The 121,896-nt window shown below is 44.9% G+C and overlaps 1 protein-coding gene and 1 long non-coding RNA gene across 4 annotated transcripts; one reads left to right on the top strand and one right to left on the bottom strand.

The window, feature by feature from the left end:
- Nucleotides 1–254: 254 nt before the first annotated feature.
- NECAB1 (N-terminal EF-hand calcium binding protein 1) lies at nt 255–87,370 on the bottom strand. 3 transcript variants are annotated; one of them, XM_053246324.1, is made up of 13 exons: nt 86,871–87,370; nt 82,945–82,969; nt 72,642–72,750; nt 46,152–46,177; nt 39,241–39,338; nt 20,407–20,543; nt 18,079–18,191; nt 13,616–13,692; nt 10,167–10,220; nt 9,401–9,513; nt 6,604–6,678; nt 3,445–3,536; nt 255–1,954 (listed from the first exon to the last, which is right to left on the bottom strand). In XM_053246324.1, exons 1-13 carry the CDS (start codon nt 86,970–86,972, stop codon nt 1,926–1,928), a joined length of 1,050 nt encoding a protein of 349 aa, XP_053102299.1. In that variant the 5' UTR covers nt 86,973–87,370; the 3' UTR covers nt 255–1,925. The 3 variants fall into 3 exon arrangements, with proteins under 3 accessions (XP_053102299.1, XP_053102300.1, XP_053102301.1); XM_053246325.1 differs by lacking the exon at nt 86,871–87,370 and adding an exon at nt 52,708–52,951 and having other exon boundaries at nt 82,945–82,961; XM_053246326.1 differs by lacking the exons at nt 72,642–72,750; nt 82,945–82,969; nt 86,871–87,370 and adding exons at nt 52,708–52,951; nt 71,447–71,585.
- LOC128323365 (uncharacterized) lies at nt 71,010–80,177 on the top strand. The gene is made up of 3 exons (XR_008306230.1): nt 71,010–71,112; nt 79,058–79,146; nt 79,931–80,177. It is a non-coding gene; the product is annotated as an uncharacterized LOC128323365 (long non-coding RNA).
- Nucleotides 87,371–121,896: the final 34,526 nt, after the last annotated feature.

Here is a 121,896-nt window from a genome sequence, read left to right as displayed (position 1 = left end):
ATAAACCAGGTTGATTTGGGGCAATAATAATCTTAAGCAATGTGTAGATCTAATAATGTGACTTGTGAACTATAAAGTATGTGTAAAGGAGGGTACATGAAAATAGGAAGGATGATAGAGCAAATTAAAAATGAGGCAAAGAACAAAGTTTGAAAATGTAGCTTACAAGAGTGAGTAAAATTATGAGTCTCTAGATAGAGCATGTTTCATCAATAGATTTATATAGAATGAACATTCCATTGATCAGAAGGGTCTGTTAACCTTGTGTGATTTATTATCAAACCTTGTGCAATTGACATGTGGATGGTACATTATTAACATATAGAGGATCAATTCACAGTATTTGTAATGAATTATAGTAAAGAATTGCATGTACTACTAGTATATGAGATTAATGAAACAAAACTTTGCAGAATATTCAAAACTGTTTTCTTAAACATTAACCTAGTTTTGTATTTGGACAGAGTGCTAGTACTTTCTCTCACTATGACAGGCATATGAGTTCTGAAGTGTGTGTCGTGCAAGAACTGAAGCTTAATTTTATACAGTCTAAAAGAGCAGAGAGGTCTACTGAAAATCTTTGTCAAATATATTTTATATGTGCTGCTGTAAGATAGAGGAATATCATTGGTAGATACCAAAATCTAGCTGAAGTCACCAAAGCTGAGTTCTTGCCATAAGTAAATGGTGCAGGAGGCACAGTAATACTGTTCCCTCCCATGCTGTTGAGAGTAGTTGGAAGCTGTCTGTACTTGAGCTCTTCCCTTCCAGCATCAATTATTGGAAAACTGGGTTAACACTGGCATGGAGAGTAGAAAAGCATGTTTGTCTTGTATTAGCCAAGCAGTGTGCTGAAGGAGCAGTGCTACTTAAAGTACAGCTAATTTAGAGAACATTTATACAGTCGGAGTTCTTTGTCCTTTTGTAAAGCAATATATGCAACACACAGCTTTGTGGGGTGATTCTGCATTTTTTAAAGAAAAAATTTCTAGTTCTCATATAGCTTTGAAATAGATGAAAACTTACAAGAATTGTAAAACATCATCTGCATTTAGAATACTTCAGGCTACAGAAGATAACTCAAGAATACAATCTCCCCCCCCGCCCCCCAAAACCCACAACCTTGTATATGACCAAGTTATCTTCTTCTCTTTCGGGTTACTTTCACCTGGCCTCTTCAGGCTTCAAAGAAGTGAATTTGTTCTCTTGAATCTTGGCCACCCAAGGCTAATAAATAGCCTTAGCATCTTATTTCTGATCCCCCTTCCCCTGCAAAAGGCAGCAAACAATGTACACACTTGTCCTGTGTATTTCTGTGTCAGATGCTGAACCTTGTGCACTTATATTCTGTTCCATAAATGCTCTGGGTAATACTTTTCTTGAAGTGCTGTGCCACACATTTCCTCTCCCATCAGTAGTAAATGATGAACTCAGTTCACATAATAGAACAGAAGAAAAATACTCTGATATTACATATTGACTATTAGTATTACAATGAAAAAACTGATCTCATCTCAATTTCTTGCATAAGTTCTATATACATATTAAAACATAATGTTGTATTGACTTCACTGTGCATCAAGATTATTATGCACATCAAGTTATTAAGCAATGTCCAATGTGAATCTAGAAGATGTTTATAAACATGATGTCCTGGCTTGCATTCCAAAATGAACCCTTAAGACACCTTACAAAAATGTACAACAGAAGCACAATACAACACAGCCAAATAAAACAAATCAAGACTAGTTTACACCACTACATCATTCCCTAAATTAGCAGCAATGGGAATAAACAACTTGCCATGTTTTTAAATGAAGGATGGCATCCATGAAAGAATGATTGCCTAGAGGGTAATGATGGTTGCATGAATGCTATTTTACAGTGATGTAGAGTGCAGTTATTTGGAAACTATAACAAAGCTTCTAGTTGTTGTTCAGGACCCACCAGGAAGCTGAAAAGATAATATTGACGATGGTTAGAGGATTCTATTTTTGTTGTAGCTTTTTTTTTTTATTTTTTGGTCCTACCTACTTTTGCTCCTTTAAGTTAAAGCTGAAGACTCTGGAGCAACCTTCTAGTACAGAGGTGTTTGACTTTTAGCCCATGCGTGCAGGGCATAATGAATGCCATGCATCATTTCATGCAATATAAGACAATATGAAATTCCAGCAAAATTAACATTTTTTTAAACTACAACTACAGCATCTTCCATGCCTGTTTGATCCTAAACAGCAAGGCTTGGGGATGATTTCATAGACTAATTTTCTATATTGACAGAATTATTATGCAGGAAAGCCCTATGTACTCTTGTCATATGTGTTGAATTTTACAGCGTGGTGTAGTGGTTAGAGTGCTGGACTAGGACCAGGGAGACCCGAGTTCAAATCCCCATTCAGCCATGAGACTTGCTGGGTGACTCTGGGCCAGTCACTTCTCTCTCAGCCTAACCTACTTCACAGAGTTGTTGTGAAAGAGAAACTCAAGTATGTAGTACACCGCTCTGGGCTCCTTGGAGGAAGAGTGGGATGTTAATAATAATACATGTGGTATATGCTGTAGCAACCTGCTGCCAATAGGCCCTTTGCAGACATACACCTTTGAATCCAAAAGAAGACATCTGCAGTCACCATAGAGTAACCACTGAAGTGCAGCCTAGTGTAAAGCAAAGAAGGCTAGTTTAATTGATTAGATAGAGGTAACTCTAATCAGCTGTATGAAACATTCAATTTAAAATCCTGCTTCCAAGCTGCTACTTGGGAAAACATACAAGTACCTAATAGCGCTGTGGGGAAGTAACGTGCCTAGGGAGCAAGAGGTTGCCGGTTTGAATCCCCGCTGGTGTGTTTCTACCACTATGGGAAAGTCCTATATCAGGCAGTAGCAATATAGGAAGATGCTGAAAGGCATCATTTCGTACTGCACGGGAGATGGCAATGATAAACCCCTTCTAAATCCTACCAAATACAACCACAGGGCTTTGTGGTCACCAGGAGTTGACACTGACTCGACGGCACAACTTTACCACATACCTGGGAAATATCAGGTTTTGTGGGGAGGGAAGAGCAGTGGAATTAAAACTGGAAGTTTTTGTTTTTAACTTGGAAAAAGAATCCTTAGGAGAGCAGCAAGGAAAGGTGCATAACTCCACCTTCTGTTCAAGCCTGCAGAAAAATGCTCATTGGGTTTGACCTAGAGTATTCATGCATTGCTAAATCATGAGCAGCATCACATTCAATTGTAGTTAAGATAAAATCTCTCTTGTCAAGTAAGACTTTAAACACTCCTACAGTAGAAGTATGTATGGAAAAGGTGTTGCTAACTTTGACAAACATAGTTGTAAGTAGATTGCATGGGGGTGTGGGGAGAAGAAAATATCTAAATAGGTTGCTGCTACCCCTGAAATGGAAAGGAGGTGGTGAGAGAGGAGAAAATAATAACTACCAGGTACTAGCATGGTTGTAATGTGTTCTGGAGTTTCGAGGCAGTCCACGTTACTTCTTTGAAATGTCTTGCTGTAATTCATCTGGAGCTGGCTATAGAAAGAAAAGTGATCTTGTTTACTCTTCCCTCCCATATCAATTCAATTTTAGGGGAAAAAAATCCAGAATAAACATATCTTGGTTTACAAGTCTCCAAAGTCTTTGTCATAGCATGATTATCTGACAAAAGATTAATTACTGAGTTGTGTGTGTTAATAGCAACCCAATTCCTATGACTCCTAACACACTGCCCATGTTCTTGTGGTCAGGCACTATCACTACCAGGTAGCATTTGTGAGAATACTGCTTCCATAAGAGTGTGTGATTGTATGCACACCCTGCAATTTGCATTACAGTATTTTGGCAAAACTGCAGGGTGTGCATTATTTTTCAAGCTTAGTCATCAGCCCAGTGGTGCACTTGCCCCATGCCCCTGAGGGTGTATGGGGAAGGTCACTGATAAGTATGAGTTGAACTATGAAAAGATGTCTTGATACTCTCCTTCTTCTGTAAACATGTCTTCTGTGCTTTGTAGGGATGCGTGAACCAGCTCAACCTGAGCTGAGTGTTGAAGTGGTCCGGCTCAAGGGCTTGCCTTCAAGCTGGGCCTGATTCGGCTCGAGGTTGAGCTGAATCCTCCGGGCTAGTTTGGGGGTTCTACAGTTGGGGGATTTTGTTTAACACTGGGTTCAGTGGCCTCGGGGTCGTGGTGCCACCATGGACGGGGGTGGGGTCTCTGGTGGGTCCCCGTCCCCTTCCTCCAGTTTCCAAAGAGCCATTTGGGGCCATTTTCAGGCCACTTCATCTCTTTCTGAGGTGGTGTGGGCCATTTTTAGAGGCCACCATATATAAGCTCTGGCCATTTGCATGGTGGCCTCCAAAATGGCCACCACTGCCTCTGAAAGGGCCAAAATGGCCCTTCAGATACCTGGGGGACGTGGAACTGCCAGAGACTGCACTGTGGCAGCACTCCCTGAGGCTGCTGAACCTGGCAGTGAGGTGTTTAAAAACAAAACAAAAACCTCTCCCCCCAACACCAGAACCCCCCAAACTTGCTTGAATTTGAGTCGAGCCGGGCTCCTCATTTGGGGTCACAAAACCGAACATGCCCGGTTCGGATTCTAACTAAACTGGGCAAACCTATTTTGTGCACACCCTTAGTGCTTTGTGCCTTTTATCCCCTTCAGATCTATTAGGATTGACAGCGTACTTTCATCTCTTCTGTATATGCACCTTTCACAGACTCTGTCCATGTGTTTCTGAGTAGCATCTTAATAATCAATACAAATGAAATAGAAACCTGACTTTGTGTAGAAAATATTTCTAATAATCCAAACTTAACTGATTAACCAATTAATATAGAAACCGACAAACAATATGCTGTTTGTTTAATAGTGGACAAACAAGTTAGGGTCCATAAAAGACCCCTGTTTGCCGCTTTTGTGGACCTTAAAATGGCCTTTGACTCAATTTCAAGGAGTTTACTATGGACCAAATTGGCCAGTACATCTATAGATCAAAGGCTTCTATTGTTGCTCATTAAGCTCCATGAGAACTCCTCTTTAAGAGTACATTTAGACACTGCCGGCAGTTTCACCAGTCCAATTCCAACTGAGAAAGGTGTGTGGCAAGGATGTGTCTAAATTATTATTATTTATTTAATCTTTATATCAACAACCTGATTAAACGGCTGCAAAATATTGATATCCACGCACCTAAATTAGCCAACAAAAAGATCCTGATGTACGCGGATGACACGGTCATTTTATCTCAAACCAGGGTCTGGCTCAAAAGAGCTTTAGATGTTCTATCATCATATTGCCAAGAGGAACACTTGAAGATCAACCATAACAAATCTAAAATTATTTCCTTTAAAAATAAACCAAGGAAATTTTCATGGACCTTGGATGGACATAAATTAGAACAGGTCAATCAAATAAAATATCTTGGGGTGGTTTTTCAACAAAATGCTGGGAAAACGGCACACATGAGAATGGTAGCTGACTCAGCAAAACGCAGTGAGGTGGCAATTAACAGATTTTTCAGAATGCAGGGAGCAGGTTTTATTCCTGCGGCTTTAAAACTGTATTCAGCAAAGGTTATCCCTCAGCTCTTATACGGGATCCAACTGGGACCTTATGCGAGCTTTGACATGCTAGAAAGAATTCAATCTGGCTTTTTGAGAGCTATTTTTGGGACTACAAGAGGCACCTCAAATGTAACACTGCGCATGGAGGCCGGCCTCATAAAGATCGAATCTCGTGCCTGGCTTTTAATCATTTATTTTTGGTTGAGAGTCCACCTATGTCCGGTGGGCCTAATTCCTAAGTTTTTATCATTAATTCCACAACTGCAGTGGTGCACTGTAGTTAGTAAAAAGTTTGCTGCTCTAGGAATAGTCCCTGAACAATTGCTGGAGTTAGACTTGGCAAATGCTAAAAGAATAGTAAAACAGTGTCTGACAGATATTGAATTGCAAAAGAACCGGGCCTCTTTAACAGAATTCTATAAAGGAATAAGAACTAGATGGGATCTTTCACCAGCAAACTATTTATCCCATATTACACTCAGCAAATTCCGGTGGGCATTTACAAGGGCAAGAACAAATTCTTTTCCCTCTGCATTATTAGCCGGGAGATACAATGGTGTTCCCCTGGAAGAACGCTACTGTAGATGTGGCAGTGGGGAAATAGAATCCATTGAGCATATTCTATTATCCTGTAAAATTCATAGGCAATTGAGGGAGCACTTAATTTTACCTCTGGTCTGTAAACAGCCGGATCAATCTGCTAAACAACTTGTTAAATTTTTACTCTATGAGGATGTTTTAAATTTTAACTCTGTAGCCAAATTTTGTTACATTGCTCTTAAGATGTATAATGAGAACCTATAGAGTTTCTTATAAATTTGTTTTGCCTTTTGCATGTATGGATTGTTTGGTCTAGGACCGTAAATAAAACTTGACTGACTGAATAGTTTTCCTGAGGTAGAGGATGCTAGCAACCTGTCTATGTCCTGCAAAATCATGTTGCACTCCATGTAATACTACAGATACCGGATTTTCTAAATATTGCTGTATAACTTGGTCAGCAGTCAGAAATGCAGGTGGCAATTTATGTACCTGTTCCAGGCATTGTTCTCCCAGAATTCATAAACAATGAAGCGGGATTCATTTGAAAGCTTCTGAATTGAAACACTAAGGAAATAAGTGCAAAACACATTTGATTAATAGAACAAAGCCAGTACTACTGAGTACAGTATGGACAAGTAATAATGCAAAAGTCATTGTTCAACTATGCAGGATTTATTAGGCTAACTTTGCATATGGAACTTTAAATAGTGGAATAAATATTCTACTATGTTGAAATGTGATTTCTTATTTTGCACCTCCGAGACACTCTAGAAAGCTGAAAGATGATTTGGATGAGTAGACCTCCTCCTCCAAACACCAGATTTGGTGGCGTTTCAGGTCTGTTAAGAACATGCACAACTCTGGCTGCTGGATTTTAAGGACCACACATGCAGCACCTGTGTGTAACATGTTGCTTGTCATCCAGCTGGGGTTACAAGCAAGCTTTGTGGTATGTTTGACCCCTATCTGGATTGGAATACAAATCTTTAGGATTAGAAAGCTATTAGGTTTTATTCCATTGCCTAATGATAATTATGCAGCTAAAAAACAAACAAAAGTTGCATTTGAAAAAGGACCAGCAGGTGGCACCAGGGACATGTTGAATACAGTGTGCCAAACAAAGTGGAAATGTCCTTTTCCTTTTCTGAATGCTTGTTGGGTTACTTTGATATTTTTCTTTGTTCCCAATAAACTGTTGGTTGGTTTGAACATCTGTTTGTGCTGGTTTCATATTTGACTTTTCATCTCCATGTTTGTATTCACTGTTGGTTGGTAAGGGTTCCCACATACTGGGGGGAAACGGGGGCGGGTCCTCATCAGTGTTCTCTATCACTTTTTTCATCTGTGTGTGGAATGCAGTTTGTTTTGGGCAGCAGTATCAAGGCAGTGTGCAACACACATGCATTCACAGTTGGGCCTTCCTGATTCAACCTGAGTGGGATCGAAAATTAACTGGGTGGACATCAAATGTGTGAGAGCATGCACGTGCGCATGCCTTAGAGCGAACACTGTTCTGATTGGAAAGAAAAATAGCCAGAGGAGAGAGAGAGAATGTTCAGGGTCTAGTTCTCTGTTCTCAAGATGTTGGAATTGTCTTTATGGACTCGTTTTCTAGTTTTTAATCTTAAATCAGATTATCCAGACACTTTATTTGAAGGTACTTCTAAAAAATTACTGCTTCAGTTTGCTACTTGCTTCATTAGATACTGCCCTGACATGATGGAAGTATTAACTACGTGGATAGCTTAACTGCATTACTTATTACCTTTATATTGCTCTTTGTAGCGTGTTTGTACCTAAGATAATACTAGGTCTCTGAACTTGCCACTGTTGCTAAACACTGCGGCTGATATTCCAGTCCAAGAGGGATCTGCACTTGCTGCTTCTGAGACACCCACTGGGTGCTAAGGATGTGTGGGCTGGCTCGCTTCGAGCTGGGCTTGACATCGAGCCGGCCCAGTTTGAGCAGAGTTTGAACCAGACCAACCCTGGGTTTGAAGGACCGGCCAGCAGGCTATACTTGTAAAGGAGAATCTGACAATGATTTACCTTAACAAGTAAAGGACATTCCACAGAGTAAATGCGGTGGCGGGGAGAGATTAAAAGGTAGTTTTACCTCTTAAAATTTAGGGTGTGTCAGCGGGGGCTACTCCAACCCTCCCACCTCCCATATGACAGCCAGGGCCTGTTGTGGCCCCATTCAGGCCTCTGCATCACCGTGCAGTTTACACAGAAGTCATGATGTCAAGCCCAGTGTCACCACTTATGTGATGATGGAAATGGCCTCTGCGTATGTGCGGATGTCACAAAATGGCCTCCATGCATGCTCAGAGACCTGAATGGGACTACAGCCAGCCTGGACTGTCCTTTGGGAAGCCAGTGAGGAGGTGGTTGGTTGGAGGTGCCGCTGCCTCCGACAGTTCGAGCCAAGGTTGTCTACTCCTGGTCGAGACTGCAGTGACTAGCTAACTAAAGCTCAACAGCACAAATTATAACTTACAATAAGAATGTATATATCCCATTCATTTAGATGCAGTCTTAAAAACTAGTTTGTGCATGCATACCCTGGTTTTGTATAACTGAAAGATAACCCAAAGAGGCATGGAGGAAAAAGATTATAGAAAATCTCATCACTACTCGAAGAGAGGAGACATCTAAAGAAATCGTGTTATTTCTAACTGCCTCTAGGCATTAGGAAGGGCAACAACACATGGGTAACTTATTGAACACACTACAGTTCTGAAATGAAATTTTACTCAGCAAATATCTTCAATTAGTGGTCCACTTCTACTAAGATGACAAGGTTGTGGGCTAGCCCAGGGATTCTCAACGTTAGGTTCCTCAGATGTTAGTGGACTTCAACTCCCATAATCCCAAGGCCCAGTGGCCTTTGGTTGGGGATTATGGGAGCTGAAGTCCAGCAACAGCTGGGGACCCAACGTTGAGAATCCCTGGGCTAGATTGCTTTCCTAGCTTGTGGTCTATATCTTAATATTTCTGAGAGATAATTTAACAAATACTTATTTGCTCCAATCTCGAAGGATTCCACGTTTAAATCTGATTACCGATCAATATTTTAATCATGACTTAAGACCCACTGATATTAAGTGTGCCTAGTTTAAGCGTACTTAAGGTACATAGTTTTTTCTGGATCAGAGCCATAATGTGAGTAGTGTTCATGGGACTCATCCATTAGTGTAATCCTATTGATTTTTGTTAATCCTCAGTGGAAACTCCCTATAGCAAACTCTTTTTCTTATCCTTTGAGGTTAGTAGATGAACTCACTGCAGACATCCATCTTGGGAAGAGGCAGTGTCCACATATTGCTTCAGAGCAAATCGGAACTGCTCTAGTTCTTCGGCTATCACTGACATCTGCCGCTGAACTATCATCATGTGCTAACAAAAATAGCAGGACAATGTGATTAGTGAATATTCTTACTTCTGCCATCAAATCACATATTTAAAAGAGCAATTCATAGAAAATTATATAAATTATAAGGAAGAACCTACCCCAGAAGCCCCCACCCCCGAACACAGCTGCCCATCAATGGTTTGTAACCCCAGGTGAGGTTGATTAACTCAGGACCATATGTGCCATTGTGATGCATTTATTAAGCCAGCTGAAAAGTAATGACTTTGACACCACCTCCCCCTTGATACTTCATGAAAAGACACATTTTCTCCAGCTTTCTGGTGTGCTGCTATCCTGTTGACTGAACTTCAAATCTGTCTTAGGTCTTTCCTGCAGCTAAACAGTGGATTAGAGCAAAAAGGGAAGGATAACCTGAGATCTGTGGAACATGAAGTTGACCTTCAGAGTGAATGAAAGATCCAGGTAAAGGACAACCTTGTGAACGCTGCACAAACCTGGGTTAGAGGAAAGGGCTTCTAACCTGGAAACTTGCTGGGCTGGAATAATGGCTCTAGAAATAGCAGCCAACATCCTGACTGACAGCGCACTTGTAGAAGGACATTATGCTTGCAACATCCATCTAGAAATCAAGTCATACTTTATCTTCATCAGTTCACTGTGTGGAAAAACTACTTACAGATTTTGTGTTTCCTTCTGATACTACTTCTTCTAGTGGCTCAAGCTTTAGTTCCTTCTCAACAGGATGAGGGGAAGATACAAACGGAAGCAACAAAGATTAGCAGTGCACTGGCATAATTTGACTACGATTTTTTCTTAAAACAGTAATTAAAACCCTAGCATGGGGAAAAACAAAACAATTAGTTTGAAAGTCTCCCGTGTCTTCTCCTGGAGTCTCAGAAAATGAAAGGGTGACTTAGGGCAAGATTTAGAAAAAAGATGAATACCTAATCTAATGTCTGTGATTGCTCTTTACACATGGCCTAAGCATGAGCAATATAATTCATAAGTGAAAAGGATCTACATTTCAAAAATGAGGAATCCCTGTCCTGGAGGAAGATATGACTATTTCTGCCATCTTATAATTTTAGAACTTGTTTGCTCATTGCCTGATTTTTAAGGATGGCACTCCTTTTTAATTTTTTCTTAAAGTACATCATCACATTCATGTTACTACCTACTTAATCTTTAGTTTACACACACAGGTAGTGAAATGCATTCTTGGCAACATCCAGTGTAAGTTGGTCTTGATGAAGTCCCATTTGAATTAATGGAACTTTATTAAGTCATGATGAGCTTGTCTCATTCATTTAAATGGTAGAACAAAGGCAGCTGACTTGTACTGTGTTGGACCATTAGTCCATCTTGCTCAGTCCTATCTACACTGGCAATGTCTCCCTAAGGTTTCAGGCAGGAGTCTCCCAGCCCTACTTGGAGATGCCAGGAATTTATCTGGGGACCTTTTGCATGCAAAGCAGATGTTCTACCACTGAGCTATGGCTCTATCCCCATGGGGGTGACTGGTGCTTAGTCATTACTAACTAGTCCAGATGTTTCCCATCTAAAGCAACCATATCACTTTAAAAAGTGATTCTGAATAGGACTTCCTTCCGATTTATGATCTCTGTTGCTGATTTTAAGAAGGTAGCAAAGAAGTGAAGATACTCTTCATTTTTCCAGGAAGCAAACATTTGTTGTTGTTGTTACCCAGGTATGGTTACAGACAATTCAGGTGATAAGGACTGGATACTAGGCATCATCCAATCCCTAAGCTATAAGCTGATAGCAGGTATAACACTGCAGGCAGTCTTTAAAAGTAACATGATATACACAGTGATACACAAAAGCAATTGCAGCTGGTTGACTAAGTTATAATGAAATAGGATTTGCAATGGTACTGTAATTGGAGGATCATAGCCTTCATTTACAAAGACCTCATCCTATTAAGGAAAGGGATTAAAATCAATCCTAATCTTTAGTGTCACTTTCCCCTCTCTAACAAATGAATGCTTGCGCACACGTGCCCTCTAGCAGCTGAAATGCATAATTAAAAAACTGAAAAATAAAAGGCAGGTTCTCACAACTTGCATGAGATGCGGGAAATCTGGAGATTCACCAGCTTTTTTTGAGACCTCTTTAATGTGAAAATACGTTAAAAATAGGTTTTCAAGATAGCAGATGTTTTTATGTAAAACATCAGTTTCAGTGCTATACAAAAGTGGCAGAGTCATCTTCTCAACTCAACCATGATTCAGCAAAAAGACTGACAGCAATCAGCCAATCTTGTTACAGTGTCAATACCTTTACAAACCTCCAATGTCTCATACTCGGAGGGAGAGAATGAAATTCCCAACTTCACATAACAGGAAGAACAATAGAAGGGAGAAAATGAAACAACATAAAATGAAGTTCATACCCACACTCAATAACCAATGAATTTCATCGCTTCCCTCGTTTCTTTTTTGACTTTTATAGTTGAGTATAACTGTTCTATATACATGGCTTCCCTGATTTTCCATTTCTTCACATCTGCTTCCACAGCCAAGGTGAATATATTTGTATTCACTACTCTGCCTTGGTGGTGTTCTTTAACATGCACTGCCCACGGTTTTGTTCTATCTTTGTGCTGTATGTCTGCCAGATGTTCCTTATATCTCTTTATCAGGGATTGATCTGTTTCCCCAATATAATATTACATGTATTCCAAGCACGCCATTTTATATATCATCCACTTTGACACCTCCCCTCCTTATTTTCAAAAATTTGGCAATCCTCTATTTAACAGGATTGCCAAATTCAATGGGACTACTGTGAGTAATTTTCCTCCTCATGGTAGCCACTATTTTTATGTACGTAATATATATGCAAAGAGACAGAGAGAGAAGATGGAGGGTAAGAGGGAAAAGGCTTTCAAAACAGTAGAATTCTAAAAAGTGAGAGTTATCTTAGCACAGTGAACAAAACATGCCGGGGTGGGTGGGTTGTTTGTATATTTATATTTATACATAATAGTATTGTATTAAATTCTGATTATAGTAGAAAAGCAAAAAAAATCCATATAAATTAGAATAGAATGGTGTACATATACCAGCTCCTTAAAAAAAATCTGCAGATATAAATAAGTTATGAGTGTTCATGGAACAGCAAGATTCACTGAGTGCAATCAACAGGTGGAATTCCAGGGGCATCGCTATCATTGGACAAAGGGGGACAAATGTCCCTGTGGTCCTGAGTAAAAAGGGGCCCACCAGCTGAGCGACAGCCTGTTCTTCGTTCCCCCACCCCACCTCTTTGAAGCCCATCTTCACTTTTTGCCCCAGGGCCCACTCCAACCTTGCTACACCCCTGTAGAATTCATATTTGTCTCTGGCATGAAATACCAATACAACCAAAGAACACAAACTGGGAGGCAAACATGAAGTTGTGTTAAAGAGGAAGAGGAGGAGGAGCATGTTGTACTACTCATGTTGGCCTAGTGAAGCAATACAAGCCATTTAGGGTTGCAAAGCAGTTCAAAGAAGAACATACTTCTCTTTTTGCCAATTGCTCCTGCCTCCATGGAAAAGCTAGCTTTGGTGTTGTTGTTTTTTTGTTAATCCATTCCTTGATCCAGGCCAGCTTTTGAATGGGTCTTTAGTTGCTTGTATTCCAATCCTGGAGTAGAGGCGGGGCTAACAAACACCCAGCAGCAAGAGCACTGAAAAGCAGTCTGTACTTGCCTCTCTGTACATAATATCTTTTAAAATTAAACTTAATATTCCTGGAGTGATTCCACTCCACTGCCTTGTCCTCGTATATCACAACTCTTTTCTACATGGATTCTACACTAACCAAGAAAAAAAAGTAGGTATATGGAAAGTTGGCTTATACTGAATCAGACCATTGGCCCAACTAAATCAGTTCAGTACTGTCCACTGACTAGCAGTGGCTCTCCAGTTCAAACAGGGGTCTTTCTCAGTCCTACCTGGAGATGTCAGGGATTGAATTTCGGACCTGCATGCAGAGCTTTTGCTCTACCACTCATCTCCCTTATGAAATGAAATAATCAGCCTCTTAGCAGTTTCACCATGGGATGGAGGGGAACGCAATGCAGGAGGTGCACAGAGGTCTTTGCAGAGTAATGCATACCTTTTGTTCCAGCCTGTCAATCAGCTTCTGGAGCCTATTTATTTGCGTCATCCACTGGTTGTCTTCTTCCAGCCAACCTTTGGGAGATATAAATAATGGAGCTGAAAACACAGCTGAAAGCTAGGACTTGATTTATTCAGCTATCTGTTGGATGTGGATGTCTTCATAAGGTAAGAACATTTTTGAGGTGTTTGACCAAGCCAAGCTCTTTTAAATGGCACTAATGGATAACATTTCCCTGCAATATGAATGCCTCATCACCACATTCCTTATTAAACATACTTAGATATTTTTCAGGCTCTTAATTCTGTAGCCGTTTATGATCATAGTGAGGGGTGATGGGAGTTGTAGCTCTCCTGTAGATGTTGGATTACAAGTTGTAGTCCAACATCTGCAGGAAAGCTGAAGTTGTGCAGCTCTGGGTTAAAATCTTGGACTAGGACTGGGCAGACCAGAGTTTAAATCCCTATTCAGCCATCAAATACACTGGGTGACTGTGCCGCAGTCACTTCTCTCTCTCTGGCTGGCTGAGAGACAGCCTGATTAGTGTTCTTGTGAGAATAAGCATAACCAGGAGTGAAGAAATGTTGGCTCAGTTTATCAGACAGACAAAATACTTTGTCAAGCTATGTTGGTACATCACTCATCAGGACTCTTTTCACTCACCAGGCATCATTTTTCACTCATCACAGACAAGCACACTAGTGGATTTCTGCAGCCCTGAGCATAACCATTTACACCACTCTGGGCTCCTTGAAGGAAGAGTCTTCGTTCTGAGTCTTGAGGCTTTTTGTTCAATCCACCTGTCTCTTATTTTTATTATCCAATCATGGATGTTTTGGCTTGAGTTCAACAATAGGTAGTTGTTGGAATCCTTCATGATGTGCTGTGCAAGGTACTTTTATTTCTTAATTTAACAATGATGTCTGCTGACATGAATTTGGCACTTCTGTTGACTCAGGTTAAAAGAATCTCAGGGGGCAAGAGTAGAAAAAGCCTAATCTGGGCCTGATATCCTAAGGGTATAGCTTCATCTCCCACTTCTGATCTTCCCTAAGGTATTGCTGAGTGAGTGTGTGAGTGAATGAGTGGAAGAAGGAAGGCATGCATGGAGGGATGGATGGAGACCAGATTTTAGACTGCTGACCATAATGTGTTGGTGATTAATGTGTGATTTTAGAGAGCTGACCATCTTTCTGAACAGGGGAGAGCTGAGAATTTTATAAGCTTGCAGTGGAACACCCACCTAATTTTATCCTTTGCAAAGAGTTGTAGACTGCAATGCTGAAAACTATAAACATCCCACCTCACGCAAAAGACATGATTTCATAGTCTGGTCTTATACTTGCATCAGAATAAGATGTTACAAAATGGATTCATAGAAAATTACTTGAAAAACTGCTTTTTCTCCCAGTGGAAGAGCATCTGCATACTTACATGCAGACGGTCCTAGGTTCATTCCCTGGCAGCATCTGCGGGGAGGGGAGGGAACAACTTTTCTTTGAAAAACCCTGGAGAGTAGCTGCCAGTCAGAGAGACACTACTGAGCTGGAGGGACCAATGGTCTGACTCAGTACAAGGCAGCTTCCTGTGTGGTTATGGGCCAAGGCTGCCAGGGTGAGTGTGCCTATGGGGGCTGTCCCTGACTTTTGACACACGTGCACACATACCCCAGGAGAGTTGTAGAAAAGGGCCCCTCCAAAAATTTTCAGCAGCATCTGTGGCACTGCATAAATTTGAGGAGGCCCCAAACCCCACTTTGCAGTAGGCAACACACTAGTATCCCACTTTCTGCAATGCCACAGGCCAGATCTGCATATGCACATGTGCGCACGCACACACACACACCCCACCACTACTAACACTGGTTTTTTTTAAAAAAGGGAAATCCCATTCATGGCTCTATCACATCATGTCTAGCTGGACACTTGGCATTAGCACTGAGTGAATATAGAATATATACTATAGAGTAGGGGATTTTTTTTTAAGCCATCAACTTCTAGCTGGAATAGAATCAAAGTCTTTTACTTCAACCTGAATATGATAGAAAGACAGTGTTGCCCAAGGATATGACAAGCTTTACAAGTTATGTTTACGTTGAGCACATGTTATGCTGAACACAGGTACAGCAGTACACTTTCTATTTGTACCATGCATTTGAGGGACCTGTACCCAGGTTCACTTTTTAAATGTACGCAGGCTCAGTCATTCACAGAAAACCACGTATGCATGTACAGACATCTGTACACTGGTACAACATAATGGCTGAACAGGACTAGTGTCACACAGAAGGTGTGGAGTAAGCAAGTTGAAATTCCATTGCACGCCACCTCCCTGCCCTCACCAATCACTCACCATCCACCAGGCAGATCTCTTTGAGTCTCTTGGGAGGTCTGTTTGGGCTTGGCCTGCTCCCAGATGTACTTGCAGCTGCTGTCCTTCATCACGCTCTTGATCCATGTCAAGGGAAAACTGTTGCACTCACAGAGTACAAAGGACAGAAGCAGCTGCAGGAACTGCTGTCCTTTGTCCCAAAAAGCTGTTGACGGCTTTCAGTATATACAGGAAAGAGCACAGCTTGCTTTATAAAAAGAGAGCTGGGAGCAGGGCTGGGAGATTGCTTACAGATCAGTGTCCAAGGGCAGTTGCCTCCCTTATCCCATAGACAGTTTAAGCCAACCTGCTGTAGCAAGGGCCTCATAAAGGGACCCTCCATATTATATGCTTTTCTGAAATTCCTCCTGCCTGGGCTTAATTTTAAAAGGAAGTGCCCTGAGCTAGAAAAAAAAATGCCCTTGGATCCAAGAGCCCTTTCTCTTAAGTGTAGATGTGTGAGGGCAGATTGCAATGATGGCAAAGGAATACTCAAAGATATGCTCTTATTTGCATAAGGTACATAACGCTGACACCAAACACAAGTTCTGGGGCTCATACGTTTGTTTGTTATGATTTCTATAACACTTAAGTGCGTAAAGTGCTTCGCAATCCTTATTTTAATCATAGCAGCCCTGTGAAGTCAGTCAGCAATATTCCCACTTTAGAAATGAGCAATTGCAGCTGAAAGCCAAAAGGTGAAAGTGGGCTGACTCGGGCAAAAAATGCTTTGCATTTTCATCACTAAATATAGAAGGGTAGCATGACTCTGTAATCCAGTTTAAACCTTGTTTGCCTGGAGTGGGCAAGATCCCAGGTGGGTCTGCCCCGCCATCTCTATGATTGCAGTTCCAGAAGCTGCATGGAACCGCAGTTATGATGCCATTTGCATTCAGACTTTGGGCTGTGGCATCCAAACCTCTGGTTTCAGTGGCGGACATTTGTGTAAATAGTAGGTTTAAATTGGAGTTTGGCGAGGCAAACAACAGGACGCTTTTGGCTCAAATCCATGGCTGCACACATTCGGACATAATGGAGTTCCAAACTCTGCCTCGTTTAACTCAAGTTTTGTGTTACATCCAAATGTGGCCAGAGTGTCAACTCCAGAAAGAGTGTTTTATGTTCTAACTCACCAGAGGCTATCAAAATGCAAACAGCACCAGAAAAGAAACAAACTTTGCTGTGGGCAGGGGAGTATAAAATCAGGTTAGGGAGTGCAAAAGGACCTGCAAGAGTGAGGGTCGAAGCTACCAGAAGCAGAGAGGAAAAACAGCAGAAGAAAAAGCACAGGAAAAAGAGAGAGGTTTGTTTTCTTACATGGATATGACTTATATCTTTTTTATTTTTCAATGAGAAGGGGTAGCACTGGCAAAAGCAGGCGGGTAGGCAGGCACCAGCCTAATCTGGAAAAGTGGTGGTTAGGCTCAGCCGACCTGGGCCTAACCACCGCGAAGGATGCTAAGCTGTGTTGGAAAGATGTTTTTCTCTCCCCCAAATGAGGGAGAGCCACCACTTTAAAAGGTGCCTTTTTGCCTAGTTAGCAGCAGATACTTTAAGATTTTCCCTATCTCTTAACTTTACATGCATTTGTTTCTGTTCTGGTTTGTTTTAACAGAAGATTTGTTTGTTTAACCAGTAAATGTGTCTTGGATGGTGTGTGCAAACTGGTGCACTCTCCTATTGGCATATGACAAGATATTGCACCAAGGTTTGCCAGAGAAATGGTTTTTGATTGGGGACAGGGTGTCGCTTTAGAGCTGCTCCACACATGACTTTTAAAATATGTATATCTAAGATTGTTTAAGTGTGCACTTAAAAATGTCAGTGTGTGAATGAAACAAGCACATGCAAACATTTGTTTCACACAAATATACTCAGCAGAGGGCAGTGACTGACTGCAGCTGCTCGTGAAGCATACGCTGGATGACAAAGACCAGATTGTTTCTGTGTAATATGTGAAATGGTCCAAGGGATACTAACTTACTATTTCGATTTATATGGCTTGTTTTTGTCGGTTGAATTTTTTTTTTTTAAGCTTGTTTATGTTAAAATACTGGAAAGCAAAAACATTCCTCTTATTCTTTAATTACCTGGGTTAAAAAGAGGGCTGACTGGAGAAAAACTGTTATTTCTCTGGAACCTTCGACTTGAACGTCTTCCTGGCTTCTGAATAGTGAGCACTTCTGGCTTTGTTAATTCTTGTCTTAAAAACAGCAACATAAAACAGTTTATGAGAAACTCTTTATTCCAAGTCTCTTTCAAGCCATCTTCATGCATTCATGACATTGGCTGAGCTGCCATAAGTCACAGAATATTCACAGACATTCTAACTGCAGGGTCTGACAGTGCAATCAACTTTGGGTTGGGGGGATCCTCCAACACAACTTAGGGACAGAAAGTGGCTTTGCGGGGGACAGGGCTGTCTTTGGTGCATGAATATGAAATAAACATTCTGGCAGGTGTTACATAATAAAGTTAATCTTTGAGAAGAGTAAGTAGCCTCCACAACAATCACCTAACCAGTGTATCTCAGCCCACACATACAACACACCTGGTGCCATGCTGCATTTCTGGTTCAGCTGCACATTTAGCACAAGCAGATTGAATAAATCTCCTCCTGTAGTGTTTAGCAGAGTTTCTTCATTGTCACCAGATCCCTATGGACAATTTTTACTCCACAATAAGAATCCCCTTTGAAGAGAGTGCTGAGGAGGAGATTTATTTTGGCAGATCTATCAGTCTCACTCATAGTGGTTGACATCCTCACCAGCCTTGCTGCACAGGCAGGAGAACCATTTTTACCAGTCTCTCCTTCCCCTAGAAGCACTCTTTAGAACGCAAAAATATGTCCCTGAAGGCTGCGAGACCCTTGGGTACATATTCATGAGTGTTAAACGGGTGCTTCTGGGGGAATGAGAGTTCACCTAAAATCACCTCCCCCCTCCATGCAGTGGGACTCTGGATTGCTAAATGCTGTGGGGGTGCTTTGTACACAGCTGGTGAGGATGTTGGCCAGTGTTTGTGGAGTCTTTCCAACCTTCTCCTCTTCAGATGATGAACCGTAATAGAACATCTAGGCATGTCAACTGAGCATGCAGAACTATACCAGTTGAGCATTTAAACCATATAATGTTTTGTTTTTTTAAAGTGGTAAACACACCAAGAGATGAAGGCATAAACATACGCGTTATAAAAGAAACCAAAAGAAAACTCTGTTCTGGTACCACATTAGTGGTAGTTGCGGAGTTAGCACTTAATATGTTTAAATGCTACTAGGTGAGAAATCTGCATTCATGTGCTTACAGCTGAATCAGAACCATGATAGAAACCCTTTCCCGTGGATGGATAATCAGACTATGACCATTATCAGAATTAAAGCTGCCTTCCCCAAGGACTTTGGAAATGGAATTTTGCATTGGGAATCTTGGCCAAGAATCTGGAGTTCAGTGTCACTTGCAAATTTTGACCTAGGCAATGGGGAAGTTAGCTTTTAAAGTTGGCCTCTCCTGGGTTCTCAGGAAAGGGAGCAGGATAGGACTGTCAAGGCATAAGGGTTATCCATACTTTACACTATATGCATGTACGAATGGATGTCTGTACATGTACACACATTTGTATGAATCTTTCACATACATATTTTAAAAGTCAAATGGGACTAGAGCCCTTGAAAATGTAGCGTACAGATCACATGTACTGCTGTACGAATGGTGAACGTACCATATGACTCACTCTGCATATAAGATGAACAATTATGTACCCTGTGCGCAGATTACATGTGTATTGACTAATGTGTGAATAGAACTATAGATCACCACTTACTGAGGGCTTGTTCTGATCACAGAAATCTCAGGTAAACACTAAATCCCAGATCACTCAGCGGTATGCACTGCCACAGAATCCACCATGTGTTTAAAAAACCTCCAACTCCCTGTTAGTGCCTCACCAACTCACCTTTAACTGGAATCCACTGATGGAGTTCAAATCTCAGATTCATGATCCCAGTTAAATGTTGGGTTGGCGCAGCTGGGATTGTGAAGTTTATTGCTTTCCACATGACATACTCTGTGGAAGAGTGCAGGGCTCGGCGACCTGGGACTTAACATTTACCAGGGATTGCTGTGAAGGTGAGAACCACCCTTGAGTGTGTATCTGTCCACAAGACAGTGTCTTGTGACTGAAGGGACAGTCTGTGTGAGATAGCCTCTTTGACGTCTGTGGGCTCTTGGAAAGCAACTGGTCAACATTATCTTGTGGAAATCTCGGAGCAGATTTCAATGTATAGATATCTGGGCTCTCAACATATAACAAAAAGGGTTTTTCCCCTATTGCAGGGTCATAATGAGCATAGCATTATCCAGCCCCAGTTTCTCTCCTGAATCACTGATATGCTACCATCAGGGGTGGGTGGGGAATCTCACTTTTCTTGACGGGTTTGTTCCTCTGTTGTTTCCAAGGCACACTCGAGGGAGTTGTGGAGAGATTGTAGCTGATTCAGTGTTTCTTTCAGCAAAAAACGAGTCACAAACTGTTCCAACTTAGACGCTTCCTGATAATTCTAAAACAAACAGATAAAATAGACACCAGCAGAAAAGAGAAGCACTGGGAGAGATCATCAGGAGATTTGGTGCAGGGTGTTATCAGTATGACCCAATTTTTTCTCTCCATGTAAACATCATCAGGAGAAGGCATAATCTCCCTAAATGCCTGCCTGGATGAGAGGTTACAAGCTGAGACTGAATCCAGATAAGACAGAGGTACTTATTGTGTGAGGTCGGAACTTGGGAGATGATTTTGATCTGCCTGTTCTAGATGGGGACACACTTCCCCAGAAGGAACAGGTACACAGTCTGGGGGTGCTTCTGGACACAAAACTCTCCCTGGTGTCCCAGGTTGAGGCAGTGGCCAGAGGTGTTTTTTATCAGCTTCGGCTGATATGCCAGCTGCATCCATTTATTGAGTTAAATTACCTCAGAACAGTAGTACATCTGCTGGTCACCTCCAGGCTACTGCAATGCGCTCTATATGGGGCTGCCTTTGTACGTAGTCTGGAAATTGCAGTTAGTCCAGAATGTGGCAGCCAGGTTGGTCTCTGGGTCATCTCGGAAAGACAATATCATTCCTATCTTAAAAGATCTACACCAGCTGCTGATAAGTTTCCGGGCAAAGTACAAGGTTTTGGTTATAACCTAAAATGCCCTAAACAGCTTGGGCTCTGGGTATTTAAGAGAACGCCTTCTTTGCTATGAACCACACCACTCATTGAGATCATCTGGAGACGTTTGTCTGCAGTTGCCACCGGCTTGTCTGGTGGTTACTGAGGGACGGGCCTTCTCCATTGCTGCCCTGAGGCTTTGGAACACACTTCCTGCTGAAATAAGAGCTTCCCCATCTCTGACAACTTTTCAAAGGGCAGTCAAGACGTATTTGTTCACCCAGGCTTTTAACCAAATACTGTTTTAATAGTGTTTTAATAGTGTGTGTTTTTTTAAGTAATTGTTGAAATGTTTTAATCTTTTTATTGGTTGTTTTTATTCTCTTGTAAACTGCCCAGAGAACTTGTGTTTTGGGTGGTATTAAAAAATGTTAAATAAATAATATTTCAAAATTGTTCATGCTTTCTGCTACAGAGCAGCTATGTACAACCCCAAGTCCACAAACCCAAAATCAGACATGTATGTTTCTACTATGGTTCTAAAGTGCTTTCTATAATAGTACAATTTATATTTTTACCGTGTAGTCTATAGATTTGTTGTTGGGTTTTTTTCAGAAATAGAGCAGTGGAAAAATAGGTAATAGAGCAAACTGTGTGCCATGAGGGGAACACAGTGGTGGGCTTTGTGTCACTTTAATTTTTCAAACACAGGCTGGGCAGGCATCTATCAGGGATGCTGTTGCAGTTTCCTGCACTGAGTAAGGGGTTTAGAAGACCTCCAAGGCCCCTTTCAACTCTGACATTTTATGAGTGAACTGACTGTGTGCTGCAAGAATTTAATCAAATAACTAGCTGTTCCCATGAGATCAAAGGACTCACCTACTCCATCCATCCATTCATTCATCCATATACTGTGCTCACCATTGATCAGGATGAGTAATTCTATCCCATCTGCTTTGGGTGTTACTGAGCATTCAGTTATTGCAATACAGAAATGCAGAAACATGACCTACTCTCAGAGGAGGCTGCTTGTTGCTTCTCTGTGTGATTCACCAGGCTTACCTTCCAATCAGAAAGCACAGTGACTCACACAGGGGGTGGTCACCCCTGAGGAGGAGAATGCTTAATCTTACATACTACGGTATTAGAGTAAACCCACTGCCTGTCCTGTGCAGATGTCAGGAAACCATGGCTAAAGCAGGAGGCAAGAAGAGGAACAAGAAAAAGAAGCCAAGAACTGGCTTTAATACTTATACCAGTGGTTCGCCACCTGGGGGTCTCCAGATGTTTTCCAATTTATTGTGGATGGGGATTATGAGAGTTGTAGTTCAGCAACATCTAGAGGCCTCCAGGTTGGGAACCACTGACTTGTATAATCAATTGTATTGTAACACAAGTTGTTATTACTGGGCAGGATCAAGACTGAGCCAGTCATGACTAAGCACCACTTCAGTGAGACAGGTTAGTTATGACTTACTTAAAGTCTCATTAGTGGTCCTGCCCACTGAATCCCTGAGGATAAAGGCAGTCATCCTGGTTCCAAGACATGGATGGGAGTACATACTGTTGTACACTTGCTGAAGCTAAACAGGTCTGGCGCTGGTCTGTGCCTGAATGGGAGACTGGGAGACATCCAGAGTTCCATGGCGAAAGGAAGGGGGGGGGAAAGCAGGATATCGATGCTCTGGATGAAATGATAATGGCTGACATGATGCACAGCGTTATGGATGATGTATAACCCTACTGTGGGGCTGCTGCACCCTTCACAGGCAGCGTTGGGGGTGTGCAAAAGGGGCGGTTGGGCAACCAGTGCTTTTGCAAGTCTCTTCATTGAGGACACTGGGGTCTGGGAGCCATCTTGAGTTTCATGATGAAAGAAGAAGAAGAGAAAAGACAGGATATCAATGCCCTGGATGAAATGATCATTCTGGTTACCAGCTGACGTGCAGCGACATGGATACATACAACACAGCACTGTGGGGCTGCTGCACCCTTCACAGGCAGCGTGGGGAAACTTGTAGCCATCGTTGCCTTTGACTGATGCAGCAGCCCTGCAGCACAGCACTGTGCATTATGCTGGCCATCTTTAGAAATCCCCTACCTGATTATAGGTACTATTTCAAATGTATTTCCCCCCCTCCCCTTAAGCCACAAGTACATGCTGTTCTGCTTGTTTTCTTCCTGCTGCAAGATCAAGCAGTTGTTGAAATCCCAGCTGTTACGCCACCCCATGAATCATGAATATTAATTGTATACCTGGAGGCATTAAAATTGTCACCTGCATTTATTTTGCATGCATGAACATTAATCAAGCTGTGATGTCACCAGTCAAAATAGCTGCTACTTCTAAAGCGAATGGAGAAAATCCTTGTAGGATAGATTATCTGTCACTCCCTTCGGCACTGCTCTGGAGGCCAATACCAGCTCTGTGTGAAAACATTTGTAATGGCCTTTTGAGAGTGACAGAACACATTTGTAGCAGAGCGCACTGGTCCCAGTAAGGCTAATTTCTGCCTCCCCTTAAATTATTTGACATGTCTGATCTAATTGGATTAAAGCTATATCTGGCGGACCTAATTTCATTGCCGAAGTGAAAAGCTTTGATTCCCTGTGACACAAGGTTAGGGCAATCCATGGGAACATTGTCATGAAGGGCTCTGGAATTCAAATTCTCCAGCAGATGTCTGCTCTTGAAATGATCATCTTTGATTAGCAGGATTCTTTGTAACAGAACAAACAAAATATAGGCAAAGGCATTATCAGAAGTTTTTCCTTGTTTGTGTGAGAAGCTGACATAAAAGATGTTTCACAAGGATGGATGATCAAAGAGTGTTCAAATGCTGTAAACATTACAATTTTCTCCTTCAGGAAGAAGGGGAAGAAGAATTGCTCTTCAGAAATCTGAAGAGGTAGTTTTGGGACACACCAGAACAGGCGATTGATATACCACTAGAATCTATTCCCCATGCCCACCATCTCATATAGATTCCAAATATAGGCCTAAAAGCCTGAACCAAAGTACAACCATCTTGCAACAGAATACTGAACTCATAGTTGCTTTTAGAAATGCAGATGGGCTAACCATCCCTCTCTTTTCTGTTTCCTTTCACACCAGAGATGTCCCTGGTCTTTTAGAATGTAGATGCACTGCCTCTAATTGCTAGCTTCACTCCTATGAGGAAGCATAGTTTCAGCCTTGAAGATAACAAAAGAACAATAACTAAAGGGGCTCTGATAGGCTCCAAGACTTCACCAATAACAAACCTGTTGACACATAAGTAAGATATGGCCAAAGAACTAAACAAAAAGAGGTGGAACAAACTGAATTACAGAGCTCTGGAAACTGTTGTATGTCAGTGTGGTGTCAACTGCTTGTTGTTTGATGCAGATGGAGATTGATCTACATATGTAATTGCTAAAGTGTCTTCTTTCAATATATTCTATGTCATAGATATGTAGAACAAAGAACTTAGAGTGCCTACAATTCTGTAACTTTGCTCTCGATTTGGGTTTGCCCTGCCCTGAGTTGCCTACTATCTGCAGAAGTAAAGAATTTAACACTTTTGTGTGTGTGTGTGTGTGTGTGTGTGTGTGTCAAATTTGCTGTCGATACCACCCAGACAAAGAACTGGATTTTCGGTATATCACGATGTCACAGAAAAACCACTGGCTTGGCTGAATTGCTAGTTCCCAAAGTGCACCCATGAGCCCTACTTCTGGTGTTAGAATGACTATACAAACAGTGGGTACGTTGTCGGAACCCACCAATGTTAGCATATCCTACTTGTGGTTTGGAGGCTGGCATTTGTAACCACGGTTTGAAGTTGACTATCAGTGTTGAGTTTGGAACTGCAAGCAGGGTTGGATATGTGGCCTTGCTGGGTTCAGACAATTTGCCCAATATTGGCACAGCCAGCCATCCTCATATTGGAAGTTGGGCTTGTGAGTACACTCTGGGAACCGGCAGTTTGGCTGAGTTGCCAGTTTTCTGTTGACGTCATAACCTGCCCATATTTTAAGTTTCTACCTTACTCTATTCTAAAGACTTAAAGGGTTGTTTTCTTTTGAAGAAACTTCTCCCTCATGCAAATCTTTCCACCGAGTCACAAGGGTCATTGATAAAAGTATTTTGCGCATGAGAAAGGAGGGAGAAGGAACGGTTAACTTGAGGCAAATTGTTACAAGGAGGCAGGAGTCATGAAGGGTTGTGAAAGTGTAATATGCTTTGTGGTCTATCCTAAACAGATATATCCCAAATCCTTAAATTTTGGATAAACTTTACAGATCTGTTTTAAGGATTATTAATGCATTATTATTAGTTTAGCAATTAGCACAAAGCAGCCTATCACTATGTTTTCATCTGACAAACTAAATGAGTGGCCCCGGATGTAACAGAAGAACATTAACCTTCAACTAACCAACCCCACACAGAGCATCTGTGCGGTGCTTTTGGGCCGGCTGTTTTCCCCTCCCTCTTCCTCCTGCCCCTCCCCTCTGGGCCCGCGCTCTCCAACCCTCCTCCCCTCCCATTCCTCCCCCTACACAGAGCCGTGGCGGGTGGCCAAGAAGGGCCCCTCTGCCGCTGTTTTTCCTCGCCCCCATCCGCCTGCCGCGGCGGCTTTTCTCTCCCCCTGCCCGCTGCCTTTCTCTCCCCCCTGCCCAGCACAGCCTTTCTCTCCTCCGCCTGCTGCCCGCAACCACCTTTCTCTCCACCCTCTTCCGCCGGCCACCGCCAGCACTTTCTTCCTCCTCTCCTCCTCAGTCCTCACTTCGGAACTCTCGCAGCATGTCGTGAGAGTTCCGCCGCCAAATCCTGGGCACACATGTCCCAAGAGAATTAAATATATAGATAATGAACCTCTCTTCTCTGTCTTTGGAACTTGAGACCATCAGAGTTTGCGGGAGGGACCCAGACAACTCAAACTTAAAACCTATCTGTTTGGCCAGGCCTTCCAGGATTTTGAATTTGTTGTACATTGTTTTTAACTGCTGTAAGTGTTCGACCTGGTTCTCCAGGGTTTTTAAACTGTTTTAAGTGTTTACGCATTTAAAGAGCTAGTGTGGTGTAGTGGTTAGAGTGCTGGACTAAGACTGGGGAGACCTGAGTACAAATCCCCATCCAGCCATGATACTCTGAGTGACTCTGGGCTAGTCACTTCTCTCTCAGCCTAACCTACTTCACAGGGTTGTTGTGAGGAGAAACTTAAGTATGTAGTACACCACTCTGGGCTCCTTGGAGGAAAAGCGGGATATAAAAATGTAAAATAAAAATAAATAATAAAATAATAATAAATGTTTTAACTGTAAATTAGTTTTATGCTGTTTTTATAGTTTTGATTTTAACTGTTAATTGATTTTAATTGTTTTTATTTTGATGTAAACCGTCCTGAGCCTTTTTTGGAAGGGCGGTATATAAATCGAATAAATAAAGGTGTTCTTGAAGTTTGAATTTGGATACAGAGAGGCAGACTGAGAGCAGGGAACTTGTAGCTGGAGTTGGTCCGAACAGTTGCTCTCTAGGAATCTGATTCAGTGGCTGTGCTGTCTGCTTACAGGAGTCTGTTTGCTTCCATTTGTGCTCTGCTTGTTTCTTTGTAAGTAAAGCAAATATTATAAGGACACCAGAAGTCTCTGGTGCTCTCTCATCAAAAGAAACCTAAACTATCTAGTACTGGTGATGCATTTCTCACCATTCAGAAAAGTGTGAGAACAGGAATGGAAGGAGTCAGGTTGCAACAAATAATAATGCACCAAACGAAATCCCAGCGAAGAGCGACAAAATTGCAAGACCAGTTTCCAGAAATGCTATCTTAAAGTAACTGCAAAGGACAGTTAGAAGGTGCTGTATGAGATGAGAGCTGCGTTGCAGCAACAACTACAAGGACTCAAAGCTGACCTGGACCACCAGGTTTAGGGCAGAGCTCAGGAGGACCATTAATCAGATAAGCAGTTTCAACAATGAAGTACTGAAGTCAGTAGCCAAGAGCGAACAGCAGCAACACAATTTGGGTTCTGTGCAAATTCAACACATGGAACCACCAGCTGAAGTTGGTGCAACTAACATAACCAGTCAGGTGTACTGACTTGAGTGTTGGACTTAGAACAGAGGGAGCTGCACTCAAATCCCCAAGGCTTACTCTGCTCTGGGAAGAAATGCCACTCAAAAGCCAGTTAATGCCACTAGATAACCTAAAACGCTTGGCATACCAACATTTCAGGTTCTTGAAAATTCCTATAAACCAGTGGTTGGCCTTGGGCTACTAACATTTTTCCAGCTTAACAACCTCACAGGGTTGTTGTGCGGACAAAAATGGGGATGGGTTGACCACAGAAGAGTGAGATAAAACTGTAATAAGTATCACCACCATACTCTCCCCCCCCCCGTGTTTTTCCTGAGATCTTTGAGGCAACACCTCATGTATTTGTCCTTCTGGATGGAAAAGTGAGAAGACTGAAAACTAAGAAGCAAATGACTGCATTTCTGCCTCTTTCTATTCAAGCCTAGTAGGAGTGTATGTAATTGCATTGTTCTGAAGAACCAATTTTAACAATTTCAATAAACACAAAGAAAGTAGAAGGTATGTTTTCTTTTGATGATTATTGACAGGGAGAAAAGTGCATTATGTTCTCTTTTATATTGAAAAAAACTCTGCAGTCATATACCGAAAACTATATTGATTTATGTGGGGGAATTACAGTTTTGAGAGTTCTGGATGTTCTCAGAAGCTCTTCCCTTGCTAGCTGCAACATTTTAACACCGGCTTCTCTCAACCCTATAGATATAAAATGTGGGCAAGAAATCAAAGGGAAGCCCCAGGAGTTCTTGTTATTTCCCCATGCAGGGGAAAACACTATTCAGTATACAAAAGGAAATATCCACAGCTCCAGATTGCTTTCTTCCCAGCTTCAGTCCTTGATATTTTTTTCATTAGGCTTGCAGCTTTCGCCTTCAGGGGCCATTGTGCTTATAAATAAATTAAATACCAAACCGTGTACAGACTACAGTGTCCCACTGCTTCACACTGCTGTAATAAAATTACATGGTGACATGGTGCTTGGAGAAGAAATATATGACTTTCTGCTATGTATCTGGAAAAAACAACTGCTGGATCCTTTCTCCTCTCTTTCGATGGGACAACTTCCTCATTGTTGATCAGTGCCTTGGTACATGGATTCATAGGCCATCTTGGGACATAATGCCAAACCGGAGGCAACCATGCCAGAGGTTCAGATTTGTGGACAACAGAATTTGTGAACTTGTGGTTTTGAGTACTTAAATAGTACTCCGTTTAAGGTCACAGTCCTGCAAATGTACATAGGAGTAAAACCCGTGAAACTTACTTCCAAGTAAATGTACAAAATATTGTGCTATAAGTCTCATAGGAATGTAACTCCAGATGTCAGTCTACAATGAAAGGAAAGTCTTTTTAACTAGCTCCTTTTTAGGGTCCATTGCCACAGTTTATTTCGGGGGTAAAGTTAAAGTAAAGTTGTGTCGTCATCGAGTCGGTGTCGACTCTTGGCGATCACAAAGCCATGTGGTTTTCTTTGGTAGAATACAGGAGGGGTTTACCATTGCCATCTCCTGCACCTTCCTATATCGCTGCGGCCCAATATAGGTGTTTCTCATAGTCTAGGAAACGTACCAGCGGGGATTTGAACCAGCAACCTCTTGCTCCCTCGGCAAGTTACTTCCTTGCTGTGCTATTAGGTGGCTATTTATATTGTAAAGATTCCAGGAGCGTCTTTTCTTTTGCCAGAGCTTTGGAAACTATCAGCACAAAATGGCAGCTTGGGGACATAGAGCCAGCCATAAAATGGCTTACTGAACAAATTTTAATTCTACAGAAGAAGGGATTTTAACATCAAAAACCCCAAATTCCAGGAGAATTTTACTGCATGACAGGAGGGGAGCAAAAGGCATAGATTTGTGAGAGGAGGGGGGATTGGAGAGAAATGAATGGGAGAGAGAAAACCAACCCTGAGTATCTGAAGAGAGAGATTGAGAAAGATCAAAAGTGATGTGGCCATGCACCACTCAGCCAGCCAATCAGATTTGCAGTATTAGGTGGAAGAGAAAGGAAGGAGATGCTGGAGTAAACATCTGGAGAACTACTTCATATAAGCCTGGGAACTATCAGTAGGTCCCAAGCTACCTAATGCCCACCCCTGATTTATATTATCAAGCCCAGCTCCACCTTGAGAAAGGATGGTCTGACATTTGTCTGACTAAAAGCGTTAGGATCAGTGCAAAATGACAGAACATTGATACAATAAGTCATCGTCATTTCATGTTGTTTCGCAGGACTGCTCACAGAAACATTGTGTCATGTAGGCTCCATTCTCTCTCCAATACTTTAACATGAAACTGCTGGGAGAGATCATCAGGAGATTTGGTGCAGGGTGTTATCAGTATGCTGATGACACTCAGATCTATTTCTCCATGTTACCATCATTAGGAGAAGGCATAACCTCCCTAAATGCCTGTCTGGAGGTGGTAATGGGCTGGATGAGGGATAATAAACTGAGACTGAATCCAGATAAGATGGAGGTACTTATTGTGCAGGGTTGGAACTCCAGAGATGATTTTGATCTGCCTGTTCTAGATGAAGTCACACTTCCCCAAAAGGAACAGGTACACAGTCTGGGAGTGCTTCTGGATCCACACCTCACCCTGGTATCTCAGGTTGAGGCAGTGGCCAGAGGTGCCTTTTATCAGCTTTGGCTGATATGCCAGCTGCATCCGTTTCTTAAGATGAACAACCTCAGAACGGTAGTACATATCTGGTAACTTCCAGACTTGATTTCTCCAGTGCGCTCTATATGAGGCTGCTTTTGTAAATAGTCCAGAAACTGCAGTTGGTACAGAATGTGGCAGCCAGGTTGGTCTCTGGGTCATCTTTGACAGACCACATTACTCCTTTGCTGAAAGAGTTACACTGGCTGCCAATAAGTTTCTGGGCAAAAATACAAAGTGCTGGTTACAACCTATAAAGCCCTAAACATCTTAGGCCCTGGGTATTTAAGAGCATGTCTGTCTTCTTTACCATGAGCCTCATCACCCATTGAGATCATCTGGAGAGGTTAGTCTCTGGTTGCCACCAGCTCATTTGGTGGCCACATGGGGACAGGCCTTCCCTGTTGCTGCCCTAGAGTGTGGAATGTGCTCCCTATTAAAATACGAGCTTCCCCATCTCTGACAACTTTTTAAAAGCACTTGAAGACTTATCTCTTCACCCAGGCTTTTTAATCTGACTCTAGTTTTAAATTGCTTTAAGGTTTTTAATTTTTTGTGTTTTAACCTGTTTTATGTTTCTGTAAACTGACCAGAGATGAAAGTTTGGGGTGATGTACAAATCTGACAAAGAAATAAATGTGTGTGGCAGGCAGTTACATATTTAATACATATAAATATTTTAAAGGATATACTGGAGATGTACAATGCTGGCAAAGAGCTAAATGAAATTTGTCCAACTGGGAAATTTATAAAATTCACAGAACACTCTTGAGCTGAAGGATCAGCAAGGAAAACAAGATTGTTTCCAAAAAATAATAGCATATAATAGCATGTGTATAGAGAAATATTAATAAATAGTAAGAATCAGACAAGTTAAGTAGTGTGCCAGAAAGCTATCAAAGTGCATTCTGGCACAACTTTTCTGAGATTGCTAATATTTCTTAATATCTCTTTAATATCAGTGTTATTATTTATTGGGGAAAGACTTGTTTCCCTTGCTGGTTTTTCACTATGAGAGAGTTCTATGAATTCCTCATATGGAGAAATTGCAGCATAAAATGTCAAGCAGATCTTTTTGATGTTTCCAAGTCATAATTTTGTATTGTTTCTGCAGGTTTATATTGGATAGTAAAGACATCCCTAAAATATCCAAACATGCTTTTGTGCCTGTCATAAAAAGACAACAAAGTAAAAGATAACCAAGATGCAAGTTGCCTAGTCTTTTTCAAAGCACTGAGTATATTCCGTTTTTAATACTTTGTTTTGGTAAGTCAAGACAGAGAGATGCCTAAACACAGCTCTCCTCATTTCCACTTTGATCAGGCAAATTGTAACCTGACAGATGCAAGAAAACTCTCTCCAACCAATTGTTAATCTAGTCACACTTCTATTTTGCAACAGAAGTGACTCACAGTAGCTCATCTCCAAGAGAGAAGTAATGGGATTTATATGCCACATTTCTTTCCATCTCCTTCGTCTCCCCAGACACTCTATAAAATACTCCGAGCTCTCCATCCCTGCCTTGCATGTTCTGCCTCAGTGACACAACAACAAGGCATTAGCCAAACTTGTGGTTTTGTTTTTTTTTAAGTCATCTTTCGCATTCAAAGCCCATCACTGGGAAAGGAAGTAGACTTTGAAAGAAATCTAATTCATACACTTTTAAACAAATCTCTTTTGTTTTTTCCCCTTCTTCTCACCAGAGCTCACAACATTCATGCCATGAAGAATAATAAGAAAGCAGACATTATAGTCACCAGGGGGATGCCACGGAAAATGTCTCCTCAACTTAGGTTTGGATTGCCATATTCAAGCTTCTCAAATCTGGGTGGCCTAATTTGCATATTATGCAAATTATGTGGTAACTAATTTGCATTTTATTTATTTGGCAGACTTGTATACATTCCCCTCCTCCTCTGCCCTTCCATGTGATTGGATCCAGAGTAAAATCTGGACAATCCGGGCAGCGCATTTGAAATCCATGTAAATCCAGGTGGAATTTAACAGCTGGGTGGAGGAGCCAAAATCTGGGTGCTATCCTAAATTCTGGGGGACATGGCAACCCTAACTTAGGTGACCCTGGATTTTAAAGTTCTACTAGGCTAAACATCTGTTGCCAATAGCACTCTCATCCCCCACACCACTCCCCACCCATGGCTAAACAGTCTTCAGCAAATCTTCCAACCCACAGCTTCTTTGCATCTTTGGGTCATTATCAAAAGGCAACATTTGGAAACACGCCTAAATGTCAAGGCAGAGAGACTCCTTTGAGCGATAAAGACACTTTGAGTGCTCAAGCCAGGATGGGCAGTCACACAGCCATTTCCCCCTCCTTAAGTAAAACAGGAGGTGGCTCGACAAGGGAGCTCAACCCTAAACAAAAAGGCACACAACCCTTTGCTTATGTGCCTGGCAGACCTGTTGCCAGTGAGGTAATCAAACATAACCGCTCATGAATAACTTGGAACTGTCTTTGTCCCTTTTTGCCATTCTGTGCCGCAACAGGATGCACACCTGTGCTGATTAGATTCACCTAGCCATGGACACTAGTGTAATGCCTCCATCTCCTTGCTCTCTGGTGGGTTGGCTAACTGATGGCCCTGCCATAGCCCAGGGGCCAGATTCCGGGTATATCTGGCTTTGGCAGGCCACATGCCAGCGAGCACATGCTAGCTGCTGCATGACACTTTCCCTCTTTCCTCTTTGACCATTCCCCCTTTCTGTACCCACACCTTGCCCTGCCTCACAACCCCTTCATCCAAGGACCACCAGATTGAACTCCGTGCATCAAATGCACACAAGGAAGGTAAGGTAAGGTAATCTCCAGCTCGCTTTCCTTTCTCTGGGCTCCTCTCCACCCTTTCTCTCTACCTACAATTCCACCTTCCTGATCCCTTAAGTCAAGCACTCTATTAAGATTTCTGAACAAGCTTCCCTTTGACTTTCTGTAGCTCCCCAGGTTCTTTTTAATAAAGCTTTAACACTCATCATCGAGCCACTCTCCTCCTTTGAATTTTCCCAATACACCTTGCTTGTTTAATTTAATGCTGTTTTCAGGGCTGCACCTCAATTTCCCCCACTTAGCCCAAACATGGTCGCGGAGCATCTAGTCAATCAGTCCTGCGCAGTCTTGGTAACACATCTGAGGAATATTGAGAGAGACTAAAAGGATTTCCGCAAGAACAATATTATTTCTAAATTAACACATCCTGAAGCTGTCTCCCAAGTCCACTTAAAGTGAAATCTGAGGCAAGTTTGGAACTTTCTGTTTACCCAGCACTGGTCTATGTTCTCATGCTAGGCTCCCCACACAGAAACATACTTATGCCACTCTGGAACATCCTATTGTAGGAGGCTTTGATTCGACCAGTAAAATCCAGACCCCATGAACCATCTTCCTTTGAGTAAAGAGGAACGCCTCCCTATTTTGCCAGGCAGAGCATCCCCAGCTGCAGCAACAGAGTCAAAGGAGTCGGGATGCATAAGGCGACTGATACAACTCTGCCATCACAGTGGTACTGGGGAAGGGAAGTGGGGAAGAAGATGACAGAGGAAGAGACTGTGCCTCATGCGTGCAATCACATCCATGCAACGCAACCTGTGGAGCTGGATTGCTAGTCTGCTTGCCCACCCACCTCTGCTGTGTGACCACAGGACTCTCTTGTTTCTTTCCACTACTGTACTCGATGCAGCAAGCCACCTAATGGAACAGTGGGAAATGACTTGACTAGCAAGCCAGAAGTTGCCGGTTTGAATCCCGGCGCTGGTATGCTATGGGAAACACCTATATCAGGCAGGAGTGATATAGGAAGATGCTGAAAGACATCATCTCATACTGCACAGGAGATGGCATGGTAAACCCTTCCCTTGGGGGGAGGGTCCAGAAGGTGGTGCTGGGGGCTACTGCTCAGCTCCTTAGCCATTGGCTTGTGGGGTCCTGCAGGGCTTGGTCTTGTCCCACATGCTGTTCAAAATCTACATGAAACTGCTGGGAGAGGCCATCCAGGGACTTGGACTGAGTTGTCAGTAATATGCAGATGACACTCAGCTCTATCTCTCCTTATCACCTGTCCTAGATAAATCAGTGGATGACCTGAATCAGGGCTTGGAGGCTGGATATGGACTAGTAAACTGAGACTTAATCCAGACAAGACGGAGGTGCTGCTGGTAACTAGGAGAGCCAATTGGGATGAAGGGATTTGCCTGGTTCTGGATGGGGTTGCACTCCCCTTGAAAGAGCAAGTGCGCAGCTTGGGAGTACTGCTGGACCTGGCTCTGCTTTTGGATGTTCAGGTGGAGGTGGTGGCCAGAGGTGGTTTTTGAAGCTTCGACTAGTGCTGTGTCCCTTTCTCAAGAAGGCAGATATGGCCACAGTTACCCACGCCCTAGTCACATCACGGCTGGATTACTGTGACATGATCTACATGGGGCTGCTGATGAAGAAAGTTTGGAAACTGTGTTTGGAAACTAGTGCAAAATTCCGGCAACTAGCATTTTATCCAGAGCTGTCCGCTGGGATCAGATTGCACCCATTCTGAAAGAGCTGCACTGGCTACCAATTTGTTTCTGGGTCCAATTCAAGATGCTGGTTTTGACCTTTAAAGCCCTTAACAGTTCGACAAGATGATCAGAGGGGGCTCTGCTCTGCGAGTGGATGGTGAGAGAGGCTTGGCTGCTGAGCACACAGGACAGGGCCTTCTCAGCCATTGCCCCCAGGCTTTGGAATGCTCTCCTGGCTGGCATCTGCTCCTCAGCCTCCCTCACAGTTTTCAGAAAACAAGTAAAAATGTGGCTCTTCACCCAGGCTTTTAAATGAAAGTATTGTTTTTACTGCTGCTTTGTGTTTTGTGTATTACTGTTTTATATAGGTTTTTAAACATTTATATAGATATTATCTATATATTTAATTCTCTTAGCCAGCATGAGTGCCCAGGATTTGGCAGCGGAACTCTCAGGACACGCTGCGAGAGTTCGGGAATGAGGGAAATGTCAGTTGGGGGTTGGAGGAGCCCAGAGAGGGAGGCTGAGGATGAGGGGATGCTGCTCCGGCGGCTGGGGGCGACTAGTGAGGGTGGTGAGAGGAAAGGAAGTGGCAGGAGGCTGAGCCACGCCGCCAACACGAGCCTGGGCGGGTGGCGGCGGCAGCGGGATCCTGAAAATGGCCGGGCGGAGGCTGGCACAGCAACTGGGGCTGTTGTGGCAGGCATGGGGGCTGGAAGAGGGGAGAGCAGCAGAGGAGGCAGGCAGCGGGTGAGGCAGCGGCGGGCCCTGGCAGAGGAGGCAGCCAGCAGGCAAAAATGACGGGGAGCGGACTGGGGTGGAAGGGGGGGAAGCAGCGAGGAGAGACTAGCGGTGCAGATGCTGTGCGCCGGTTCAGCTAGTATTTATATATAATATTTGTACTTCTGTATCTTAACTGTGCATTGTTTTAATTATATTGTAAACCACTTTGAGATTATTTTAATGAAAAGTGGTACAGAAATCAAATCAAATATATACATAAAGTGGACCATGTAGCTGTTGCCAAGAGTAACAGTCCCACAGATCCTCCCCATTTCCCACACAATATTTTTCAAACTCTCTCTATATTTAATTCTCCTGGGTGCACCTTGGCATGTGTGTCCCGGTGCCCAGCTTATTGGCTGGTGCCCCCAGGAGGATTGGTCGCTGCCGCTGCGGCGGGCCCAGCTGCGGAGGCCAGAGGCGGTGGCAGGCCCGGCCGCAGAGGCCAAAGGCAGCGGGTCTGGATGCAGAGGCAAGCAGCGATGGCGGGTCCGGCCCAGCCGTGGAGCCAAGGCCCAGGAGGGGGGAAAGAAAGTGGGGGGCGGGGCCCAACAGAGGGGAGGGGAGGTGGCCGGGCCCGGCACGAGCCAGCCATGGTCAGAAAGCGGAGACTGGGGCACAAGATGCAGGTGAGGGGGGGAGAGAGGTAACTGCCGGCCCCAAAGAGCACACAGATGCTCTGTGCGGGGTCAGCTAGTAGTTTTAATTCTGTGTTGTATTTTATTATGTAAACTGCCTAGAGACATGAGTTTGGGGAGGTATATAAATATGTAAAATAAAAAGGAAATCAAGTTCAGAGAGGCAGATGACATCACACCATGAGTCTTCTTTCATTAAATAAATTAGGGAGATGTGGAGAGGAGATACAGGGCTGTTCTTTTCAAAAGCAGTCACAGGCTGCTCTTCAGGTGTCTGGGTCTGAATCTGGGTTGACTTTTCAGTTTGCAGTTTTGTCTTCACCAGTCTATTAAATGATTTAAAAGACATTTTACAAACAGAAACAAACTCAGAGTTTATTAATTTAATAATGATATGCAAGTGGAACCTGCAACAAAAATGTTGCATCAGATCTGAAATCTCATGTGTTATGTTGGAGAGGAAGGCACAGAATAGGGCTTTGATGGGCAGCAGGAAGGTGTAATGTAGGGCTTGGAGGGTTTACTTTTTGTATAGTATAGTATAGTATATTTAGTTATTTCACAATATTTCTTCTTCTTTTCTTCTTGTTACGGTTTTGTTTTTGTTTTTAAGACACCCTCTCTTTGTTTTAGTGTTTGGAATTTTCTCTTCCTTTTTTCTTTACATAGCCTGTGACTTGTGTAACTGTTAACACAAACCGTCACCAGTTATCAATGGCTTTCCTTGCTCCCTCCCCACCTCCCTCCCTCCCCCTCTTCTCCCCTCTCCCATGCTCTAGCTTCCATTGTTATTTGGCTGTGCCCTGCTGACTGACAAAAAGATAAGAACCTCCTTTTGGAACCTTCATTCTAGGGTACCATGGCTGCAAAGTGTGTGTGCTCTGCTTTTTCAGGGGTGTTTTTTGGTTTGGGGGAGGGAGGGGAAATTTGGGATTCCCCACCCCAAGTAGCATTTTTGGGCATGCCTTGTCCCTCCCAACACCCCCAAATGCCCCTCCATCCTTAACAGGAGCTTGCAGAGGCTCTGTGCCTATTCACACACTCCATTAGCAGTCCACACTAAATTAATAGATAGAATACCTTATTAAAAAAAACTATTTTAAACATTTGATATATGGAACTTCTTCTTTGAACAAGATGGAGAGCTTTTTACTTGAGCTCACATTTTTGCCATTTCCAGGAAATGCTGACCTGGTGTTTGTCAGCTGCACACTGACTTTTTCTCCCACTTCTCCCCCAAAGATTAATGATTCATCCAGGAACCTGGTCCAGTATTTCTCTTCAAGTAAAATATTCACTAAATGAGAACTCTGTGGCTTTGGAGGATCTAGTTCTCCCTCTGAAAAGATTTGGCATTCTTTGTTGATATGACTCCAAGCTAAAGTCTGTTACCTAACAATATTTACATTTTCTTCCAACACTTGTGAATTAATGAGCCAGGTGTCTGAAAGAGTGCCTGGAAAAATGGCTCACTGGGCCTGATCCTGCAAGATCCTGCAATTCCACATCCAAGGAAAATGTCACATAGCTTCTTGTGGTGTGTGTGTGGGGTGGCGGCGTGCTTGAATCTCACGAAGATGTCATTAAGACAGAAATGGATGGAGAGATAGAACATTCTACAAGTATTTGGAAGATTCACCTTACATTGCAATCCAAACACCTTGGATTGCAGTGTTTGTTATCAAACAGAATTGCCAAACATAAGAACTGCTTTGTTGGATTGCATCTAATCCAACATTCTTTCTCCAACAGTAAACCAGCCAGGTGCCGAATTTAAAAAAAAACGGGTATGCAGGGTACTTTTTATATACCAGTTAGTTGTTAAACCTCATCCATTATCATCCCTAAATTGATATCGGTTTTTATTCAGACACATTGGTTGGAAACAATGGTCCAGGTGTGGATCTCTCTCAGCTCCACACAACAAGCCTTTGACTGGATTTAGGAAATTATTATCTGCCTAGTAGGGATGTGCACGGAACCAGCAGGGGCTAGTTTGAAGGCAGGGTGGGGGACACCTTTAAGGATGGCACAGGGTGCACTTCCACCCCCCATATTTCCCCCACAGGCACTCCCTTGAAAACTGGACCAGCAGGGCAGAGGCATAACTCCCTGCTGCCCTGTCCCCTCTTTGGTCCAGAAGTGACAGGAAGTAGTGTGCGCACATGCTTTCAGAGATATTTGGACTTTCCATTATTTGAAAACATGCACCTGGCATGCGCATGCATGCCGCACGCACTCATGCGCATGCTGGACGTGCGCGTGCGCACACTGACGTGAGCATGCACACACACTACTTCCAGTCACTTCTGGACCAAAGAGGGGACGGGAAGGAAGGGAGGTACACTGCTGCCCCACCAGCCCAGTTTTCAAGGGAGAGCCAGCAGGGAAACACAGCAGGGGGTGGACAGTAAGTGCACCCTCCCCCGTCCTTAAAGGTGTTCCCGCCCCTGCATTCGAACCAGTTCAAATACGGGGTTCCGAACCCATTTGGCGTTTGAGGAATAGAACGCCGAACAGGTTCATGCACATCCCTACTGTCTACTTAAACACTTATCAAGAATTCTTTATTAAAATGAAAACACCCTTTGGGAAAGTCCAGCTACAATCAAGGAGGATTTATGGCAAGGGCATTGAGCAGGGTTGGCCTCAGATTAAAGCTCTAAAATATCTCCGAAAGCTCATCAAGATATCTATGAAGTTTTTAGCTGCAGTTATTAAGGTTGACCAATTGCATGGGGCTCAGATTAGGAACTATATGGCACAGAACTGCTCGAGCCAGGACTGCAGTTCTCTTCTCTGACCAACAGCCCTGTTCTCTGGGGCTCTCTGAGCAGCTGGGGCTGCTGGTCAGAGAAGGGAACTGCAGTTCTTCAGCCTAAACTGACTGCTGAGGGAAGCCACAGGTCTGCCCCTCTGTGCTTCCAGCCAGGCTGTTTCTATCCTTGCCCTGCCCAGCTGTCCCCTTCAAACACCACAGACTATAGTGATGGCTTGGCCTACAAACTACCACCCTGTGTATTCCACTTCCAAGTGCTTTCATTCTCTCCTGCAGTTTAGGCCCAAATCTGCTAGTACTCAGTACAAAATGCCCAGTAATGGCTTGGTCCAAAAACTGTCAATAGAGTCCAAGAGCCCCACTCTGTCCAATCCTGAGTTTCCTGACTGGCTCAGAGAGCTTCGTAGGCCAAATGTTTCTTTACAAAGCAAGTTCTCAATAACTGAGTAATACATGGGTTCTCAAACTTGGGTATCCAGAATGCTGTTGAACTACAACACCCATCATTGGCCATTGTGGCTGAGGATGATGGCCATTGGCCATTGTGCCTGATAGGATTTGAGGACCCAAGTTTGAGAACCCCTGGAGTAATAACTACTACCACTGGATTCTGAATTTTAAGCAGACAAAGGGTGGGGGGAGAATCAAAACAATATTTCCTACTTTCTTTGTTGTGTCCATTGCCTTCAGGATGGATATATTGAGGTCCTCCAAAGCAGACAGCACATTTTCATACTCTCCCAGGTGTTGGGAAAAATAGTCTAAAAGAAATAGACATTTATAGGTCAATTTAAATGAATATTGGAATTAATACAGAAATTAAAATTTAAAATGTTACTAAGTATCAGATGCCTGTATAATGAATACGAATAATGAGAAGCATAAGTATCTCTCGTCCAGTAGAAGTTCCCCTTCCCACCAGTATTGGATAAATGTGGTAGATCCTCTGCCCCTCCATATTTTTAGAACAGGATAGGCACAGTACAAGGTACAGACTTAGGAACATAGGAAGCTGCCATATACTGAGTCAGACCATTGGTCTATCTAGCTCAGTATTGTCTTCACAGACTGGCAGCGGCTTCTCCAAGGTTGCAGGCAGGAATCTCTCTCAGCCTATCTTGGAGAAGCCAGGGAGGGAACTTGAAACCTTCTGCTCTTCCCAGAGCGGCTTCATCCCCTGAGGGGAATATCTTGCAGTGCTCACACTTCTAGTCTCCCTTTCTTATGCAACCAGGGCAGACCCTGCTTAGCTATGGGGACAAATCATGCTTGCTACCACAAGACCAGCTCTCCTCCCTAAAGGAAACAGCGGTATCTGACGAAGTGTCATAGGAAGATAGGAAGCTGCCATATACTGAGTCAGACCCTTGGTCTATCTAGCTCAGTAGTGTCTTCACAGACTGACAGCGACTTCTCCAAGGTTGCAGGCGGGAATCTCTCTCAGCCCTATCTTGGAGAAGCCAGAGAGGGAACTTGAAACCTTCTGCTCTTCCCAGAGCAGCTTCATCCCCTGAGGGGAAGATCTTGCAGTGCTCACACTTCTAGTCTCCCTTTCTTATGCAACCAGGGCAGACCCTGCTTAGCTAAGGGGACAAGTCATGCTTGCTACCACAAGACCAGCTCTCTTAGTACAGCAAAAGAAAGAAAGAAAGAAATGAAAAATCAGTACCCCAAAGCAATGAAAGTAGACAGCAGATGCCAAATAACAGTTTATTAAGTTTAGGCACTTACAATCCCTCCTCAATTTCCTCTTACATAGAACAACAGAGATTTTCTCCCCTGTCTATGGTTAATATAAATGTGTGTGTGTGCAGGGGCGTAACTATAATAGGGCAAGGGAAGACAGTTGTCTGGGGGCCCACTGCCTTGGAGGGGGGCAGAGGCAATTCACATGACTGACTCCCCCAGCCGCGCACCCGCCTGGGCTTCCTTCAGTTGTATTCATCCTCCAAAACTGATGAGAGTGTTAAGACCTGGAGATACCAGAACAGCATGTCTTGCTCTAGTACCACTAAATGACTTGCATCGTCTACAATTTACAAAACCTTTAAAAAAATAATTTAGGATGATGTTCTATTATGGCACATAGGTTACACACACACACACACACACACACACACACACACACACACACACAATGCTTTTTGTTAGCACTATCCAGTTTCATTTAAGATTTCTTTACTTCATGAGCTGAGGTTCAGTGAGGGGGTGCATTTTAAAATTTTGTCTCTGGGCCCACTCCAACCTTGCTATGTCCCTGTGTGTGTGTGCGCCATCAAGGAATGGGGCTGGGGGCAGCTTAACTTATCCTCTTTTCAGTGCTACAGCCCTGATCTAATTCAGGGCTGTAGTCCTGAGCTACAGCAGGCTTTCTTTTCTGCTTTCTAGGAAAGACCTTCTGTAGCAATCTGGCCCTTCCTTACCCTAAGGAGTTAACCAGAAGATAACCCTGTCCTGTCTGTCAGGCAGTGACCTCTAGGGATCAGCCACTCAGCGAATGGTAACCAGGACCTTGAGGGGCCTTGAGGCAGGAAGTGAAGAGGTTCTTTGTTCTCGTTCAGTTGGAGCCAGGCAGGGGAAGCAACAGGTTAGTTGGCCAAGCCATGGAGGCAACCAGGAACTCTGCAGGGGCCTGAAGTTTCTACCATGGTTTTGGTGAGTTCAGGGAAGAACATAGGAAACTGCCATATACTGAGTCAGACCATTGGTCTATCTAGCTCAGTATTGTCTTCACAGACTGTCAGTGGCTTCTCCAAGGATGCAGGCAGGAATCTCAGCCCTATCTTGGAGAAGCCAGGGAGGGAACTTGAAACCTTCTGCTCTTCCCAGAGCGGCTTCATCCCCTGAGGAGAATATCTTGCAGTGCTCACACATCAAGTCTCCCTTTCATATGCAACCAGGGCAGACCCTGCTTAGCTAAGGGGACAAGTCATGCTTGCTATCACAAGACCAGCTCTCCTCTCCAGGGCTTGGCTTCGGAGAAAGGTTTAGCCAGGGAACTGTGTGTTGGGTAGCTGGTGCCAGATTTCTTTATTTTAGTGCTTTGAAGATCCTTACAATTGGTCTATTGTGTTTTATTTTGTAATGTAACCTTCTAAGAAATCCTAGCCTGAGCCCTTTTATCCAACTAGGACTCTGTAGAAGTCTCTATACTCTGTAAAGGAGCTTTTAAAGGTTCCTTACAACTGGGCGTGTTTTCTTTTGTATTTTCTTGCACTTATGTTCTATGCAACTGAGTAACCAAGATCTTTAAAGTGTGCCATTCCAAATACCAGTGGAGTGTTCTTTGGAAGTAATCTTGTAAAGTACTGAGTGTTTGCTGTAACTGAAGCTGAGAGAGAGAGCCTCAGACTGAAGCCATCTGTAGTATTTTGAATAAAGGTTATTTTTCTTTTTGGTCCTTTATCATTTTAACCAGCCCATTTTAACCAGCCCAACCAGAGTGGATTTTCAACTCAGGAGAGCGGGGGCTGGAAAAGGGTCTTACTCTGCTGCAAACATGCTTCAAGTCTGATTGCTCAGCAGCACACTACCAAGTTTTTCTACTCATGCATAGGCTACATGTGGGCCCCCCCCCCTTTGGTAAATGAGAAGGAGAGTTCCCTGGACATTCACCCAAATCCGGGGGGGGGGAAACTCTGTAATAATTTGGGTGTGGTGGCAGCAGTTACCAGAGGGACAGCCTTTGTTGAACAAACATATGAGATTTGCAACGGGTAATGCGTTGCAAAGTGTGATGGAATAGTGCAACAGTTTAAAACCGAGAGTGAAGCGTTATTCAATGCTTCGTTGTAGGCTGGTGGCCATTCGTATTTCCCACCCATTGCAATGTGTTTTCAAGGCAGGACTGTCCATATTCTCCTTGAAACACATTTAGCTGCCCCTCCTCTTGCTCCATTTGGGCCAATGGAGTGTGTGTGTGTGGGGGGGTGGTGGTGGTGGTGTTGACATGAAATTTTTTTTGTAACTTCTCGGCTGTCTTGTGCTAATCCACCAGCCGGGGGAAGTGCCTTTCCAAAACAAAAATCTAACTTTGTCTTGCATGATTCCAGTTTTGTGCAAACATTAACCCTGGGAAAAAAATTAAAAGTGGGGTGGGGGGAGTAATCAGACGCTCGCAAGGACTGGGTTTAATCCCCGTGGTTAATGGATGTGGAAGTTAATGCATGTGGGGAGAAGTTAACACACACACACCCAAATCCTTGTTGGTCTCTCTCCATTCTCCTCTGCAGGTAAGGAGGCAGGCTGGCAACCAAGCAGGCTTCCCACTGGACAGAGAGGGGGCCTTGGCAATGATGCCTTTCCTAGCAGAGTCCCCTGAATTGTGCATCATTAAGGAGTAAAGAACCAAACATGTAAAGGAGGGGATCTTCGTGGAGTTCATGTGGCGTGTAAGCTGCAAACGACAGCTTCCAGAATGCTCAGTGGTGGACAATGGGACTACTCGGGCGTGAGCAAGCGAGAGAGTGCTTCATGTGCCTTGCAAGTGCACAAAAGACAATCGTTGTACCTTTAAAGAATCCCTTGCTTCCCCCTAAAATGTGCTCTTTCAGCCGTGTGGGAGGAGCAAAAGGGGGGGGGGAGAGAACATCATGGATGAGGAGCATGAAAGGATCTGCTTCTCCTCCCCCGCATGCTGCGTCCCCCTTTTTATTCCCCCCCAGTAACTGCCCACAGCTGTACTGTACTGGGGGGTGGGGGTGGGGTGATTTCAAAGCAGAGGTCCCAGCTCTCCAACTTGCCAGAAGAATCCCAGCCTGGTTATATTGGAAGCAAGCAGAGGAGGAGGGAGGTGTGGGGTTTGGGATCTGTGGAGAAGAAAGGAGGGAAAAGCCAAGATTTCTCCCTGCCTATTTCTCTCCCCACAATGTGGAAGCAGAGGAAGCAAACATGGGGGAGGGAAACTGTCCATACTACAACACACTATAAAGCATAAAATGTGGGGCAAGGCTTCCTACAAAGGAAAAAACATAGCAACTTTCCTGCAGTGCATTTACAATGTTGTAGAGCAAAAACGCATCATCAAAATTTGAATCAAGGCATGGGAAATATGAACGGCACCCTGTTGACAATACAGCGGCATTGATATGGAAACACGGGCAATATGGAGGAGTAATCGGGAAAACACCCAAGTTAACACAAAATGAAAGTACACGGGGGTAGATTCACTTTTTCTTCTCCTATTGCACTAAATGATGGGACTGAAACAGGGTCATCAAGAGAGATTATCTATGTGATGGCTTCCAAAGGCCACTACATTTTAAGCTGGGGGAAACCTTGCTTTTGGAATAAATGGGCTGAAGTAGTCTTGATTGCAAGATTGATCCCTTCAGATAACACAGTTTCATGAGGATCTTTTTGCATAGTAACAGCAAAAAACCACAGGAGTTGTCTGAATCCAGAGGGAGTGGGAAAAGTGATGGTAAAAAAGAAAACTACCTTTGGAACACAGGGAGCTGCTGGATACCGAGCCAGACCATTGGTCTATCTAGCTCAGTATTGTCTACATAGACTGGCAGTGGCTTCTCCAAGGTTGCAGGCAGGAATTTCTCTCAGCCCTATTCTGGAGAAGCCAGAGGGGGAACTTGAAACCTAGATGCTCTTCCCAGAGCGGTTCAATCCCCTCAGTAGAACATCTTAGCTCACATGTGGTCTCCCATTCAAATGCAACCAGGGTGGACCCTGGTTAGCTAGGGGGTCAAGTCATGTGTGCTACCACAAGACTTGCTCTCCTCCATACATTGTATAAATAAACTATATGCATGCTACTTAATAATCTGGGAAGTATGGGAAAAAGGGAAATAACCACATCAAACAGACATTTAGGTACCTTGTATGGAATCGGAAATATCTCGGACAACATTGTGTTACTCTTGCCCTTCCATCAAATATCAAAGCAAGATTAGAAAGGAGGTTAATAAAGCATATAAAATCATAAACAGTAACATGATGGCACCTCCCTCTTGAAGATGGAAAGAACATAGCTTGGCAGAGAATCCATGGAGTCATTAAATGAACCAGATGCAGAAAAGAAGTCAGAGAAAAAGGACACAACACTTAAAGGCTGAATTAGATTATCTGCTTCATTATCTGCTAAACAAAGTGGAATAAAAATACATTCCACTTTAGAATGTAATCTTCCTCAGCCCAGTGCTTCGAAAATGTGCAACAGCCATTCCAGAAATGCAATAATTTCCATATTTATTTTTTCTCCCTCTCTCCCTAATAAAAATGCATCCCCCCTCCTTCCCTTAAACGTCTACTTATAGAGAGAGCAGGGTGCCTTTTTATTAGGGAAAGAGTGAGAAAATAAATATGGAAATAGTATTGCGTTCCAGGAGCAGCTGTTGCACATTTTCAGAGCACTGGGCAGAGTAAAATTACATTCCAGATTTGTGAAGACCAAAAGATGGAATATGAAAAAAAAAATGATACTATTGAAGATTTACAAAATAAATTCTGTCTTCATTAGGATTTCCAGTATGTGCGAGCCACTGATAGCAAATATGCATCACAGCTGTTGAGCCTTAGCCCATAGCAGCCTTCGGTGTTGCCTGACAAATGACTCCCAAAGTTCAAGGGAACTTCAGAAGTGGCCTCTCATGAAGCAGGAGTTGTTGGAAGCCAGGAGGGAAAGGGGGCAAACTCTAGAGAGCACACAGTGTTATTTCATACTGGGAAGAAACCAGCCATTAAAGCCTTCTTTCTTCTGATCCAGACACAGAAACTGACAATAAAGGATAATTAAGAGAAGCTATTCAAGGGGCAATGAGCGGGCTATTCATCACTAAGCCATGTTCAAAAGGGAGCAATAAAATGGGCTAAACCTGCAAGCAGAAAGCTGTTGATTTAAAGGCATAGCAGCCCCAAAAAGCCTCAATAGTGCTTTGTCTGTCTACATTAGACTAGTATGTTCTGCTGCAAGGCTGTGGTCCATTTAAGGAAAAAAATTCCATCAGGTCAGAAAGAAACAGAGAAGGACAACACAGAAAACACAGGAATGTAACCATTTGTCAATTACAAAATCTGGATATTCCATGAAAAGGGAGTGAACAAAGAACAACAACAATTCCAGAGACGCAGGAGGTGGTTTTGTGTGGAAGCAACCAAGATACAGCACAAGTCAAGGTTCCTGTACCTTTAAGAGCTGTACAGAAGAGAAAATGTCAACAGGAACCTGCGGGGCTGCTTTGGATTTCAGAACACTCCACAAATGGAAAAAGCCTCACTGGCCAAAATACTCACTTCTGCATTGACTATTGAAGGTACAGGAACTCTATCCTCTACTGCACCAACAAAAAGAGAGAGAGGATATTTTCAAAAAAGTACTTTGCTTAACATGCATCAGATGTTCATTTAATTCTGCAAAAAACTCTTCAGTCACACTCCACTTTACCAGAAAAGCTTTATTGATCTTCAACAGCTTCCCTAGCAGTCCTTTACTATTGCACTGTATATAATTAGCCAGAGTGATCAAACAGGATTCACTCTGACCATACAATGTCTTTCCCATTCTGTTACACTCTCAGAAATGATCTCTTTGGCTCCCTGGTTCAAATAAAAAATGCACTTACCAAACAGTTCTTCTGTGTCAAGGTTCCTGAAAAGAGAAGCACATCATAAAATGAGTGTGGCATTACTATTGCGTACATTCAGCTACTAGTTATGTAGTTACTAGTCAGAGGAGAGCTGGTCTTGTGGTAGCAAGCATGACTTGTCCCCTTCGCTAAGCAGGGTCTGACCCGGTTGCATGTGAATAGGAGACAGTGTGAGCACTGTGAGATATTCCCCTCAGGGGATGGAGCTACTTTGGGAAGAGCATCTAAGTTCCAAGTTCCCTCCCTGGCTTCTCCAAAATAGGGCTGAGAAAGATTCCTGCCTGCAACCTTGGAGAAGCCGCTGCCAGTCTGTGTAGACAATACTGAGCAAGATGGACCGACGGTCTGACCCAGTATATGGCAGCTTCCTATGTTCCTATCTTTGTGCAGATTTACAGCCTGCCCCATCCCAAAGGCCCATGATGGCTAAATATTGCAAAACAATCTGCCAAACAAAATCAAGATGTTTTTCCATGAAGGTGCCTCATCTTCTCTCAGTTTAGGCCTCAAGTGTACCCCAGACAGGTTAAGACTTATAGTGCTTCCAAAATGTTTGGACTCTGGCTAGTCTTCAGTGGGAAGGAGTTCCTTAATTGAGATGCTGCAGAGGTGGCCCAAGACCTTAGCATGCCTGATGCAGGGCAGAAATGCTGCCCTACCCCTGCCCCATGTGCCTCCCAGTGTGAGCGTGCACTGAGCTAGGAGGATATGGTGGTGACAGAAAACCATCTTGGGGTGACTCTTGGACAAGAACCCCTCCAATAAAGGTGGAAGGCAGGTGAGGCAGCAGGGGGCATTTTTCTGCCCTGCTGGCATGCCAAAATCTGCCACTTGAGGCAATAGCCTCACCTCGCCTTACAGAACGACTACCACTGGAATGCCGCCACTAAGAATGCCTCCCTTTACAGTCTTGTTGACTCAAATTCCCATTCACACATTATGTTCAACACTCATGAGTGTACAGGGTACACAGGTACAGATCTGTACACAGATACAGTCATTCATATGTGGTGCTGAACACAGGTACAGCAGTACACTTCTGATCTCTACCACGCATTTGAAGGGCCTGTAGCATTTTTAAAATGAATGCAGGTAGAGTCATTCATACAAACACCTGTATGAGTGTTTGTACAGCAAACTTGTTCAGCATAATGTCGCAACTGGGCTAACCTGACACACAGATAGCAACATTAACATACCTATCAACTTTCACAGAAGAAACAGGGACATACTTGTAGCTCTGCTATTATCCTACCAAGGATCATTGCCCAGGGCAGGGCCAGAGCCGCCATTGGGCCAACGGGTTCAAAGAACCCGGGCCGCCGACCAACCAGGGGCCGCGAGATTGGCCCCGACATGCCCCCAGTGTCTGACATCAGACGTGGGGAGACTAGTTTAGCTCCCGAGCGGGGGCTGCAGGGCCCCTTCGGGAGCTAAACAAAGACTGGCGCTGTGTTCGCAAAGCCAGCCAGGAGCGACTCTTCCTTGCAAAGGCAGGGAAGAGCTGCTCCTGGTTGCACGCTGCAAACGCAGCACCAGCCTAAGTAGCTCCTGAAGGGGCCGTGCAGCCCCTTCAGGAGTTAAAAGGCTGGCGCTGCCTTCGTTTAACTGCCAAAGGGGCCGCATGGCCCCTTCAGCAGTTAAACTCTCTCTGGGCCGAACGGAGCCCCAAGGCTCCTTTTGGCCAGACCACGCCCCCATATCTGACATCAGATGCAGGGGCGTGGCTAGCCCCAGCATCTGATATCAGACGCAGGGGCGGGGTTAGCGGGACCACGGCAGCGGCACACAGTCCACCAGTGGTCCCGCTCCCGCCATTGGCCCAGGGCCTCTTGTGTGCCACCATTATACAGTAACAAAGGCTGCTCTCAGTCATAGACTGCATTTGTTCATTTACCCTCCCACTGACTTAAAAATCAAGGTGTTTAGGAAGATAGGAAGCTGCCATATACTGAGTCAGACCATAGGTCCATCTAGTTCAGTATTGTCTACACAGTCTGCCAGCAGCTTCTCCAAGGTTTCAGGCAGGGATCTCTCTCACCCCTATCTTGGAGAAGCCGGGGAGGGAACTTGAAACCTCCTTTTCTTCCTAGAGCGGCTCCATCCCCTCAGGGGATCTTACAGTGCTCACACATCAAGTCTCCCATTCAAAGGCAGACCCTGCTTAGCGAAGGGGACAAGTCATGCTTGCTACCACAAGACCAGCTTTCCTCTCCGAGGCAAAGCCCCTTGTTTTCTGTGGGTTAAGGATATACTAGAAAGATTTTATTATCCTATGCAACATCCTCACACTTAAGAAGTGTTAAATGACAGGCTGTGCACGGCATGGTGATCTTGGGCATGGTTTTTGATTGATTCATGCTTATATTTACAGGCAGCATTTCTACTCAGAAAGGCCTTCTAAGCAATGAACAATGCTTGAATCATCATACAAATGTATAATAAAATAAAACAATCAAAACATGTCAAAGCAATAATAAACCTAAGCTCAGCCCTGCTGGATCAGGCCCAAGGCCCATCCAGCCTAGCTTCCTGTTTTACACAGTGGCCCCCCAGATGCCCATGAGAAGTTCACAGGCAAGAGGTGAGGGCACACCCTCTCTCTTGCTATTGCTCCCCTGCAACTGGTATTTAGAGGCATCTTACCTCTGTGGCTGGAAGAAGCCTATGGCCACCAGACTAGTAGCCATTGATAGACCTGTCCTCCATGAATTTGTCTAAACCCCTTTTAAAGCCATCCAAGCTAGTGGCCATCACCACATCATGTTGCAGAGAATTCCATAGATTTACATGCTGTGTGAAGAAGTACTTCCTTTTGTTGGTCCTAAAATTCCTGGCCTTCAGTTTCATGGGATGACCCCTGGTTCTAGTGTTGGGAGAGAGGGAGAAAAATTTCTTTGTCTACTCTCTCAACTCCATGCATAATTTACACACCTGAGTCATGGGTATCAGAGGTTATGAAAGGGCAATTTGCAAGCTCTAGATCAGAGATTCTCAATGTTGGGTCCCCAGATGTTATTGGACTTCAACTCCCATAATTCCCAACCAAAGGCCACTGGGGCAGGGGATTATGGGAGTTGAAGTCCAATAACATCTGGAGACCCAACGGTTGAGAACCCCTGCTCTAGATGGAAGCCTGCAGGCTATTTAGCTGCATTAACCTTGCCTAAACACCAGTCCCTGCTGGTATGTTTCCCAGAATATGGGTAGGAAATTCCTATATCAGGCAGCAGTGATATAGGAAGGTGCTGAAAAGGCATCATCTCATATTGCATGGGAGAAAGCAATGGTAAACCACTCCTGTATTCTACCAAGAAAACCACATGGCTCTTTGGTTGCCAGAAGTCGATACCGACTCGACGGCACCACCTTTCTTTTTCCTTTAAACAACAGAAGGAGCTTTTTTAAGAGCGGGATAGAACGTCCTCCCATCAGCAGTGCTACGGGGAGGTTTACTAAAATTCCATTGGTTAACCGACCCTGCCCTTGTGGTGAAGGTATGATTGAATTGGCTCAGCGTGTTCTGTTATATTGTTCTTTTTACAGGGATTGCTGTAACAGACTCATAACTCCTTTATTACTGAATTTCCCTGGTCAAGAAGATGGATTTTATGCTGCACTCCTCTTGTCAGATAAGAAGCCTGGCATCACTTACAAAAGGGGCAAAATTTTGTGTGTTAGCTGTCAAGATTCGACAACAACTAACAGCTGGTTCAACCAATATATCTAATGGACATGATTAGGTGTTGTGAAGTCATCTTTTTGAGGTAGTTATATTTAATATATTATTATTTTGTAATTGTACGAGGCTGTTCTTACAATCAGCCAAAACCAAGTTAAAGAAGCCAAGCCCAGGCTTGGCTGATTGTAAGAACTGCCGGGATTGTGCCCAATCCCAGTGGTGCTTCAGCGGCAAACCCACCAAAGAGACCAGCCTCTTAAACGGGTTACGGGAACGAGCGCTCCTTTAGCCCCATTTTTAAAAATTGTCTGGCAGCTCTGCCTGCTTGCAGCCAGGACTGGGAGATTGCAGGGCTCCCGCCCATCACTGAGGGTGGGGGATACCCAGAATGCACTGTGCACTCAGGACGACGCATCCTGGCCCCTGGGCCTCCATGTTGCCTGGGGCGGTGGAGGATCGTCTGCAAGCACGATCAGCACACCCAGCTCCTTTGATGGATTGTCTGTGGGGAAAGTAAGGTTAGTGAATCTCCCTCCCCACCCGCCCACCCAACCCTTCTCATAGATTGTGAGAAAGGGCTCCATATGTAGCTGATCTTTGATTGGAATAAATGACTTTACTTCCTGCCCCCACTGACTCAGCAGCATGGCTTGAGAAAGCTGAGCACCCACTGGCAGATGCAGGGGTGGAAGGTGGGGAGGAAACTTCATATTGTCCTTCTCATCAGGCAGAAAAAATATCTTGAACATGACGATAGGACAGAGAGCAGGACCTTCACTGATCACCTCAGCAGGAGGGCAGGTTCATGTGGGAAAAGGTGATCCTTTAAATTTTCTGGTCTCAAACAGTTAAACGTTTTAAAGGTAATAAGCAGCACTTTGAACTGAGCTTGGAAACCAACTGAGTGACCGTGGAGTGGCATGTCTTTATTCCAGATTGGGTACCCATATCAGGATGCAGCTCTTATCAGTGTTACTGAGCTTTCCACATTTTTAAGACATATTATGAAACAGCCTGTTCCACTGAAATAAAGAACAGAGCAGCTGTGAATAACAAATCAAGATAATAGGCATAATTTCTCAGACAACAGATACATCTATAAATCTGGAACACAGCTCACTTCTTTGGGTAAAAGGATGTATTGATGGTGCAGCTGGCAACATGTTGCATCAGTATAGTCAAATCTCTGAATGTTGCTAACAAAAGCTTTAAGAAATTTGCAAAATGCCATTGCTCAGAACATAAGTTGTTTGGCTTCAGATGTTTTTAGGTCTTAGGCAGCGAGGCTTCAGCAAGCCCTCTTGAAGACACTGTAGCCGGGCTCACAGATAATGCAGCACCTGAGGAGGTTGCCATGAGCTGTCACAGCCCCAGAATTATTATTATTATTTTACATTTTATATCCCGCTCTTCCTCCAAGGAGCCCAGAGCGGTGTACTACATACTTGAGTTTCTCTTTCACAACAACCCTGTGAAGTAAGTTAGGCTGAGAGAGAAGTGACTGGCCCAGAGTCACCCAGCTAGTATCACGGCTGAATGGGGATTTGAACTCCGGTCTCCCCAGTCCTAGTCCAGCACTCTAGCCACTACATCACGCTGGCTACACCCATGAACCCTACTTTCAGCCTCTTCGAATGAAGTGGTCGTGTCAAACAAGATGGTCATGTTGTATGAACCCACCAGTCTCGGCATATCCTATCCTACTTGAGGTAGGGAACAGGACATCTGTATTTAGATTTAAAGTGAGTGAGAGATATCTGGTACCCTGGTACAAGTAGGGCAGGATATGCCAAGTTTTGTGGTTTTGTACCACACACCCAATCTTGGCATATCATTATCAAGACGGGAAACAGGCCTTGTGCTCGCTCCCGAGGCTGCAACAGCTCATGGCGACCTCAGGTGCAACATTACATGTGAACCCAGTTTGTGTCATCACCATCTTCCACACATCCCATTTTGTATATGTAAGAAATCATTATTTATTTAAAGGATCTATACTCTGCTTTTTGGCCAAATGGCCCTCATACGTAAATACAAATGTACATGTAAATGTGTAACACATGTCGGAGATATGTAAGACTTGCATATTTTCTTGCAGAACTTTGAATATTACATCCATTATTCAGTAAAATTCACATATTCCTGTATAATAAGTGATTTGCTCAGAAAGTAAAGAAAGGAGTATCTCCTCAAACCGGTGAGGTATATACAAACTCCTAGTCTCTAGGCCCAAATGTCCCTTGAGGGCTTCATCAGCACTCTGAAGAATAATGTCCAGAGGCTGATTCTGCACAAAGCACCGCAAAAAGACATGCTTCAAAGAACACATGAATGTTATCTGAGTATTGGAAAATGTACAAGAGGCAGCAATATGGTCTTAGATTAATATGCATATAAGCTGGCCTAGTTAGATTAATATGCATATAAGAGTGGCCTAGTTAAAACATAAAACTATACATTTCTATTATTTTAGAGGTTATGTTTTTCTGTGTTTTACTGTATTTAATAAATTTTGTTGTAAGTTGCCATTAATTCATTTATGAAGAATGACAGCATATAAACATTTTTTTAAAATACATAAAATACCATTCTGCGTAAAGAAAGTTCCTTTTCACCTTTCACCAGACCTTTCACCTTTTCCCTGCCAGTCCTACCAGTAGCAGAAAAGGGCCCTCTCTGAGAAGGAGGGAAGGAGTCCTTCAACCTCACCTGTACCAGGCTGAAAACAATGGTCTTTTTACACAATGGGTTTAATGTATCACCAATCTGAATGAACAGATTCTGAGGAAACAGCATCTATGAGATGTGAGTTACAGTATTCTTTGCATATTAGACGATAAATTATTTAACCTTCTTGGATGTTCTCTCATTTGAGTAAACTGCATGAAATCATCTGATGTTCAGAACAGGTCCTCCTCACTTCCCCTCCTGGGCTGCACACGGTTACTGTGGACGTCTGAAGAGGCGATTGCTGTAAGCACGATGGCAGGCACTTGCATGATCAGCAGCCCTCCATTCATGTTGATCTCTCTCATCCATGTGGACTAGCAGCATAGGTACTGCCCCCGCTTTGTCTGCACATGTGGCTCTGAACCTTGGGTTAGGGCGGTATAAAAATGCACTAAATAAATTAAAAAACAAACAAACATGGATTCTGAGTCTATGTGCTACCCACCTGTGGAAGAAACGCCACCTTCACACTATGGTTTGATAATCTAAGTAATTGCCTTTATTGATACAAAGACAGGTATTGACATAACTATGTATTCTGGTAAATATAACTTTACCTTAGATTAAAAGTCTCACTAGCCATGTTATAGTATCTTGTATCGACTAGCCTTGTTCCAATAGCTGACAGTGCAACATGTGATCATATTTTTATCTGTACAATATTGTACAATATTGTACAGTACAATATTGGGTATGCTGGAGAGGGGGCCCAAGAGCATGCCAGATAACCACACCCCCTGGTTCTGAGGTGCTCCATATTTACAGCCACTACCCTCTCCTCATTCTTCCTTGGGTATCACAACTTTAAAATATATCTCAAGAATGAGTAATGGGAGGAAGCCAAGAATGATCGTCAGTACACTTGTGCAAAGATCGTTTTAGAGCTGAATAATTTGCAACTCAACCCTGGCCCTGTGCAGAGTTGGCAGCACTCCCCCACCCCCACTTACTTCCATGCAGAATGGTCCATGCAAGATGCCCAGTGACATCTTGGAAGGCATGTGAGAAACACCGGGAAATGTCCTCCTTCCCAGCACTTTCCCCTCCAAATGGACTACTTTTCTCGCAAAGCTTCCAAGGTGCCATTGGAGGTTCCTGAAGCTTTGCTTCTCATTAAGGACCCTCCCCAGGGCTGTGTATGGACCGTTTTGTGCAGAAGTAAGTAGAGGACTGGCTATCTCCATGTGGGGCCAGGTGCAAATAATTCAACTTCAATGCTTCAAAGCTGAATTTTTGTACAGGCTTAACTTTCATGTGCTCTCTTTCACTTAGCTGTTACACTAGAATATTCCTGAGAGTTCAGGAAGGAATATGGAACCCAGCTTTTTCATCCTCTTAACTTCTCTTTATTTTGTAACCTTACTGAATACTCCTGTCTTTTTCTCGACACCAGTTCTGTGAGGATCCTATTATTCAAAAAATTAGTATACAAGCTCAGGAGACGGTAATGAGAATATTTACATTTTTAATGAGTCTCAAATTGCTCACTCTATCTAGAAGCTGTTTAAAAAATGCTCTTCAGCCAGAAGCCTAAATTCAGAATCGCATTTAAAATTTCAATTATGCGTGCCTTTTAAATCTGAATAAAGATATAGGCACATTTTAAAAAGTGCACATACAAGCTATCCATTAAATTATACTTCAGTCTTAGCTAAGAAGCCAATAATAGGGCAGACCATTACTGTAGGCAGAATCCCTAGAAAATTGAGCGCTTGGAGACAGATGGGGTGTAGGAGATTGGTCAGAAGGGTGAAAACATTTCCAGAGACTGACAGAAATGACAGTCCAACTTAAGACAATGCTAAAGATAAGCTACTAAGGGGCATATGAAATTTCCCTTGAGATGACCTATTGGAAGAGCTTTGCTCCTCTTCAGAGTCTCACTGATTGCCATATTTGGGTCAGGAAAACAATCTCTCCCCCTTCCAGTCTGGTTTGTTTGCAACTTTGACAGGTAGGTAGCCAAAGGTTTTGCAGAAGGCAGTCATTAATACTGGATCCACTCCTAATATAGACAACCAAAAGAGAATCCAAAAATATAAATGTATTAAAATTTTAAAATGGTATCAATAACCCCCCCAAAACCAACAACAATGACATAAAACCATATATACATGAAATTATCACTTCAGAAGAAAATATCAAAATATTTGGCTAGACACAATTTTGCCTCTTAAGACACTTGAAAAATGGGTTATGCCAAATTTGCCAAGAGAGTAGTCTATTTCAAATAAGCAAATCAATCAGGTTCTCAAAAATAATAATAAAAAGTGCCTCTAAACAGACTTGACAAAGTCAATTTAACCTCTTAAAATCCTTGAAAGGTGACAACATGCCAAGAGTTAGGTCTATTTCAAAAAACAGAACCAGGAGTCCTCAGATAGCCAGAAAAGGTAATTCTAAGAGGCCATCATTAAGTCGGAGGTGGGGGAATGTCCATGTGAAATAGCAAAATCTAAACACAAGGAGTTCAATAGGGTTATTTCTACACAGCCTGTTTTCTTTCAAGAATACTGTTGTGAGGGTGGGTCTGCTTTGCTGCCCATCCTTCATTCTTGTCTCTATGTGGCCATCTTGGGCAGGAGATCCCAAGTTCTGTTGGGACAGGACAGGCCCAACATTTAGCTTAGTGCCAGATACTCCTGTACTCCCAGGGATAAGAATGGCAGGCATGATGAGCAGATCCTATTCCCAACCCAGAACCTATCAGGTTATTTTTAGAGGTAGGGCTGCTCAGAAATGTGGGAGGCGATGTATGGATTCTAGGGAAGCCATCATCAAAGAAATAGCTTTCTGGTAGTTCTCCCCTGTAGGTGAAATGCCTTCCTATTTGGCCTATTTCTTCAAGAAAGCATGGCCTTCTATTTCAAGGGTCAGGAAGGAGGATGAATAGAACGGAACTAGCATCTCCCCACAACATTTAACCTGCATTTTTATCACAGGCAAGACATTTTTTAAGGGGTTGCAACCTGCACATCATCATTAAAAAGTCTTATAAAGAGAGAGGAAAAACCCACCAAACTATTAGTTGATATATGCATGGTTTTGTCTTATGAATACAATGGAAGCCCAAGGTTATGCATAGACCAGAGGTCTGCAGGCTTTCAAAGAAGAGCCTTTTTTTTTTTTGTCATGTACCAAAATACTTCAGGAGTTGCAGCACACACTCTCATGCATATATTGCACACAGAGAGAAGACTAATAATATTAATTATGACTGCCATAAAAGAAAAACAGACATGGGGGAACCAAATGCAGCTCAAAGTCAGCCCCCTCTGTTCTGTTCATAACTCACTACCAAAACAGCTCAATAACTTTATCCCTATTATTCCTTTAGTGTTCCAGTCCCTCTGAATGTGACTTCTGCCCTTGAACAATTTTAGAAAGGCAAAGTGGGAGGTCAGCTGAACTAATAAAAGGAGAAGATCAGAGCCCTATTTAGATGGTATATTTTAAAAACCTGTATTTGAGAATGTCCATTGAAGTAGGGGCAAAAATCCTGCTCCCCTGGCATGTCAATCAGTCCCGTGCTGCCCCAACAGTACCACGGGCTTGGTATGCATGCAAGTAGCAAGCCAGGTTACTATTAAGCTCCCTAAATACTGTAAACAGCCAACCAAAACAGCATGAAGATAGAAGGTCAGCAGGGGAAGGGGCACTTCCCAGTGTATTGCACAGAGTGCCACATGTACGACTATTTGCCCCATGGGCAGAAGTCATTGGTGTGTGCTCGGTGCAAGGAGCTCCTGGCTCTCAGGGAACAAATCCGTTCCCTTGAGACCAAGGTGGCGGATCTGGAGAAGCTCAGAGAGACAGAGAGGCATGTGGACGAGACCTTCAGGGATGTGACAGAGGCATCCCACTCCAGGGCTGGTAGCTCCTCAGCTATCAGGGAGAATGAAGGTCTTGGACAAGGAGGACATCAGTCTGAGGAAGAGGGAAATGCTCCTTTAGAAGGGACCCCTTCTGTGGATGATGAGCCCATATCCTCTCGCATGGGGGATACTCCTCTGGGGGGTGGGGGCCTCCTTGTAGTGGGTGATTCGATCATTAGAGGGATAGAGAGATGGGTCTGTGACCCGCGTGTTGACCGCACGGTGACTTGCCTGCCTGGTGTGAAGGTTGCGGACATTACGCAGCATCTAGACAGGCTCCTAGGCAGTGCTGGGGAGGAGACAGCTGTCGTGGTGCACGCCGGCACCAACGATGTGGGGAAATGCAGTCAGGAGGTCCTGGAAGCCAAATTTAGGCTGATAGGTAGCATTTTGAAGTCCAGGACCCCCAAAGTAGCATTCTCAGAAATGCTACCTGTTCCACGCATAAGTACAGTGAGACAGGCAGAGCTGAGGGGCTTCAATGTGTGGATGAGACGTTGGTGCCGGGAGGAGGGGTTTAGATTTGTTAGGCACTGGGACACATTTTGGGGCAAGCAAGGCCTGTACAAAAGGGACAGGCTGCACTTGAACCAAGATGGAACCAGAGACTGCTGGCGCTTAAAATCAAAAAGGTTGCAAAGCAGCTTTTAAAATGATGCCTGGGGAACAGCCGATGGGAGCTGGGCAGTATCCCGTTTGGCAAAAGCCATCCTTTAAAGTGTGAGGCTGCAAAGAATTCAAATAAAACAGAAAGGGACAGAGCAGAACCGCATAAAGAACAGATGGGAGCCTGTGCCAGTAGGTCAAAGAGTCAAAAGAATAGCATACATCAGGGGAGAGATTCAGTGTATAGGTGCTTGTATGCCAATGCCAGAAGCCTCCGAGCCAAGATGGATGAGCTGGAGTGCTTGGTTGCTTACGCAGAAATAGACATAGTGGGCATAACAGAAACATGGTGGAACAGTGAGAACCGGTGGGACACTGTTATCCCTGGGTATAAACTCTATAGAAAGGACAGGGAGGGGCGCCTTGGAGGAGGGGTAGCACTGTATGTTAAAGAAGGGATAGAACCTAACAAGCTAGAAAACCTAAGTGGACTGGAGTCCTCCACAGAAACCCTGTGGGTGACTATACAAGGCCGAAAAGGAAACGTGCTACTGGGACATGCTATCGCCCTCCGGATCAAAATGCCGACAGTGACTGGGAGCTGCAGGAGGAAATCAGGGAGGCCTCAAGGAGAGGCAGGGCTGTAATTATGGGTGATTTCAACTACCCACACATAGACTGGGTAAATTCACATTCAAGTCAGGACAAAGAGGTCAAATTTCTAGATACACTGAATGACTGTGCCTTAGAACAGTTGGTCATGGAACCGACCAGAGAGAAGGCGACCTTGGATCTAATTCTAAGTGACACGCAGGACCTAGTGCGTGATGTCAGTGTTATCGACCCTTTAGGGAACAATGACCACAGTGCCTTCAATTTCAGCATAAATGTGGGGAGAGAATCACCAAGGATGTCTAACACAGATATTTTGAATTTCAGAAGAGGAAACTTCTCCAAAATGAGGAGTATGGTGAAAAGAAAGCTGAGGGGGGAAATCAGGAGAGTCACTTCGCTCCGGAGTGCATGGTGTTTACTCAAAACCACAATACTAGAAGCCCAGTTAGATTGTATACCCAAAAGGAGGAAAGGTACCACTAAATCCAGGAGGATGCCAGCATGGCTAACGGGTGCTGTCAAGGAAGACATAAAAGGGAAGAAGACTTCCTTCCGAAATTGGAAGGCCTGTCCAAACGAAGAGAACAAAAAGGAACACAAATTCTGGCAAAAGAATGTTGGAGATGAACTTCCAGTGCATCGACCTTTTGCACCAACTGTCCTAATGACCACTAGGGGCATTGGGAGTAGAGACAGTGAGTAAGGGTCTCCCTATCTGTCCCTACTCTATGACCCCTGAACTGACTCTGCAGCACTTCCTGTGCTGAGTCACAATCATTCCTTTCCTCCTAGGCAGCAGATGGAAACATCTCTCTCCCTCTCCTAACCTATCCACTATGTAGTCCTGTAGATTAGATATAGGTCTTTCCTGTCTAAGTGTATTTAACCAATAAATGTTTAGTGTTTAGTCACACAAGGATCTCCATGCGTTTTCTCTAAATAGCTGCAGTATCCAAACAATCCTCTGCTACCTACTCTGTAACTGGAGTGCATGCTCATTCCTTAGTGCTCTGCTGTTTTACCTATTGTGGGTAAAATCAACAACCTCTAACAAAGAAACGCAAGGTGACAATAAGGGAGGCAAAAAGAGAGTTTGAGGAACATTTAGCCAAAAGTATCAAGGGGAATAACAAAAACTTCTTTAAGTACATCAGAAGCAGGAAACCTGCCAAGGAGGCAGTTGGACCATTAGACAATGAGGGAGTGAAAGGGATTATTAAGGAGGATATGGAGGTTGCAGAGAAGCTGAATGAGTTCTTTGCATTTGTCTTCACGGCAGAGGATACTGAGCATATACCTGTTCCTGAACCAGGCTTTTTAGGGATGGAGGCTAGAGAGCGGAGTCAGATAGAAGTGACAAGGGATGATGTTCTAAACTGTCTGGAAAAACTGAAACCTAACAAATCACCAGGGCCAGATGGCATCCATCCAAGAGTCCTCAAAGAATTCAAATGTGAAATTGCCGACCAACTTGCCAAAATATTTAATTTATCCCTGAAATCGGGCTCTGTACCAGAGGAGTGGAGAGTAGCAAATGTAACACCGATTTTCAAAAAGGGATCCAGGGGCAATCCGGGAAATTACAGGCAAGTTAGCCTAACTTCCGTTCCAGGCAAATTGATGGAAAGCATCCTCAAGGATAAAATTGTAAAGCACCTTGAAGAACAGGCCCTGCTGGGAGTAAGCCAGCATGGCTTCTGCAAAGGTAAATCTTGCCTCACCAACCTTTTGGACTTCTTTGAGAGCGTCAACGAGTGTGTGGATCAAGGTGATCCAGTTGACATAGTCTACCTGGACTTCCAAAAAGCTTTCTACAAAGTTCCTTATCAAAGACTCCTGGGGAAACTTAGCTGTCATGGGATAAAGGGACAAGTGCATGTGTGGATTGCTAACTGGTTGAAAGACAGGAAACAGAGGGTAGGTATAAATGGAGAGTTTTCACAATGGAGGGAAGTAAGAGGTGGGGTCCCCCAGGGATCTGTACTGGGACCGGTGCTTTTTAATTTATTCATAAATGATCTAGAAGTAGGGGTAAGCAGCGATGTGGCCCAATTTGCAGATGATACCAAACTCTTCCGGGTAGTGAAATCCAAAATGGATTGTGAGCAGCTCCAAAAGGATCTCTCCAAACTGGGGGAGTGGGTGACAAAATGGCAAATGCGGTTCAATGTTAGCAAGTGTAAAGTAATGCGCATTGGGACAAAAAACACCAACTTCAAGTATATGCTGATGGGATCCGAGCTGTCGGTGACGGACCAGGATAGGGATCTTGGGGTCATGGTGGACAGCTCGTTGGAAGTGTCGACTCAATGTGCAGCAGCTGTGAAAAAGGCAAATTCCATGCTAGGGATCATTAGAAAGGGGATTGAAAATAAAACAGCTAACATTATAATGCCCTTATACAAAACTATGGTGCGACCACACTTTGAGTACTGCGTACAATTCTGGTCACCACATCTTAAAAAGGACATTGTTGAACTGGAGAAGGTACAGAAGAGGGCAACCAAGATGATCAGGGGCCTAGAGCACCTTTCTTATGAGGCAAGACTACAACACCTGGGGCTTTTTAGTTTAGAAAAAAGACAACTGTGGGAAGACATGATAGAGGTCTATAAAATCATGCATGGTGTGGAGAAAGTGGAGAGAGAGAAATTCTTTTCCCTCTCACACATTAGAACCAAGGGTCACTCCATGAAATTGATTGCCAGGAGGTCTAGGACCAACGAACGGAAGTACTTTTCCACACAACGCGTGATCCACTTGTGGAACTCTCTGCCACAGGATGTGGTGACAGCCAACAACCTGGATGGCTTTAAGAGGGGTTTGGATGACTTCATGGAGGAGAGGTCTATCAATGGCTACTAGCCAGAGGGCTGTGGGCCACCTCCAGCATCAAGGGCAGGGTGCCTCTGAGTACCAGTTGCAGGGGAGTAATGGCAGGAGAGAGGGCATGCCCTCAACTCCTGTCTGTGGCTTCCAGCGGCATCTGGTGGGGCACTGTGCGAAACAGGATGCTGGACTAGATGGGCCTTGGGCCTGATCCAGCAGGGCTGTTCTTATGTTCTGTTATTGGACTTTATGTTGCTGTATGCAACTTTAAAAGAATAGTTTAGTCTATGTTGTGAGATGAACCAGAAGCATGCTGATCACATAAGCAGAAAATAGCTAGTACAGCCTATTTAGTATGAATGTATTAGGAATAGATCAGTGGGGCTGTCTCAGTCTGAGAGCCAATAAAGCACTGGCTCCCAGTGGCGGATTAAGCTTTTTGTTGCCTGTAGGCAACCAAAGATTTGCCACCCCATTTCAAGGGACTCGACGGCTATACGTGTACAAGGGTGGGGGAAAGTTAAATCCCCCCCCCCCATGCGCAGAGAGCCCTGAAATGGGTCGTAAATGGCCTGACCCGTCATTTGGGAGGCAGGCGGGCCCATGGGAGGAGCTCTCGCCGCTGTCCCCACCACGCCACCACTATCCCAATGCGCAGTGGCAGTTTTTAAAAGGTAGAGAGGGAAGATTTAACTCTCCTCTGACCTAAGCCCTTTACTTGCACACCACTCTCAAAATTTGCTGCCATAGACAAGAGCCTATATTGCCTAGGCGTTAATCCGCCCCTGCTGGCACCTCCTTTGCTTGGGCCTTTCACCTTTTCCCTGCCAGTCCTACCAGTAGCAGAAATGGGCCCTCTCTGGGAAGGAGGGAAGGATTCCTTCAACCTCACCTGTACCAGGCTGAAAACAAAGGTCTTTTTACACAATGGGTTTAATGTATCACCAATCTGAATGAACAGATTCTGAGGAAACAGCATCTATGAGATGCAAGTCATTCTTTGCATGTTAGACGATAAATTATTTAACCTTCTTGGATGTTCTCTCATTTGAGTAAACTGCAAGAAGTCATCTGATGTTCAGAACAGGTCCTCCTCACTCCTCCTCCTGGGCTGCACACGGTTACTGTGGACGTCTGAAGAGGCGATTGCTGTAAGCACGATGGCAGGCACTTGCATGATCAGCAGCCCTCCATTCATGTTGATCTCTCTCATCCATGTGGACTAGCAGCATAGGTATTGCCCCCCTGTGGCTCTGAACCTTGGGTTAGGGCAGTATAAAAATGCACTAAATAAATTTAAAAAAAACCAACATGGATTCTGAGTCTATGTGCTACCCACCTGTGGAAGAAACGCCACCTTCACACTATGGTTTGATAATCTAAGTAATTGCCTCTATCGATACAAAGACAGATTTAGCTGAAAATAGGTCAGAGGAAGCCTGTGCAGCTAACAACCTGACCAGATTCCAAAGACCCCCTTGCAAAGTTCAGAACACAGTCTTAATTGTTTCAAGTTATTTAAACATTTCAATCAGATAGCTGGACAATTTGCACACATATATTAAAACAAGGAAGTTATAGTGACAAACCATATTTATCCTGCATGATCAGGTTGCCCTAGACAGAGTCGTGCAAAGTATAGCTGCCATCATTGAGACGGTTCCCACAATCAGTGAGAACCGCCACACGGCCCCCAGAAGTTCCAGCATGCCCTGCATGAGTGCGCAGGGCATACTGGAGAGACCTCCAAGCCGGAAGGCTGCTTTTTACCCTCCCAGTCAAGAGTCTACTCATGAGTTGCTGCAGTGCAGAGCTGCGCTGTGGCAACACATGATCCGAAAGCCCGGGTTAGCGGAGCACTCGCTCCACTAACCTCGGCTTAGGGGAGGGTAACTTTAGCGGGTTACCTGCTTTGGTGAGACCAGGCTCGGCTGCAAGCCTGGTGGTTCTCACACGTGGACAAAATTGGGCTATGCTCCCTTAGCCCCATTTTGCCTGATCGTGAGAATCGCCTCATTGTCTGCTAAAGCATTATTCAGATCTCTGTGGACTTTCCCCCAAGATCTATTTCAAGCCAAATCCCAAGCTTCACTATTTCCTGCCTGCCTGATGTCTTGTCCTCTTGCAAAGCATTTCTGCTCGTACGGTTCTAGCATCAGGCTAACAAAATGGTTTTGGGTTGGTCAAGCAAGCAAAGCAATTCCCACACACCCATCATAGTGCTACGAAACGTGAGAAAAGCTGACAGCTGGCTGCACCCACAGTAATTTATTCAAGCAGCAGAAACTGAATTTTCTCCAGTTCTGACAGCCTGATCCTGTATTTTGCTGTACAGCAACAGCTGGACAAGAAGGTTGCTTCACATATCATGGTTTTTATTAAGAGGTCCCGATGAATCTATTTATGTGCACACAGTGGCAGAGCCTGACCGCCAGCGGCCCGTGTGCGGCTGTGGCGGTGGCCCCGCTTACCCTGCCCCCTGCGTCTGATGTGGTGGGGGGGTGGCCTGGCTCCCGAACGGAGTCTCGCAGCTCCGTTCGGGAGTTGGGAGGGAGCAAGTCAGGCCGACACAGAGCTGGCTGTTTAACTCGTGAAGGGGCCATGCAGCCCCTTCGGGAGCTAGACTTGGGCTGGTGCTGCATTCGCAGTGTGGCTTGGAGTGGCTCTTCCCTGCAGGGAAGAGCTGCTCCTGGCTGCGCCGCATACACAGTGGCTCTTTAACTCCCTAACAGGAGCTGCACAGACCCCGCTTGGGAGCTAAACCAGCACCCCCGCGTCTGATGTCAGAAGCAGGGGGCGTGTCGGGGCCATGAAGCGCGGCCCCTGATTGGGTGCGGCCTGGGTTCTTCGAACCCATTGGCCCAATGGTGGCTCCACCCCTGTGTGCACACCATCAACTGAATGCATGCATGACAAATGGGAGGTTTTCACTCATGGGTAATACACAGGGAGTCAGGATTAGCTGTGGGTTCCTGCTACTGCAGCATGTGGTCCTACAATTCAGGGCAAAGATACCAAGTTGTGCCCCCATTTGCCATAGATAAAACTCCGCTGCTTGGACTACAGAATAAAAGTGAAGCCTATTATCAGGTCAAGGTTAAAACGTAAAGGACCTAGGTGGGTCCAACCAAAAACGCAAAAGCAACCAAAAGGACCCACCACTATCAAACAACCTTAAAACTACAATTAGATGCACACACACAGAAGATGGTAAAAACTATCAAGGCTACAAATAGTAAAATATCTAATATTCACAAAAACATGGGATGGAACTACTGGATATTTAATAAATATACTCTTATGACCCATATATTAACTAACAATAAATATCACTTAATAAAAAACACATATCCATAAAACATAAATTTTTACCATCGGAACTACCAATATCAATATACAAAAAAATATGGGAACTTGAAGATCAATCTTTCATATGGCAAGTTTCTCAAGAAATAATAGCTCAGTGTAGATATAAGAAAGATTCAATGGTTCTTGAATTTGATGGTCCAATAGGTTCTGAGTTTTATAGGACACTGGCATTCGTAACAGCCCACAAATGTATTCACTTTCACCAGGTGCATTTCAGCCTACATCAGGCCTTCTTCAGTGGCACTGTAAATACAAATTCCTGTAGTGTCCAAATAGTGACTATGCTTCTCACATGGAGCTCAATATTAAATCTACAGTTAATCAGATTTCAAGTTTCCTTGTAAGTTGATAAAAATCTCTCCTGCCAGCATGGCTGTATGTTTATGTCTCCCAGTGACGAAAGAAAGAAAGAAAGAAAAGTGTGTGTGGGGTGGGTGGGTCCTACCATGAGTGTAGCCTCTAGAGGAAAGAGTTGTAGTATGCAAGGACAAAGCAGTGGAGTAGAATCTGGAATATATTTATTTATTTATTTTTACATTTATATCCCACTCTTCCTCCAAGGCGCTCAGAGTGGTGTACATGGTTATTTTTATTCTCACAACAACACTGTGAGGTAGGTTAGGCAGAAAGATACATGACTGGCCCAGAGTCACCCAGCAAGTTTTATGGTTGATTGGGGAACTCAGGTCTTCCTGGTCCTAGTCCAGCACTCTAACCACTATGCTATGCTGGCTTAGCATAGCGTAGATATTACCTACAGAGAGAAGTGCAGTCTGCTTTCAGTGTTCTTGCTGCTGGCTGTTAGCCCCGCCTCTACTCCAGGACTGGAATAGAAGTAACCAAAGCACCATTCAAAAGCGGGACTGGATCAAATAATGGATTAACCAAAAACACTACAGTCAGGTTCCTATTAAAGGTTAAGGAGCACTGCCAGTTTGTTTTTAAAGGCAACAGTCCTAGGGTTCTGTCACATGTATGTCGCAGACACTATCCAATAGTGCCAGGACACTCACTCAACTTTCCAGTTCTCAGCTTCAGATCTCAATTGTTCTGCCAACTGGGGAGAGCATAAAGGTTTCCAGCAACAGTACTGTTATGAATGCCACACTTCACCAAGCGGTGAAAAGTCCAGGGAATGAACTATAAGTCTTACTCTCCTTTGGAGAAACAGAACATGCACTGGAGACTGGCATCTTTGTAGTATCGGTTCATCCACAGAATAGATACAGGAGCAGCATATAGATAAACAGGCTCCTAAAGTAGGAAAAACAACCTTTGATCCTGTACCAGAGCAACTTGTTTTATAGCTGTTTCCCTCATAGATACAAAAGCCTTATGTAGATTTAACTAAGGGTTTATTCAGAAACCACTCTATTTTCTCCTTTTTGTTTTCCTTTCGCACTCCATCTCTCATGCTCTCTATAGGATTCCCACTAGGACAAACTTCTCAACGATTATTAGACAGAATACAAAACATTCCTCGCCTTTACGATGAATAGTTATATACCGCTTTTCAACAGAAGCTCCCAAAGCAATTTACATAGATTTAAATAAATAAACAAACAAATAAATAAAATGGCTCTCTGTCCCCAAAGGGCTCACAGTCTAAAAAAGAAACAAAAGATAGACACCAGCAACAGCCACTGGAGGGATGCTGTGCTGGGGATGGATAGGCCCAGTTGCTCTCCCCCAGTTAAATAAAGAGAATCACCACTTTAAAAAGGTGGCTCTTTGCGCAGGGGACCCTAACCCTTTATAACAACCAGAAAGGAATTAATTTAAAATTCAGTGACTATGTCTTTAAGTCTTTTGTGTGGCCTCCTGTCATGCACATTTCTCTTAATTCTTGGGGTCTCTGGCACAGCAGTGGTTAGTGATTTGTTGTTTGGTATACAGAATTGTCCATCACTTTCATCAGCCTACACTGTGAAGTCAAAACTGGAGGCAAGATCAAATTCCTCTCGAGACTTCCTTCCCTCTTGTCTCATCGTATGCATGCTGTCCTTTGTATTCCAATACAGCAATGAAGTATCCATTTATAATAGGGGAACCACCATATCTCCATGGGTGAATGTCAGCTGCCAATTTTGGGGCAGTGCCATATGAGAAAATCAGTTTTGGAAGGATTTAGATTGGATTTCAGGAGGTGGGTTTGGGGGTACCCAAGAGAGTGCTTTGACACAGTGAAGAGCATTTTCCACCTTCCTAGCCATCTCTATAACTTTATCCAAGGTAAATTTCTGCTCCAATAATTTTTCACAGTTTGGAGCAGTTTGTTTACATAACAATCTGATCCCTGATCATTCCATTGGTAAAGCTGGCAAACTCACATGTTACATTTAAGGCACACAATGCTGTGACATATTGATCAATAGATTCACCAGGCAGTTGGGATCAAGAACAGAACTTGTAAGCAACCACATTCAAAGTAAGGTTGAAATAATCATCTAAGGCTTGAAGAGCAGCTTCATAAAAATCGGTATCCCCTTCCAAACTGACAGGAAAGGGCAAATGATAAGATATCCTCTGGCCTTCAGGGCCCAGGCAGTGAATCAATATAGCCTTCTGTTTTGATGGAGTAAAACCAGGGCTCTATACAGTGAGGAGGTAATTGCAGAAACAGGACTTCTGTTGTTGCCAGGGAAGAGCAGGTTCTCTTGGGCTAGACAAGAAAAAAGATGGTAGTGGTATCTGAGCCATGCTGCAGTGGGCATCCAGTGAACAACTGAGTCCAGGATAGATAAGGAAAAAGTAACTTCAGAGGTTGTGCAGGTCTGGAAGCTGGAGAAACAATCAGCAGCAGCGATAGTAGAAAGCAGTCCAGGAATGTAGGCCCAGGAAAGCAAGGAAATGAGGTTGCAGGAACATTCACAAGCTTTGCAGGCTCACATGCTTAGCTAGGTCAAAATCACATTGTCAAATGTTTTATAGCTACTTCCCTCATACACACAAGGAAATCTTATGTAGAATTAACTAAAAGTTTATTTAGAAACAACTCTATTTTCTCTTTCTCCTTTCCCTCCCTTTTCCTTACTGATTCCACCCTCCGTACTCTCTACAGCAGGGTTTCTCAACGTGTGGGTCCCCAGATGTTATTGGACTTCAACTCCCATAATCCCCAGCCCCAGTGGCCTTTGGCTGGGAATTATGGGAGTCGAAGTCCGATTACATCTGGGGACCCACACGTTGAGAATCCCTGCTCTACAGGATCCCCACTGGGACAAACTTCTGAACAGCACTACATAAAAGATTACTAGGTAGAACACAATACATTTTACAACAAATATTTATATACCATTTTTCAACAAAAGTTCCCAAAGCAGTTTACACAGAGAAATAAAAATAAATAAATAAAATGGCTCTCTGTCCCCAAAGGGCTCAAAGTCTAAGAAACATAACATAGACATCAGCATAAGATATTTTACCAAGGTAAAATATAGCCTTTTCTGATCTCCCTCTTTCTTTCTGTGAAATGCAACTGCTTCTAGCTGGCCCTCCCCCAAACTCTGATGGGTAGGAGTATGGCATTCCAAAGGGGGGAGAGAGATACCACACCATTAAGGACCATTCAGCCCTTCTGTTAAATCCCTTGTCACCCATCAGGCAATCCTTTAGGCAAAGCAGCAGAGACAGGTCCATTCATGCTGATCAAAAACATCCAAACTCATCATATTATATTGTTTTCTGCATCTTGGGAAAATACTATATTCTCAGAACAGAAGTGTTGCCTTGAGCGAAGAAATTTGGATCCCATGCAACTAATGAGAAGCAACTCTGCATATATTTCACTGTATATCTGGAAACATTAACTCATTACCTCTAAAACCAGCTGAAAGGCTATCAACTGCCCTCCTGAGGGACCACTTGAAATAGCATAATTCATGCCTAAGGCCACACCACACATTGTGTGAGAGGCAAGAGGCCCTCCCCACCATTCTGGGAGGTTCAGAACCAGGTCAGTTTCTCAGATAAGCAGCTCTGGTTTTTTTTGCTATGATACAAGAACAGTATTCAGCTGTTTCACAAAGGTATGTGTGAGGGGTGCTGAAGCCACAGCTGGTGATAATCAGTGTAATCAGTATGGGTTGGGGTAAAAGTAGCTGCAGACTTGATTCAGGGCCAGACTTTACCAGCTGAGCCCAGTTACACTAATTGTACTTTTAAATCCTCTTCCAGTGGAATGTTTAGCTCTGCTGTGAGAAAAAGGCAGAAAGAGTGGGCAAGGCAGCTTTTTGGGTTTGCATATCCACGCGTGTCTCAGCAATATGGTGGAGAGCGCACAGTGGTCTGGACGCGGGTCTCAGCCATGTGGCTTGGAACATGGAATGGAGCAGGGAATGGCCTGGGACGCAGGCCTCAGCAATACAACGGGGAGCACACAGTGGTCTGGGATGCGGGTCTCAGTCACATGATGTCTCCAACAGAGTGGGCCAGAGTCCTCGTCTGGGGCCACGCTTTTGTTCGGGGTGTTCAAGTGGGTGCAGGGCGCCGAACCTGGAACGCAGGTGGGCCTGGGGCAGTGGGCCTCAGTGGAACGGCTTGGAGGAATGGGCATGCAGAGCGCCCAATTTCTGCCAATGCTGCGCGAATTCCTGCCGCTGCATTTTGGGGGCAATGACCTAGTCAGGCAGCCGGGATTCTCGCTGTCTCAGCAGACCATTCCGGACCTGGAGGAGGTGCTGGCATGGTGCCCGGAGAGGGTTATACTCTTGTCTGACATCACGCAGTGTAGAGTATGGAGGGGGGCACGTAAGCAGAACAAGATCGATAGGGCTAGACGGAGAGTTAATGCAGCGTTGACACGCCTTGGCTCTGGGGAAGCGGCAGCAGCAGGTGGGTCAGGCTGGCAGAGATGCCCCTAAGCCCTGCCTGGCAGAACGGCTCCTTGTCAGCACCTCTGGCAAGCCTGTCTCCAGTAGGGCAGGTTGCTTTGGAATATCAGGCTGACATGGCAAAACTGAGGAAGGTAGGAGCACGGCGGGCAGGCAGAAGCAATCTGTGGCATCACAACCCCGCACATCACAGCTCAGCCTGACAGGCAGGACTGCTGGCTCCTGCCTGGGATGGCCTGTGGCACAGACCAAGATTCCTTTGCCCACTGAAAGAAGGAGGGAGAGACAATGCTGAGGTGACTGGAGCAGGAAACACAAATGTCCACCCTAGAGGAGCAAGCTGACAATCCTCCAATGGGGAAGGCAAGGCTATTCACTTTGTCGCAGTGCCCCTTACAGCACTCTAGGCCAGGGATCCTCAGCGTTGGGCCCCCAGATGTTATTGGACTTCAACTCCCATAATTCCCAACCAAAGGCCACTGGGGCTGGGGATTATGGGAGTTGAAGTCCAATAACATCTGGGGACCCAGCATTGAGAACCCCTGCTCTAGGCAACTGCCCAACATGGTCAGGCCAAGCCCTGTGCCCAAGGCTATGCAAGGAGACTATGGTTGAGATGGGACCTGAACCCATGTCTGCCAGGCCCAGGCAAAACAATCTAGCCACAAGTGCTGTCCCCTTGAGACACTCTGGATCCATCCAGAGATTTATCAAAGACAAAGCACAGAGTGATGTCTACGGCCATTCACCTGTTGGACTCAAGGTCATGGAAGGTGGCATCTGGCAGGCAGGCAGGCAACATCTCTGAGAGACTACAACATTACTGCTATCAGTCAACTGCCAGCCTGTGCCTGTTTTAAGTGTGTGATGAGTAGGGGCAGCCCTTCCAAGTGACACGGTGAGGCAGTCACCTCAGGGTGCTTTCCAGACTATGAGGTTTGCGCTGGTTAGAGGGTGGCAAAGTGCAACGGAACGAGACAGCAGTTTGAAACCGCAAGCGCAGCGGTTCTCAGGTAGTTTTCTATGCATCGTGATAGGGTTTGGGCCCTCCATATTGCCCACCACTCTAGCAGATTTTCCAGGCAGGGGATGTCCAGATTCCATCTGCATCACATTCACTGGCCCCTCCTCCTCCATTCCTGGCCAATGGGGTCGTGGAGGGGGGCTGATGTGATGAACTTTTTTAAAAAAAATGATTTCTAGGTGTTCTTGCACAAATCCACCAGCAGGGGGAAGCGCAAGTGGTCCGCGCACAGATGTGTAAACCAGGGTACAAAAATTAAAAAGTGTGGGGGAGGGACGGAGAAAGCATGAAAGCTCCTGAGCTGGCTAGAGACCCACTGATCTCACGGGATCTGACTGAGAAAGTGCAGCAGGCGGGGGAGTAGGAGGGGCTGTAGGTCCATCTGCTCAGGAGGAGCAGAGCCATGGTGGTGGCAGCTGAGAGAGAGAGAGAGAGCCATCCAGGAAGAGCTGTGTTTGCGCTTCCAAGCGAAACAAACAAGATCGCGTCGCTGAGGTGGGAGGGAGAGAGAGAGAGAGAGCACACCCCTTCACACATATTCCCTTCAGCCAGCCCGGCTAGTCTAGAGTGGCTGCCTAGTTGGAGGCAATATGAGGGAGGGAGGAGCCCAGGCTTCAGTAGCCTCTCCTTGCGCACACACACACTTCACCTTGGCACCACAGCCAGAAGATTCTCTCAGCCCGACACTTGGAGGGCCAGCCAAGCCTTGGCCTGAGAGCCCCTCCCCCCCATACATACATGCCTTTCCCGCCCACCCACCAACTCAGGCAGGTGGGTGGACAGGCAGGCAAGCAGCCACCACGCTTGGCTGGTCAGCAGAGCCCTCTCTCTGTGCCTTGCTGGAGACGCACTTTTGGCGGGGAAAGCGGGGGGGGGAAGGGAGTGTCTCACCCTCCCCACTGGAAGTGATTAAGCCCCAGATTGCTCCTGCATCTTCAGGAGGATGACAGAGAGCTCTCTCAGATGCATTCCATTTAGCTATTTTCTGCTTCACTTTGGTGATTAGGTTCATGTTCGATGCCCCCGTGAGTTCGGAAGCAATTGCAGCAGAGTGCTGCCGCCTGGTTCTTGGGCCACTGCTCTCCTCCCCCACCCGCCAGTAAAATAAAAATTATTTCACGAATGAAAATAACTGTCCACAACACTCCACGCTCCAACACATAAAATACGAGACAAGCCTCCCTGCAATGGAAAAATACAGCTACTTTCCTGCAGCGCATTTACAGCATTGTAGGGCAAAGATGCATCATTCACATTCAAATCAAGGCATGGCAAATATGAACGGCACTCTGCTGACAACGCAGCGACCCCGATGTGGAAACACGGGCAATATGGAGGGACACTTAGCAGACACGTTGCGAGTACGTTGCAGCAGGTAATCTGGAAAATGCCCAGGTGTAGAAGTGAGGAGAGCCACAGGAGGTGGCAAGTGCTGCTCCCCACCACAGGCGCCACTTCACAGACCTTCCTGCTGCCAGCACCCTCCATTACCCTACTGGAGCATGCTGTTGATTTCCCCCTCCGAGTCCTGCTGAGGCACAGCTCTTCTTTTCCCTTTCCCCACACACTCCATGTGAGCTCAAAACACTCCTGCTCCCACTGCTGCATTTGTTGGTATAATCTGAGAGTGCTTACTGCCCCCACCGTGGCCACATGGCCTGAGAATCCCGAGCACCCAAATGCACATAGAAGGGGTATGTCATATTTACCTCAGGCAGCCATCTTGGACTGCCTCTGGTGAAGAGGAGGCTGGCCCGCAGTAGGGGAAACCTGAGTTCTAGCCTATAACTCCTGCCTTGACCAGTTTCTCCCATTGCCTCTATTCTTTTCCATTTGGAGCTATTATTTTCAGCAGGCCATTGCAGCATATTTTGACATATATGTAACAAACCAACCGTGCCTGGGTTGGAGCAGAGGAAAGGGTGTGGCAGCAGCTCCCAATCAGCAAACAAGAACGGTGATTGACCAGCAGGGATAGTCTCCCCAGGCAATCAATTACTGAACTTAAGTGAGAGTTGGGCATTGCCTGTTTCTCCCTCTTTTCTTTAGAACGATTTAGCTTCTGGGTTTTTAAGGAAAGCATGATAATATATCACCAGGAGTGCTTTATGCAGGCAAATGATGTTTCATTAATATAAGCTGAGCAAATGTAAACTGTACTATAATGTAATGTAAGCCAAGCAAAATGCATAATTATGGTTTCAGTACACTGAGCTAGTATGGACTTATTGAGAGGGGTGATATAAGAGTGCCTGGAAAAGGAAGGAAAGATTGTGCCATCGAGTCAGTGTCGACTCCTGGCGAACACAGAGCCCTGTGGTTTCCTTTGGCAGAATACAGGAGGGATTTACCATTGCCTCCTCCCGCGCAAGATAAGATGATGTCTTTCAGCACCTTCCTATATCGCTGCTGCCCGATATAGGTGTTTCCCGTAGTCTGGGAAACATACCAGCGGGGATTCGAACTGACAGCCTCTTGCTCCCTAGGTAAGTTGCTTCCCCACCGCACCATTAGGTGGCATCTAATGATGCCACCTAACTCATGCCATTGAATACTAATGATACCACCTAATTCAGAGCACCTGAGGGGACATGAATCACAGCACCTACAGTTGAATGCAGGGCTCTAGCACTTCTTATGTGATCTCACTATCTTTGAACATGTAGAGTTGCCTTCTGCCAAGTCAGATCATTAGTCCACCCAGCTTGCTATTGTCTATGCTGACTGACAACAGCTCTCCAAGGTTTCAGGCAGGAGTCTCTCCCAGCCCTACCTGGAGATACCAGGGATTGAACTTGGGACCTTCTGCAGGCAAAGCAGATGCTCTTCCAAGGATAAATTCTCACGGCCTTCCAAACTGCTGATCACATGGCTTTGATTTACCTTTAGATAAATGCTACTCACCCTGTGTTGTGTGTGTCAATAGTGTGAAACAGCTCATGCAGCTCTTTTCTGCTGAGGATTCCGTCAGCAAAGTAAGCTTTGAATTCGTCGAAGGACAGTTTGCCATCATCTGAAACCAAATAAGCAATAAGAAAATTAGGTACCCACAGGAGCTCCGCACCTCACACTTTAAGCAAGTTGATTTTATTCATTCATTTATATCATGCATGCCACTCTACAAAAATTGAGAAGACAGGTCCTTGTTCCATTAGAGTCTCTCTCTCTCTCTCTCTCTCTCTCTGTATGTGTATGTGTGTGTGTGTGTGTATGCATAGTGAATCAAGTATGTTCTTGCTTTCAAATCTCTGCATAAAAGTGAGATATCATAGAGCCAGTTTGTATGATACTTTGTCTGCTGACTCCATGGGATAAGGATGGCAGCTTTTGGCTAGATTCACACGTAACCTATAACCACAGTTAACCCTAACCGGAGTTATAATTCCTAACTCCAATTCTCGCCACAGACGGACAGCAACCGCAGTTGGCCTTAGGGAGCCCCTCCTTGCCGCTCGGCCTCCCAGCCTGATCCCAGCCAGCTCCGCGGCCAGACTGTGGTCAAAGCGTCATCACATCAGGTGCTCGGCCACAATTGGTAACTATCTCCAGTGGGGAGTGCCAAGTGCGATTGTGCATTTTCGGAGTGCCCCACTCACCCTTGGCAGGCGAAGCGCAGCGAAAGCCCTTTAAATGCCCTGCAATGCTGGTGCCGCTTCTGCCAGCCATGGCACCACCACCACCACCACCACCCAAGTGGCCCCACGCCCTGAAAGCACAACACAAACTCCAATTCCCAAGGGGGGTTGAGGCCCGGTGGGGGGGATGGAAGGCCACTTTCATTGCAGGAGGGGAGGGGAGAACCCACATTTGCTAGAATGGGATATACAGATGGAGCAGGGCACAGTATGCTGGGGGGTCTGTCCACCATGACCAGGGAACATTTTTGTCGCAAGGGGAGACCCTCCAGCCAGACCCATCACTGTTGCTGCAAGCAGCCTGCTGCCCAGTAGCTAACACTCATGAGAGGGCCAGTCTATTGGGAATATGCCTGTGCCTGTTAAGGAGTTTTCCCCACCCATGGACTGCAAGCTCACAACCTGAGTCACGCACTTAACCACCAGGAAATCCAAGGGGGCCCCTATCTAGTGGGGCCCCTGACTATCTTTGTTGAAAAATAGGGGGGACCCCAACTTCCCTCTCCCAAAATCCTTCCATAGCCTTGCACATACCCCAGAGGAGTACCCCACAACCCATGAGCCATAGCCTGGCCACGCACATGGCCATGGGTTGGGCCAACAGGACAGTGCATTCACTCAAGTTTTTAAAATCCTGGGTCCGGTCTGTCTGTGTGCTGTATGCAGATAAGTGGGTGTGGGGAATCGTGGGAAAGGGCACTTTCCTCTGCTCTCCAGACCCCGGGGCAGATGGGTCAACTGCAGAGGTAGATCCTGATGGCGCACCTGTGCACAGGTGAAAATGGCCGGGCTTTCTCCTGGCAAATCGCTTCTTTCCTCTCCACTCTGATGGTCCCTCATTAGCTGCCCAGAAGTGTCCCAATGGCCTGTCACTCTCATGCCTGGCCACTGAGCCCTGGATTGGGTGGTAGGATCCTTGGAAAAGGATCTTAGCTGACCCAAGACTTTCTTTAGTGGCCTGTCCTGCTCATGAGCAAGCCTCTGAGGGGCTGGGACCCCCCTCAGTGTTAAAAATAGAACTTGGCTGCTCCAGCTTCCCTGCTTGGGTCTGCCTTTCAGACCCTGCCAATAGCATCCCCACACAAACCATTTGCATGGAGGGTGCAGGCAGTGGGTTGCGGAGTGGACCCTTCCAGCCATTCAAAATTCCTGGGCCAGGGCCGGCAGTGCAGCATATGTAGATCTCGAGGCGCATTGATTCCCGGGAGTAGAGAGCCCTGGTTTCCAGCCACCCTGAGACAGCTGCATTGCCCATTGGGGGCTGTGGGTAGGGGTGCACATCTCCACATTGGTGGGTGGGTTGGCAGGGGGCAGGGTTTGACAGTGGCTTGGCAGCTGCCACAAAGACCAGGACAGCATTTGCCGAAGTGCCTGTCCCCGCAGTTTTCCTGCATGGAGCATCCTCCCTCACTCCCCGTTGTCTGCCACTCTCGTGAGAGAGCGGTCCATGGGCACATGAGCAATTCTGCTGTGCTCTGAAACGCTGTTGCCTCAGTGGTGACACTGGTGGACTTTCATAAGTAAGACTTAGATAGCAAAAACCCGCCCTCCCTCCAGCCCCAGGAATGGACTGGGCCCCCCTTCTGAAATCAACCCTTTCTGAAATCGCACTTTCTTCAGATAAATAAAAGTTAACTAAACACAGTATCATTTCCCTTGGCAACAGAGCCTTTAAGAAATTATTCACGAACCTTCCTGATCTTACATACCTTTCTAATGTGTTTCATTACCATTTTTCAAGTTGTCATAGAAACCTGTTTGAGCAGGACTCCACCCCTTCCTTCTTGGAAAATAAATTTAACTGTAGATTGTAATTCTTGTTTTATATGAGAATGATATTTACCTTTGACAGCTTATCCACCAACAATGTGCTCAACAGAGTACTTTACTTGCATTGGCCTGCCCACTAAGCTGCAATCTAACATGCAGATCTTAACCGTATTAGGTTTAAGTCCCATTAAAACAAATAAAGGCTCTATGCATGATCAGTGTGCAGAGCCGAAAGGGGTTCTGCGAGGAGAGCGGGCTTGACCCACTCTCCCCACAGACGATCACTGACCCCTCCTCGGGGGAGCATATCGCCCGCTCAGACAAGTGGTGGTTTGGCTCCAGCACTCCTGTGCTGGGCAGGCTGGTGGTTTGCCTGGCAGTTCTGGGGGTTGGGTGAAGGGAAGAGCCGCTGCGTGGCACCCTGACCCCCAGAGCCCCAGAAATGTACATACTCAAAAAGCGCTGTACAAATGCTAAGTAGATAGGCACACGCTTCTCTCATTAAAAAAAAACAAAGAATCCCAAACCTCTGCTTAGTCATGACATTCAGTAGCAAAAAGGCAGCTTAGAAAATTTCCTTGGCTCTTGGCAACAGCCCAGACAAAACCTACCACCATCAACAGAGTCACCTTATCATGAGAGGCCAGTAAAAAATGCTAAGTATTGACCAATCGCATTAAGTTAACATTAGTTAGGTTGCAATCCTTTGCACATTTACCTGGGAGAAAGTTCCACTGAATACAAAAGGACCCCTTTCCAGCTAAAAATGCATAGGATTAGGCTGGATTAGGTATTACACAGCTCTCTTCTTATTGGAGCTCTTTCAAACAGCATTAGGAATGCTGATCAAGGATTCAGATAAGTAACCAACTTCAGTGCCCTTGATAACCCTGGGTGTTTATCTCTGAAAGAGACAGAGTTGCCAAGGCTGCAAAATGCACACTTAGAAACAGCGCAGTAGTACTCAGTCATAAATGGAAATAATTTATGGGGACTCTAAGATGTGCAGAATGGCAGAGAAAGAAACAGAATGCCATCAAACTGAAACACAGAAGGGAGAAACTGAAAGCAACCATGCATTACTGAAGCACCTCACTAAATTGAATGCTTTCCTAAATTAGGAAATTTAGGAAGGATAATAATTAACCTGGCCAGGGCTGCACAACTTCGACTCTCCTACAGATGTTTAACCTAAGAACATCCCTGCTGGATCAGGCCCAAGGCCCTTCTAGTCCAGCATCCTGTTTCACACAGTGGCCCACCAGATGCTTCTGAGAAGCCCACAGGTAAGAGGTGAAGGCGTGTCCTCTCTCTTGCTGTTGATCCCCTGCAACTGGCATTTAGAGGCATCTTGCCTTTGAGGCTGGAGGTGGCCTTTGCCATGTTGACTATTAGCCACTGTGGCTGGGGATTATGGGAGGAGTTGTCCAAAAACAATTGGAGGGATGAAGTTGTACAGCCCTGACATAAGCTGAGGCATGATTAACGCTAACTGAGAGTGTAGGCAGCACCCAGCTAGAGGATACAACATCAGAATATTGATCTTCAGTTGATCAATAACCCACTTACCCAGAATGCTATTGTAGATACATATCTTTTAGGCTTGGTTTTCTATGGAAGGACTGCTAGAATACTGTTAGAAATTTTCATCATTCTTCAAACCAAACCATACGTATCCCCTCATCCAAATAATGAGACAACCCAACAAGAAAATCCTTGATCAGAATTCATGACTAATTCTGTTGAGCAAATCCCCGTTCCATTTAGTAGCCTGTTCGCTGCCAAAGAGAAGTGACTGAAGTTACATTGCCCATTTTTATACAGGGCGAGTTCTCACGGCTACCAGCAGGTCTGTAAGTGGGGAACATGTTGGTAAAATGTTGGGAACCAAGAGCAAGTGCCCGGTGTAATGTCTGAACCCACCCAAGTCCAGTCTCTGAGATTCTATGCCTAACTTTCTCTCAACTTCAGTAACCAAGATCTGGAAGCTGGGAGGAGAAGGTTGGGAGAATGTCAAATGGAGAGCATGAGAACCAGACTTGGGTAGGTTCAGGCATCACTCACACACACACACACACCCCACCGCGCCCACAGAGTGTGCATGCACTCTTGGTTGCTGACATTTTATTGACATGTTTCCCATTTATGGACTCACCGGCAATCATTTGAAACTGCCCATAGTAAAAGAAAGAGCAGCTAAAAACAGCTGAGCATTCTTCAGGGAGTGAGAGAAATGCCACACCATGAAAGGAATTATTTAATGATCACAGAGTGGAAATCAAGCAGCTTAGGGCACCAATCTAATTGCTCAAAAAAGCAGTGAGGAAGTGAGCATTTAGCCTGATATGATGGTTTCTGCCACGAAGTGACCTTTTCCATCATCTCACTGTGGAGAGCCATTTGAAACTGGGTCACAGGAAGGGTACAAGGCACTGGAGGCCACAGGCCAGCAATGGGTTTGCCCCAACTGCTCCATTAAATCTGAAAAGCCATTAAAGAAAAGGAATCTTTGTACTGAATTTGCCCAGAGGAAACATCCATTTAGTTTCAGTCTTAGGGGTTTTTTTGGTAGTCACACTTGTTCTTCCTTGCATAACAGAAACTATATTCACACCATGTATTCTCTGCTTTGGTGTTCATCTGTTGTTAATTATTGCATGGAGAGCATCTCGCCTTCAGGAATGCTATTAGAAGGAATGTAAACACCGCACAGGCGCTTCTTCACAGTACACCCTGTTTCTAGCTGCACCCCACTAATTCTACTCTGTTGTGGTCTTGCCAGGGGACAGAGGGAACAAAGCTTTTTCTTAGAGTCAGACTTTGTACTAACCCATGACATTCAGCTGTCTGAAGGAGAGCACTAAATGACACTCACTCCCTTCCCTCATTTTTAGTTTGCTTTCCTTAAGGAAAGTAAGCTTCTGAGATCATGCAGCATTCTGTGTTTGTGTCCGTCCATGTGTCTCTGTGATGTCCACGCGTGTGTCCCCTCCGCATCAACTATGTAATGTTTGACCAATATGAATCAAATCTGCTACAGCTGTAGGGACGCATAGGGACGCCTCAATAGCATAGTCTGTAATGATGTCAGCCATCTTGATTCAAGATGGCAGATGCGTAAATGTCTGAGGCGCAAGTGGGCTAACTTGTGGACTGTCTAACCAATTTGACCCAAATTTGGTACAGCTGTAGTGAGTGACACACAGGGGCACCTCAATGGCATAGTTTGTAATGATTTCATCCACCCTGATTCAAGATGGCAGACACGTGAATGTCTGAGTTAACAAGTTAACTGGGCTAACTTGTGAACCGCCTAACTGACTTGAAAGTTTGGTAAAGTTGTAGTGAGTGACACATAGGGATACCTCAATAGTATAGTTGGCAATGATTTCATCTAGCCCAATTCAAGATGGCAGATGCATGAACATTTGTGGCACAGGTGGACTAACTTGTGAATCCCTTAACCAATTTGAACCAAATTTGCTAAATGACAGATGCGTGAACATTTGAGGTGCAAAGGTTGGGGTTACCACCTGGAAAATGAAAATCTGGTTTTGTATAATCAAATTCTGGCTGCATTTGGTTTTCTTCCCAGTCAGTCTAGCGCCTTTAGTGTTAAATATGTTTTGTCAGGAAATGACTATTGGATAGAGATCTACAGGAGGAGTGTGCACGACTACCAAGGGGAATGTATATAGGCTCCCAAAATTTCAGTCACAAACCAGCTGAATATTTAGATCATATGTTTTTACCTAAGTTTAGGAGAGCATTGGCCCTTGCACGTTTGAATGCCTTTCCTTCTGCACTCTTAGACGGGAAATATAAACAAGTTCCATATGCATTGCGTCATTGCCCTTGTGGCTCAGCGGATATAGAGTCAGTAGTTCATGTTATTCTGTATTGTCAATTTTATAGGGATGCTTGTATTAAGTTTATTGCTCCCGTCTTAAAGAATCATCTTGGCCATACGGATCAATTTTACTTGGATTTTTTGCTGTCAAATTGTAAGTCTGTTACCTCTATTAATGTGGCCAAGTTTTGTTTTGTTGCATCCAAACTTCGTAGAGCTTGTATTAGCAACTTGAATATTTTGTAAATTATAAATGTATTATTTTAAGTGTTAAGCTGGTCTAAGGACCGTAATAAACTTACTACTACTACTACTTCGAGGTGCAAGTGGGCTAACTTGTAAACTGTGAACTGATTTGGACCAGATTTGGAGCAGTTGTAGTGAGTGACACAAAGGGACACTTCAATGGCGTAGTTTGTGATGATGTCATCCACCCCAGTTCAAGATGGTGGATGTGTGAACATTTGAGGTGCAAGTGGGCTAACTTATGAACCACCTAACCAGTGTTGCCTCTAACAGGGATTCCCAGATGTTGCTGACAACCACTCCCAGAATCCCCAAGCAAAGGCTATTGAAGCTGGGGATGCTGGGAGTTGTAGTTAACAGCATCTGGGAATCCCTGTTAGAGGGAACACTGCACCTAACTGATTTGGACCAAATTTGGTGCAGTTGTAGTGAGTGACACAAAGGGACACGACAACAGCATAGTTTGTAATTATGTCATCCACCCCAGTTCAAGACAGCAGATGCGTGAACGTTTGAGGTGCACATGAGCTAACTTGAGAACTGCCTAATCAATCTGGACCAAATTTAATCCAGTTGTAGGGATGGTGAAAGGAAAGTAAGCAGATTAGTTTTTACCAGAACTACTTGTTTCTATTCAAATCGTACCCTAACTCCTTCCTTCCTTCAAAATCTCTCACCCTTTCTTCCTTTAGTATTAGGAATGGAAGAGGAAAAGCAGTCAATAGCCATTTCACTTTCCTTTCTCTGAAGGCCATTCACGGGCGAAGTGTTGGTTGCTGCTCCTAAGAATTGACCCACAATCTGCTATCTGATGAACTGACCCACATTCTGCCATACTTCACCCTGCTCTATGGAAGGGTGAGCTCTCGGGATAAAACTGAAATTGAGAATAGATCATATGGAATTGCTTTAATAAGATAATTGCTCCATCTAGGGACTTTTTGTGGGGGGCAGTATATAAATGTGCTAGATAAATAAAATAAATAAATCTAGCCCAGTACATTCAACTCTGTCTGGTAGTTGTTCTTTAAGAACTCAGGTAGAATTCTTTCCCAGCCTTGGTACTAGTGTTGCAATAAGGCATAAACTAACTAAGCTGTATCTTAGGTTCTCCAATATGAGGAACTTATAAAGAAGATAAACCTTTGTTTGTTGGTGAGCTGTTACTGGTAAAATTCTGGCCGTTGCTTCATGGCTTCTTTTTTAAAACCAAGTCATCTCTCTGCCAGCCGTGCAGCTAGCCAAACGGCAGCCTGGGTCCAGCCCTGCTCAGTGGCCCCCTCCAGATATGCCCATGCACGTGACGTCATGCACATCGGGGCGTGTTTCCAGCTCCGGAGAAGTCCAGAGTGAAACCCCACCCCACCCCCGCCCGGGCTGCCGAGAGCCCGGGTGAACTCTCCGTTGGTTATTTCAGGCAGCACCAGCTGCATGATAGAATGTTTTTACCTTTCTCCCCCTCCAGAGAGGGAGAGAAAGGGCAAAACTTCCTATTGGGCAGCCGGCGCTGCCTGAAATGGGCGTGGGAGGGGCGGGTTCACTGGGCTCCTCTGGAGCCCGAGCCACGGGGCTTCCGCAGCCCTTTTCATTGGCGGCCCGGGTTCTTTGAACCTGTTGGAACAAGGGTGGCTACGCCCCTGCTCTCTGCCGATAAAAGTTAGGGGAAATGTGAGGTTAGAGATGGCAGTATTGTGAAGCAATTCAAGCTGAAGCTCATAGGGGACTCATCCTAGGACTGATGTCATGTATAGCATTTTTCTTGCCTGATAATAGCTGGAAGGAGGTCACTATATTTACAGTCCAGCATGTTCAGTCATATGATGCTTCTTTGGACCTGTTTCCCTCAATTTTCTGAAGTGTTAGTGTGTTCTTTCTTCTTTTGATCTCTTCCTGTGTACAGTGATGCAGTTTAATTTGTGTTTGGTGATGATGGAAGTCGTAGTCCAACAACAGCTGGAGTGACTCAGGTTGGCCTCCCTGGCAATAGTGGCCTAAGTGTGGAACAATGACTCATGTGACCTTTGTCTCTTAAACAAATATTTCTGTCTCCAGCCATTGTGTACCATAAACAATGCAGATTAAACAAGAGGATGGGCCATAGCTGAGGGGTAGAGCATCATGCAAACAATCCCAGGTTCAGTTCTGGCATCTCCAGGCAGAGCTGGGAAAGACTTCTGCCTGAAACCTTGGAGAGAGCCACTGCCAGTCAGTGTAAACATTACTAAGTTAGATGGACAAATGGTCTGACTCAGTATAAGGCAGCTTCCTTTATTTCTGTATTCCTACCTCTGATGACAAACTTTTGGTGACAATCACTGCTCATGGTGGGCATGTTCTAGGGCAATGGTTCCCAACCTTGGGGTCTTCCAGACGTTGCTGAACTACAACTCCCATCATCCCCAACTACAATTTATTATAGCTGGGGCGGATAGGAGTTGTAGTTCAGCAGCATCTAAAGGACCCCAGGCTGGGAACCATTGGTCTAGGCCAGGCCTGCTCAACTGTGGCCCTTCTGCAAGTGTTGGCCTACAACTCCCATAATCTCTGGCTATTGGCCACTGTGACTGGGATTATGAGAACTGTAGTCCAAGAACTGCTGCGGGGGGCCAAAGTTGAGCAGGCCTGGTCTAGACTGTTTAATCTCTCAGCATAGTTTAGCAATGGGAAGAGCTACCTATGGGAGTAATGTCACCACCTTCCTTGGAAAAAGATTTGTTTGAGATGCTTTAGGTATATGGTATCCAGTTGTACAACTATACATTAAAATTAGACAAAAAAGGACCACCGATGAGATAACTCGATTTTATGTGAAAGGTATCAATATATTTAATTTGATCTATGGTATTCAGTGTATTTTATAAGGCTATAGGGGGTGTTCTAGGTTTTGGCTTCTTTTAGAGCTCACATAGAACTCTAGTGCCCACAAGAGCTTCCTCATTTATTTCCATGGAAGAGAAGTTCAATTCATGTGTCCTTGTGCATAACAGAACTCCAGTGTAAGTAAAGTAAAGTTGTGCTGTTGAGTCAGTGTCAACTCTTGGCAATCACAGAGCCCTGTGGTTTTCTTTGGTAGAATACAGGAGGGATTTAACATTGCCTCCACTTGTGCAGTATGAGATGATGCCTTTCAGCATCTTCCTGTATCGCTGCTGCCTGATATAGGTTTTCCCCATAGTCTGGGAAACATACCAGAGGAGATTCAAACCGGCAACCTCTTGCTCCCTAGACAAGTTACTTCCCCGCTGTACCATTAGGTGGCTCTTCCTGTGTAGTGTAATGTAGTGATTGACTGACATCCAGACCAAGTGACTCAGTAGCACCCAGGAGTTACTCTATAGAACTACTCAGGAGTAATCTATAGTCTGGATGTCAGCCACTCTGTACAACTCTATAATCCTAGTCCACTTCTACCATCCTAACATAGAAGAATTCCATAGGACTTTGGACTGGAACAATGAAAAGAGCAAAAGTTCTGGATACTAAGTCCTGCCCAAGGACACAGCCATTCAGACACCAGCACCCCACAAACAATTGTACACCATGTGCTACCAGCATCGCAGAAAAATCATTTCAGAGCAACGAGTGCCACATGGATCCAGCAAGAGGAGAAGCCACTGATTATAGCAAGCAAGCAAAAAGAGTAAGAGGCTGATCTAAACAGCCCACTGGATCCCTTTATAGTGTAAAGACAAATAATTGTACTTACCATTTTTGTCTGCTCTTCTCAGTATCTAGAAGAAAACAAACACTTTTATCAGGATTTATTACATAACATATCTTGTTTTAAAGCAATTAAAAGCAGACTTACTGAATACAGTATCTTCCTTCAGGTAATATTTTTGAGGAAATATTTTCTCATGACTAAAGATGGTGGGCATGGTCAAGGGCAGGGATTTTCAACGTTGGGTCCCCAGATGGTATTGGACTTCAACTCCCATAATTCCCAGCCCCAGTGGTCTTTGGTTGGGGATTATGGGAGTTGAAGTCCAATAACATCTGGAGACCCAACACTGAGAATCCCTGGTCTAGGGTGCTTCCATGCAACATGGGGAGAGACTTAGATATCCTCTCTCATGTAGAAATCTGTGGCTGAGTGGAAGATTTAACTATGTCCCTCCCAAATGCCAATGCAGCTCTCCACTTGTGCGTTCTGCTCTGTGGCATATCTTTTTCAAGAAAGGTAGAGGCCATGGAATATGGCGTCAGTGGTAGCACATCTGCTTTGCATGCAAAAGGTCCAAGGTTCACTCCCTGAGATTTCCAGGTAGCTGGGAAGGATTCTTGTCTGAAACCTTGGAGTCACTGCCAGCCGTGTCAACCAGTGCTGGCCAACCTGAGGCCCTCCAGATGTTGTGAACTAAAGTTCCCATATATATCTAGCTGTTGGTCATTGTGGCTATGGATGGTGGGAGCTGCAGTCCAACAACAGCTATAGAGTTTCAGGATGGCCACCCTTGGTGTAGACAGTACTAACCTCAATGGATCAATAGTCTGACTCAGTATTCATAAGCTGCCACATTTTGTCTGAATTAGTATCAGAAAGCTGTTTCTGTATTTGGACATGTGACTGGGTCACGTGATAATCTCCACATGATGTGTCCCAATAATTCCCAGGGATGCAATGATATGGGAAATTGTCACATGACCCAGTCACATGTCCAAATACAGACACAACTTTCTGATACTAATTCACACAAATATGGCAGCTTATAAATACTGAGTCAGGCTATTGATACATTTAGGTCAGTACTGACCTAAATGCCAGGTGCTTCAGTAGAAGCACTTTGGACCATATAAGCTGGTCCTCAATCACAGAGGTATATTTAAATCTATTGTCTAGAAATGAAGTGAGTTTACCCGCAAAAACTCTTTGAATCTCCCCTGAAAAATTCAGATGTTGAATATTTACTGAATATTTGAATACTTGCTGAATGTTCATCATATATTTGATATCTGTATTTGGTACAATACTTTTTAATATTTGATCTTAATATATTATATTTGACCATTTTTTAATATTTGACAGCTAATAGTATTTTGTACATGACAGTATTTGGTAACTGACATACCATGATATTTACTGTTTGATAGTATCTGACAATTGACAGCTATTGGGATGTTACAACTAATTATTGCCAAAATCTAAACAATCTAGAGATGTCAATAAGTCTAACACATCTGCATTTTGAAGGAAAATATTTACATTATAATCTGATTTTTTTTTTAAAAAAGTTACAGCTGAAACTTGAATGGTGAATTTGGAAATTTTGGTGACTGTCAAGTATAGTATTTACAAATGTTTTCCAGCTCTAGTTTTGCCCAATTTAAAAAAACCGCCTATGGATATGATTTACCATCTATTAGCACATGAGGCAGAACCATTTAAAACACATTCTGGAACCAATATAATTAATCAATTTGTTGATCATATTGTTCAAAAAATCAAGTTAGTAGGAATACTAGCAATTACAGAAGGCTGAAAGTTTAATTTGCACTGGGCTAGACACCTGAATCTTAAATGTGTGTTTTTCCAAGCCACCATGTCTAACCTAAACTATATCTTCCATTGTTAAAAGCCTACAAAATTGCTCTAAAAACCAGTCAAATATTTAGATTACTATGTAGGTCCCCACATAAACAACACAGTCTATTAAAGTGCTAAATTACATGTTGATAGCCAACCATTTTCCATAGCAATCCATTAGTGGTAGATACCAGTTTGGGAATCCAGCAATAAGTGCCACAATGAACAGCCTGAAGGATTAGAATTTCTATGTATCTTTTATTGCAGCATATGATCAGAAAAGGGGAAAATAATATATGGATTTACATGCACATGATAAAAACTAATATAATTTGGGGCGACAGCCAGGGTCGTAGCAGAGTGGGCCCAGAGACAAGATTTTAAAATGCCGCCCCCCCATCACTGAAGCTCAGCTCATGAAGTAAAGAAATCTTAAATGAGGCTGAATAGTGGTAAGCAAAAGCACAGTAAAATCTATCTATCTATCTATCTGCCACAACAGAACATTAAATTATTTTTTTAAAGGTTTTGTAAATTGTGGACAATGCAAGTCATTTAATGGTACTAGAGAAAGACATGCTGTTCTGGTAGCTCCAGGTCTTCACACTCATATCAATTTCGGAAGGTGAATACAACTGAAGGAAGCCCGGACCGGTGCACGGCTGGGGGAGTCAGTCATGTGACTTGCCTCTGGGGGGCCCCCCAAGGCAGTGGGCCCCCAGACAACTGTCTCCCTTTGCTTTATTATAGTTACGCCCCGAGGAGAGCTGGTCTTGTGGTAGCAAGCATGACTTGTCCCCTTAGCTAAGCAGGGTCTACCCTGGTTGCATATGAAAGGGAGACTAGAAATATGAGCACTGTAAGATATTCCCCTTAGGCAATGGAGACACTCTGGGAAGAGCATCTTGTTTCCAAGTTCCGTCCCTCACATCTCCAAGATAGGGCTGAGAGAGAGACTCCTGCCTGCAACCTTGGAGAAGCTGCTGCCAGTCTGTGCAGACAATACTGAGCTGGATGGACCAGTGGTCTGACTCAGTATATGGCAGAGTACTATGTTCCTACATGTTTACTTTTGACTTTCCCTTTGAAAGGCCAATTTTGGGGATTCTTGCTACTTATAGGCATTGGGGAGGGAGGAATAAATCATGTTACACAGAAGAAACATTTTCTAACATATCAAAGCTTCAAGAAAATAGCTTTTTTTAAAAGCTGCTTATTATTATTTTTTTTACAAGGGCATCAAAATTCTACTTCCAAAACTACCCTAACCCTTGCACATAAAAACACTGCTGTTGAGTGTAATCTCAAGGAAAAGATGCATTGGGCATATTTATTTAGTTATTTTCTCTCTGATACTCATCTAAGTTGCTCCAGAATTTTTACTAATGCACTCAGGAATTCTCAGGGAGTTACTAGATTCTTAGCACAGAAGAGTCTGTTTTATTCCTCCTTGAAAGTATATCTCACTGATTTCAGTGGAAGCAAACCAGAGGAATGTGGGGTAGTTATGACTGGATCTCTCATTTTATTAAAACTTTAAAACAAGTTCAGGGGCTCAAAATTTGACCCAAGGAGCAGTGCTGAGAGGGTGAGGTGAGGGGTAGGAGTTAACTATTTATCTTGTGTGGTTTCCCCAAATCTAAATCCCCCACAAACTGTTAGCCCCAGAGAGGGTTAGAAAAATAGAAAAATCTCTGGTCTGTGTTTCATGGATTGAAGCTCAGCCAAATAGATCTCTCATCTTGGGGATAAGTTATCTCCATTCAGAATTAGGTTGATAAATAATGATTTTAGGCTGTCCTCCACACACACACACACCCAGCACTCTCGTGCTTTAGACAATTCAACAGGTGAAATTTCTCCCTTGCAACATGAAGTTGCAGAGTTGAGGAAAGCGTCTCCTGTTGAATGTTTGCCTGACAGGCTGCTACTAAAGGCGCAGGAGCCCTACCAATAGAGGTGGCCGAGCTTCCCCTTTCTCCAGCCCTTTGCATAAGAAAAAAGACGCTCGACCTTTCCCAGCCACCAAGATTCTTGCAGCCACCAAAGAGCAAACGACGCCAGAAGACGTTACACAGACGTGGGGATCATTAACCCTTCATGCTTACATCCAGGAAGATGGAAAGCCCTTTGGTCATCATGGTCAGAGCAGAGCCGGATTCTTCGGAGGACTTGGGGGAAGGAGGAGACGTCTCCACCTCACCATCCATGCTGTGGCTGCCGCTGTCGTCGCTGTGGCTGTGGCGGATGGTGGAGCAGATGCTGCTGCTGGCGGCGCGGTCCGGAGAAAGTCTCCCCACTGTCTTCGCCTTGGACTGATGCGTCAGATGCTGCTTGTCGGTTTCGAGCAAAGCCAGCCAGCCACACAGACAGCAACAAGACCCGCTTCTCCTCGGAGCCTGGCGGCGTCCTCTCCTCTCGGCGAAACCCGGTGAGCGTGCTGCTTGCTGCTGCCTTGCCTACTTACTCTCGGAGGCCAGCCCAGCATCTGTTTTCAACAGGTGGAGCAGCAAGGAATGGCCGTGCTTCCAAGCATGTTTAGAACTTGCCCTGGAAAGAAGCCACAGCCTGCCCTTTGAAATCGCAACCCGTGCTAGGGGGCAGGGCCTCAGAGTAGTGGGCGTGGTTTCTTGGCCGGGTTGAGGCACCAGACTTTTGTGGAAACGCCCCATACGAATTGAGAGGCGGGGCCCAGAAGGGGCAAAGTAGTACGTGTCTGGGTGAGTGAGCAGTGTCCTACCTATTCGATTTCTGAAGCAGAATGGGGGACCAAGTGGGGGCAGAGGTGCACCTAGGCAGGGGTGTAACAAGGCTGGAGTGGGCCCAGAGACAAAACTTTAAAATGGGCCCCTCGCTGATACACACACACTTCACAATATATAGTGCACGCACACCCCCATTATGCCAGCTTCTCTAGAAAACTCCACTCCCTCGCTTTAACCCCGTCCCTCCACCCTCCCATGGGGAAGAGCGCTCCCGGCTCAGAGTTGCTTCTGCAGACAAGGACTTTGCTGTATGCATGCCGACTTTGCTCCGAACTTGGGGTTGGCTTTTCCACTGCCCCGAAGCTCTGCGGGTGTTGGGGAGTCATGTGACGCCTCTGGGGGGCCCCTCGAGGCGTGGGGGGCCCTTCGAGGCGTGGGGGCCCCCAGGCAGCTGCCTCCCCTTGCCTAACGGTAGTTACGCCCCTGCACCTAGGTAATTTTGGAGCTTGGACCTAAAGGCCTTTGGAAGCCCGCGGCTGGAAGTTAAGCATCATTTTTGAACATGTAGGTTTTTGAGGGAACAAACCACACCACCTAGGACAGACTAAAGAGGATTTGGGGGCCCAAAGAGGATTTGGGGGTAGTGGAGGCCATGGAATTTGGCCCTAAAGTCCAGGGGTAATAGCATTTCTGTGTGGGCGGCATACCACTTCCCGCTTGCCCACCCCCCAGACTTGCCCATGGTTGGGCACTGACTTTTTTTTTTAAAGGAAAAATGCCCACTGGACAATGCCCACTTGAGGGACAAGACTGGAGCTGATTCCTAGTTTTCCGTTTCTCCCACTAATTCAGGCCACCCCCCCCCCCCGCAATCTTGGATCCTCAGATTTTTCTGGACTGCAGCTCCCATCATCCACAGCCACTGGACTGGGGTGGTGGTGGGTTTTTTTAGTCTAGCAGCATCTGGAGACAGAATGTTGGGAACCCCTGCACGGAGAAGTTAGTTTCTAAGAATGGTAAGCAAACCTCAGGAGCTAGAGGATGTGCCTCTCTGGGGTTCTGAGTCACTTCCCTTCCCTGCTTGTTCCCCTGCCATTTCCACTTGCCCGTTGGAGGGGTGTGTATGTCCCTTTTATAAACTCTCCTCAGCCTCCTGTTTGTCATAGCTCCCATCAAAGACAGTCACATCAATTCTTAAGTGTCACCATTCTAAAGTAAACTTTTTTTTGGTCTCCCACCCCTCATGCGAGTGGGGTCTGGCTAACATGTTTACTGAATTTATATGGCAACAATCCTGTTTATACCTAGCTGGACCAGTCTGTGGTCAGTTCCCCAAGTTTTGTTGACGCCTTCAATTCCAAGAAATATTATTTTGAGATAGCATGCAATTGTTATTAGAAAATAGCTTATAAGAAATGTTATCAGGAAATATCTTATAAAAGCCCAATGACTGTGTGAAAGTATGTATTCCAAATGCATGTATGTACTGATATCTAAAATGTGGTTTTCTAAGACCTAAGTATGATTAACATAGAAGTTTCAAGCTAGTTCTATGATTGGCATCAGCATAGCATAATGCATAAACAACTCCAAGACAGGACAGGATAAATTTCCCTTCTCATCAAGCCTTGACATCAGCATAAACAATTCCATTCAATTACTTTGGCTCAGCAGTACCAAAGTTCACACTTCAGTCTCTTGCAAACCAGCCATTTTTGACACAGGCCTGAGTTTTGGCTTTTTGAGACAGCAAAGCTGGTCCCAATCCCAGGGCAATCACTACATATTCCTCCTTTCGCGGTTCCTCCTTGTCCAAGGATGGAATTGCACCAATCATGGCGTAAACAGGTGTAGGGGGTGGGACCAATGGGAAACGCAAAGAGGCTGGCAACTCTATAGGTGTCAAGGCCTTTTTTCTTCTTCTGATCATGCAGCATATACAAATTACAGCAATAAGCAAACTAAAACAAAATACAGACAAAACTAGCAAGAAATAGTGATTATTTCTTTTGATATAGAAAAAGCATAAAATGTCACTGGCGGTACACACCCTTGATTCCCTTAGAGTGACCTCATACACGTGTTGTAGTTCATTATATTTAACAATTATCTTTTGCAAATCTTGGCCTATCTGGTCCATCTCTCCAATTACTGTTCCAATTTTGTCAAACCAATTACCGGGGCCGACCAACTAAATATCCATTTTGTTGGGTGGACCAGACTCAAGCCATATTCATAAGTCAGTCTAGGTGGCCAACTCAGGGATGTAGTGTGGCTTCCCAGGCTGTTCATAACAGTAGCATCAGAGTATGAGCTGAAAACCAGAAAATCCTTAATACAAATCTTCTCGTGAAGAGCTCAATCAGTGAATGATGCTCTGAACATCAGACGATTTCATGCAGTATTACTCAAACAAGATAATATCCAAGAAAGTTAAATGATTTTTATTGTCCAACATGCAAAAGAATAACTCACATATAATAGATGCAATTTCCTCAGAGTTTGTTGGTGAGATCATTCAGATTGATGATGCTTGGACATTAAACCCATATGGTAAAAAGACCATTGTTTCCATCCAGGTTCAGGTGAGAATTAAAGGTCTCTCTCTCTCTTTCCCAGTGAGGGCATTGTTGGGAATTCTCTCTGGTAAGAGAAACCCTTTTTCATTATAGCAGAGTGCACAGAGGCACAACACAGAGGAATTTGGTTAGGCATGCGTGTATGCTGAGAGTAAAGTAACTTGGAGCTAGTTCATAGTTTCAAATCAATGTAAGTGGTATTTATTAGAGAACGCTATTCTAGATAGTAAAGTGAAGAGATCGGATCTCTAATCTAGCTAGCTAGCTGGATGCAAATGGATTCTGCATCTCTGCACACATGGAGCAGGGAGAGGAGCTTGCATGTTGCAAGGTAGAAGGAAAAGGAAGAGAAGGGAAGGAAGCAGGAAGTGGCTGGAAGGAAGTCCCTCAGAGTAGCAATCTACATATCTAGAGATAGTGTCAGAGCAGTAGAGAAGGGATGACCAATGTCTTGACCCTCTAGCCCTCTGACTCACTAGTCTGTCCTCCTAGGTCATTGAGACAAGAGACAGCATATAGTCCTTCACTTCCAACACCCCCTCTCGATGTCTCGTGACTCAGTTCACAAGATTCAATTTCTCTCTCAGCTTTTCAAAGCAGAGTCTTGGTAGTGGCTTAGTGAGTATATCTGCAAGCATTTCATTTGTTGGGCAGTAGATCAGCTTGATTAGTCCATCCTTTTGCAGATTTCTCACTACATGGTACTTCACATCGATATGCTTGGTACAGCATATCGATGTGATATGTAGAGTTGAATGTAGATATATCGATATGTAGAGTTGAATGCAGCTTTGGTTGTCTTCATACACTGGTATGGGCTGTGGTACATCTATGCCTAGCTCTTTAAGTAGTTGACACAGCCACTGTATCGCGTGACAGCCCTGTGCAGCTGATACATATTCTGCTTCAGTGGTTTATGATGCTGTTATGTCTTGCTTGGTGCTTGACCAGTTTATGGCTCCATCTCCATAGAAAATTATGTGACTGCTGGTGGATTTCCTTTCTGTTAGGTCTCCACCCCAGTCTGCATCTACATATGCTTCTAGTTTTGGTTCACTGTTAGCTGGTACCCACAAAGAACCCATTAAAGGCATCACAGCAGAGCAACTCTGGGGACTGATTGGAAGTAGAAGGAGCAGAAACCAAACTCCTCACAACCTGGGATAGCTCCGCCGAGCGTGAACCTGCAGCCACAATGTGCGCAGACCAGAATCTCTTTTTCGCTGTGCGCACTGCCACCGCATAAGCCTTCAAATGGGTCACATGCTGAATCCTGTCAGATTTGAACCGAGTTCTCCCCCACTTGCGCTCTAGTCGCCTACCCAACCGTTTCAGCCTCCGCAGCTCCTCAGTATACCAAGGGGCCATTTTTGCAGCAGGTCGGAAGGGACGCTTAGGAGCAATCATGTCTACTGCCCTGTTGAGTTCCCTGTTCCAGGTTCCTACCAGGGCATCGACAGAATCACTGGCCGCACCAACGTCAAAATCCTCCAAGGCCTTTTGAAATCCCACTGGGTCCAGCAGCCTTTTTGGATGGACCATCCTAATAGGTTCACCACCCCTGCAGGGGTGGATTGCGGCTGTGAGACCAACCTTAACCAGGTAGTGGTCCGTCCATGACAATGTGGAAACCACTGGATCCCTCACCCACGGAACACCCCCCTGATCCAAACAAAAGACCAAATTGAGTGCATGGCCAGCAACATGAGTTGGTTCAGAAACTAATTGGGATAGGCCCATAGTTGTCATGGCTGCTATGAACTCCTGAGCTGCACCAGACAAGCCAGCCCCGAAGTGGATATTGAAGTCCCCCAGCACCAAAAGTCTAGGAGAGTCCAACACCAACTCCGTGACCAGCTCCATCAACTCAGTTAGGGAGTCAGTTGGGCAGCGGGGTGGAGGGTACACCAACAGAATCCCCAATCTATCCCTAGTTCCCAGCCTCAAAAATATGCACTCAATATAAGTCAGCTGTCTCACAGGGGCCCTGGTAAGGGAAATTGTATTCTTATGGACCACAGCCACCCCACCCTTCCGCCCACTTCCCCTGGCCTGCTCCACGACAGAGTAACCTGATGGGAGAAGCTGAGCCCACACAGGACCTCTCGCCTCCCCCAACCAGGTCTTGGTTATACGTGCCAGGTTAGCTCCCTCATCCACGATCAAATCGTGGACAATTTCAGTCTTATTCTGAACTGACCTGGCATTGCAGAGGAGCAAGGCCAGATTCTGTGGGTTGTTGGAGCTGCTCCCTGAGGCCAAAGAGTTGACAGAACAGTTGGAAATGGAAACAGTTACTAAATTACTGATTTCCCTTCCCCTGTAACGGCCAGCTGCTCTGCCAGCGCCAATTCTTCAATTCCCCACCACTACAGTAATAGCTGCCCCTGAACTGCTAGGCACATCCCCCGCACCATCCCACTCAAGAGAGCCCAAACACATGTCTGCAAGAGGCCTGGCCTAACCCAACCCCCCAGCCCTCAGTCCCACCCCCGAAGGCCCAGCCCCAAAGGCCGGCCCCCGCTATGCCTATGGCAAGCTTTTAAGCTTGCAAGCCCCAGAAGCCACTCCTCACACAAGCAGCTCCTAGGACAGGCAGCAGGTGGTGGAACTTCAGCAATCTTCAGCAATCTGGGAGGCTGGCAACCAGCCAGCTGGAACTTGGCAGCTGACAAGCAGGCTGCACTCCATCTGTGCTGGAATGTCCACAGGAGGCAAAGGGGCTAGATGGTGAGTCCCAGCAAGGCAGATGGAATGGCCCTGCTCCCCCTGTTACCTTCCCCTCACATTAATCACATTCCAGTCCTTGACTGTTGGTGATGCAGTCTTTCTGCAAAGTAAGCCAACTGCTGTAGTAATATCTGGCCTAGTGAGTGTACTAATGTATAAAAAGCTTACCTAATGCTTCACGATATCTGTGGTTATCAGATAGTGGCTCAGTTTGATCTTCTTGCTTTATGTAATTCACTTCCATTGGAGTTGGTGTAGGATTCGCATCTTCCAGTCTGAGTAGGTTTATCAGGTGGATCTTTAATTTCCTGTTCCTGGTTGATGAGGAAACTTCCATCTTTCTCTCTTTGTACTTGAATGCCCAAGTAGTGTATAATGTTGCCAAGTCGCTTGACTTCCACATTTCTGTTCAGATGATGCATTATTCCCTTGCTGTCATCTGGATTCTCATAGCAAGAATCAAATCATCAACATACGCCAAAATGTAAGTCCATTTGCCATCTCTGCATTTCGTGTACAGGCAGGGATCAGCTTCACTTCTTTTGAAGTTTGCTTGAAGCAGCATATCATTTAGTTTTGTGTTCCATGCTCTGGCAGCCTGTTTTAAACCATAAATACTCTTTTGCAGTTTGCATACAAAGTTCTCTGCCTTTCTCCAAGAAACCTGGTGGTTGTTGCATGTAAATGTCCTCTTCTAGTTTGCCATTCAATAATGCAGTTTTCACGTCTAGGTGTTCAACATGCATTCCTTTGCTAGCAGCAATACTTAACAGAGTCCTTACTGTGGTGTGTTTGACTACTGGTGCAAAGGTTTCATCGTAGTCCTCTCCATATTTTTGTGAATATCCTTTCACTACTAATCTGGCTTTGTAGCACTGAATCTCACCATCAGTATCATGTCTGAGTTTGAAAACCCATTTGCAGCCTATAACTTTCATTCCTTGAGATAACTTAGTAAAAGTCCAGGTTTTGTTTTTCTGTAGAGCCTCAAGCTCTTCAATTGCAGCTTGTTTCCACTTCTGGGCTTCTGGCTGTGGTAGCTGGGATATTTCCTCCCATGATGAGAGTTCTGGTTGTTCTGCCGTTCTTGCGAGGTAGGACAGTCTCGGGGCGGAAACACCTCTGTTTGAGCGCGTTGATCACCTCACCTCACCCTCTGTGGTCCCTTCCATTATCTCAGGTGCATCTGGTAGATCGCTGGGGGTCTCTGTGTCAAGCGTGGTTGGATCTGGATCTGCTGTCTCCTCCTCCGCAATTCCGCTGAGATCAGGAAGCATAATCCAGTCGTCAGGGTGTTTGGTCTGGTTGCTTGCTTCGGTGTAGGCCCCTCTGAAGACGTAGCTCTTTCATTCTCAACAAAATACACCGATCTGCTTATGGTTATCTTGTTGGTGTCAGGATCCAGAATTCTGTAGCCTTTGGAGTGTGCTGAGTAGCCTACAAAAATCCCTTTTGTGACCCTAGCCCCTAACTTAGTCCTTTTTTCCTTTGGGATGTATGAGTAAGCCGTGCTTCCAAAGACACACAAGTGTGTCATGGACGGCTTATAACCATGCCAAAGTTCATATGGTGTTCCTACAGGCTTTGTGTGCATTCTGTTTTGTATGTATGTAGCAGTCATGATGCCTTCCCCCCAGAGTTTCTGTGGGAGGTGTGTGTCAGCAAGCATGCATCTTAGCATATCCAGGAGGCTTCTGTTTTTTCTTTCTGAGACTCCATTTTGTGATGGATTGTAAGCTACCATGGTTTGATGCACGATTCCATGTTCTCTCAGCAACTGCTGTGTGGCGCTGGACATATATTCTCCTCCATTGTCTGTGCGCAGTATCTTTGGCTTCCGCTCAGATTTGTTGCTTGCCATGGCCACGTAGTCCTGGAGTTTCTTGAGCATCTGTGATTTCTCCTTTAGTAGAAAAACAACTGTATATCGTAGGTAATCATCAATGAATGTGAGAAAGTATCTGAAATTACCTATGGTTGCTGGTAGTGGTCCAGATATATCGCTGTGGATCAGCTCCAGGGATCTTCTGATCTTCCTTTCACTCTGCTTAGGAAATGGCTTGTTAACTGCTTTGGACTCAGGACAATAAACACAGTTAGTCACAATGTCACATGGTACAAAATCAATGCCATCAGCTAATCCCCTTTCCTTCGTGTTCTGGATTGACTCATAGCTCCTATGTCCTAGGCATCTATGCCACAGTTACAAGCAGTTTTCATGCGAACATGACTGAGCTAGGTTCACTTCATTGGGCTGGTATGCTTCAGGTTTGGACCAGGCTGGTCCTTCTCTGTTTGTCTTTGACACAGGTTGCTCCTGCACATTGTATAGGCCTTTGCATTCAGAGCCTACAAGGCAAATCTCTCCATTCTGGGTAACAACACATTGTCCGTTTCTAATATACAGTTCACAGCCTTGTTTCTCTAGCTTGGATATTGAAAGCAAGGAGCTTGAGAAGTCAGGGATATACAAAACATCCTTCATAAAAATTGTTTAATTGATCCATCTAACAACTTGCAATACAAAATTCCTTTGCCTTTCTTCTTTGCTTTAATTGTAGTATTATTGCCCAAATGAACAATCTCTTCAAGAATATCAAACAGTTCAGTATAGAAATCTAAACGATTTGAAATATAAACCATGGGACCAGTGTCCAGAATAAATTTTTCATTGCCTTGCATCAGGCAAACACTGCAATTCTTATTTGAATCTCTTTCTGTAAAGTCAGCTTTCCTTGTCTGATTCTTGGGACAGTTCGCCACCTTGTGGCCAAATTGGTTACACAGAAAACATCTAAAGGCATTAATCCCAGTTGGCCTCATTCCAGGAGCAGTCTCCCTGCTGGCAGTCATGTGACCTCTCTCTCTGGACTGAGTTCCCTTGGCAACGGAGCCAGACCTCTTTGTATGCAAATGTGGGGGGCCCATGTGGTTTCCTCTTGCAGCATTCCCTCCCCACCTTGGGTTTCCTCTGGAATGGCCAATTGTTGCCTTAAGAGCAAAGTTATTTGCTAATTCACCTTCATATCGAGAATTCAAAACTTGTCTTCTGCTTGCCTCAGCAGAGATAGTTCCCACTGCTCTCTCAGCAGAGATAGTTTCCACTGCTCTCTCAAAAGTTAGAGTGGTGTGGGTTTCCAATTGGCCGATTATATTGCTATAGCTGGAGGGCATGCTTAGGAACAGAGCTTCCAGCTTCTGATTCTCTGTAAGTTCCTCCTTTGCAGCTTTAAATTTAAAAATATATATTGTAGCAATCTAGCTAGCTAGATTAGAATGCAGATGGATTCTGCATCTCTGCACACATGGTCCAGGGAGAGGAGCTTGCATGTTGCAAGGTAGAAAGAAAAGGAAGAGAAGGGAAGGAAGTAGGAAGTGGCTGGAAGGAAGGAAGTCCCTAAGAGTAGCAATCTACATATCAAGGGATAGTGTCAGAGCAATAGAGAAGGGATGACCAATGTCTTGACCCTCTAGCCCTCCAACTCACTAGTCTGTCCTCCTATGTCATTGAGACAAGAGACAGTGTATTGTCCTTCACTTCCAACAGGCATCTTCCCCACTGCCGCTGCCTATAGAATCAGCAAGGAGAAGGTGGAAGACAAAGGCAAAAGAGGAGCCAGTGCTTTCATTGGCTCTCAGACTAAGACAGCCCTACTAAGCTATTCCCTATACATTGATTCTAAATAGGGTGTACTAGCTGTTCTCTGCTTACATGATCAGCATGGCTTCTAGTTCATCTTATAACATAGACTAAGTCATCCTTCTAGAGTTGCATACACCAGCAGGAAATCTAACAATATTAACCTGGCTTGCTACTTGCATGCATAGTAAACCTGTGATGCTGCTGAGGTAGCACAAGTGGCCTTTAGCAATCCCCAGCTGAAGCTGTCCACATACCTCCACCAACCTCTCCACAAAGAGCATTAGCACCTCATGTCGATAAAAACAGTTGACTGATATATAGCATAAAGAGAGCATATGGATAACATTTGAATTTACCCTTGAGTGCTACTTTGAGATGCTTCACTGCAGAATTTGCTAGCACTGGCTTACATTCAGACTAGCATTGTGCTAGTGCAAGGGTGTAGCTCATTGCCATTGGGAAAGGAAGTCTGTTTCAGACTAGTTCTTGCAGTAGCAGAAAATGCCAACATGTTGCACAATGCATCACTCAATGCATTACAGCACCTTGTATGTGTCCCCTAGATAGAAGGACTTCCACTAATGGTGGCACAGTATCATGGCACACCACAACTTTGTACAGCTTTGTAAATGTCTTAAGAGAAGAGTACACTTGTCATGTTGCACTGATATAACACTAGGCTGGATGTCAGCCATTGTTTTTGACTGGCATGGATGCCAAATGGGAAACAAGAGGAAAATGTCAGGCTCTTTTGCTACAAAAGCACTCCCTGGGTGTTTTTCTTTCAGGGCTTTTAGCTCACATCTCCTCTGGAATGGAGGGTGCGCATTCACATATCGGCCAGATTTACCCTGAAGTGCCTGCGTGCTATCAGAGAGCACTTCACACACAATTTGGGTTTTTCATTGTATAGTGTAGCCCGATTATATCTAGGGTAAAGGGGGGGGGGAAATCCACTTTTTGCGTCAGGTTTGGGGGGGGGGGTTTGCAACTTTGAACTCGCAGTAAAGCCTTGCAGTAAACTCGTGGTAAATCCTGCTGTGAGCAAAACGTCCAGGTGAATGTCCATGGGAAGTTATCTTCCTCAGTGATTCCATACAGTGCTCTTTAATATATCAATTGTAAGGCTGTCACTTGAATACATAGATCTTAGACAATTAATCCAATGAGTTTTAAAGAGGTGGTGATGAGACCAAGATCTATTTCTCCAAACCACCTTCATCAGGAAATGCCATGACTCCCTCCCCCCTAATTGCCTGCCTGAAGGCAGCAATGGGCTGGATGAGGGATAACAAGTTGAAGTTGAATACAAACAAGATGGAGGTAGGTACTGACTGTAGGGGGTTGGTTTAGATCTGCCCGTTCTGGATGGGGTTACACTCCTCCTAAAAGATCAGGTAAGTAGTCTGGGGGGCTATTCTCACGACCAACAAAAATTGGGCTAGCAGAGGCTAGCCCAATTTTTGTTGGTCATCAGAACCACCGGGCTTGCAGCTGAGCCCGGTGGTTCTGGAGTGGCTAACCCGCCTGAGAACCCCTGGCAAAAAGCAGGTTTGCGGAGTGAGCGCTCCTGCAAACCTGCCTTTTGCGATCGTGAGTAGCCGCGGTGCACCTTTGAGCTGCGCCTACTCATGAGTAGACCCCTGGCCAGGAGGCTTAAAAGCAGCCTCCCGGCTTGGGGGTCTCCCCAGTATGCCCTGCGCACTTGCACAGGGCATACTGGGGCTTGCGGGGGCCATGCGGTCTCCGCTCCCCCCACCCCCCGCCGGCTCCGGCTTAGAGCCGGTCGTCATGTGGGCGGCCGATCCGGCTGCCCAGGGCTCCCTGCCCGCTCACCAGACAAAACCGGGTCTCACTGATCGTGAGACCCGGTCCTGGGAGTGCTCCTGGATCCCAAACTCTCCCTAGTTTCTCAGATTGAGGCTACCCGTGCTTTTTATCAGCTTCAGCTGATACGTCAGCTACATCCATTTCTGGATATTAATGACCTTAAAACAGTTTTATATATGCACTCTACTGTAATGCACTCTACGTGGGGCTGCCTTTGTACATAGTTTGGAAACTACCATTGGTACAGAGTGAGGCAGTCAGATTGGTCTCGGGTTTACCTGAAGAGATCATATAATGCCAATTTTGAAAGAACTATGCTGGCTACCGATACGTTTCTGAATAAAACACAAAGTGCTGGTTATTAAATATAAAGCCCTCAATGGCATGAGTCCAGGGTATTTAAGAAAGCACCTTCTCTGGTGTGAACCCTGTTGCCTACTAAGATCAAAATAGATTAAAAATACTTACTTGGTTGCAAGAATGCTTCAAAAGCACCCAGAGGATTCTGGGGCGGCTCATGTTAAAATCTTAGTCACTCCGTTGCAAAGAACAGATATTTGGAAATGCAAAGCACCACACAGAAAGCAAAATAAAACCCCTAATGCAAAGTCTGACTAAACAAACTTTTCCCTAGACTAAATTACCGAATCCAAAGCCCTTGCTCCTTTTCCATTGAACTCACCAAACTCCTGATGAGAATCAAGCCTCCTAAAGATTTCTCACCCTGAGAGATTATCCGCTCTGCAGCATCTGACCTCATGCTAGTCCACACTCTCTGCCCAGACTTCCTTTCTTCTTCCCAGATTTCCCCCTGCAGTTCTCATGTCCTACCCACCTGATTAGTTGAGCCCTGGAGTTCACCAGCCTGTCAGTCAAGACATGAGTTCACTTCCTATTTTTTTAGAGGGTGGAGAGACTGGTCACTTCAGGGCGGCTCACAACACAGCATTAGAACACTGAGTAAAAACACATGAAATCACAACACATTTTTTAAAAATACAAAATACAGTACAAAACAATTTAAAAACTTTTTAAAGTCAAGTTTAAATATCAATTTAAAAGGCTTGAGTGAACAGAAAGATCTTTACCTGGCATCTAAAAGAACAAAGTGACAATGCCAGACAAATCTCATTGGGGAGACCGTTCCATAAACAGGGTGCAACCACCGAAAAGGCCGTCTCCCTAGTAGCCACCCACCTCACCTTTTTTGGCAGGGACACTCGGAGCAAGGCCTCCGAAGATCTTAAGGTGTGAATTGAGACATATGGCAAGGCACTCTCTCAGGTAACCTGGTCCTAAGCCATTTAGGGCTTTAAAAGTTAAAACCAGCACTTTGAATTGGGCCCAGAAAAGGACTGGGAGTCAGTGCAGCGGACAAAGCACTGATGTGGTATGATCAAAATGCTCAGTCAATAACCTTGCAGCCCTATTTTATATCAAGTGCAGTTTCTGGACCATTTTCAAAGACCATTTTCAAAGCCAGCCTCACGTACAATGCACTGCAGTAATCTAAGCGAGAGGTTTGTTACCAGACCATGAATAACTGTGGCCAAGCAATCTCTGTCCAGATAAGGTTGCAGCTGGTCTATCAGCCAAAGCTGATAAAAAGCGCTCTGAGCCACAGAGGCCACTTAAGCCTCTAGCGACAGTGCAGGATCAATGAGCACCCCCAGACTGTGAACCTGGTCCTTCAGGGGGAGTGCAACCCCATCTAGAACAGGCTGAACATCATTCACCTGGACAGAGGAACCACTGACCAACAGTACTTCTGACTTTCTGGATTGAGTCTCTACTTGTTCACCCTCATCCAGTCAATTATTGAATCCAGGCATTGATTCAGGACAGTCACCACCAGACCTGCTTCTGATGTGTCATCTACATACTGATGACACCTCAGGCATATCTCCAGATGACCTCTCCCAGAGGTTTCATGTGGATTATACAGCACAGGGGAAAGAATGGAACACTGCAGAACCGCAAAGCACAACTGCCAAGGGGTTGAGCACTAATCCCCCAGCACCACCTTTTGGAAATGAGCCTCAAGGCAGGAGTGGAACCACCTCCAAGCAGTGCCTCTTACACCCAATCTATCCAAAAGGATACCATGGTCAATGGTATCAAAAGCCGCTGAGGTCCAAGAGAATTAACAGGGTTGCACTCCCCTGTCTCTCTCTCTGCAAAGGTCATCCCACAGGGCAACCAAAGCAGTTTCTGTTCAAAAGCCAGGCCTGGAGTCGGATTGAAATGGATCTAGATGATCTGTTTCCTCCAAGAGTGTCTGGAGCTGGTCAGGCACTACATGCTTAAGCATCTTGCCCAGGAAGGGAATATTGGCCACAGACATATAGTTGTTTGGGTCTAGAGTAGATTTCTTTGCAGAATTGAAGTGGAAATGTTTATTCTACGGTGATGCATTTATTCTACGGTGGTGCATTTCCACATTTAATAAGTGTAACATAGGAAGCTGCCTTATACCAAGTCAGACAGACCATTGGTTCATTTAGCTCAGAATTGTCTACACCAGGGATTCTCAAACTTGGGTCCTCAGGTGTTATTGGACTTCAACTCCCATAATCCCCAGCCTCAGTGGCCTTTGCTTGAGGATTATGGGAGTTGAAGTCCAATAACACCTGAGGACCCAAGTTTGAGAATCACTGGTCTACAATGATTGGCAGTGGCTCTCCAAGGTTTCAGGCAGGAATCTTTCTGTGCCCTACCTGGAGATGCCTTAGGAGTAGGGATGTGCAAGAACCTGTTTGATCCAAACGGGTCCAAAGCAAACCGGGGTGGTTCAAGCGGTTCGATTCAGGAAAGGGGGCCGGTCCAAGATTGAACCGAACCAAACTGATTTGATGCAAACCAGTTTGGCATTTCGAGGACCTCTGAGGGAGGTGCCAGGGGCGGGGCACTGAGGCAACTTTAAAAGTAAATTAGCAGGTCCTTACTGGGGGAATTGCTGCTCCAGGCAGCTTCCAGGTGTGGCAGTGCTTCCTCTTCCCCAAGAAGCCTGCATGGCAGTGGTACAGCTCTGGCATTCACCCGGCCTCCGCACATGTTAAATTAGGACTTGTTAATTTACTTTTAAAGGTATTTCTCAGTTGGTTTGTATTTGGACTGAACTGTGAAACGCGGTCTGTACACACACTGACCAGCAATTGAACCTGGGACTTTCTGATATTCTTCCACTGAGTTCCATCCCCATTCCCTAAAATGAATATCTTACAATGCTCACATGTAGTCTCCCATCCAAATGCAAACCAAGGTGGACCTTGCTTAGCAAAGTGGACAATTCATACTTGCTACAAAACCAGCGCGCGCGCACGCGCGCTCTCTCTCTCTCTATATATAAAAAATTAGGGATTTCATTTTAGTTGATTAAAAAGGCTTAATCAATTCATTTAGCCATTTAAACTGATTAAAGCTCACACCTCTAGTTAGCTGAAATCAGTACTGAGTACAGAACCTGACTATATAATGTAAAACCATTTATATCCTGGCATCCAGCCACATGAAATAATGTGAGGTTCTAATTTTTTTCTCCTCTCATGTGTGTGCATGCATATAGGAGCTGTCTAATTTGCCTACTTTTTTTCTCATACAGCTTGTCAGATCATTAAGCTTCCATTTAGAAAAAGAAGAATACTGTATTGAGATATCCAGCCTGTTCACATTATTTGAAACAAGCAGTGGGCTGCCAGCATGTAATGATTTTGTGCTTCCAGCTGGAAGGAAAAAATCGCTGGCGTTGAACTCAACATGAAATTGGCTGTTTTGTAACTAAAGTACCATCTATAGTTAATGGAATTTTATTATTATTATTTTTTGGAGAAAGACTTCCTTTTAGCTGCACAAAATTTAACAATTTCCATCTCTAATGAGGCATCTAGATCATTTCTCAATGGAGTGCATGCTCTAAAAGTAGTGCATGCTCTTCTGAAATGATGGGGAAATGCACTGCATAATGGCCATATCAAAAACAAAGCCTTGAACACCATTAAGGGTCAACTCCTCCTTCTAGCCCTGCAGGAGAAAAGTGCCAGGGGGTTTCATTAGCACCGGAAGATGGGAATAAGAGAGTATCCTGTTCATACTAACAGCCTAATTATATATTCTTCTGCATCCTCCCTCCCACCCCAAAGGAAGGCAGAGGCTCTATGCTTCCAACGTTACTAAGTTGTTAAGGAGAACACTGGGTACTTTCGGCTCATATCAGGGGCAGGTTCATGCACAAATGCAGGAACACAATTATGCAAGCAGAAAGGGCTTTTGATGGGAGGAGAGAGAAGCAAAAATTGCCCTGCTCCCTCTGCTCCTCCTCGGTTGCACAACGGCTGCCACTGCAGGGATAGTAGTGTTTTCCTGTGGACCCATCCATCCTCCTCAAGCTGACTTACTGCTGCGCATTATGTCAGCCACGGTTTCCATTGGGGTAGCCTCAACTCCAGCCTAATATTCAGTCAGTTGGGTAGGGAAATAAGATTTGTTCCTCTGTGGAAACTTAAGTTTTGTTTTCCCCCCACAGATTCAATTGACCTTGAAAGGTCATAGTGTCTCTGAGGCACTGTATAGTTTTGGGTAGGGGTGTGCTCAAATCGTTTTGACACCTCTATTGTGAGGCACCGAAATGCTTTGAGCTGCCCCAGTTGAATCATTTTGGCAGGGGACGAGCGGGCACTTTAAAAGGAGGAAGGAAGGTCTTATCTGCCCCTGCCTTGCTCCTCTGCCGCCCCCACCACCCCGAGCAGCACTACTTGTATTCAGCAGCTGGGTTCTCTGTTTGCCAGCTAGGCTGCATCTTGCTGGGAACAGGAAGCTCCCTCTTCCCAGCAGCCTTTGGGCAGTATCAGACAGGAAATGGCATCTGAGCATGTGTGGATGCCATTTCGAGTGTTTACTATTGCTGAACTGTGTTCCCTAGTTGGGGCAGATGATTCCAGCTCCTCTCAGAATGTTGATCCTTGTGTTTAGAATGAGTAAATCATTTAGAATTGCCTAACCTCATAGAAGCAGGGATTTTAGCCATTAGCACAAGGCAGAGGGTTCACAACAGGCATTATTCACAACATTTCAGCTTCCTTAGGCTTGGCATCAGTACATCAGTCATCAACATAACATGTCTAGTACTGTTTTTTCACTTCTCCTGGTATGACAGAGCCCAACAAAGGTGGGGCTGAGGCTTTGTTGCAGGAAGATGTAGTTGTGGAATGTGTGGTACTGAATGGTTTGCTGAACCTCACTCACCTGCCAGTGAAGATACCAAGGTCATGGGCTACACCACAACCAGCCCATTGCTGGTCTAATGCAGACATGCATTGGACCTATGGAATCAACCTATGGAATTCTCTGCCACAAGATTCTCTGGAATTCTCTGCCACATGTTGTGAACCTCCCTGAGCCGTTTTGGAAGGGCAGTATATAAATCTAATAAATAAATAATAAAGATGTGGTGACAGCCAACAAACTGGATGACTTTAAGAGAGGTTTGGATAGGAGAGGACTATCAATGGCTACTAGTTTGGTGGCTATTGGCCACCTCCAGCCTCAGAGGCAGGATGCCTTTGAATACCAATTGTAGAAGAGTAACAGCAGGAGAGAGGGCATGACCTCAGCTCTTGTCTGTGGGCTTCCCAGAGGCATCTGGTGGGCCACTGTGTGAAACCGGATGCTGGACTAGATGGACCTTGGGCCTGATCCAGCAGGGCTGATCTTATGACATCATACATGAATGTGCAGAGGCAGTGTGTAAAACAATCAGAAACACAATAGAGAAAGCCGTTATGCTTGCGGTCATAGAAGACATTTTACACATCATTGTGTAAAATGTGTAAAATAAAATTGTGTGAAAAGACTCCCCTGCTAACTGGGCAAAGAGGCACCTTTTAACGTGGCGATTCTCTTTATTTAGCAGTGAGAGAGTAACTGGCCCTATCCACCCCCAGCACAGTACCTCCAGTGACTGTTGCTGGTGTCTGTCTCATGTTTCTTTTTAGATTGTGAGCCCTTTGGGGACAGAGAGCCATCTTGTTTATTTATTATTTCTCTGTGTAAACCGCCCTGAGCCATTTTTGGAAGGGCTGTATAGAAATGGAATTAATAATAATAATAACAATAACAATTGTCAGGGAATCCAGCTGAGAGACTGAATGTGCATTCAAGCAATGGAAGGAGAGCCACCCAGGCCTGCATGTTGTGCAGTGGCATAGCAAGGTTGTGGTGGGCCCTGGGACAAAAATGAAGATGGTCCCCTGCCCACCCCCCACCCTCCAAAAAAAAAAATCTGCTTTGGAAAGCAAGCTATCACTCAGCTGGTGGGCTCCCTTTCCCTCAGGGACCCAGGGACGTTTATTTATTTGATTTATATACCCTTCCAAAATGGCTCAGGGCAGTTTACAAGAGGATAAAAACAATTAAAACCAGTTAACAATTAAAATCAAAACAATAAAAACAGAATAAAACCAATTAAACATTCAAAGAGAAGGCGGGCCTTCTCTGCAGCTGCTCCTGGGCTGTGGAATGCACTCCCAGCAGAACTTCGCAATCTTAACTTTTTGTTGACCTTCAGGAGAGCCCTTAAGACCCATCTGTTTGGCCTGGCCTTCCAGGGTTTTAAATTTCGTTTTAATGTTGTAACCTGGTTTTCAGGGTTTTAATTGTTCTGATGGTTTAATTGTGTTTTATGATGTTTTAATTGTTAATTGATTTTTATATTTATATTTCTGTTTTAATTGTAAATCGCCCTGAGCTATTTTGGAAGGGCGGTATAAAAATCAAACAAACAAAACAGCTAAAAACCCTGGAAAACCAGGGCAACCATTTAAAACAATTTAGGTTTTAAGGGCTCTCCTGAAAGACAGTAATGAACAAATTATGGATTTCCACAGGGAGTGCATTCCACAACCCAGGAGCAGCTACAGAGAAGGCCCACCTTTGAGTTGCCACCAAACAAACCAGTGGCAACTGGAGATGGACTTCCTCAGATGACCTTAATGTGCGGTGGGGATCATGCAGAAGAAGGTGCTCTCTAAGATAACTCGGACTTCCCTATTCAATTATAGCTATGCTCCTGATGTTGTGCATCAACTTCTGTAGCCATGAAACAACACTTGGAGAAATGTGGTGGGGGGTAACTTTTTTTTAACCAGTGTAGAGACTCTCCTAATCAAGACGTTCACTTGTGTAGGGACTGTGAGACATAGATAAGACATATCGCCAGAGATGCAACCACATTCATGAAGTGAACCACTGTCATTTGTGTTGGGCTTGATGGAAAGAAGACACTGGTATAATCAGTACCCAAGATAGGCAAAGCTGTAGTTCTGTTTTCAACCATGCACCATCACGATGGTCGAAGGGGAACAGAGGATGTCATGCAATATTTCGCACTGCAATGTGATGAAGAGTGGGTTTGAGAATGTACAACTACAAATGAAAGACCAAAAGGTGTCCACTGGCACTTTTCTCGACATGATGGATGTTGCTGCTATTGCCAGTTTCACTTTCTGGACATTCAGCCATCCAGATTGTGAGCAATGGTCTGCAAGGATGAGATGGAGCTCCTCTCCAGTCTTGGGAAACAACTCATAGATGACAATAAAAGATGAAGGCTGTTGGATGTTCAGCATATCAATCAGTAAAAAAATAGCATCGACAGTGCTGGGCTAGCATCTTCCAAGTACTGCAGAATGCAGCACAACACACTGAGTTGTGTGTGGTCACCCAGGGCACAGTTCTTGGGTGGAGGGGTGCTGCTGCACCATGCACACCCCTTAAGTGAAATATAGTTATTGTTGGGCCCATGGTTTGGAACAGACAGTGGACATCTAATGTAACCTACTCTGGAGTAATTACTCCATCTCTGGATTAGGATTTCATGATACAGGATGAGGGCTAACTCAGAAGTAAATCCTAGGGTTCAGTGGGTCTTACTCTTGAATATGCAAGCTTGCATATGAGTGACATGAAGCCTTTTCAAGAGGAGACTGTGTTCATTTATTCATTTCTGCCAGGAGGACCTCTTCCCATTCCCCCCCCACTTTCATTTTTTATGAATGTGATTTGCTCTTCTGCTTAAAAAAAAAAAAACTCTATGGGGAGCAGTTTGGAGGGGATTGTGACAAGGTTAACATGATCAAGTCTTCGTCTCTCACACAATAACCAGCCATTCAGTTCTAATTTCTGAAAATGTGGTTGCTATAGTTCAGAAAAAGGAATTCTGCACATGCTCAGAATCACTGTTAGAGGGAAGGGGGGGGTTATGCCATTCTGAATCCTTCATCTGCCCAGTTCTTTCTCAAAATGACTTTACTACTAGCAGCCTTCATCTGTATTCGTATGCTTACTCAGAAGTAAATGCCACTGATTTCAATGGAGCTTACTCTTGAGAAACTGCCCTTTGGAAGAGAGTGCCTTTCTGGAGGGGGGGAAATGCAAAGGCATAGAGTTTTATGTAAAACAAAACACAGCCCTGTAGGGAGAGATGAAAAGCAGACTGGGATGTGAATTCATTGTCTCACACACAACCATTCACTTCTCACTTCTGGATAAGCAGCTGCCATAGTTGAGAAGTATAAGGAACTCTGCACATGGTCAGTGATTAAGGAATGGAGTCATTGAAGTGGATTGGGGTCTTCCTCTAGAGTAGAGGATGGTGTCAGAATGGAGCATGAATAGGGGAGGGGGTTAAGTTGAAGGAAAAAAATTGAATGGACATACCAGGGGCAGCCCAAGATATTGCAGCACCTGAGATGAAGTGCGAAATGCTACCTTGTCCCTGGTGGGGGCCAGCCCTCTTTCAAAACTGACCCTTGCAAGCTCTGAAAATGGCACAGGGTTGGGGGGGGGAAGGTTGCCAGCAGCCTTCTCTTCTTTCCTTGTGCCTTTTGCAAGCTCTGCAAGGAGGGTGAGGAGAGGCACTCTTTGCAACACTTGCAAGGATCAAATAGGCCCCAAAGAGCTGCATTGATTCTGGTGTTGGGGATGTGTTTTGCTGCCCTGCTGGTGCCCCAAGAATCTGCTGCTCTTGTGGTAGCAAGCATGACTTGTCCCCTTAGCTAAGCAGGGTCTGCCCTGGTTGCATATGAATGGGAGACTTGATGTACGAGCACTGCAAGATATTCCCCTCAGGGGATGAAGCCGCTCTGGGAAGAGCATCTAGGTTCCAAGTTCCCTCCCTGGCTTCGCCAAGCCGCTGCCAGTCTGTGAAGACAATACTGAGCTAGATGGACCCATGGTCTGAGTCAGTATATGGCAGCTTCCTATGTTCCTGTGCTGCTTGAGGAGGCTGCATCACCATACCTCATAAAAAGGCTGCCCCTGCACACCTGGTTTGCTGGTTTTGGGCCTCAGAACATTTTTATTTGAATACTATTGGCTTCCATTCATTTAAAATATATGTAGGTCACACCTTTAAGGACAATAGTGGCCTGGGTTAGCCTTTTCCTCCTTCTGTACAGAAATGAAGAACAAAACCATAAGCACTATTCTGGCTTACACTATTTTATCACACTTCAGGTCTTATTTAAGATATAGCTTTAGCCAAGAACCTCAGATTCAGCAATACATGATGATTGCAGGGTCTACAAGGCACACACAAGGCATTTCTGCCACAAGAGGAGTACCATTCATTTCAGTGAAGAGGGCCTCCATTTGGGTGCACGATGAGAAGGAGCCAAAATGCTAAAAGCTCTCTTGAAACAGCTTTCACTGTTTGAGAAGATAGGTCAGACACATCTAAAACAAATTACACTTAAGTCCTTGGTTTCCTCCTGATATTGATCTTCAGATTCAGAAATATATAAATCGAGGGAGAAGAAGGTTGTTTTATTTTTCTCACTTAGAAAAAACAAAACTACCATTTCTCACCATCAGCCAGGTGTCATTTTAGAAGGGGTAGTTAATTACTTTCTCTCTTTTCCTCCCCACTTCTAAAAATGACTCAGAGCTTTGCTGGTGCCATTGCTAGCTCTTGCCTTACCATTTGCGAGTTAGCTTGGCAAAGAAAGGGTCATTTAGCCTGAACCATCATCCAAGCCAGTAAGAATGGGTATTTCCAAGCAGGCTGTAACTGACCATATACAGCCACAGCACACCATCCTTCCAGTGGTTGTTGCTTATGAGGCTGTTCTCACGAGCAGAGGCGTATCTAGGGAAAATAGCGCCTAGGGCAAGCACTGAAATTGCGCCCCCTGTCCAAACATCTGACACCCATCTTTCAGATAATGTTGTTATTGTTATTATTTTACATTTATATCCCGCTCTTCCTCCAAGGAGCCCAGAGCGGTGTACTACATACTTGAGTTTCTCTTTCACAACAACCCTGTGAAGTAGGTTGGGCTGAGAGAGAAGTGACTGGCCCAGAGTCACCCAGCTAGTTTCATGGCTGAATGGGGATTTGAACTCGGGTCTCCCCGGTCCTAGTCCAGCACTCTAACCACTACACCACGCTGGCTCTCCAGCCACGCTTTACCATAATATCAGCTCAAAAATACAAGTCAAGCTTGTTAATCTTTTAATATTTCAAAAACTATTTAGCAGTGGACGCAGCCAGACAAAAAAATGCTGGAAAACTACAAATTTTAGTATGCTGGGGCTCATGAAATACCCAAATACTCTGTGGAGGTGTACTTGGAAAACTAAACAGAAGTGCCTGTCTAGTTCTCTGCTATGCATTGTAGCATCACTATTACATAAGTTTTAAAAATCAATGGAGAATTTGACTTTTCCCAGATACTCTGAAAATAATTAAAGTAAACTGTGTCGCTGCTTGGAATATATTCTAGTATTTCAGAAAGACAGTTAAAATGAGAGAAAGAGAGCAAGAAACTCCCAGTGGGCCTTAATACTAAGGATTTCACACTGATTCAAAAACAAACTCACCATTAATAGCCATATTATTAAGACATCACATTTAACTCACTTATCACAAGAAGCAAAGTAAGAGCAAATGAATACAATCCTAGCTCAAAAGTTTCAGCTCAGTATTCACAAGCCCTGATTCTCTGTACTTAGTGCCCAACTAAATATGTGTACAGTGACATATTATATATATTTTTAAAGAAATTACCTGCAGCCCCTTCAGGGGGGCTTCCTAAAGGCCATGTATAGGGGGTATGAAAAGGCCCCCCTCCCCCTGCTGGCCTCTAGGGCCTTGCAGGGACCATTTGAGTATGTGCGGTGGCCGGTTTTTGTTTTTTGTTTTAAATTTAAATGGCCACTGAAAACAAAATGGCCACTGCACATGCTCAAATGGCCTCTGCAAGGCCTGGCATGGCCTAGGGCCTCACGGAGCCCATTTTAGCATGCATGGTGGCCATTTTTTTTATTTTTAAGAATGGCGCCCCCCTTCAAGTGGCGCCCGGGGCATGTGCCCTGCCTGCCCCACCCTAGATACGCCCCTGCTCACGAGCATCCTAGCCCAGGCTAGGGCAGCACAGCATGTGCTAGGCTGCTTAAGTGGAGCGCCAGGATCCACACAGATCCCGGTGCTCCTGCCCAGCCTAACCCCATCCCTAAGCCCGGCTCTTAGCCAAGGTTAAGGGAGCAAGTGCTCCCTTAACCTGGCTGCTGGGCTCGTGTGTCTCCACAGAGCCGAGGAGACACAGAGATGGATGCCTAGAGCATCCATCTGAGGGAGGAATCCCGCAAGGCACTGCACTGTTCATGCAGTGCCTTGTGGGATATGCGGAGGCCCAGAAAATGAGTCCTGGTCTTTGCTGCTTCACGCTGCTCCTGGCAGTGCCGGTCATATGGGCACATGGTTTGTGGGCTGAGGGAAGGTAGGTAGAACCCTGGGGGAAGGTAGGTAGAACCCTGTCTCCCCCCACCCCCGATACGCCGCCTGCCCACCCGCGTGCACCAATGTGTGAATAGTCCCTATATTTCATTTCAGAATGCTGTGGGGACTGGGAGCCACCATCTTACTCTTTTTCCAAGTAAATTATTTTGATAACCTTTTTGTTCTTGAAAAATAGTGTATTATTTATTAATTAATTAAATAATTCAATTCTGCAGATTTACTTGGAAGTAAAGCCTATTCACGTGTTATCTGCATATAACTTATACAGGTACTAAGGTAAAAGTAAAGTGTGCTGTCAAGTCCATTTTGACCCCTGGCACCCACAGAGCCCTGTGGTTTTCTTTGGTAGAATACAGGAGGGGTTTACCATGGCCTCCTCCTGCGCAGTATGAGATGATGCCTTTCAGCATCTTCCTATATTGCTGCTGCCCAATATAATACCAGCAGGGATTTGAGCCGGCAACCTTCTGCTTGTTAGTCAAGCATTTCCCCGCGGCACCATTAGGTGGCTAGATACAGGTACTATATGTACTATATTCACCTGTTTTGCTGAATGTTGATACAGCCGTACATTTCCTATCTGTGCCATGCATTTCAGGGGGCCTGTACCCGAGTTCACTTTTAAAGTGAACTCAGGTTTACAGCCATTCACCCAAAAACATGTATGTGTGTTCAGACATTTGAATGCAGACACCAGATAATAAGGCTCTCCACACAAGCAGTGTGGAGAGCCTGAATGGGGTTTGCGGGGTGAGCGGGCTTGACCCGCTCCCCCTGCACATGAGCAGGAAGCCCTCCCTGGGCAGTTGGATCAGCCACCCAGACAATTACTGGCTCCATCACTGAGCTGGTTGGAGCGATGGGGTTTGGGGGCCTCCCGGCCCCTGGAAGTCCCACAATCACCCACATCAGTGTGTGGGGCATTCTGAGTAGCCCCCCCAAAAAAACACTGGGAGGCTTGTTGTAGCCTCACAGTCGGGGGCTACTCATGAGTTGCTGTGGTGCGGAGCCACACCATGGCAACACATGAGCAGTTAAACTGCTTTTCAGGTGCTCCTGTGGCCAAAACCTGGGATAAACAGCGGGCTACCCAAGCAGGTTTGCTGCCACTGCTGGGAGCAGCACGGCTTCCTGAGTCCAATCTGCACTGCGCGTGAGAATAGCCTCAATGTCTGCATAGCGCTGTCCCACTGAAATAAGTGGGATTTGGCACCTGATCCCCCAAAGCATGTTCTTTTTATTCATACAGTTAATCAACCGATATTTCTTTGAGTGACAGTTCAAATACAAATCTCTCTCTCATTTCAAGTGCTTTCTGATTTTCCATGTTGCGGAGGCTAATCTTTATTCCTCTCCAGTTTCTGTTGTGGTCTTGATGTTTTATATCAGCTGTACTTAGAAGGAGAAACATTTGAAAATGTTCTGTAGTCAAGGTTCCTTCATTTATGATCAGAAGCCTATAAAAACATTTCTTCAACAAACATGCCCTCTCCTGGACTGAACAGAGAATGGTCTGAATGCTACTGGGGTGTGGGGGGGCGGGCCCTGTGCATTTGTCAGGTTCATCTTACCATAATTTTCATCACATATACTTTTATCACTTTAGAGACAGAACAGTTTATGCCACAATAATTATGTTTATGTTAAAATAAATCTGTTAAGTCTTTAAGGTATTACAAGGCTCTTTGATGTTTTTGATGCAATACTCTAGCGAGGTTATTACTCTGAAATTTGGAGTAATTTTTGCATGCCCAAAGATTGCTGGCAGTCCTCACTGAGAGGTTATTCACACAAACAAAAAGCGGTGCTCCACCTGGGTTTGGGAGCTGTGTGTACTCCCAATTTTCGGTTGTGTGGAAGCAAGATAAGAGGAAAATCTGGGTAGAAGTGACTGTGTAGAAGCAAGGTAGGAGGAAACGCTACCCAGGTTTTCCTCCTACCTTGCTTCCACACAACCGAAAATTGGGAGCACACACAGCTCCCAAACCCAGTTAGAACACCATTTTTGATTGTGTGAATGACCTCTCTGTGTGCATACTCAGTAATATATAAGTTTGACGAAGCCTGCTTTTCCACAGCTATGACATCGCAAAAATTGATTACATATATACTTGCATCAGTTCCCTGGAAAGTAATATTTTAAAATTAGATTTGACCAATATTATTTAACTATGAAACACTTTGCTGAGTCAAAGACCTTAAGCTTTGAAAATGCGGAGTATTTTATTCCCAAAGAAACTCTTAAAAACCTATAATTGGATTATACATAGAGCACTTCCTCACCATCAGAGAAAGGGCTCAAAAGGGGCGACGGGAGGAAGCCTTCAAAAGCTTGCCTCCCCTGCAGACAATCCTCTTGATGGGTCTGGGCATGGAGACCGTGTGCTCAGACGTGCAGCTGCCTCCTCAGGCAACATGGAGGGTTGGGGAGCTGGGAGTGTCTCCCCGTCCCTGGAACTTCCATAATGCCCCACACTGGTGCACAGAGCATTATGAGGATCCCCCTCTGAATGCCAGCCAGGAGTCCTGCAGTCTCCTAGCCACGGCTGCAAGCAGCTGGGGCTGGCAGACAATTGCCAAAATGAAGTTATGGGAGTGTTTGCTCCTTTAACCTCATTTTGTAGGCGGGCTCCAGAGGTGGGCTTGTTGCTGTGCCACTGGTGAAAGCCAAGCAGCTCTCGGCAGTTCTCATGCGCTGGCAAAACCGGGCTGGGCCTCCTTAGCCATGTTTCGATCATGCGTGAGAACAGCCTCATGGTGTTTTAAAATACTGTTCCTTGAGTTATTAGAAAATAGAAGAGAAATCTGAATCGATTTGTGTCACGTTGATTGCTTCTAATTAGGTGTTGAAGCAATAGTTGGTTGAAGTTTGTGGAAAGAGGGCACAAGGAAATCACACTGCCTCTGTTATATACTCCTTAGACAGGAAGCACCTCTGCAGGAAAAAATATTAAACTCACATGCAGACCTGCTGAAACCACAGAAACAACAGGAAGTGCACACAGCTGTCTATTAAGACTCAACAATAGTGAAGCCAGGATAGGTTTCATTAGGCCCTATGCTTAACTCCAGATTTAGCCTCCATGAGGCCCTATGCTTAACTCCAGATTTCACTTAACTCAAGAGTGCCAGCCAGAGGCTGCCTTCGCACATAACGCCAAACCGGAGGCAAAGGGGGCAGAGGTTACACTTTGTGGTCATCTGAATGTGTGAAACCCATGATTTCATCACAAAAGCAACCTGAGGTTTTCAAGCCAAAAGTTTCAGGGGTGGAGCCACCACTGGGCAAACGGGTTCAAAGAACCCAAGCCACTGCCAATCAGGGGCTGCACCTCGCAGCCCCAACACGCCCCCAGTGTCTGCCATCAGACGTGGGGGTACTGGTTTAGCTCCCAAGTGGGGGCCACGCAGCCCCCATTCGGGAGTTAAATGGCCGCTGCATTCACGGCATGGACAGGAGTGGCTCTTCCCTGCCTTTAAGGCAGAGAAGAGCCGCTCCTGGCTGCGCTGAGAACACAGTGCCAGCCCCAATCTAGCTCCTGAATGGGGCCACACAGCCCCTTCGGGAGTTAAATGGCTGGCACTTGTTCGCAGCATGGCCAAGTTGTTTCCCAACAAAGAAAACACATGGCAGGGGAGTGATACCTGGGGTCTGGGTTGAGTTATTAGAAAGGCAGCCCCTGGAATTATGAGTGGCTCTGCTATATTTTTTGTACAAAGCCCCTTCCCATTGTGTACAAGCAGTCTGGCATGACTCTCGAGAAGAACCGTCTTGGGGTCCACTGGGATGGTCCTTCAGGGGCTGAATCATTAATAATGTGTGATGAAGCCCCTTCTCCCAAGAACTGCTCTCTCCTGAGAGTGGCAGGCCATAGAGGCATTCATGTAGGCCGGAGGGCTGTTGTCAACCCACCCCATTGCTAGATCCACACAAGCCCTGGAGAAATGTGCCACACCAACAACTTTCCAGGTCGCGGCGACTGGTGGACAGTAAGAGTGAAAGTGCTTACTCTGGCAGTCTGGTTGTCCCTTGGCACATATGCATGCTGATTCTTTCCCAGTATGGCTGCTTTCTAGCGAGCACTGAAAATAGGGTCTCCCCTCAACTGTGATTCCCCACGGCAGCTGATCTGCATACACTAAAATGCCGGTCCCAGCCCAGGAATTTTGAAGGTGTACTAGGAGCTATCCCTGATCTAGCAAGACTAAGCCCACAGGAAAATGGCTAGAAACACGGAGTAGCCAAGGCTCCTTGAGTTGAGTGTAGAGGGGAAGACGAGTATGAGTTCTATTTTTAAACAGATATACTGGGGGGCCATGTCAGCGGAACCTCCTATAGTTGGATGGCCTAACACATGAGGGCACAGTCTGATGGAGACCTGAAGGTCATGGAGCCTCTGGTCTTCCCCAGTAGACTGGCCCTCTCATGAGAGGGCTACTCCCCAGCCAGCAAGCCAACATGGGGGCAAGAGCATTTTAGTGATTGCTGGGTCTGGCATCACAAGAGCATCCTTTGTCACAGTGGACCAGACCCCAGGATCCTTTGCCTGTTCTCATACATATTCCCTCCTAGGAAGTCATCATGATCCCTTCTGAGAGTAACAGAATAATAGAGTCCCTCTCAAACGCCCCCCCCCCCAATTACCAGTAATTCTGCTTGTGCGAGACTGTTTGGCTGTGGGGCTCTTAGGAGGACGGTGGTGCAAGTGGTGCGAGGGAAAGGGTTTAAATCCATTTTAAAAGGGTTTAAATGCCCTTTCCCTGCTGAGGGCAGGCGGTCCATGTCAAAAAGGCACGATCAGGCACACCCCCTTGAAGACCATGGCCAAGGGCTGCTGCCCTGCTGATGCCTTGCCCACAGTCTGGCACCTCGAGTGCCACAGAGCTTGCTGGGATGTGTCCTTTGTGGACCAGGAAGAGGGAGGGGCTCCTTGTCCCTGAAACTGGAGGTTGCCCTATCTGGGTTGGACGATTATCTGTGGGACGATTCCTGGGTTCAAGGATTAACCTCAGGTTTATCAAACCACAGTTTCACACTATGTCTCATGGTGGCCAGAGTTTGACTGCCCATTGAGTCAAAATCCTGGGAGTTTGACTCCCCATTGAGTGCTCTGAATAAGTACATTTCCCACCTTAACATACACAGTGGATTCAGTCATTAAGCTACGGCCCTGAATCCCCCCCCCCTTTTTTTTTAACAATGGATGGACTTCAACAGTCCAGACTCACCTTTAGTTAAAGTAAAGGTAAAGTGTGCCATCAAGTCGATTTCAACTCCTGGAGCCCACAGAGCCCTGCGGTTTTCTTTGGTAGAATAGAGGAGGGGTTTACCATGGCCTCCTCCCATGCAGTATGAGATGATGTCTTTCAGCATCTTCCTATATCGCTGCTGTCCGATATAGTACCAGTGGGGATTTGAACTGGCAACCTTCTGCTTGTTAGTCAAACATTTCCCCACTGCGCCACTTAAGGTGACGTTACATAAGTCAAGAGGGAAAATCCTAAATTCAGACTGGACAGAGACTTGGGTTGCATCAGAGATGTGTCAAGCCCTCTCATTCATTGAATCTAAAAGCTGTCTGTTCTTGGCAAAGTGTTCCTTTTAGTTTATAGTTCTAGAGTTTTTATCTGTTTTTAAAACTGTTTTAATTAAGTTAATGTTTTAATTGTTGTGTTTTTAGATTGTGAACTGCCCAGGGACTTCCTTAAGGGGTGGTATAGAAATCTCTTAAACAAAAAAATGCAAATACAAATAAAATAAAAATAAAAAGTGGGAAGCCCTTCCCCTTTTTAGTTCCCATAAACATTTGAGTCAATAGCATCAAAGTTGTTACCACTTTCCATCTCCAACTCTGCTGGAATTGAAATCTAAAACTTAACAGTTTTTTTAGTCTACTTTCTGGAGGGATTAAAACTTATTTATTATTTATTTATTTGTTATGACATCAGATCACCATGTCTGTGGATGGCCATATGTCTCCCTCTAATAATGGTTGCATTTATGGTAGGACACAATCCAAATTTACAGCACATGGGTAAAAGTAGTGTGCCGTCGAGTCAGTGTTGACTCCTGGCGATCACAGAGCCCTGTGGTTGTCTTTGGTAGAATACAGGAGGGGTTTACCTTTGCCATCTCCTACACAGTATGAGATGATGCCTTTCAGCATCTTTCCTATATTGCTGTTGCCCGATATAGGTGGGAAACACACCAGCGGGGATTTGAACCTGCAACCTCTGGCTTGCTAGTCATTTTCCACTGCACCATTAGGTGTCTATTACAGCACATGGGAGGAGGCCCTAAATAAGAGTCACCATGTTGAAGAAAGCAGAAGGGAGGCCCAATTAGTCCTGCTTAGAACTACTGGGGAATAGGGGTGATGATGCACAAAGCAAAGCAAAGCATCAGTCACAATCTGCAACACATTTCTTCCCTCATGATGTGACCTGATGGAAAAATGGAGTGTCATTCATGGGTTTTATGTTTTCACACTCTATGACTGGGAGTTTCTCCATGAAGCCTATCAAGCTTTTGTATACTTTGCTGAGAAGATGTCTGAGTTCATGACTGGAGAGTTTTCATGCAGTTTCCCTCAGGAATTAAAAAAAAGTGTTGGGATGAAGCAGAGCTAACCACACCAGATGGATCACTGTTCCCTTGGGGCTGGTTCTTGGCCGTTGCGTGCAGCTTGGCTGAATGCTGAACACAACAAAAATAGTTCTGCTCCTTGTATTTTACAATTGTTCTGAAACAATTGCATTCTTTAGGTGGTTTGTCTTTAAGTTTAAGGTGGTAGGAATTGACCCATTCCTCATCTGGCAGATAGTATGTCAACTAGGTCAAGAAAGGGTTGTGTCAGGATAAACACTTGCCTCACTATATCATCCTTTCTTCCCTTCTGTTAAGAATGTCAGAAGATTCCTGCTGGACCAGCCCAGATCTCCAGTGGAGCCAGCATCCTCTTTCTCACAATGCCAACTAAATACCTTTAGGAAGCCATCAATCAAAACTTCCTTTGGGGGGCCCATCCCACCAAACCTCTTCTTTTCTTTCTAAAAAAACAATTTCCCCCCTTACCTCAGCCAAGGGGTGCCTGCGGGGGGGGGGGGAGTGGAGCAGTCCTTCTCCCTTCTCCCCCCTCCCCCGGTGGCGGAGAGACCGGAGGGATACAGGCCGCATCTGTTCGGGCCAGTGTCTTTAACAAAGTGCGATCTCTAAACGGTGCAGGCACACCTTGCACTTTGTTAAGGACACTGGCCCAAACGGACGTGGCCAGTGTCCCTCCAGTCTCTCCACTGCTGGGGGATGGTGGGGAGAAGGGAGAAGGACTACTCCACTCCCCCCCTGCAGGCACCCCTCAGGGTAAGGGGGGGAAAGTAAAAAAATAAAACACCAAAAAACCTGGAGGTTTCACGGGGTGGGCACGGGGTGGCTGCTGACTCCCCCCCGGCCATTTGGAGGGCCCCCCCCCAGACCTTGGAGGATCGGACCGGATCCCCAAGGTCTGGGCTTTAGTGCGCCTCTGAATGCATTCCATAGCAATAGTTTTATTTTCTCTTACCATATGTTTGTATTGTGTTACTCACCTCCAGGCTTCTAGTGTGTCACTTATTGTGTTCTTATTGCTCTTATGCTGCTCTAAGACCGAAATAAAGGTGATTTGATTTGATTTGATTTGACTGCTGGAATGATCTTCTTAAGCCTACAGCCCAACAGCACAACCAGAATGTATTGGTATTACAGCAGTAATCCCAAGTATTTTAGGTCTTCTGCAACCATTTGCTTGACTGGCTTTCTCCCATTTTACTATCTGTTTTGCATATACAAATGAGAATCCTATATGTCTTGCTTACTACTTTTAACCACCTTGTTCTAAAATCTGATTCATATTTGAAGAAACTCTGTATTCCTTCACTTCATTTGAAGGAGACATCTATTAATCTGTTGTGCGATTTCACTAATACTTGCTTATCCTCTTCATCCACACTACTTTAAAGACAACCAATTAATTTCTTCATTTCCCTCCTTTGTAGATGGCTGGAAAAGCTTTTCCTACTAATTGAACTGCAATGTGGCATTTGGTTTTGCAACCCACAGTTCCTTTTCCCAACCGCCTTGCTTTGAGTTAAGCTTCTTTTTCTAATCTACTCATTTCTCTGAGTTGAATGCTTACAAAATGTGCTCCTTCTACTCTCACAGGTAGAATACAGACAACTCAGTCATCCCTGGAGATTTACACCAGTACACAACTCTTAACTGCTTGATTAAACAACATTATCTGTTAACTCTTGCGGCAGCAATCCTGTGCACAGCCAGGTTGCTCGGTTCCCACTGAAGTCATTGTGAAGTACTGCACTCGATCACTACCTTTCTCTAATTTCACTATATATAACTGGCAAATTTAGTGTTGAAATGCACAATTGTACTAACAGGTGGAGTTAGCGGATTATTCTGACACAAGCCGACCCCCGCACAGTGCATCTGTGCATTTTTGGGGGCTGGCAACCTCTCCCCCCACCGCCCCAGTCTCTGGCCGGGCCGCCATCGCCTCGCCTGGCCTCCGCGCTGGGCCAGATCTGCCGCCTCTCCCCCCCCCGCCCCAGTCTCCGGCCCGGCCAAGTGCCGCCGCTGCGGCCAGGCCCGCCGCCGCCTGGCATTCGGGCCTGCCGCCACTGCCTCCTCGCCTCAGCGGCCGGGCCAGACCCGCTGCCTGGCCCACTACGTCTGCCGCACCGGGCCCGTGGCTGCCCGGCCAGCCAATTCTCCCGCCGCTGCCGCGGCTTGGCCCGCCGGCTACCTCTCCCCGCCCCCCGTCTCCAGCGGGGCCGAGTGCTGAGTGCAGCCGAGTGCTGAGTGCAGCCATTGCGGCGGCTGCCAGCGGGCCAAGTGCCAGTCTTTGCAGCCGGCCACCTCTCCCCCCACCCACAGTATCGGGGCCCTCCACCGCTGCCGCCTCCTCGCCTGTTGGCTGGTCCTCCGCCTCTCCTCCTTGCCCCTCGCACCACCCGTCGCCGCCAGGCCGGGCCTGCCAGCGGCCCTGGCCCGCGCCGCCGGCCAACTGTCCTTTCTCCTGGGTGCGCCAGCCAATCAGGTGCCTCCGTGGCCCAGCCAATCAGCTGGGCTGCCGGGACGCATTTTTCCCTGGCACACCCAGGAGAATTATATAGATAGATTACTTTCCCAGGCCCAAGATAAGAGAGATAAAGATTTATACTGGATGAAAAAGAGAGATTTGGGCATAAAAAATGTGCAGCTGTATGTCAGTTCAGAAAAGGAATTGAGGTGATATGTGGCAGAATGTATCTTTAGGAGCTCTTTGGCACACAGCTGTGGTTATTTCATATAAAATTATGCACGGCTGCTTCACAGGCTCCCAGGTAACATAGAGTTCACTTCTGAAAAGGGTATTGCAAGATTGATGCTACATAATTACCCTGAATCAGAAAGGGAGTTCTGAAGCAGACTCCTGCATATACAGCCTATGCAAATACAATGTGTATCTGGGTGCGCATGTGCATTTACATTACAGTGCTAAGATAATTCCCACTGAACTGCTTGAATGCATCTTTTGATATGGAAGAGGGTGCATAGCCATGGGTGCACAGCAGTAGGTTTGTGCATGACTAGCTGCGTTCAGCTAGAACTAGACCGTGGTTTTCTCTCTGTGTGTAATGAACTTGTAATGATTTAAAACTTATAATGATGTAGCCCCAACATCCTCTATGGGGTTTATTTACCGATTAGAATTTGGCCCAGATTTTCTATGACCAGAATGGATATTAGAAAGCTACACTCTTGCAGATGAATGACTTTAAAAACATTTTTAGCATTGATTGAATCATAGAAACATAGAGTCAGAGGGGACCTTCAAGGTCTTCTCGTCCAGCACCCCTGCCCAGTGCGGGAGTTTGGTACCCTGAGAGATGGCCGTCCAGCCTCATTTGAGAACACCTGTAGCAAAGCAGAGCCCACCACTATGCCAAGCAGACTGTTCCACTGCCAAGTTAGTTGGGACATCCCTCCCAATGTCTAGGCTGAATAGACTTCCTTGCAGTTTCAACCCAGCAGCTTACATACTGCACAAGGGGATGCAGGTGCCTTGATCATCGCCCATGCCATGCCTCTATATGCTACCCACTGGAAATAATGGGCAGCAGCAGCAGCAGCAGCAGCAACACAACTCTGTGCATGGAGACCTTACCACTGAGTGCAGCTGTCATCCTGAACAGCCTCCTCAAAACTTTTTACACATGCACAGGGGCACGGGAGATGCTCAAGCCGCCACATCTGCTCATGCAGTAGGTGAGCCATTGGTTCTAGCCCTGAATCATAGAAACACAGAATGCTAGTCAGAAGGGACCTTGGAGATCTTCTGGCCCAACTCCCTGCTCAGTGCAGGAATTTGCTAGAGCATCCTTGGCAGATGACCATCCAGCCTCTATCTGAAGAGCTCTAGCAAAGGGGAGCCCAACCCACTGCTGTGCAAGGTGGACTGTTCCACAGTTAAACAGCCATTACATATTGGACATTCCTCCTAAGTTCTAGCCGGAATCTGCATCCTTGCAGTTTCAGCTCATTGGTTCTAGGCCCCCCTCCCCTCAGGAGCAACAGAGAACAAAATTGCTCCACCTTCCAGGTGCCAGCCCTTCAGATATTTGAAGATGGGAGTCGTAATTGTGCAGCATATCTGGATTGTATCAGTACGTGCTTTAAAATGAGAGATGGGCAAAATACTTCTAAAAAGTATTTTAGATACAAAATACTCGGTAAACAACCAATCAAAATACAAAATAGTATTTTAAAATACAATGCCTGAGAAAAAGAAACCAATATTGAGATGTTTGTTACTTATCTGAACTTGTTTCCATTTCCTTTAAGCAATACAAGTTTTTCAAAGATTACATCACTCAGATTATGCCTTCTGGGGCTGTGAATCAACCCAGCAAAGGAAAATAACTGTTTATGGGACCACTTGATGTTAGACATATCTTTAAAAATAGCCATCCAACATACTAATGTGCTTGGGTTTGTCCTGCAAAAACAGGAGTATTTCCATCCTTTTTAACAATAATTTAATAATCAATAATTCCAAAACATAATAATCAATAATTCCAAAACATATTACTCCGTGAGGCTATTCCCACGATCAATGGAAAGCAGATTAAGGGAGCTTTCTCTTATAAAAGTAACAGTTTAGTAACAGTTTAGTAAAAGCTAACAGTAATCAGTTTAGTAACAGTAACAGTTTAGATACAGTTAACAGGAATCAAAACTATCAGTTCAATTTTTAACCATTATAGATGTCTTCAGTGATTGGTCTGAAAAGGCCAGTGGGCTGTAAATGGAACCAAGTATTAACTTCTATTAACAATAAAGAACTTACTTCTTAAGGGTCTATTTCCACCTTGATGATGTTTCACATGTCCTGAAGCAAAGCCACAATACCGATGTTCCTTACCTCACACCAGACTAATTGTTATAAGTTTGTTGTATTCTTAGGCTTGTGGGAAACCATGAATTGTTTTATGCTTTTCAAACCAAGCTATTTCCTGCAAATAAAGATTGCCCCCATCTAGATTTGTGCACCGATCTGTTCCCATGCAAGACAAAGGTGTATTTTACTTACATTGGAAAAGTATATCTTTTCCTCTTGCGAGAACAGATAGATTGCAGTTCCTTGTAAATTGGAAAATTACCTTGCAGTCTTCAAAATAGTAATTAAAATGGTCAGATCAGCATTTAACCATGTTATGTCTTCTATAACTGCTCTGACAAGGCCAGTGGGCCAGAAAAGAAACCAAGCAGTCAACCAAGCTCTTCTCATGATTGGTGAGAAGAGCTTCTTCCGGGTCTGC

The sequence above is a fragment of the Hemicordylus capensis genome, chromosome 4 (genome assembly GCF_027244095.1).
Source record: "Hemicordylus capensis ecotype Gifberg chromosome 4, rHemCap1.1.pri, whole genome shotgun sequence".
Taxonomy (NCBI): Eukaryota; Metazoa; Chordata; class Lepidosauria; order Squamata; family Cordylidae; genus Hemicordylus; species Hemicordylus capensis.
The sequence above is the reverse complement of the archived record's forward strand: the minus strand, read 5'-3'. Positions and strand labels throughout refer to the sequence as shown.

Coding starts and splice junctions, on each gene's coding strand:
- NECAB1 (XM_053246324.1), bottom strand. CDS start 86,972: ATGGATGGTGAGGTGGAGACGTCTCCTCCTTCCCCCAAGTCCTCCGAA. Junction 20,544..39,240: donor CAATGGACACAACAAAGAAA/GTAGGAAATATT, acceptor TGTTTGTTTTAG/AATTATCAGGAAGCGTCTAA. Junction 1,955..3,444: donor TACAACCATGCTAGTACCTG/GTAGTTATTATT, acceptor TTATCTTTTCAG/CTTCCTGGTGGGTCCTGAAC.